At 37.1% G+C, this 129,671-nt stretch overlaps 2 protein-coding genes across 2 annotated transcripts; one reads left to right on the top strand and one right to left on the bottom strand.

The window, feature by feature from the left end:
• Positions 1–10,935: 10,935 nt before the first annotated feature.
• LOC144479045 (glutamate receptor ionotropic, kainate 2) lies at positions 10,936–79,159 on the bottom strand. The gene is made up of 16 exons (XM_078197525.1): positions 78,998–79,159; positions 70,370–70,480; positions 33,743–33,898; positions 32,693–32,904; positions 28,765–29,064; positions 27,155–27,253; positions 23,922–24,095; positions 22,345–22,563; positions 21,483–21,698; positions 20,794–20,878; positions 20,563–20,701; positions 19,515–19,652; positions 15,778–15,976; positions 15,057–15,285; positions 14,020–14,285; positions 10,936–11,903 (listed from the first exon to the last, which is right to left on the bottom strand). Exons 2-16 carry the CDS (start codon positions 70,458–70,460, stop codon positions 11,667–11,669), a joined length of 2,760 nt encoding a protein of 919 aa, XP_078053651.1. The 5' UTR covers positions 70,461–70,480; positions 78,998–79,159; the 3' UTR covers positions 10,936–11,666.
• A 5,716-nt stretch (positions 79,160–84,875) lies between these two features.
• LOC144467866 (uncharacterized) lies at positions 84,876–86,270 on the top strand. Its single transcript, XM_078176848.1, has 2 exons — positions 84,876–85,006; positions 85,871–86,270. The coding sequence occupies exons 1-2, from the start codon at positions 84,890–84,892 to the stop codon at positions 86,015–86,017; spliced, it is 264 nt and encodes an 87-aa protein (XP_078032974.1). The 5' UTR covers positions 84,876–84,889; the 3' UTR covers positions 86,018–86,270.
• Positions 86,271–129,671: the final 43,401 nt, after the last annotated feature.

Raw genomic sequence — 129,671 nt, 5'->3', positions numbered from 1 at the left:
TTTTTCTGTAATGAAAAACTTAAAAATTTAAAGACTGAATTTAACTTTACTGCTTTTTTCAGTTGCCAAATTGATTAACTCCACCAGTCACATAAATACTGTAACATTATCGACGATTATTTTTTGGCTATTCTTTCTTGTTAATTTTATACATCGTTAAATGAAAGCTATATCTGTATTTATGCATTCTACATTATATATGTGAATCTATGTTATAACAGGAATTTTAAAAAACAATGTACATCATTTCATCGCGTTTCTCGACTTTTTGTTTTATGGAGTTAGACGATGTGTGCACTGAACGGCTCATTTAATAGATCGTACATTTAATAGATCTATCACGAGTCTGACTCGTTATTATAGTGCAAGGGACTAAGATGTCTGCTTTGGGTCGTCTTTGAGACGCCTACTTTGTGACGTTCTCAAGGTGTCTTCAAACCATTATTAAGGCACTTGTTACAGGACATCAGTTATGTGACGTTACTAAGTCATTTTTAAGGCGACTGTTTGGAACGATTTTAAGACATCTTAAAGAGGACCACCAAATTGGGATGTTTTCGAACTGTATAAACTGTTTTTAAACTCGGTTGTAAACTGTTCCTAAAACGTCTTTCTTGGTACGTCTTTAATGTATGTAACATGTAATGTAACGTAATGTAATATAACGTAATATAATGTAACGCAAACTAGTATAATATAATATAGTGTAAGTTTAGCAATAATCACAAAAATCTCACGCAACATATACAGTCCGCTGAAATCATTCTTTGCTCTATACTATTCCCGAGACAATAGTCCGCGTAGTAGGCCAAAAATTGATTGCACACTCACTGCTTCGCTCTCAGCGCTAGAAGGGTAGCTGGTAGAGGAGTAGGAGGAGTCATACATATTTGTATAATCCCTAAGAATGATCATAAAAACCTTATGCAATAGCAGAGTCCGCTGAAATTACTGATTGCTCTGTATCCTCCCCGAAACGATCAGCCGCGTTAGCCGGCCAAAAATTGATTGCACACTCACTGTCTCGCTGTCAGCGATAGAAGGGCGGTCTGAGAGTGCTCGGGGGAGGGGGAAGGGGGTGAAGAAAGAGTTCCGGCGTGGCCGGTGAGACTCGCGAGGAATTCCTGGGGCACGGCCGTCTCGTTCGAGCGGCTGCCCTCTTATCCGCGTAGGATCGGTCTGTGACTTTTGTCGGTGCTTGTTCCCCGGTCCTCTTTGAGTAATGGAAGTCGACCGAAATCAATTCCAATTCCTACGAGCCGGCCGCGGTCCCCCCTTTGAGGGAAGCCACTCCGTTTGAGCTCCCATGCGCGCTCCCTTGCTTAACACCTACGGATTTTATGCGGACGGCCGCGCTCACCCATCTTACCGCCGTCTCTATGGCTACAGGTATGCCGGCGATTTCGCGAATGTCAGTCGGAACACGGAGCACACCGGTAACGACCGGCTGATGCCAACACCAGACGGGGATTATCCAACTGATATGTGTCCCTAAGTACGTGAAGGAAAATAGGAATAACAGTAAGAACAAGGACAAGAACAAAATGAGAATAACAATAATAATAATAATAAGAAGAAGAAGAAGGAAGGGGAGAACAAAGTAAGAATAACAAATAATAATATTAATAACGAGAGGAATAAATAATAATTTAAACAATAATTTACGTGAAGTTGAACATTGTAGACTGAATAATGAATACTGTAGACTAAATATCGAATATTACCTATTGTAGACTGAATATCTGATATTAAATATTGTAGACTGAATATTCAAGATGTTGAATATTAATTATTGAATACTAACTGTTGAACATTGAACGTTAAATATTGAATATCGACAGCCTCGCGCCAGGCGAACTTGTCTCTGATTGGTCACACCCTTTTCGTTAATAACTCGTGAACTACGCCTTGTACAACAATTTTTGCAAAGGAAAAAAGTTGCTACAAATCACCTGAGAAACCAATTGCAATCGACTTTGGGGCAGCGCCCAGTTGTTGATAGTTACAGCCGTACTCAATTACCCTTCATTTAGAAATAGTAGTGCAATCTGATATGTCGCCGTCGATTCATCTGATTTAATAGTCCCCCATCGAAATTCTGTGACAAAGTTTCGACAGATTTCGCGTTCTATCACGTCACACGCTAATATACTGCGCTCCGTCGACGTCGCGGCGTGCGCCGCACGGAAATTCGCAGAATCCACCGGAACTATGCGCCGCCTCTTTTGTTCCGTATACAGGCGACGTAACTGCCTATATTCGGCGGCGTCCGAGGCATCTCGCCGAGGCGTTTGAACTTGGCGGGAATAAATCTAGCGAATCAATAAAGCCGGTTTCCATCGCGCCGCGCCGTTGCGAAACTCGTTTGCTGTTGCGATCGACCAATTACCGCGCCGCGTGACTGCAGTCTTTAATTTCGGAACGACAATTTATCTCGCGCGTTTAATCGAACGATCCCCGCATTAGGAAAACTTTGAATAATCGCGTCTTCATTGGCGCAATTATTTACTATACTAACGAGCGCATTTGTCTGCGAGCATTGCGCAATTTAGTTGAAATCGTTACTATGATAATTGTTCATAGAGTTCAACGTTGTTAGTTCCCAAGTCAAAGGTCAGCGATTAGGAAGTTAGGAAAAAATTGTTCGAAACCTATAATAATTTCAATTACAATTTAATATATTAGTTAGATTTATACAGAGTGTCCCAAAATCGTCGCGTTTTTGGAAACTGGTTCCCGACACGATTTGAAGCAACTTTTTCCTTTGCGGAAATTTTCTACGACGCTTCGTTTACGAGTTATTAAGGAAAACGTGCGACGCCACACCGCCGACTGTTTTTGCTCCGCCCTCGCTGTCTAATTGGTCCGCGTTTTATGATAATATCTCGTTAACTAGGAAGAATAGAACATTTTCGTAGAGGAAAAAGTTGGTACAAATCTCCGCGGGTACTTTTTTCGACTGTTTTTTATTTTAGTTAACTTTGTGTAAAATAAATATATATAATTGATCACGTATTGATAATGTTAGTAGATTTGTGTATACTCCCATATATTTACAGGGAAAAAATTCTGAAAACGAATCAATTTTCTTTTAGTCTTGCATTTAATTTTTATATTGGTTTTTAATTATTAATTTAAATATTAATTGTTAAACACTGGCGTTTCATCTCGATATTAATCTTTTGTTTTAAGTATCTTTATATTATTATCACGTTAGATTAGATTACACTACATTATTGTTATTACTAATATTGTTATTATTATTGTTACATTACATTACATTAGCTGCTGCATTACATTACATTACATTAGCTGTTACATTACATTGCATTAGCTGTTACATAACATTACATTATGTTATATTACGTTACATTACATTACATTACAAGGTAATTAATTGCACAATTAATCTTTCTATTATCACGTACGCGATATTTGTTGAAAACTATTGAAAAATCACATTTTCCCGTGTTCACAAAGTGCTTATCTACATCCCTCTCTCATTAGACTTCATGTTTTAGGTCATTATGAGATTCGTAACCTCATGTAATGATCTGTTAATGGACACATTAGATTCCGGTAACCGCTACAGGGCTCCATTAAGCCGTGTTCCATAATTAGTTAAGTACACACGTACTCTACTAAATTTCGAGGCTATTCTCTTTGATAACTAGGCACCAAAGATACCGCAATTTACTCATACATTTTTGTCCCACCCGTTATTTGCGATAATATTTTGGGGGTGGTTGTAACATCTGTAATTTCTTTATCGATTTATTGTATATACTCAATTTAATGATAACTGTCTTAGATGAAATAACTTTTTTATGGTATACGATTTTGTAACTGAAAATTTGATGATGATATTCGTTAATATTATCGTGTCATTTTTTAAATAGTTTTATGGGTATCGAACGAGTGGTACGATTAGAGTATGCGGAGATCTTAGGTTAGAAACATAGGAATAAGTATTCATTATATTATTTATTATGTATAATTATATTATCTATTATATAAAAATAAGTCGGGTTTTCCTTCCTGACGCTATAACTCCAGAACGCAAGAACCGATTTCCACGGTTTTGCATTCGTTGGAAAGGTCTCGGGCTCCGTGAGGTTTATAGCAACCAAAATTCTGGAAAAATTTCAACAGAAAAGCAGGAAAACAGGGAAAATCATTTTTCACATACAGCGCCATCTCTGATACATAACATGTACTACAAACCAATATGGTTTATAAAACAAAAAAAATAACTTTTCTTCATCTTTTAATCCCCAAACGAAATGTTACAAAAAACGAAGCCATCTGGTAGCGAAAAGGAGTTCGCCAGGTTTGCTAGTACTATTATATATATATATCCAATACAATAATACACACTAGTAAACGCATATTACACTCGCAACACTGCAAATTAAAAAATTAAAAGATTATATTATAAAATACTCGATAAATTCATATATTCAGCAATTCTCGCTGAGTCTCCCATTACAAATACAACCAGAACACTTTCTTCTCATCCCTTCCTCTTCCTGTTCCTCTTCCTCCTGCTCCTTCTCCTTGAGCCACTCTTTTATCGCTACCACTACGACGGTGCCGTGGAATCAATTTTTGGCCGGCTAACACCGTCGCTCGTTTCGGGGATGAGCGACGGAGATACTCAACGGATCATCGCCGTCTTTTATCTGGGAATTCTGGAATTGAACCAGGTGACCGCCGCTCGAATTATCAGCCGTTTTTATAGAGAGGATACTCGGATCCTATCACCACCATTTTCAGTCGTTTTTCAGACAGTTTTTACCGTTATAACAGCAGCACTGTTTTTATCCTTGGTTCCAATTTACTTTTTTTTTATTTTCTGGATGACGCGTTGCTTGCTCTAAATATTTTATTTTATTTATTGGTATGGTAGTGTTTTATATCGGTTGGTTTACTGCACGATTGCGAGAGAGGATGCGTTGAAAAAGAGAATTTTGTATTTCCATATGGAATTTTTATTTTATTTGTTGTACTCATGTAAATCGATTCAGCGATGGTATTGAAAAATATTTATCGTTTTGTTTTTTGAGTGCTGTAGGATATGTATGTATATATGTAGTATTATATCATATATCATATGATATATCATATATATCATATATCACATAAATGTAGTATTATATCATATATCACATAAATGTAGTATTATATCATATATCATTTATTATATCATGTATAGTACATATACATATAGTGTAGTATATATGTATACAATATTTTGTATGCAATATATGTGTATTAATATATTTTATTGTGTGTGTTTATATGTGTATTCAAATATAGTACATATTTATCATACTAAATTCCGACTCTGAATCGTATTTGAAGGAATAAACAAAAAAGACAACTTTCCGAATTTTTATTTAGCTACGTGACAATAATAATTTTATGAGAAACGCTGTTTACTTTTATTTCAAAATCATTGAAGAATATTTAACAATTTTTCGAACACGAAATAATAAGCAATACAATCGTGACAGGTGTTTTAATATTCCAGCGTGCACGATACCTCATGTATGCTATATTTAATTTTAATGCGACATGTACAGAGACGATTAACAATAAATAATATTGTCGAAGTACGTAAACGATACCGTGAATTAAATAATTCCGTGTCCGAACAGAATTCACCAAATGTTGTTAATATGAAACTCATCGATTTAGTTGTGAATCCACATGATATTGGGAGGATGCACCGGTCAATCACACTGTACGATGAACGGTATAGCTGATCTGCATACCACACTTTCGCGATCGGTGAAAAACAGTTGAAATTCACTTCTAACAAAACGAACCACTGTCGGCCATCTTGCAGTATTACGCATTTCTTCCTCGATACGTAATAAACACATATTAACCTCTGAGGGATGAAGCGCCACCGTAACGATGTCCGCGGATGCGGAATTGTTAAAGCGAAAGTATTTGCATCGTGCCTTTAAAATGGACATCTTTAAAACGCACTAACGTCCTAAGTTGGATGTCCTTTGAAATGATCAATAAGACGTCTTTAAGACCTAAAATGGATTCAAAATGGAAGCCCTTAAGATGTTGTAACAACGTCCTGAATTTAAAACGTTTCCAAAGTGTTCGTAGGACATTCGAGATGTCTTAAAGATGTTGAAAAACGGACGTTCATAAGATGTCTTAAAGAGTTGCAAAAAGACGTTCATAAGATGTTTTCTGAACATCTTATGTCAGGGTTGTATCGATGAAAAATAGTTGAAAGTTACTTGTGACAGAATGGAGCACTGTCGCCCATCTTGCAATATTACGCAGTTCGTTCTTTGACACGCAATGAACACGTTTTAACCGTTGTGGGACGAAGCGTCATTGTAACTGTTTCCGCGGATGCCATCTTTTGGATGGACGTGCCATTGTAATGGCTTCCGCGAACATTTCGTGCTGCGTAATTCGTAACAGTGTGTAACTTTGTTGTGGACAGAAACAGTGCCGCGTAAAACTCGGCTCGGCCGTGCCTAAGAGGTTCAACCGGGAAATCGTTGATAATTATTATCGAACAAGTGATTAGTGTCACAGATTGTACGAGTTCGATGGACCATCCCCCAAGCACGACGTGGATTTTCAACTAAATGTGTGAGTGTATTATTAATAGCGTTTCCGAGATTTTTCAAATTAATAGAAAATAAAGTAAGCTTAAGCCTTGTTCATTCCTTGAGCCTGAACGTAGCCCAATTCCTACCGTCGCACTCCTAAATTCACCCCCCTCCCCCCTCCAATATTCATCTCGTTCTATCACGTTAAAAGATAATTTAAATATTACCAAGATTGAATATTGAAAAGTTTACTAATATTATAAGTATCGTATGAATACATCGCGTCTCTCGCGCTTTCCCTGTCTCCGTTCTCCCGTTCAGATGTTATCGCGGCCAGTGAAAACAACAGGTGCACGAAATCACGGCTGCTACCTCGGGATCTACCGTCCGCTCTCGTGTCCTTTACGACCGCGCCGAATTTCAAATAGGATCGTAAAGTTGTATCCTTGTTCCTGGCGATGCCGCGGACCCTTCTGTATTCCGTCGAAGAAAACTGAGAAATAGGAGAATGTAATATTGATCTCGCCGAATGGCTCACCGTGCCCGACTCCGGATGATAAGTCCTTCTGTCACCGTGCACCGCGTTCACAGGGATCCCGTTGCCGAACAGATGTTTCTGCTACGGAGATGGACGAAATATTTCGGAGAGTTCTGTTATCGAGATCAACAACTGCAGAACAAAATAATGAAACTTCTTTCCAGTATGTATGAGCGAGAATTATATTTCTAAAATTTTACATTAAATATAATTTATTTTGTTACATAATAAATATTTAATTAAGTTAAACGACTGCTAATAACTATTTAAATGAAGCAAGTAAACATCGATGATCGCTACTATGTATTTAAATATTAAATAACGCGATGCCGCGTTAACATTTAAAGTGTCGGTTTCGGGAAAGAGTGCCGAGCGGAATCCATTCCGGGGCGAAACGTGACTGGTAAAACTCGAGTCGGATGTGATTCAAATGGGCCGGAGGATTTAAACGCCTAGCGGATTCGGATTAGAGAGGAATATCGTTCTTAATCGACGACGGAATAAATCGTCGTGCGAGGGGTTAATTAAGTTTTATGGCACGAGGGTCGAGAGGTCATTACGCGGGGGTATGGGAAGCGTTATGTACGATATATCTTTATCTTCGGTGGTTTGGTTTGGGTAGTTGGAGTATTTAAATGTTCTTCCTCTATTTCGTTATCTCTTTTTTTCTCTCTATTTTTCTATCTCTACTTTTGTATCACTATTTTTGTATCTCAACCTATATTTCTCTTTCTCTCTCTCTCTCTCTCGCTCTCTCTCTCTCTCTGTATTAATGTATAGTATTACATAAATAAATATGCATAATGATATGGCATTGTATAAAATACATGCAGTTATATATGTATGGTATTAAATTTATATTTGTATATGTATAACATATACGTATGAATATATAGCATATAATTATTAATATGCGGTATAGTAAATACAGTATAGTATAATAATATCTAGTATTGTGTACATAGTTATATTCAGTAATAGGTAATATTGCATGTAATATATGTATTAGTATATGTATTAGCAAGTATACATTAGTATTGTATATTTCTTAGTAAGCATGTATTAATATACGTGCAGGTATAATATTCTACATACAATATATGCATTACTATCTATTATTGTATAGATAGTATACATATATTAATACACAATATTCTGTATATATTGTGTATGTATATTGCATTTATAGTACATATGCATTACCATATGTACAGTATATTTTTATTAATATGCAGTATAGAAAATATTTTCTATAGTGCCTATATAATAATATCTAGTATTGCATGTGTAGTATACATGTATTAATATTCTGGTAAATGTATTAATATATGTATTAATGTATAGTATTCATGCAGTAAGTATAAATTAATAGTAACATAGTATAGTAGATACTAATATAGTATAGTATATGGTATATAGTAATATAATATAGTATATCGTAATATAGCATAGTATGTAGTAACGTAGTATATAACATCATTATATATTAAGTATGAAATATTGCGCAGATCATCCCTTTTCACTCGAGATTAATTAAATTCCAAAATGCAACTTTTATTTGATTAACACGTTGACGCTGGTTCCGATAGTTACGATTTTCTCTGTGAGTCGGCGCCCGAAATTGATGAGAATTAAATAATTATGTTAAGTTTATAATATTGAATTTCTATGTTTTTACTACTGAATATCTGTTTATAATGTTCAGATAAAATAACATAAACCTATTTTGTAGTATCTATTTTGTGAAATACAAGCAAAATAAATAAATGTACGCAGCCCACGGGTCTGACACCGGTGGGTCAAGCCGTCGTCAACGTGTTAAACGAACATCCCGCATATATAATAATTACAATAATTACAGCATATTCACAATCATTACAATATTCACAATAATTAGAGTATTCACAATAATTAGAATATTTACAATAATCAAAATATTCACAATAATAACAATATTCACAATAATTAGGCTATCCCCAATAGTCCCAACATTTATTCTCCACAATAAATAGTGTATTTACAATAATTTCAATGACTGCCACAGTCCCTTAAAAAATTCTTCTCCATTAAAGACGAAACGTTTCCGTTCTTTTCAACAAAAAAAACCTTCACTACCTGTTCGCGTTTTTAGCAAGTGCAACACGTGACACTTTGCTCTCAATAAATATATATGTACATATATACTTATATGTACAGAGCGTCGAAGCGACGCGCGTCAACCTCGGACCGTTTCGTTCCATAAAAGAGTACCCCACGTGACCGTAAAAAACCGGCGAAACCGGGCCGTAGAAAAAGCCGAAAAAGTACCGGGAAATATTTGGCTCCACGAAACGGTCGCGATTATGAGCGTTCCGTAGCGAAAAATGCCGCACAGTTAACAGCTCGTTCGGCGGCCGTAAACGTTGCCCGTAATCGTGTTACGCGCTTTTACGGCCGCAATGAAACCGAGTATTAATTGATGTCCTTACACCTTTATCACGAAACTGCTAGTAGGCCGGCCGATGCGGCGACGACTTCATGCTTCGAGGGTCGCATCGATTCGTGCGTCGCTGGAAATTAACCCTTTGCACTCGGCTCGGCGTCACGAAAATTGTTCTAACACGTTACAAAATTATTTTCATCGGCAATGTTCACGTTCAAAAAGATAGTTGTAAAATATATGTTATACAAGTCGCGAGGCTCGATTTCGTAGGCGTAGAATTAATTTTGTTATACAAAATGGAAATACATACTATAATTTTAGATTCGCAGTTGAAATGGCTTCGAGTGCAAAGGGTTAACCAAGCGTCCCACGTGTTCCGCTTTGCGGACACCTCGCCGCTATATTCGATTTCCGTGTATTTTCCACCACAAATCCCTAAGAATTCACCTGTAATTACCTGGCTGATGCTTGCGTCTTTTTAACGCTTTGATACGATTGTTTTTATTTCTTACGTATGAAAATCGAATTTAAGCCATATTCAAGGCGTTTTTTCATTCAGATTCAAAACGTCCCTTAAGCCGTATTGGAAACATCATTTAAGGTGTCTTTAAAGCCGTATTGAAATGCTTCTTAAGCCGTATTCAAGACGTCTTAAAGCCTTATCGAAAACGTCTGTTAAGCAGAATTTAAACCTTTTTTATATCGTTTTTAAGACGTCACTTATGGGATATCTTTAAGCTGTGATTAAGACGGTTTAAAGACGTCTCTAAGATGTCTTTACGATGTCTGTAATGTATAAACTAATTTAACCAAAGAACAGAAAAGTTGAAGTAATTAGCTATAACGAAAAAATATTAAATATATTACTGTTACAATATTTTCGTTTTCTATAACATTTTAGTTGACTGTCCCAACGCATAATTTGTATGAAGGCATTAATATGGTGTTTTAATAAAATGCCAAGTATTTTGATAATAATATTTATTGCACCTTCGTACAGATTTCAATGTTTATTTCATTAACTATTGATTTCACGGTAAAAATATTATTCTAGCATTTATTTACTACCACAATATTCGTTTCTTATAACATTTTAACTATTCATTTTAAGAACTTAATCAATCATTAATCACTCAATCGATCAATTATGATTTGTATAATTATTTATACTGAATGTGAAATATTTAAGGGTTGCGTCTCTAAAAGAAATAGAAAATGCCATACCGCTTTAACATTATTAACTTTAAATTCTTTATTAAAATAATAACAATTATTAAGTGAATAATATGAAGTAATTATATGATACAATAATTCATTCATAAATCATTTATACTGATGTTTATTGATTATTTTGTAACAGTAGAGTTTAAAAAAAAAATGTCACACATTTATTAAAATAATAACAATTATCCAGTGAATGATGTTAAACAATAACGCAATAGAATAATTCATTCATAAATCATTTCAAAAATAATAGAAAAGAATTTAATTCTGTCTAATCTAATAATAAAAATAACATAAATTATTCAGTGAGTAATATGAAATAATTATGAGATACCATATTAATTAATGTAATAATATAATAATAATTCGGAACCATACTAAGTATTCAATAAGCAATATTAATTAATCAACATACGTCCCTATCCAAATATCACTTCATTCAAAATCTCATTTTTCTCGAACTCAATTATTGTAATGATTTTCCGAAGTAAATATTTAAAAAATCTTCAGATTTCCATTTCCAATAATTCTTTATTTTCAATATTAAAATTGAAATTGATTCTTCATTTCCGATATTAAAATTGAAATTGATTCTTTATTTCCAATATTAAAATTGAAATCAATTCTTTATCTTCAATATTAAAATTAAAATTCAAGCTCTTTATCTTCAATATTAAAACTGAAATTAAAACTCTTTATTTTCAATATTAAAACTGAAATGAATTCCTTATTTTCAATATTAAAATTGCAATTTTAAAATTGAAATTGAAACTCTCTATTCTCCAACTAGCAATAAATCCATAAACAGCCCTAATCAGACAACGAACAATCTGTAAACGAGCCGGACTGGTCAAATCTCGTTCCACGCAACATCTCGGCGCCGTCATCAATTTCAATTGACCTTGCGCTCGTTGCTGCGATCGTTGGTATTGTTGTCCTTGTCGAATTTGTCGAGCATGTCGAGCCGGAGGAACGAGCCGACTATGGATCGTGCGGTGGATACTGTGCGGCCGATGCCGGCCTCCATCGAGCTCGTGCCGCTGCTCTTCGAGATTTTAACAGGCTTCGTCTCCGCCCAAATGTTCACGGCGAATCTCAATTCGGCCATCAGCGCTTCCCACGGGGTAACCTGCGAGAAACATGGAAAATAAATGGTTTCGTCTCGCGGTACACCGCATACCCCCCTGCATCCGTCAGCGGAATATTCCGCGACGCGGCGACTACCCCTTAACACCGAACGCGGAATATTCCGCGACCGATTTATTGCATTTATTATTAACCTTTCTAGTGTCGCGTCTACCGGAGTAGAATGCATAAAACCCACTTGATAAAATTTCGGAAAGCGACATGTTAGCAATGATAAGCACAATGTCTTGGAGATGTCCATTTTCCGTTCATTTTAGGTCTGAATGTGTTACGCACTAAAATGGATTTTTTTAAGACGTCTCGTTTCAGACATAAAGAGGACGTACAATCTGGATCGTTTTTATTTCTAACACAAGACGTTTTAGGACATTCGTAGAACATTCGAGATGCAATTATTTATAACAGAGGACGTTTCTAGGACGTTCGTAAGACATTCGAAATATCTTAAAGACGTCTATAAGATGTCGGTGATTTGTAACAGAGTTACTAGGACGTTTGTAGAACATTTGAGACGTCTTAAAGTTTGTTTAAAGATATCCCAAAGCAGACGTCTTGAAGCCATCTTGATTTGTAACATAGAACGTTTCTACGCCGTTTCTAGGACGTTTATAGGATATTCGTGACGTCTTAAAGACGTCCGAAAGATGTCTCGATTTGCATCACAGTTTCTAGAACGTTGGCAGGCTATAAGACGTTTTAAGGACGTATTAATTTGTAACATAAGACGTTTCTAGGACGTTCGTAGCACATTCGAGACGTATTGATTTTTAACAGAGGATGTTTCTAGGACGTTGGTAGGATATTCAAGATGTTTTAAATATATGTACGTCTCCAATGTCGTATGCCTGACGTCTAGTACTGAGTGTTGAATATCAAGTGTTGATTATTGAAAACTGAGTATCGAGTATCGAGTACTGAGCATTAAGCATTGAACATTGAATACTGAATGTTGAATAATGAGTATCGAGTATAGAGTACTGAACACTGAATATTGAATACTGGATATAACCTTGAATAGAGAATATTGACTGTTGAATATTGAGTTTTGACATCGTCTTTTGACAATATTATAATATATATACGATATATTAAAATATATTAAAATAGATATATAATAAATATTAAAATATAGTAGTAATAAATATTACAAAAGAATATAAATAAAAAATGTATATGTAAATAATATATATTTAAATAAAAAATTTTCCGTTCCGAAAAGAACAAAGCATTTGTTAAACGTGTGCACACGCATCGCTGTGCTAGCGTAAATGTTCTACGAACCCAGTGCTCTTGAAACTATTCACCTTTCATGTTTCACGTGTTTTTAATTTCACGGAGAAAGGAACCATGACTTGTAACTATTCCCTGAACCACTCTGTTCAACACAGTGAAAAACCTTCGGACGCTTGTTTTTGCTAAAAGAAACTTCCCTCTCTAAATGTTCATATTTAGCACAAACATAACACAGTCGATATTAAAAGAAAAATGCGCGGAAACGATCGTCACATTTGCTAAACATATATTATAGAAAACAAGGGGGAACTAATTTTTTTCTTAACACAGTACTCAATTTTCTGTATTAAATTTTCCCGAAACAAGAACTGTCTTGAAGAAGTATTGCTAAACTTTACGATCGAGAAATTTGAAAAGATTCTATAATATGCGCTTTGATGTCCTGAATAATTCATATTTTTTTCATAATTTTAGAAACCTCCAAAGAACGAAATCTAATCTATTCTATTACGATCCCCTTTAGGGGTTCAATCACTGAATGAATATAAATGACATAATAATCATTAAAAAAACATTATGGACAATTTTAACTACCCCGATCGTCTCTTTATTAATTGTATAAAGCTTCGAAATGTTTTTATTTTAATAATAAAATATTATGCTATAAATGAGTAGTTATAATAAACGTTTGAGTAGTTGAAAGATAGTATAACAATAAAAAATTGAATTAGAATAATACTAAGAAATAGTCTTTGTTAATAAAATATTGATTGATTGCTCGATCTATCAGTGACTGATAGTCGATCGAAAATTGATCATTCGATTGTGGAGGATCGCAACGGGAGATAAAGAAATCGGCGACTCACCTTTTCTTCCACGGCGACCTTTCGCACGTTCCAAAGGAATTCGAAAACGGCGAGGACGAACGAGCCAGAGCAACCGAATAATAATACCAAGAAAACACCGCCGACATTGGCCAACCCTAATTCGCTCGAATTTGTGGTCTCGGCGTCGCTTGACGCGCACTTACCACCCCCATTCTTCACCCACCACTTCGTTTTCAAATCCTGGAGAACTCCCTTCTCTTGCAGCACTAATATGGCGCCACTTATTGGCGTCCTGTAAGGAGAATCTGGAAAATAATATTTCATTCGTTAATTTTTAATTTTTATAGTTTCTTTGAAAATAATTATATTCGCGGGTGGTAGCGAGACTGGTGAAAATTATGACATAATGGCATGGTAATTATGTATTAATCATGTAATAATCATTGATATGTATGTCATATAATTATATCACAATAACATGACAAGTTCAAAAGCAAAAGTGTTTGTTAAAAATAATTAAAATTGTATGTTACATATTGCAATTAGCGACTAAGCACTAGAAAAGTCTTAAAAACGTCTGTTTTTGGTCTGAACGTCTTGCGTCCTCAAATAATGGACGTCTTTAAGACGTTTTCTTTCGGATGTTGACGTTGTAACACAGATATTTGAAGATATTTGAAAAGATGTCTGAAAGTTATATTTCGGACATCCTTTGAATATCGATTTTAATTTCAATTTCAATTTCAATTTTAATCTGACTTCAATTCCAACTTCAACTTTAACTTCAATTTAAGTTTCAACTTCAATTTTAATTATAATTTTAATTTAAAATTTGAATTTCAATTTTAAATTTCACATGCACTTTCCTCATGTATATACATCTACAATTTACAGTGAACCTATTAATATTGTTAAAATTTGAGACCTGTGCGAGTAGAAAATCAGAATACCGTACGTTGGAAAAAAAGTAAATAATAAATATGAATAATCAATAAATCAATAAATTAAAACAGTCTCGAGTGCAAAGAAGTGAAAATCGAATCCGACAATTAATGTGAAAAATTCTTCGATCTTACTTCGTGGCAATGCGATACCGTATCCTTTGTTATCGATCAATCCCCCGACCTTGTCCAGGTCGCAGATACGCTCCATTTTGTACTCTATGGTGGTGGACTCCATAAGGAACGCATAATCGCGTTTCTTCTGCACTCGCTCGACGCCTTCCTCGTTCGACTTTGTGAAAACACTCGGCCTTGCCTCCATCATTGCCGCGTACATACGTTGGTACGTCGAGTAATTCGAGTCCTGCATTGAAAACGGGTTGTTTATAACGAGCCTGTCGAATTGTTTATTGAATGCTTCGTTACTTTGCTTACGTTTGAATTATGAATATCGAGTATTAGGTTGTCGAACGAAATGAATACTCTATGGTGACATTTATTTAAGCATCATTTATTTCATGTATCATTTATTTATATTTTAGCTTTATATTTATCCAACAGTCCATGGTGACGTTTATTTTAGCACCGTTTATTTCAGTTATCATTTATCTATATTTGAGCTGTGTATTTGTTTTTATTTTTATTTCTAGTTTTACATTTATCTTTACATAATTATTTATTTTTCTTTTCTTTTCTATTTCCACTTTTATATTCATCTTTATTTCTAGTCTTATATCCATTTTTATATAATTATTTATGTTTACACAATTACTTATTTTCATTACCATGTTTATTTCTGCTTTTATATTAATTTTTTATATTACAAATAATTAATTGATGAAACGCATAGCCATACCCTGAAGAAAGCAGACGTGGATCCACCGTCGATAGAGCCGTACTTTATCTTCGTTTGCTTCGCTAGATCTTCCACACCTTTTATAGGAGTTTCCATTTTGACTGCCGTGAGGAATGCAGCTAAGTTCGCAGTGTACGATGACACCATGATCAAAGTGAAAAACCACCACATTCCAGCCACCATACGAATCGACGGTGCTCTTTAAAAACAGAAAATTTTATCTGTATTAATTGTATTATCTCTTTGGAACGTTCCACTGGTATTTCAGTATAATTTACTTTACTATACTACACTTAATAACGATACAATATATATACACACACATATACATATAACATAAATAATATAAATACATAATATAAATTGGTCTATTGGCTAGGGAGAGGGGCCTATTAGTCAGGAGGCGGCGTCTATATACGGGGCTCGGGGGGAGGGGGGGGGGGTATTGGCCAGAAAACGCGACCTACTGCTTAGTGACCGGGGCCTAATGGCCAAGGTTGGATCCTACTCTCCAGAGGACGGGACTTATTGTCTAGGGGCGGTGTCTATGGGCTAGGAGGCGGGCCCATTGGTCACGAGGCGGGCCGACACTCAAGGCCGAACCATGTTAATACGAATATATGCGATATTAATGTAATTATACACAGTATTTACATAACTATATATAATATTAACACAAATATACATATATAGAATACTAATAGCAATAAATACAATGTTAATATAAATCTGTAGGGTATTAATATATTTTACAATAAACATATAGAATATTAAAATAAATATATACACTATTAATAAAAAAATAGACAATATTAATATCAGTATATGTATATACTTTTTAGAATACTTTTTATACTTTAATAGGAATCCATTAGAGGTTCCAAAAGACTACTTAAACAATAATTTAACAACTAAAAGCCTGCAGTTTTTAGAAACAGCTTTCCGATTCGTAGATTAACCACGATCCATTTGTTAACCGTACCTCGTCGCCGTTAAAAAATACCCTTTGTTTCGAATTCTCTGCCGCTTTTTCCCTATCGTGCACAGAAATATAGAGGAGGGAGGTGTGCATGCGCGTAATTCGTGTGTGTGTGCGCGCGTGCGCGCTTATGTGTGTAACTGTACTCGGCAAACAGCCGTCATTTGCATACGCGGCCCTTTAGCTTCTGCTTAATTAGGAAAACGCGATGCGTGCTTCCAGCGGCGATGCGTTTCTGCCGGATTCTGCGCTCGCGGCTCCTGATAAATTACTCGATGCGCGCGCGAATTCGCGTGCAAAAATTCACTCGTTAAAATAATCCAGATACATCGATATTGTTTAACAGTGATGCCGACTCTATAGACGTCGAATGAATTTTTATTAATAATCGCGCGATGGTAACACCAGCATTGAATCCATGTCATATTTTTAATTTTAATATTGTCAATTTTAGATTGAAGATTTTAACGGGCATTGAATTAAATAATTAAGCTAGTAAGATATCAACGAGTTGTACGCACCAGTTGATATAATTAGTTGAAACGATTTTCCGTTCGGAGCCATTATAACTGGAAATCTAAGATCGTCTGAAATACGTTTTACGGACGTCTTTAACCTCTTCAGGGATGAATTCTAATACTAGGGAACAATTTATTTAATTGTATCTTTTTTATTTATTATACATTTCATTTCATTCGATGAGATTTTTTTGGTATTGTTGAGGTATTCTAAAGCGAATAGTTTTTCAACTGATTGTCATTTTGTTTACACTTAGAATAATCATAATTTTAAGAAAATTAAATGTACGCATGTATACGTGACATTAACTTTAAAGAGGTTAAGGCGTCCTAAATTAGAATTCGTTTTAATGGACGTCTTTGAAATGTCTTATATCAGTCACTAAGAGGATGTTCAATTTAAGACGTCGTTAAGACATCTGAAAGATGTTTACTCCTAAAATTAACATCTTTAAGATGTCCTTCAGACGTCTGAGATAACTGATAGACATCTTTAAAATGTCCTAAATTAAATGTCGTTTTAACATCTGATTATAGAAGTCATGGACCTTTTTAAGACGTCTTAAATAGATATAAAACAAATTCACTCTTAAAAATAATATAAAATCATCGTCTTAAACACGTCCACTGCTAATTATATAGATATAATATCTTCAAAATTTACAACTGAATACAAGTAACGTTCATAATAAATTCAATTTAAAATTCAACCTAAAACAAAAACCTCACAGAGATATTTTCATAATTTGCATTGGCATTTACATTGCGCCACGCAACGGTTTAAATCCGCCATTTACCGGGCGAAAAACAATTCTGTTGCATATTTCAGACAATTTAATCCCGAGAGCTGGAGCCTGCTGATGGCAACCCGGTACAAAAGACCTCCAACCGCGAGTATACGTCCTGAAAATCTTAGGAAGTCGCCAGAGTGTCGGCGTAATTACCCTGTCGGCACTTTAATCCGCGCGCGAGGCATGGCGGCCGTGTGTAGGAGACAGGCTGTCTGCCTCGGAATGATCAGCGAGCGGTTCCCAGGAAATTAACAATGATACCAATTCCACATGGCGTGACGTCGAATAGAGCGCGGAAGGTATCCAAATATTACACGCATGCAAATCGCGGCAATATAAGCCGCGCCACGGGTAACATAAACAAGCGGCTGGGGGAAGCTGTTTGTCGTCCGCCGCCTACTGCTCCTTTAGATCATCGTCGCCGACGATGTCATCGCACAGTGCATCGGATCGAGATATTTGTGCGACATTTTTATGAATATATGAAAATAATATATACAATGTTACTATAAATATATGCGATATTAATATTAACACTTTGCCGCCGTTCTTAAGGTTATCGGGAGATTAGAGATTGTCAACTTTAGACCATTTTATAGTTTTTTTTGTATATAGGATACTAACTCAGAAATTGGTGTGCTCGATCCACTCCTTTCATGTATTTATTATAGTCCATTCCACTTTCAGGTCTTTTTATTGTGTAATTCGTTATTCCATCGTAATCATCCAATTCGTCGTATTTATCAAATTTTCCAATTTACTGATCATGGAGAATCGTATCTTCTGTTTCGTCTGCCATGATGAAAGGGCACAAGTACTTATAAACACAAAAGCTGGCTGACTTCTATAACTTATTCTTACTTAAACAAAACAACAATAGAACATCACGTCGTTATACCATTGTGGTGTCGCCAGACGGCATAGTGTTAACATAGCCAGTATTAATGTAAATATATAAAATGTCAATATAGATATATAGAATATTAATGTAACTATATAGAATTTTAATATAAATATACACAACATTAACATAAATACATACGATACTGAAATATATACATACACTATTAATACATATATACGCAATATCAATATTAATCTATAAAAAATTAATACAAATATACACAATATTAATGTATAAAATATTAATACAAATATACACAATATCAATATTAGCATATTACGTTAATATATCACAGTTTGAACGAAATAAAAACCCTGAGTTTTGAACTGATGTACGAAAAGCAAGTAGATTGTTTTTCGGTTAATTGTTATATAGCAACGAGGACATAGTTGAGAGAAAGTGGTCGAAACAAGGGTTGGAAAGGTTGCGATTCCACAGGCGATTCTGCGCTGTGGTTACGGGGCCTCAATTATCACGGGGCTTTGCACGGCCGTAAGGCGGGATGCGGTGACATAGGTGCCCTATTAAATTCGGTGAAAACTTACTTCGGAAGTATATCGGATCCCTGTTGCATCACGGAGCCGCATATCAGCCACATCGAGTTACTTAAGTTGAAACTGTTTTCCAATTCCTCCGGATCGGGATTGCACGGATGCGGATTGTCCCATTCGCCTGGAGCCATTCTGCAAGTAAACGGGCGATGTCCGTGGTATAATGAAATTTCAACGGCAGTAGCGACATGACGCCGCTTGTAGATTGTTGTTTCAATATATTGTACTGTGTTGTAATATATTTTATTATATTTCCTTATATTTTATTGTATTGTATTGAAAATATTGTCAAGGTTGTAATAAAAATATACATAATATAAATATTAAAAATACAGTCATGCTTATGTCAAGATAATAATTAGAAATATATGATATAAATATGAAAAATATATAATGGAAATATAATCTTGACAATAGTCATGGAAAAATTATAAGTCGACTACGAATCTTTATACAAATTGAAAATTTACCTCGTCAATTCAATTTTAATAAACAAGAAGCAAATGGTGAAGTCTGAAATATTCTTACATTATTCTAATTTTTGTTAAATAGATTAAAAAACTAATACATTGATATTCTCGAGTTCTCTTCAATTTTAACTGTTCTTTGATTAAATTATATCAAAATATATAAAATAAAATTGTATTAAAAGAAATTGTATCAAATTATATTAAAAGAAATTGTATTAAATTATGTTCCGTTAAATAATTGTATTAAATTATATTAAATGAGATTATATTAAATTAAATCATATTAAATTGTATGCTATTAAATTGTATTAAATGAAATTACATTAAATTAAACAATATTAAACTAAATCACATTAAATAATATTCCATTAATATCCATTAAATTCTATTCAATTAAATTACATCAAATTATATCAAAATCGCATTATATCACAATTACGGTACTATATCATACAACCCCATTATTTCCATTAATTATTACAACACACGGGTTCAACCCGTCCGTAAATAGCCACCTCAGACAATTAATAACAATAGTTTGTCTACCACTCGCTTATTAATTTTATTCTTACCTAGCCTGGACGAACAGCATCACCGAAACCGCTAAGAAAGCAGTGGCCATATAAATCCATACATCGGTGGACAACGGCGACAAAAATGAGAAGAGGTCGGGCTCCTTCTGCTCTGGCTTCCCGAATAGAATGCTGATACCTGGCGAGGGCAGAACGGGTCATATAGCAACGTTTAAGGTGCAACAAGCCGGAAAAAATTGGGCAGATCAACGAACGGTAGCCAGCGCGTACCTAGGTTCATGAATGGCATCGTGAAATCGACCGCACTCTCGCGCTCGTAGGTGATCGTCAGATCGCAGATCGCGAGGTCAGCGTCCTGAAACCGACATGTGGATTCCATTAAAATGCATCGTGATCTGGCGAGGGATTTAAATATCGACATGATTTCTTATTGATATTGTTTTGATGGCGGTTCTCTATTAAAAGTTATGTATTAGAGGAAAAATATTCAATACCCAACCTTAATTATTCAACCCTCAATATTCAATATCCAATCAGTCTTCAATCTTCAATACTCAACATTTAATATTAATATTTCATATTGAGTATTCAACACTCAATATTCGTTATTGGATATTCAATATTCAGTATTAAAATTCTAATATTCAATATTCAATATACAATATTAAATATTCAATCTTTAACAATTAAGCTTCAGTCTTAAATATTCAACATTGAACACTCAATATTCGATATTCGATAAATATATATTATTTTACCTCGACATATAATATATATGATATTAAATATGTTATATTCATCATAAAATATATTCTTGTACACAGTAATTAACAAAAATATACCATGCAATTAGAAATTAGAGCGGTAAGATCAAAAGTCAATGAAAGCCCGATTCATTCACCAGTGTAAATGTTGTGAGGTTAATTTCATTCGTTTGTCTCTTTGTATCTGTTACGTACGCGATCCAGCAGACGTCTGATAAGACCGTTCCACTGCTTCGTTTCCTTATCGTATGTACCGTACTTCCCGTCGGGCACCATTTCGAATTCGTATTTAAAATTCAACAGCTTGGAGATCTCCTCGATCAGATCTATGCAGAATCCCTCGTAACGGGTTTGATCGATTAGAATCCCTCGAGTCGCGCTGTCTGTTACTTGTATCACGTATGGCGCACCCTGATGAATTTTTAGTTATTATTTCAGGGTACGTATGACACGTATAGTCATTTATAATAATCTATAAGTTATTCATAATTATGTAATAATAATTTATAATAACTTCTACGTAACCATAACAATCATTTACAATAATTTACAACAATGTAAAATATAGTTATATAATATGATATTCTATAGTATAATATAGATAGTATACTAATAGAATAATAATTTATAATAATTTCTACATAATAGTAATAATCATTTGTAATAATTTACAATGTAAATTATTGTAGTAATTTAATAGTAATATATAGTATATCATATATAGTATAGTATTTTAGCGTAATATATACAGGGTGTTTTAAAATTATACATACTCCGGGAAATGAAGGAAATATGCTACTACATAGTGAAATATATGTATATTATACATGTATTATACATGTATATATATAAATATGATTTATAATAATCTACAATAATTTGCAAAACATTGTAAAATTATCGGCAGATCGCTATTTTACTGTTTAAAATAAATGTCGTGGAAAATTTTATATAATTACAATATTCATAATATACTCATTCTGTGTATATGGAATAATGAACTTAACATATACTTAACTAATATAAAATAAATCGTTTTCAGCGGTGAGAAACATACCTCTTTGGTAGAGACGATGAACTTCTTTTGTTCAATTGATTTATACAAGTAGTTATCGCGTTCCTCTTCGCTGTCGACCGTATGAAGGCCTGTTAGATCCCAATATCCAATTTGGACGCTTTCTTCCTCTCTCACATCCATTATGCGAACGTTAAACTCTTGTCGGTGGCCATTGTCGTCAAACGCCATGGTTCCAGTCATTTTACCCTGCTTTGATAACTGTACCAATTGTGACCGATTATTTTCCTGAACGATTTTGGGAAATGGACTTTGCGAATTGTTTAAGAATGTTTTATAAAATATATGGAATACATAGAAAACTTTTCTGGGTTATCCGGAAAGTACGTGCCGATTTTCAGTAGGTAGCGTGAGAGGCCTGACTGAATATATGACAATTATTGAAAACTAATGACATGTGTACATATTCTAAAAGAGATAACTTCAGCCATATTTGAAAAAAGTTTGGTTACGATTCGTTAATTTTTATCAGTTTTGTACGCCTTAGAATATGGTGGCAAATAAAGTGCATTATAGGCATTTAATGCTTTTCTTTTTCCGAAAGGGCAAAAATGTCACACAAGTGGCAAATAAGATATGCGCTGTTTATGGCGATGATGCTGTAGCCGAAAGAATTGTGCGGAAGTGGTTTGCTCGGTTTAAAGCTGGAAATTTCGACCATGAAGATCAAGAAGGAGAGAGGGAGACCGTCCACCACAGACGAATATATGATTAGAACAGAAATCGAGAATAAGCTTTTACCAAATAATGAAACAATAGATTCGGCAAAGTATTGCTCTCAATTAGATAAATTGAAGACATCAATTGAACAAAAACGTCCAGAAATTGCGAATCGGAAGGACGTCGTATTTCATCGGGATAATGCGCGATCTCATGTGTTTTTGAGAACTCGGCAAAAATTGTTGGAGTTAGGTTGGGATGTTTTACCCCATCCACTGTATTCGCCAGACCTTGCGCTTTCGGATTTCCACCTTTTTCAATCATTACAAAATTCCCTTAATGGACAAAATTTCAACTCTTTGGTTGAGATAAAAACCCATTTAGACAAATTTTTTGCCCAAAAACCTGAGAGGTTCTGGAAGGACGGAATTCTCAAACTGCATGAGAGATGGGGAAATGTTGTGGAACAGAATGGTACCTATATAATTTAATAAATGTATACTCATATTTAAATGAGCTGCGTTTTAATTTTCCTAAAAAATCGGCACGAACTTTCCGGACAACCCAATATATATGTATATGTATATTCTAGAAAAGTATTCTTTCTCTCTCTATATATATATATATACAATTGTAATTTCTCCCAGACAATTATATATTGATTCACAACGCAACTTCCATATAAAACAAATAATCTTAAAAAACAGTAAAACAATTTCAAGTATTTCAAACCATAACTTTTGTTACGACGCAGTTCACACACACACAGAGAGAGAGAGAGAAAGGGATAGAGAGTGGCAATGAGAGTGGAAGAGGGAGAGGGAAGGCGAGAGAGGGGGGGGGGGGGGGTTGTTAAGCTCACCTCTTCCAAGTTCTAGGAAAAGTCAATGAGGATTTACCTCGCGCATGAGGCTGGTAATGTTGGGACCTGCGTTGTACTTCTCTGTACCGTCGCAAGAGAGCGAGACTGGGTCAATAGTGACAGGCTCCTCGCAGTCCTTGTTTCTCGCGTTCAAAGTTTCCAATGCGTTGTAGAACAGGAATACAGCATCGTAGATTACAGCTGATTCCATCTGTGACAAATCAAATTTTACCAATTTATAATGCAGAATGATATTACATTTACATATATGTTCCATTAACATTATATTGTATACTTATATTCATATTCATATTTATATTCACATACACATTCATATTTACATTTACGCATTCATTTCACTTATTATTTCACATTCATATTCACGTTCAGATCCATACTCATATTCATATTTATATTATTGTTTCCTCTCATTGAAAATGGGTAAATTAATGCTAAAAATAAAATTCAATTAAAAATAAGCAAGTTGCATTAAAAGAGATTAAATTAAACTAGATATCAAATTAATATCAATCTAATAATATAGAAATATTAATCGACTAATAAAAATAAAAGTAAATATTAATGTAACAATATATAGTAATATTAATCTGATAATGCAGTAACGTTAATACAATAATAATAATCTAATAACACCAATTTCTATTAATCAAGTAATAATATGAAAATAAATTTGAATATAGTCATATTCATAGACTAAAATATTAATAAGAATATTATAAATAATATATAATAATATTAATCTAATAATATGGTAACATTAATTTAACAACAATAATAACAATTACAATTATTTCACTTAATTAATCACTACATTTCCCAACTGAAGAAAAACCTTACCCCACAACGGTCTAATTTTTAGCTAATTGCAATCATGGGAAACGCTCTCGTATCCTCGAACAATGGCTCGCAACACGCGGATGAAATCACGGTACAACGCAACGGTAACGCGTAACACGGAACAAGACCGTACAACCCTCTGAAATCAACCCTTTCCCTGGGCGAGTAACGCAGTACCGAGAAATGAAACATTAAGCCGGTCCAATCTCGCAAAATTATAAAACAACAGGCTTAATTGTTTTACTCCGGGCTCGCGTTCGCTGATAGGGGTGAGGGTGGGTGTCGGGGGTGGCTGTGGGGCGAGTCTGCGCGTGTGTCGGCGATACAAAGGGAATCGGCGGAGCCTAATGAAACGAAAATTAAGGCAGCCCGTCAGCTGCTCATAAGTACTGTGTCGCGGGTGGATTTCCGTCGGGAGGGGACAGAGAGAGAGAGAGAGAGAGAGAGAGAGAGAGAGAGGAAGGGAGGGAGGGGTAGTTTTACTTGCAGCATCCCCGGGACTCGGCGCGGCGTGGAGTTAATGAAGAAATTACCCGAACGGCTGAAGCGGCCCGCGTTTAGACTATTCTTTTGCTGCTGACGCCCTAAACGGCTTTATTATGCACACGGCAAAAAGGTCATGATTAAAACACATCGAGCCGGGAACATCGTCGACGACGTCGTCGTCGGGAGAAAGAACACGCGGTGGAGTGAACAAGTCGAAAGTCGGGCTTGGGATGTTACGGTTTTGGTTACTGTACCTACGCTTGGTTACATCATGGCTGTATCGTTTATTATTTGCTAAGGCTATATCAAAGCTATGTTATTTAAAAAAAAGATTATGTCAAGATTATAATTGAAATCTGAAGAATCTGAATGTATATGTTTCATAAATAATTAATTTGTTATATGGACGTGGCCGGGACTTCTGTCCCAGTGGGTGGGGCTTATTGGCCAGTGGGCTAATATTTTCTATTTGATTAAAAGCCCAATTAATAACCTTTCCATTGTTTACGCGGGGAATCTTCTTTCCCCGAAGAACAAGAATTTCATGAATTTCTTATTAATTTCAAAAATTTCACAAATATTATTAATGAAAAACTTACAGTTCAGTTGTAAATGTTGTAATCCACGTATGTGAAACGGCACAGATTACACTAACGTTTACTTTCACTGCACTATTATTCCACACTGATCACATATTATTCAACAACTGACACATGTTCGAAGTTTCCAGCGCTGTTTTGTGTGGTCCTGAAAAGCGCCGATTAAATTCCAATTCGGTGCTCGAAATGTCCACCGTCCACATCGAGACACCATGTGCGTGCATTGCTTATGAACGCGTTAGCTACTATTGCGAGAATCGTAAATGACGCCAGGACGTACAAATTTGTACGTCATGGCGCGATTTACGATTCCGTCAATAGTAGCTAACGCGTTCTTAAGCAATGCACGCACATGGTGTCTCGATGTGGACGGTGGACATTTCGAGCACCGAATTGGAATTTAATCGGCGCTTTTCAGGACCACACAAAACAGCGCTGGAAACTTCGAACATGTGTCAGTTGTTGAATAATATGTGATCAGTGTGGAATAATAGTGCAGTGAAAGTAAACGTTAGTGTAATCTGTGCCGTTTCACATACGTGGATTACAACATTTACAACTGAACTCGTAAGTTTTTCATTAATAATATTTGTGAAATTTTTGAAATTAATAAGAAATTCATGAAATTCTTGTTCGATGCTCGAACGCGGCTCATAGCCTATACGCGGCCCTCTCTTCTGACAGCGAGATGGGCTTCAGCCGGCTGGCTCACCTGCCCAGCAGCACGAAAAATCGTCCGTGCGCAACTATCTTTTTCCATTAATAACCCGTTAACAAAGCCGCGGTTTGTATTTCGACAAAGGAAAAGGTTACTTGAAATGGCCTCAGGAACCCCCATTTCCCAATTGCGTGACATTTTTGGGTCACTCTGTATATGTATACAGCCTAAGTTCGTCCTACCCTTGTCCCTGTGTCCAATGCAGGGTCCGCTAGATAGTCTTGCTGTCAAGCCCTCTGGAGGGCCTAGAACGAAGCGTTTCCGCCCCTTTCTCGCTCTTTTAGTATACTTGACCAGTCTTTAATTTTCGCCATAAAAGGATCTATAGTCGTGTCTATAGTGGGATATTAGTATATTAAAATTGATTTTTATTATACAACTGATGGAAATGCGAATTTTCCACGAGCAAAACTGACGACCGCCGATTCGGAAAAAACCATTCGTTGGCGAGAGCAGCAATTAATTTTGCTCGGAAAAGTGGAACGACACAGAAAAGTACTGGACAATAATCTCCAGTCTTCTATCGTCCAATAAATATTTAACTCTGAATTCGTTTCAAATCCAGTCCAGAAAAAACAAACACGGCCGATTAAATCTCGCTTTAATTACCCAATTAATTCCTTTCACGTCGTTCTCTCTCAGGCTTAGTCCCGTGATGTTGGCTATCGTGTGATTCCGTACGTCGGACAACGGCAGCTTGGTGGAGTCCTGCGAAATTAAACGGGAGATCTGTTATTTCGATAAATCATTAATTTAGTTGGAAGTGACGAATAGCATTCTACGACGTCTGATTTGTGACACGGGACGTTTCTAGGACATTCGTAGGCCGTTTGTAAGACATTCGGGACGTCTCAAATGCATGTACTTTTAATTATTAATATTACGGGACGTCTTTAGAACATTCTACCGACGTTCAAAACGTTCCCTTTACGTCTGAAATTATAGTCATTAAAACATCCTATAGACGTTTTATGGACGTTCTATGTATGTCCTGTCGTTTTCAAGGCGTCTATTATTGGACATCTTAACCTCCAATGTCCTTTGAGCGTCATAGAAACATCATGGAAACATTTGTCATTATGAAGACGTCTATTACGAGATATAAAGATACAAGATGTACGAGATGTATAAGATACAATAAGATGGATATCCTTTCGACATCTGTAATTGAAGCTATAAAAAGACTTCTTATGTTCGACATTCGGGGCGGCTTTGAGACGTCTCCAATGTGTTACGAACGTCGTAGAAACTTTCTAGAAACGTCCAGAAAACTTTCTGGAAATATCCTGTTATCTTTAAGATGTCTATAGTTTGATGTCTTTAGAACATCTTAATGACGTTCTAAATTGGATGATCTTTCAACGTCAGTACTAAGAGGTCTCAAACATATCGACTTTTCGACATTTTTTGGAGCGTGTTTGAGACATCTCCAATGTACTGAAAACATCCTAGAAACGTCCTAGAAATGTTCTGGAATCGCCCAGCGTTGCAATTAAAGACATCCTTTAGATATGTACAAGATGTTTTAACTCATTTGCATCACACGGAAAAGTGAAAAATTTGTTCTTGCCACCAAATTTTTTTAATTTTATTCAAATGAAAATATTTGAAAATATTGAAAATAAAAATAATATTCCATAAATAAAGAATTTTGATTTCATTGTAGATTAATAATGATAAAAGAAATGGAATCTAATTATTTTGCACAACGTGATAAAACTTGAAAAATGTCAATGCATAATGCCACATGGTAATTATTACATTGATAAAATGTATCTTTTCTTTTTTTTCTTGATAAACAAACTATGTAATGTTTGCGAACTTTCTTCGATGAAATCGTTTCAGGGTTGGAAAATGTTGACCGGTAAATCTTCGCGGTAATGATGGACACGATGTAAATATTCTTTTTTTTCTGTGGCGTCTTATTTTTGGAATTCCCTGCCCAGCTTCGTTTCAATGCTATCTAAAACACAATCGTTCATTTTTTTCTATTTTTTTGTGTTATTTTATCTTGAAACTATTTCTGATCACCACATTTCATTGGCGGCGCGCAGTTATGGCGATAGTGGCCTAGTAAAATGCGCGCATATACGTGTTTATGATACAAATGTGTTAAAGACTGGCCCGACTGAATGTTGTAATAATTGATAATACCCCTCCTCCTCTTTTTAAAAAGATAGTTCGGAGAATAAATATTGATTTAGGTAAATCGAGCGTACCAAATATGTAATGAAGAAGTTGCAGTAGTCAGCCAACAGTTTGACCTCTTTCGCCTGGTAGAGGACGTCCATGATGTTCTTCGGTTCGACGTCGACGATCACGTTGCTAATGGACATCGCTCGAATCTGCTTTAGAACAGGCCGGTAATCTGGCCCGTCGCCGATCCTTCTTATGGTCATGACAGTGTCCTTGCCCCGTTTGAGTGTCAGCGCTTGCCGGATTCGGGAGAGACCGTCGTTGTTTTGATAAACCGCTGCGAACGTTCCCCACTTCATCGACCCGACGACGTCAGCCAGCATCTAACAAGTACGTAATTATACATGATTTATTTATTGTTGTTCGATTATGCGCGTTACCGGATTCGGTTCATTGCATGCCGTTAAATAAATTATTTCGTCGAATTACGTGCATCGTGTTGTGTAATGTACATGAGCAATTAAAATGAATAATTTTGAAATTAATTGAATGAATAATTAAATTGTTGTGTTACATTTTATTATAAAATCATATATAACTTTGTGGATTTTAATAGTGTTGGAGTGATTTTTGCAATAATTGTGTGCGGCTGCAATTGTAAAAGTTTTAAGAAATTATGTATTAGCGCTATTGTCTCAAAGGTACGTAAAACAAGACGTATTTATAGAAACATCCTGTCGTCTTTAACGATATTCCAAAATAGATGACCATTTAACGTCTGTAACTAATTAGAAGTGTTAAAGATGTCAGGTCTTCGACGTACGAGACGTCATTGGGATGTCACGAATGTCCAACGAAGTAGAAACGTCCTGTGTTTCAAATCAAGACGTTTCCAATATCCTACGAACATCCTAGTAATTGTATTTCAAACCAAGACATCTCATAAACATCTTAAAAACGTCTCAAATACCCTACGAACGCCCTAGTAACTCTGTTAAAAATCACCAAGTCATAGACGTCTTTAAGTACGTCTTTAGGACATCTAGAATGTCCTACGAATGTCCTAGAAACGTCGCAGAAACGTTTTAAAACGTCCTTTGTTACAAATCTAGACGGTTTTAAGACGCCTGCGTTGGAACGTCTTTAACCCCTTGAACTGCGACTACTTTCATGTCGCGTTGATTAGCACTTATTTATTCTTAATGTTTTCCCTAATAGGACCAAAAAATTTTTGTTTCTCCTGTTATTTTTATTTACTTTAATTTCTAAACTTTGAGAACAAGAGAATTAAATTTGTTTTCAATTTAAGAAAAATTGATAATATTATAATAATATGTAATAGATGTCGCATGAAATTTTTATCAGAATTCTGACTTGTTATTATAGTGCAAGGGTTTAACCAGTTTATAGGACGCCTCAAATGTCCTACGGATGTCCTTTTAACACCCGTAATTAATTAGATATCTTAGAAGTCTTTGAGACTTATGAACGGCCTGGGGGCATCTTGGGAACGTTCTGTTGCGTCGTAGATGTCTCTGATATGTCTCGAATGTCCTACAAACATCATAGAAACATTCTCCGAACGTGCTAGAAACGTCCTAACACTGCTCCGAGTTAGATATCGAAACGTTTTGTAGATGTCTTTAGAAAATCCCAAATATCCCACGAACGTTTTAGAAACGTCCTATAAACATATTGTATTACAAATTAGGGACGTTAAACGATAAAGATCTCTTAAACGTCTTGAAGACGTTCACCCCAAATCCGGTTATGATTCAAATGCAGTTTCAAATCCGAAATAGATGAAAGCGAAATGAAAAACGAATACCGTGAGAGCAATAGAAAGATCTGTGGCGTTAGAATTGAAAGGAGCAGATCACCGGGGTCAGCGGAACGGCAGCCCGGCATCAGAAAATGCATACCGTGCGTCGAGGCCGAAGCTGCGGTATAATTTCCGCTCGAATTTCAATACGCCGATCGTCCTGAATATAAATACCGTCCGCGGGAAGAATGGCGGGCTGTCCCTCCGGATGGAAGCCCGTCCATATTAAAAACAGGCCGCGCGATTAATCTCGACGCGAGTCCGCGTCGCGCGGACGGGTTCCCGCGTCTGACACGCGCCGCGTAATATTTCAAAGCTCGTGCGAAATGTGACGAGCGCGGAGGTGCCAGCGACAGTCTGGCGACATGGGGCGGCACGGGGCACCGTGTTAAGCCGCGGCACCGACTTCCCATGAATTTTAAATCGTCCGTCAAACGAGCCGAATCGAGCGGACTCGGAGCAGCACGTGCATTAAGCCGGCAAACCGAAGCTAATGAGCGCAATCAAAGGATGAAACTTTGAGCGAACGACTTCCGAACGACGGTGGAATTTCGGTTTTTGTCGGAAAAATATCGGCCACTCGGTCGGTTAATTAATTTCTTTTTATTTGCTTAATTAATCGTCGATGTTCGACATCACGAATATTCTAAAAAATCGAGACGTCTCTTAGGCAACTTTAAGACATCATTAAGATGTCTGCTTCAGGATGCGACATCCCTAATTTTGCATCTTTTGAATGTCTTAAAAACGTCGCAAATTGGACGTCTTGTCAACGACTTAAAACATCCACAATTATACGTTTTTCCTACTTCTTAATAACGTCGCTAATTGGACGTGTTTCCAACTTCTTAATGACGTCCCTATTTGGACGTCTCTTAGCGCCTTAACGACGTCCTTTTAAAACCCGAAATAAGACGTCTTAAAGATCTCCTGTTTAGAGCGTATGGCGTTCAAATGTACGTAAAATGGACGTCTTTAGGACGATGGAAAGCATTATCAAAATAAATCATTTAATCTGGGTTATATATAATATAAAATCGCAAAGCCATTGGATTTTAACGATACTTTGTTGATATGAAAACGAATCCTATCTTTTCCAAGAAATTCCATAATATATGAAATAGTAGTGGTGGTGGTAACAATAGCGTCTTTCATATTTCGGATGATTCAGCATCTGCTTACGGTCTTGTCTTCGAAATCCGTATTTGCGAGTTTCTGATCCTTGGGACGCATCGTAGTTTTATAAAGGAATTCCTGTATCGTGCGATATAAATACACTTCGATACCCTCTCAGCTTCTTTCCTATTCCTGCACGTCGTGTCCGCATCCTCGAATCCTCCCTCGGAATATGTTTTCGTCCGTGCCGCGCCAAGATATACGCGTAACATTTCCTTCGCAGATTTTTAGCACGGCGAAATAGCTTGTTATAAATACAACGGATTCGACAACACGATTCATTCGGGATGTCCTTAAAACATCTTGTAGACGTGTAAAGAATGTTTTGAATTGTAATACGGAACGTTTTCAAGAGGATTCTAGGAGGTTCCTACGATGTTCGTAGGACATAACACCTCTTACTACAGACGTTAAAAGGTCATCTAATATTGAATATTCTTAAGATGTCTTATTATAGACGTCTTAAAGACTACATGATGTTTCTAGGATATATCTTGGACATTCATAGTACATTTAAGACATCTAGAATCCCAAAATCATCTTAAAGACGTCCATAAAATGTTCATGAGACATCCGTCTATGAGATGTTTTAAAGACTATTATTTCAGACGTAAAGAGAACATTTTGGACGTCGTTAAGACGTCCATAAATACATCACAGACATGCTATCTCTGCTACTATGTATACTACCCAATCCACATTATACCGTAGCCTACACTAAATTCCATTTGATTGCAATAAAAATAATATATAATGATATATTAACAAATATATATATATACATGTATTTATTAATAAAGAGTGACCTAATAACCTATAAAATCCCACAAAACATTTTCTCAAAATACCATTACCAAAATCAGCATCACAATTCCACACTATTGCCATACTATCTGCAAAGCAAGGGTTAGAGGATGCTAGCTATCTTACAACTCTCTCCCCCTCCCTCCCTTCTTCAAACCCCTCATCTCGGCCTGAATTGATCCGCGCGTATCGCCAGAACTTCCGCTTACCTTGCCGACCATATCGCTATCGGGGAACACGTTAACGGTCATCGAGGTTCGATTGTTCTCCTCCTGTTCGGGCAACAGATCCTCGTTTTGCCGCCAGAAATAATCGATGTGCGGGATATCGAAACGTGCCGCTATGCTCGCTACAATCCCGTGTGTATGGTGACTGGAGGGGCCGAAGATCGCTGCTACACCTTCCTCGACGAGCTCGCAGGCTGCAACGTTAAGGGTGTCCCCGAGTTCCGCGAGTTACATCGCGTTAACTGTGTAAATGAAGCGCCCTCGAGATTGGCCGAGAAGGGGCGGCCACGTAAGCGGTTGCGTGGGAACGGAGGATAAGGTTGCACGGGGGTCAAGATTGCTACACCGTGATGGGGTCTGATGCGGAAAAACAGTGGCAGAGATGATGTCGTAGGAAATGTTTTAGCTTTCTTAGTTATTTCTATTAAAGTTAATGAATTTTGAGGTTTTATTTATATATTTGCTATTTATATTATTATTATTATTATTTCACTATTTATATTGATATTAGTATTGTTAAACTATCTCTGTTATTATTATTGCACTATTTACATTTATACTGTTATTACTACATTATTTATATTTATATTATCATTATTAGTACACTATTCATATTTATATTATTATTTATGTTAACACCATTGCTACTATACTATTTATACAGCGATTAATGTTTTTATCTCCATTACATTTACATTTAAATAATTAATTCCATCACAATAGAAAATTAATCGCGTCTTAACATTTACTTAAATCATCTCCCTATCTCAATAAAATATCAAAATGACGTAAAATCGATTATACTGCTCTACTTGTCCCTAAAAACCGAGCAACTTTTATTCGAAACATTTTCTCGTGCGAAAAATATTTCACGAGTTATTCGAGGTTATGTCAAGGCTACGATACTCCCTCTGTAGTTCGTATAGATATAGTTGATACCACAGTGGCGTAGCAGCAGCACGCGCCATTCACGGTAGAGCAAAACTGCGACATTTGGAGAGACAGAATACTCTACTGGAAATTCATACGAACCCATCGCGGCGGTCTTGAAGCTGTCGGTGTTAAGCTCCACGTACTTTATGACGGCCTTCAATTCGAATGCGGGCGCCGCGTACTCGAACCCCACTTCGTACACCGCCTTTTCAAACGCAGCCTTATGCTCCTCGTCGCCGCCGTGGAAGATTGCGCCTGACAACAATGAAGGACGTGATATATTATTCGGAGGCCGCATCAAAGATATTTCGAAGCTGTCGCAGAAACTGCCACCGAAACTTTCCCTCTAAACGCGGAGCTCTGGTTGGGACTTCTAATTTCTGGGCTACTAGTCCTGCGCTACGCCAATGCATCCACTTGGAATCAGTAATTTATTATCTATTTCGTCTATATTTATTTAGTTATATTCGTATTTTATGTTTATATTTATTTGTCTATATTTATTTTGTATTTACATTTACCTATTTATATTATATATACACAAAAATAAATATATATGAATATTACAGGAAGATACGTGAGGTAAGTTTAAGCAACTTTTTCCTTTACAGAAATATTCTGCGAGGCGTAGTTATCGAGTTATTGATGAAAAAAAAATTGATCAATGAGAATCGAGTGCGACTGGCCCGTGATGGCCGAGTCAATGAGTCGGCGGAGCCCTGTTACGCCGATTGGCCCAGCCGCATCGCACCAGCTGATCGTGCCTTTCATTGGTCAGTGTTTCAAATATTTTAAGTAGATTACCATATTGAATATTTTAAAGACATTTTAATATTCAATAATCAATATTCTGAGTAGATTACAATATTCAATATTTCATACTTAATAATCGATATTCAATATACTAAATAGATTACAATATTCAATATTACATACCAAATATCTAAATATATATATTAGATCGACCGAATTTCCGTAAACACGTAATACCGTAACAAAGAATTTCTCCGGAACAACTTTCTATATTTCCTGCAACGACGTTGCTGCTGGAATCGTAACTCGCCGTGTCCGCCATTTTTATCGTCGCCGCTTCGCAAAGCAACAACGATATTTCCAGCTGTTTGTAATGCCGTTTTCGCGACGTCCCGGCCGGCGTTATTCAAATTGAAAATATTTTACGAGTGCCCATATAAATCGCGATGGATCCGACAGGATCTATCGGACTCATAAAGAAGCGAATCATCCGAGATCGGTCACACGGCAGCAGCGCCGCCATGTTGGAGCTATCATGAAGGGCGGTATTATTTGCACAGCAACGTTTTCATTTCCGGCGAGGATTTCACGACGATCATTGGCGGAACCACTTCGCCCTGCGCCACAAAGGTCGCAAGAAAAGAAAGGTGAGGAACGATTTAACAAAAATTATCACGAGCTGTTCATACGGAGGGGGTTTTAGGTGCAAAGGAAACTCGAAGATGTTCTACAAGGGATGTCTTAAAGATGGATTAAAGATGTTCTATAATATAGGTCTTAGAGACGCCTTAAAGATGTCCTATAATAGATTTGTAGAAGACGATTTAAAGATGTCTCAAAACAAACGTTTCAAAAACGGTTTAAAGTCTAAATTGCTTAGAATTGGCTTACAGACGGCGTAAAATCTGTTTAAATATGTCACGTAAAATATAATCACGTTAAATATGTCTTCAAGACATCTTAGAGACGGCTTATAAACGGCTTAAATACATCACATAACAGATGTTTTAAAGACGGCTTCAGACAATTTGAACACAACTTAAAAGCGACTTAAGGGCGACTTAAAGACGTCCCTTAATAGACCACTTAAAAAAGAGGTCTTAAAGTGGGCTTAAGGTTGGCTTCAGGACTCCCCATATTACATGTCCTAAAGATGTCTTAATGACGTCTTAAATACGGCTTAAAGACGTCCCGAAACATGTATCCTGCAAAACAGATATTCTGTAACAAATGTCTTAATGACGGCTTATAGACAACTTAAAGTCGACTTAAAGACGACTTGAAGACGGCTGAAAGACGTTCCAAAACAGACATCCTATAACAAAGGTCTTAATGACGGCTTAAAGACGAAACTTATAAACATTTAAAAATTACTATAGTACAGTAAAAAGAAATGTACAGCTTTGCATCTGCAGAACGATTTGGATCTCTCGAACAGTTAATTGGAAACAGTGCCTTATCTCTCCGTTTCAAAGAAAGTTTATCCCCTCCCCTCTCTCTCTCTCTCTCTCTCTCTCCCACTCTTCGCTGTCCCTCAGGGACAGATTGATACACACCGTTAGGGAGCCAGTGGTGAAACAGTGGCTGCACCATCGCGGACTATTATTGATTTCACAGTCCGGAGCCATTACCGTCAACGTAATCCGGCCGTAGGCGTCGAAGCACGACAGCTGACGGTGGATTACGGGCCAATGTCTAAGTATCGATATGAAATACGATATGGAGCAGCCCGCCAGTCAGTCAAGTTCGACCGGCGATCAGCCGGCCCCAAGGATGTTGCCTGAATGATCAAAATTATCTCTCTGACTGACGTCACGATCGTGTTATAAGGCCACCACGTCGGATGTACGATCCCTGTGTCAAAATAATTCATTAAACATCCCTTTAATTATGCATAGTGTCGACGACGCGTCCCGACCTCTATCCATGGGTGTATCCTGACGGTTTCAATTGAACGGAACGCGCGTCGCGTGCCGTTTTGCTCGAATTCGTTGAATCGTCGTTGAAGCCAGGATAGAGTTCACTAAATAAGGAAGGTAATAGAGGTAGGGCGTGATGTGATGGGTGTGGAAATGTGTATATTTTTAGTGAAAAAGAAAGTATCATGAGATGATGGAATTAATAGTTGTTTGAATATATGTAGGGCAATGATAGGGAGCCGGAACTGATGTTTAATGTTTGATATTTCGATGGTAATTGATGCTACTATTTAATATTTCAATGATAATTAATGTTAGTGTTTAATATTTCAGTGCTAGCTAATATTAATGTTTAATATTTTAGTAGTAGTCAATATTTGTATTTCAAAATTCAATAGTAATCAAACTAAAGAGATGTCTCTTATGGGATGTCTTTAAGCCGATTTGGAGTCGTTTTTAAACCGTCTTTAAGCCCTTTTTAAACTGTAATGAAAACGTCTGTCATAGGACAACTTCAAGCCGTCCTTAAACCGTATTTTATACGTCTGCTATGGGACGTATTTAAGCCGTCTTTAAGACGTTTTCTATGGGATGTTTTTAAGCCTCCTTTAAGTGATCTTTAAGTCGTCTCTACAAATTCTGTTACTTCACGTCTTTAAACCGTCTTCAAGTCTCCATTACGTGACGAAATTAAGTCGTCCTTAATATAATTTTATCATACAATAAATATTTATCTTCTATCCGACTTTTATCTATTATTAATAAGAAATAAATACTGCTATCCACGTAGTTACGAATGAAGTCGTAGTGCAAGAGGTTAAAGCAGACTTGACAAAGTGTCTCGGCTGCTATGTGAACACTGTGAACTCGGTGCCACGCGTACTTTATCATGATTTTCGGGTTAGTTAGGGCAACCAGGATGGATCCTAATGTCGTTCACATTACACCGAGGAAAGGAGAGCCGCGTTCGATAAATCCAGATTTTCCTAAAACCCCCACTGTCAACGAAACGTTCCATTTTTCCGGCTATGATAGAAACCCTGCAAAAAGAAGTCAGTTTGCAACATTGTCAGAACTGGCATTAATTTTGCTGTAGGTTCTTTACGATGCATTAGGCGCTCTTATCATTTTTATTATTTATTTAATATTTATTCGCAAAGTAGTAAGTGAAATTAATTTAAATAAATTGTAAAATAACGTTAAGAATTCTAAAATTATATTTATATCGAGTCTGGTGTGGAAACAATTTTTTTACTGGACAGTGCCATTATTAATAACAGCCATATTATTTTTCCTGGGAGTATAAATTTCGTACTGTGAGTTATACTGATTGAACCTTGACATGGCCAATTTTTAATAAAGAAGAAATATATTTAAACATTTAACATACAACGTAATACTGACATAACCTATATATAATAACGAAGAAATATATTTAAACATTGCACATATCTCTCGACGATTTCATTAGTAGAAAGAACGACAGCTATTACACCGTTCAGGAACGTATATATGTACCCTCGGTGCCCGGCCCAATAAACTCGTCGTACGGCTCTTTCGAAAATAATTTCCCATGATTTACGGTGGCCAGCGTTTCATAGTAAATTGAATTTCGAGCGGAGTCTATCCTAGCAGAAAAATGGTACCGCTACGAGGAACCATTTTTTACGGATTCGCATTAAATGGTACGCGTGCTCGATGGCTCCGGGTACCACTCGGACGAGCGTATCGTTCATCGATCGATCATTCCCTTTTTTACTTGGTTCTTTTAACCCTTTATTTCTACGGCTGTTTTTAACTCTTTGTGGACGAGTGCCGACTCCCGGTCGCCATGGCGTTTTGCGTGGCACAGATATTTTATGTGTATAAATTATAAATTATATATGAATCTTTACGATCGTATGTAAATGTATATAATTGTATATCATTGTATATAATTAGTATATAACTGTACATGATTGTATACAATTGTATATATTTGTAAATAATTGTACATGAATGTATATGATTGTATGCGATTGTATTTATTCGTAAATAATTGTAATACGATTGTATATATTCGTATATAATTGTATATAATTGTATATCATTGTATACGATTGTATATATCTGTAAATAATTGTATATAATTGTACATGACTTTACATATTTGTAAATAGTTGTATATGATTGTACATGTTTATAAATAATTGAATATGATTATATATAATTGTATATAATTGTACATTACAAATAATGCAGGATAAATAATAATAAATAATACATTAGACGCTGTGACTTCATTCGGTTTCAATCGCATTGTTTCGTCCAGCGTCATCGTTAATTGATTTCTATTTGGATCAATCGCACAATTGCACGGAAAAAGGCAAAGACTTCCCCGAATCCGATAAATAATTCTTGGACATTGTTAATAATTCGCGGTCTTGCTGCTTTATGACGGTATTAAATTTCAATCGCATTCTCTTCTATACAAAGAAAGACAGAGAAAGGAAGAGAAAGAGAAAGGGAGAGAGAGGGGGTGAGAGTCAGTTACAGGCAAGTTTTACGACGTCCGAGTGTGTCCTCTTTCAGTTCTAGGTACGTAAGCCTCCCACGTGACAGGAATTAAACAGGAACTAGGAAGATTGTCTCACGTTCCTTACGAGCGTCGTTCCTTTCTCGTCGACGCCAACGCGCGACACGCGACGATCGAACAAATTCGAAATGAATGAGAGACTATTAAGCTTGATTCATGACGCAATAGTCCGCTGACGGAGGCGGTCGTTACGTCATCGAATAACGACGATCGAGAAACCCTTGATTGACAAGTGAATTGGATACCTTTTTCTGAATATTGTGAATATTGGATATTCGTATGGTATTAAGCTTGTTTTAAGCTTTTTATTATGTTAAATTGTTTATTTTTTGGCTTTTATTTTGATATATTCTGTTGTTAATGTTGAATGACGTATACGTGCGATCATACGTTAAATAAAAGGGGCATGATATCCATTATAATCTTGATACTGTGATGTTATGATGATGGATTAAATGGGATGATATTAATATTGTAATATTGTAATAATGTTATTGTAATATTATATTATAATATTACATTTAATATTATTTTAATATTATTTCAAACATTTTAATATTATTTCAAGCACTGTAATATCAATATTATGATATTATAATAATGTTATTATTAGTATAACATTAATATTATAATATTATAACTGTCGAGGCCCGCTCGACGGTTTATGGCGGTGACCGCGCGCTCGGGACGGTCGAAATTGGCTACGGTGTGGGCCTGTCACCCGCGCTTTCAGAAAATAGTATTTTCGGCCGGTCTCGAGGCGCATCGCTCATCGGAAGTGTTTTACCACTCTCACCGGCCATAAATCTATGGGCCTCGGCAAGGGACTTCGGAGAGTCGCGAAAGTTGGACACGGATTGCAACGCACATGTTGGGGACTTCCGGAGGCCCGCATCTCGGAACGGGACTCTTCTGGAAGCGTTCGCGGCACCCCCTCCTCGGTCCCAAGCGTTGTCCGAGGGAAAGTTTAGCTCCCTTGTCAAGACCTTGCGGATTGGGCGACTCTCCCCTGTACCCACCCCCTAGCTAAGATGGTAGGGAGGCCCGCGGACTATATCAAGGGTAGAAGTCCGGGCCTCGTCTAGATACCTTGTGAATTGCTCGGAGACGTACGTCAATTTGTTGGTGGCGTACCCGTCTCTTTATAGATAGATACATAGATACCTTGTGATTCGGTCGGAGACGTACGTCAATTTGTTGGTGGCGTACTCGTCTCTTTATAGTTAGATAGTTAGTCGTTGCACAGATAGATACTTGTGATTCGGTCGGAGACGTACGTCAATTTGTTGGTGGCGTACCCGTCTCTTTATAGTTCAAGTTTTGTTATACTCCCTATACGCCAATTTGTTGGTGGCGCACTGGGTCATTGTTATCGAAATACAGTTGTTAATACCAAACTTGTTCTATTTGTTTTCCTCCTGCTAGGGGAGGTGGTCCTTCGAGTTTGTTAAATATTATCGTTGGTCGGCACAGGTCGTGCAAGTTTCGCACACTGCTCGAATAATCGAAAGATTAACCACGAGCCCCGTACAATAACAATATTTTATATCACCATAATATTAATATTGTTGCGAAGGCTTCGGCCTCGCCTCGCCGGTGAACTCATCCTTTAACAACTTTATTTACACTTTACACAAAATACACTTCTTATTTAAAAATATTATAGTATTATTTTGATGTCTTCTCCCTTCGACAGCTCGAGAGAATCTCGCGTCTCTCTTCTCGTTAAACAACCTCGTTGGCCGGGAATCACAATATCGATCCGACGGCCTTCTCTCGATCTTCACAATCGACAGCTTCCAACGTAACAATATTATAATATTGTAAAACATTATAATATCACAATAAAATTTTAAGTATAATAACATTATAAGAATATTTTAAATACTGCAATACTACTATTATAATATTTCACATATTCACTGCATTCCAATAATATTCTGAATTACGTAACAAAAATATTATAATATTACAATAGCCTTTTAAATACTGTAATATCAATATTACAACAACATTTTAAACTATCTCATCATTATTAAAATATCGCGAGAATATCACAAAATTAATTCTGATAAATAATTAAACTGTTCAAGCTAATTATAAAATAACACACAAAGGGAAAATTCAACGTAATTTCAGTTAACTAATTTCCAAGCATGTTAAATAAAACTAAAGCCCAAGCAACGTTCACCCCGCAGAATTAATGCAAAGTTAAACACTAATTTGAATAGGAGACAGACCTGGTCTAAATTAGGGAAAACATAATCTCGTGAGATTACAGCTGCCAAACACACTCCTGTTTAACAGAGATCTCGAAAATATTTGTCCGCGATGCTTACGTAATTATCTCTCGTTTAGTTCTTTAGAGCGAATTGCGGCGGCCACCTTCGCCGACCTCGTAAATGCGGCACGTCGTCGCTGAAATCGCTTTCGCTGCTACCAAACACGGGCACGAAAATACTAAATGCTGGTAAACGCTTGTGTCGCTACATCAAAGGAAAATATTCGTTCGCGTTTGTCTGTATGACCGTGATGCGCGCAGATGGAGCCATTGAATATTCAAACGTCCTAATCGAATGCGTTGGCCCGTGCTCGCTTGTGTCCGTCTGTGATCGCTCGGATGTTAACATGGTCCATCGTTATTATATAGAATATTACTTACATTATTACATCGTTCGTACGCAACTCGTTCTCGAATCGAAACTGTCGCAGAATTGTTTTGTTGAAATAATTATGTTAGCCTGTTATTCTTAATAATTGTTTTACGGTGAACGGAACGAGTTGTAACTCGTATATAACATTCATTGATTGTATAAATAACATTTATTAATTCCACATATAAAATAAATTGAATGATTATTAAAATTAATTAGCTGATTGTAAAAATCAGATCCTTTGCTTGACATCCAGCTTGACATCCTTTTAACGACTACAATAAGACGTCTTTTTAAAGGGCAAGAATCCTAGCGTAGCGTAGTGTAGTGTTGCGCAGTGTAGCGTAGTGTAGCGTAGCGTAGTGTAGTGTAGCGTAGTGCAGTGTAGTGTGGTGTAGTGTAGTGTACTGTAGTGTAGTGTAGTGTAGTATTGTATTGTATATTACGTAGAATATGATATATTATAATTTTATACATTACATAGCATATTGCATAGTATACTATTATACAGGGTGTATCAAAATTATACATACTCCGGGAAATGAGGGGTTCCTGAGGCCATTTCCAGTAACCTTTTCCTTTGCTGAAATGCAATCCGCGGCTTTGTTAACGAGTTATTAATGAAAAACAGTAGCGTATGAGAGACAAGCGCGCGAGGATTCAACCTGCTGCTACGCGCGCGAGCTAACGGACTGAAGCCTATCTCACTCGAGGGCGCCACAGCTTTGAGCCACGTTCGAAATAACGAACAAGGATTTTGAGAATTTTCTATTAATTTCAAAAATTGCGCAAACATTATTAATGGAAAACTTTCCCATTCACTTGTAATTGTTGTAATCCCAAAGATTGTAATCCACGTATGTAAAATGACACAGATCACACTAACGTTCACTACAATACTTTAATTAATAATAATAGTATTAATATTATCATTCTCACTTGAAAATAGTATTAAGAGTTTCTAAAACGTTATAAAAAGTAAATAATAACCAATAAAATAACATTAGTATTACAGTATATTATAGTATTATTATTTTATGAATAGTTTAATCAATGATAATATTACTAATAACATTAATAATATTATTATAACACTACTATAATATTACTAAACCAATCATAAGACAACAATAAAATCGCTGCGTCCAGCATTCGAAAATGAAAATAAAATGAAAACTCTTCATTATCGACGCGAAAAACTGATGTTGCACCGTAAAAGAAGCAGCGAACACCGATCGTCGATTATTTCGAGCGTTTGAACGACGCCCAAGAATTTTCCTCACGGTCACACGCGATACCCATCGCGTCGCATTCCCATAAGGTCGCCGGCGAATCGCGTCGCAGACATCGATTAGCTCGAACCTTATTCGATTTGAAAGTCGCGTGACGCGGCAATCCCGGCGGAATAATATTGTCTCGCGGATAAAGAAACAGCGGGACCTGTGTCAACGGTGACACCGAAAATTCTGCGAAAGCCGCGTTTACACAACGTATCGGTGGGGCCACAGCCGGATGGAAAAACCGCGGGATTCAATTTCACGGTTCAACGTCCTTCGATCACTCCGCTATCTATTTACCGTGCAGCCGGGCTTGGGCTATTCCGTCCGGGAATATCTCGCTTAATTAACGCGGACAGCGAACACGCGAAAAAATGAAAAGTCTCCGCGGAATGTTTAATTACTCGACAACAGTTTGATGAAGTCGCCGGAGAATCTTGATCGCTACGGGCCGAAGAAATCACCGTGCGAAGCGCAGCCGGAATATTCGGTCCTATACTTTTACGCTGTTCGTGCAACCATGCCGTGGATTAAAAATGAAAACGTGGCTCCATGGTGCAGCGAAATGTGAGATATTTGATCGACGGAGTTTTATAAACTCTTCTGGTCAATTTTTCACGAGGTTAAAAAGCATTGTTTATATCATTGCCCTCATTTATGTGGGAAATGTTTATGGAAATGGGTTCTTGGGGTCGTTTCGAGCAACATTTTCCTTTGTAAAAATGTTCTGCGAGGCGTTATTTACGAGTTATACAGGAAAAACGGTGGGGAACGCGGTACATTACCGCGTTTTGAGGAAAATGGGGATTGTGCGAGTGCTTGTACGACAGTTTTTCTTTAATATCTCGGCAACTAAGCCGATTATCTTGAAATGGGAAAGGGAAAAGTTGTTTAGAATGTTGCTTTTTATAACATATTTCAATGTCATTGAAATTGAAAAACTTTTGACAATTTGGCAAAATGCACGGTTATGTTTAATAATAAACTAATTATTTATTGGGGTTTTAAATCGTTTGTTCAATTTGTGAATGGAACGTTAGAACAGGGATATATGCGTTGTTTAGATTTTCGTCACAAGGTCAAAGTAAAAAATCGAGAAGCCATTATTTTTGAATTCTGTATCGTGGTGAAAAACTGCAATTTTGTAAGTTTTCTAGCCATCTTTAACAACCTAATCCCCCTAACGTCTTATCGAACTTGTTTATATAAAGTTATAAAAACGTTATACAACTTTCATACACTATATATAGACTAGGTATCACGAAAGATAATTAAATTTAAATATATCAAACAGTGTTTTAATGTCCCTATCATCACAAATTGAACAAGTGATTTTAAAATCTAATGAATAATTATATTAATCCTTTCGTCACGCCAATTATAGTCGACATATAAAACTGTATAGATATAATATACACAATATAATAGAATGCAATAGAATGCAATAGAATGCAATAGAATAAAATATATTAAAATACAATACAAAACAATGCAATAAAATGATTTTATTTTATTCTCTTTCTATTTCTATTCTATTTCTATTCCAAAGTAGTCGGCTCTTGTTCAATCAATATTTTCCTTGAAAAGCGGTAACTGTTTTTCATCGATTTTCATTAATAACTCGTGAACGACGCCTTGTAGAACATTTTCGCAAAGGAAAAAGTTGTTCCAAACAATCCCAAGAATTAATTTTTTATAAACGTTTCCCATATTATAAAAACCTTTATCATAACCTTGCCACATTCAAAATTATACCGTACTTTATTTATTACACCAGGTCAACTACTGTAACTTCTTCGCAACAGTACACAACAGGATTCACGAGAAGGAATAAAAATTGATCGCCACAACAGTACCATTAACTCTCCATAAAACCGTCCAGCCTCGTTGAAAATATGTACACCGGCCAAACAGCCTATCGAAATCGGGACATCGCCGACAGCTTTAATCTCGAAGAAGCGAAATTAAAGCGAAGCTGCCGGCGCAAGGATCGCGATACCTGTTGAACACGTCGCGCGTGCGGCGCGCGACAGGTGCATCCGTCGGGGCTCGTCGTCGATTTGCCGGCCGAATATACGCGTCACGTTCCAGGCATCGATTTTCCATATCACTCGCCGTTGACCCGGACCTTTTTTCCTCGCGCAATGGCAAATGAAAGTTTCGCCGTGGCGAAGACAAAGCGGGGAGATCGATCACGCGCGGCGCCGATCTGTAAACGGTGTCCCAGCGAATGGAAAAGTTTCGGCCGGGATTCTTTTGCTCGACCAACTTGGACAACGACCGGAAGGGAGCCATGCCTGCACGGGATCCTGTCGATCCTTCCGGAAGGAACGCTGCAGCGTTTAAGGGCGTTTAACACTTTTCCCAAACACACGGGAGTCCGATCAAACGTACGCGACTCGGGAACTTTCTAACCTGCTCAACACTAAGACGTCCGGTGGCTCCACGTTGGTGCCATGCAAAAACTATCGGGTAAGTGCCGGTGGCTGTCTTGTGGTATTCAAAACTGTAGAAGGAAAGTTAATTGTATTGCGTGTTCTGTTTAACTAACAGTAAATTACAGACTTAGTAATTTTGTGTTTTCATAGAAACCCTTCGTGTGTGGACATCTTGTCCACAAGAAATGAAATGATGTAAGTCGGTTCCACCAGCGCGACACGAAAAAAATCTAGATTAGACGTGCGGACGGCATAGTGTTAATAAGTTAATAAACACGACGCTAAACTAAATTTCTGAGGAGACGACCACATAGGCTGCACGCTGTTTGCAAATAATCACTGGGGGTTTTGAAGACCTCCATATTAGGTTTGAACGTCTTACGTCATAAAATGGACATTGTAATTTGCAGTATAGAACGTTTCTAGGACGTATCTAAGTTATTCGTTAATGACGTCTCGAATGTCGTAGAACAGACGTCTGTGAAACGTCCTAAACACGTCCATTTTCGGTCTGAACCTCTTATACCATAAAATAGACGTTCTGATTTGTAACATAGGACATTTCTGGGACATTCGTAGAACATTTGACTCGTTTTAAAAACGTTTTGACGACGTCCCAAAATTGATCGCCGGTCTGGCATTTGAAAGAAAACGTCTTACATCACTAAAATGGACGTAAAATAGATATATCTATGTCGTCTAATATCATTAAAATGGACGTTATTTTTATTACGTTAAAAAGACTTCCAATTTGGGAAGATGTTAAGACATTTTAAGTTCGGCAGGACGTTTCCAGGAAGTTTATAACACATTCGAGACGTCTTTAAGACGTTTAGAAAACGTCAAGATATATAATACAGTTTCTAAGACGTTTGTTGTACATTCTAGATATCTTATTAAGTCTAAAGAACGTCTTCATTTGCACTCCTAGATGTTGCTATCTAGTATCTTACGTAAAATATTAGAGGCGTCTTGACGATGTCCCAAATTGGTCGTCATTCTGATGTCTGAAAGAAGAAGTCTTACATCCCTAAAATAGGATATGGTATAATGGGATATTGCTTGTTTGAAATGACTGGTTTTGCAATTTTAATTGTAAATTTCTACTGCATGTAACATTTTCTTTCGGTAATAATATCATGACTTTTATAGCCATAATTAAAGAATCAGTTTTATAAACTTTATATTATTTTATATGTATTCGTAACAAATATATTTATTGTTATTGGCACTTGTACCAATTACCAGTCAAAATGAACTAGTATTCTATGTGTTATTATACTGGTATTCTATTAGTTAGATTATTCTATTACTTCTTATTATTATTACTGGTATTCTATGTATTTCTATGTGTTGAAATGACATTGGGGTAGCAACAACAATTGATAAGTACTGCAACGTTTTTTTGGGACAGGATGTACGATTCCGGGAAAATCATGATTCTGATGCAATAGGTAGCGGCACTTGGAATTGTATATGTACTTAGTTTTTTGGGCCGCATATAAGGTCCTCCTTAGGTCACGGATGCTTGGCTATCTGTAAATACGAACTCGAGGTTCGGTGTTTCTACAAACAATTAAGCGTTTGATTAATTGATAATGTCGATAAATCTATTTTTGTATTACAATTAATATTACTCAACTTTTTTGTTATTTCTTAAAAGCAAATAAAGACTGGAAAAACCACTAAGCATTTTTTCTAAAGACCAGTCACTTTGGCTGGTCTTGGTAGAAATAGGTATACTTAAATTGCTGGTAAATCTAGTGTTAATAAAATATTAAATCGTAAAGCGATTCACGCATGATTTCCTAGCAGTAACTAAAGAACTCCGTTAAAAATTCCAAGGACTTGCAAATTCTATTGCAAATAGAATATAAATGTTCCGATCGCCGAATGTTTTTGTAAAACATCCATAAGACGTTTGTAAAACGTCCATACACATAAAGATATGAATGACGTTCGAAAAGACATCTTGGTCTGTAACACAGGAACATTCTAGGTCGTTTGTAGGACCTTCTGGACATGTTAAGACGACTAAAATATATAAAATCGGTTTAAGGACGTCCATAAGACATCCACAAGACATCCGTAAAACTATAGAGTAAAACTATATATAAAATATATAGAGAGAGGTTTGAAGGACGTGTAACACACATCTCGATCTGTAAACAAGGGCGTTTCTAGGACTTTTCTAGTACGTTCGTAGGATACCCCGGATGTTTTACAGGCGACTAAAATCTAAAAGTCGTTTTAAAAACGTTTCTTGTGTTATCTGCATTCGACATAGATATTTTCGAGAATTAACAAGTTGGTGTATCTGTCAGAACTAACTTCCAGACTTGTAGAGAAATTGATGGGAGGGTACTAATTGAAAGGTTGTCTGTCCGGAAGAGGGTCGAGCCAGCCCTTCTTCGTCCGTTCCCCAAAATCCGATGGTTCCGGGATAGAAGAGGGGAGTCGATAACATTTCAATGGTACATGAAGACGTCTCCTCTGCATTTAATCTGGCCTGCCAGCCAAGCGGATTCAATCTGCGAAATGACTGTACAGTATCCATCGTGTTATACAAGCCAATGCTCTCAGGTACCTCCTTTTCATTCATGAACAGCACGCGAAAGGTTCCAGTCGATTGCGTGCTATTGATTCGGCGATCGGAACGAGACGACGAGACGAGGGGCGTCAGGGAGGAGGCGGCGGGAGGGAGGGAGGGGTCCATGCTCGCTCCGGGATTATTTTGTTTTTCATTTGCGGCCCGGGAATCCCGTCGAAGGCGACTTTAACGCCGCCGCGGCGGCGGCGTGGCCCTTTGGCGGCGCGACGCCGACTTTACGCGCCCCCGACACTTTCGGCCAGTTCCAGCCCGTTGGCTCGTTCAACCCTTTCGAACTGTCGCGAGCCAATGTCCCGGCTCATTAACAGTCCCATGCAAATTTTACTCGCCGTCCCGCCGACGATGCAACGATTACACACGCGCGTACACTCGCCCTCGAAAATATCCGGCGATCGAGACATTTATATTCTATTGGCAACGCTTTCTCCTGGTGAAATGAAACGACGGCAGTCCTTAAATATTTAACAGAGTTCTTCAGTTGTTGCCAGGAAATTATGCTTGAAACGCTCTACCTTTAAGTATTGTGTTAATATTGAAAAACAATATCCGATTATACAATATACCGTATAATAATATTGAGACGTATCGAATGTCCTATGGACGACCTAGAAATGTTCTGTTTCTTTGTTTAAGACGTCTGTTAATGGGAGGTCTGTTTTGGGATGTCTTTAAGATAATGTCTTTAAGGTATCCTACGAGCAACCCGGAAACATTCTAGAAACGTTCTGTGTTACAAATGAAGTCGTATATTTGAGAACGTAACACGTTCGAATCTAAAACGGACGTAATTTAAGACGCCTTTAAGACGTCTTGAATATCCTATGAAAATGCTAGGAACGTCCTATAAACCTACTGCGTTACAAATCAATATGTCCTTAAGTTATATTTAATCTGTTTCTTTTGGGACGATTTTAACACGTTTTAACGACGTCCCAAATTTGAATTTTGTTAACGTATGAAATAAGACGTCACCTCAGAGACGTCTACTGTAAGACGTAAGACGTTTGGATCTGAAATGGACTCGAAATGGACATCTTTAAGACGTCTTAAAGACATCCATTTTAAGGAATACGACATTTAGACTTGAAGTGAACTTGACATGGATGTTTCTAAGACGTTTAAGGACGTTCGGTGTACGTCAGTCCGGATGTCTTTAAAACGTCTCAATTATTCAACGAACCACCTAAAAACGTCCACGAGATGTCCTTACGTTGCAACTCACGAAGTTTTTTTAGATATCTTAGAACGTGTCTAGGTCGTTCCTAGAACATCCAAGACATCCCACGGATGTCTAAAATCTAAAAATTGTCTTAAAAGCAAAACATCCTCAATCTATCCATGAAATGTCCATAAGAGATACGTATTTTAGACATCTATAGAATTAGTTACAGACGTCTAAAGGTTGTTTAACCAGTTAACTGTTGCGATCTCTTTGCAAAGCGGCCACCAGTGTGTGTCGGGATAATCAAGTAATGGCGAAAAAAGCTATGAATCCAACTCAAATTATTTACAATTTCCATTAGTTTGTTTCATTTCGTTTTGACCTATAAACAGTTTAAACATATTAAAATTTACGAATGTAATTTAGTTTTCGCCAAAATTAGTTTAAATATCAAATTGTAACAAAATTTTACGCATGACGGATATAGTCGTCGTGACACAACATTCTGCCACATCTCCATGACAGATATAGTCGTCAAACACACTTAACTGGTTAAGAAATGTTCCATGGACGTCTCAATTTGTTTTAAAGAACGTTTCAAAAACATTCTTAAGTCATTTGGAACGTCGGGACACCAAGGCGTCTCGAATGTCCTGCACCAGATGTTGTTTAGACGTCCATTTTACGTTTATTTTAGATCTGATCGTCTTTAAAGCGTTTGAATGTGGCCATAAATCGGACGTCTTTTTAACATCTAAAATAAGACGTCTCAAAGGCATCCATAAGAGTTTCTCTAGACGTCCAAAGGATGTTTTAAAGACGTCCTAAACGTCATAGGACGTTTAGGAATATGTCGATAAATCACCCACAAGACGATAATAGTTCATAAAACATTCACAAGACATTCTTAAAACGTTTACAAGATATCCATAAAACGTCGATGATACGTCTATTAGATAGACATCTTATAGACGTTTTTAAGTCAAAGATGTCACATAAATGTCCAAAGATATTTTGATTGGAACATACGACGTTTCCAGGACGTTCCTAGGATGTTTCTAAGACGTTCGTAGGATATTCAAAATGTCTTCGTAAAAAATCCCTAAAAAATCATCATCGATTTCCTCGCCAAATGGACGAAAGAGAATTCTCCGCATCCTCCATAAAGTCTCGTTATTGGTGGCGCGGTTAGGCGAGCTTCCACTCTCGCATCAAAATCGAATAAGCATCGAATCGACGGAGAAACGGCGAAAACGAGTGCGCGTAGTAGAGACGGTCGTCCAATAAATGTCGGCAGAGTATATTCATTATACGTCAAGCAATCGTTTCCTACTCTCGAGTCCGTTCATTGATTTGTTCGGCGTGCGCCGCGATCATCCGACGACAAGTTTTTCTGACGAACGATAGGAACACTCGCTTTGCTTCTCGACTAAGAGGCGAATGTTTATTTCAATGTTATACCAAAGTTATTTCAAGGTTAGATATTTAACTGATCATCGATCTATGAACCGTCTTCGACAAACTGTTCAATTCCTCGGTTTTCTATAACAAAAGGACGATTATGCGTGGCTTAATCTAAAAGTCCAATTAATTCGCTCACTTTGTTGTTTTCTTCCAGGTAGATCAAAGGTCTTCCAGTAATTTCCCGACTATTCTTGTTGGCGAGTTCAAAGTAATATCCGGACGAAGATTCTGAAGTTCTTTTTCCTGGTCTTCTCCGGTAAGAGAGATGAGCTCGAGGGCTGACTAGTGGAGACATGTTCCATTAACACTTTCTTAACTTCGCGGTTAGGCGAGCAAAAGTTTAATTTCTATTTTAGCTTAACGTTTAGAGAACGTTTCATCTGAAGAGATTAATTACGCGACTGCGAGTTTTTTTAGATTAAACAAAGAAATTGTTGAGCTGAATTATATACTGCGTAGTATATATGTAAATTGCGAAGACGTTGAAGACGTTCGCGAGAGGATACTTGAGTGTAACGTGGGAATTATGATGGTGTTGATGTACTATTCTTGGTAATAAGTATTTGGACAGAAGTAATGTTAAAAAATACTCAGTGCCAAATGACAATGAATATTTATTGAATATTGAATGAATAGTGAATACTGCAATGTATTCGGAGTATTGAATACTCTAAACTATTGAGAATATCGATACTGAATACTCTAATCTATTCAGAATATTGCATATTGAATATTGATATTTATATCGTAAGATTTCAGATGTACTCAACCTGCTTACTTCACATTAATAATGATATTTTATTATGATATATTATTAATTAATATACAATGTTCAATGTTTTCAGTAGATTACAGTATTCAACATTGAATACTTATTATTCAATATTCTAAAGAAATTTCCATATTAAATGGCAATATTCTGAATAGAATGCAGTATAAAATATTTAATATTCAGTATCCAATATTATGAATAAATTACAATATTGCATATACAATAATCAATACTCAATGCTCAATACTCTGAGTAGGTTACAATATTCAATATGCAATACTCAATATTCAATATTCTGAATAAATTAGTGTATTCAAAATTCAATATTCTAAATAGATTAGAGTATTCAATATCGATATTCTGCATAGATTGAAATATTTAATACTCAATATCCATACTTTAAATAGCTTACAATATTAAATGTCAATATTCTGATATATTCTAAAATTTCATATTCAATATCAATATTCTGAATAGATTAGAGTATTAAATATTCAATAGTAAACATATATTGTTCAGTATTCAGTATGGAACATACAGTATTCAATATTGATCATACAATATTTAATATTGAACAGACAATATATAATATTGTGCATGTAATATGCATGTCAATTTCTTTAGTATAACCACTGACCAAACACTTACTGCTTGGTATACTTCTATCAATTATATCTTAAAAGCAACTTTAATCTCGAAGATAACAAACTAGAACAAAAAGACTACTCATATATTGATAAAAAATAGCATCGCTGCTCACAATCAGTATGGAAGTGCTTTTTTCTTCAACATTGTCACTGCGAATTCAGAACTCCTTATCGTCAGAATTTTCGTATAATTCCTCCATTCGTCCTCCGTAGTGGTGGAATGTAATTCCCTGGCAGGCTAAAGTTATGTAATTGGTTTTCGAATGTTAATTACCGGAGCCGTAACGTTTATGTTACAGAAAGCCTATTCCGTCGAGCTCCGTCGTACATCGAACATTTAACAAGGAAAGTTCGGCGAATGACTCGCGTCGATTTTGACGTGCCAGGAACGAAGTCGGTGTCCAATCAACGACATTCATTTCCGGGACGATTTTTACGTCGATACGGTACCGTCGACGTCATATTTCTCGACGTTGTTCATTTACCGATGCGCTTGAATTGCCGGCAATATTTCTACGGCGCTTCCTACAGCCAGAACAATCTCGTGACAAGCTTCTGGTATTTCTAATCGTTTATTTTCGGATAGTCGAAGAATATTTTTCATCTTTGTATATATCTATTTATTGTAGACATATTTGTAGACATTCGATATTCAACATAAAATATTCAATATTTAATATTCGACATGCAATATTCAATATCAAGCATACGATATTGAATATTGAGCATACAATATTCAATATTTAATATCGAATATACAATACTTAATATTGAGTATTGAACATACAATTGAGATTAAAATATTGAAATCACATCTTTAACACGACTGTTTTCGGACATCATCAAGCAGTTTCAAGGCGTCTAAAATGTCCTACGGACGTCCTAGTAACAGTGCTGCAAATCACCACGTCATATAGCTGTCTTTAAGACGTCTCGAATATTGTATGAACACCCTAGAAACGTCGTAGAAGCATACTATGTTACAAATCAAGATGGCTTTAAGTCGTCTGTTCTGGGACATCTTTAAACAGTGTTTTAGATGTCTAAAATGTCCTAGGAACGTCTTAGTAACTCTTTTAAAATATCATTACGTCATATAGACATTTTTAAGATGTCCCGAATGTCCTACAAATACCCTACTAACTGCGTTACAAATCACGACGACTTATAGTCGTCTTGAAGACATTTCGGATGTGCTACGAACGTCTTAGAAACATCGTAGAAACGTCCTATGTTACAAATCATGATGTCTTTTAGAAGTCCTTAAGACGTCTCGAATGCCCTTTGACGTCTTATAAACGTCGTCTGCTAGTAATCAAGACGTCTTCAGGCTGTCCGTTTTGGGACATCTTGCTCAGTTAGAATCGCGCTTTTTGGCCTAGAACAATAGATTGGGAAAGTCATAGAAACTAACGCTGAAATAGACATTAACTGTATTCGATGGAGAACGATATTCCATGGTATCTTATGGAGAGTTGTTCAAACGTTCGTCATGTTTCGTTAAAATGTTAAAAGTTCATTATTTCGTTAAGAAATCTCGGAGAACGGAGTCGTCGTGGGCCATTAAACGCGAGTGCATAACAAACGCGACGAAACGACTGAAATATTTTGCATAAAATGGCACGGTTCGTGGAACCTCTGGTACACTTTGGAGATGGCCTTCTAAATCCGCGCTCATTGTTCGGCTTGTTGGAACATTCATCAGGCACTTCCGGGACGGTAAATCAAAACAAAAGGAATTTGCCAACGTGACGAGTAACGTTTCTACGAATGGCTGCACGGTTACTTAAACCTTGGGGGAAAACCAACAACCCTGCTTGTGTTTACGATTCTTTCGCGTCTTTACGCCGGATTTCGATGCTAGCAGTGAAATCTTCGACGTTCCTGCTCCGTTTCATCCATTAGGAATATTCTATAATAAATCTGTCGCTTTTTATCTCTGATTTATTCTTATTATTACCATTATCCTTGACATTTCACGTGAAAAATGGTATATTTTATGGGAATGCCATTCCACGATCATCACTTATTATTTTATTGTTATTTACGTTATTCTATCATTTTTACGTTACACACCTCCATCATATTCTGCAAATTATGATTTTATCCTCGACTCATTCCAAGACAACCTAAGACATTTCTAGAACACTTCTAAGGTGCTTTCAGGACAATTCTAGACAATTTTTGTGTTTGAACGTCTTTCGCCTCAAATGGACGTCTTCTAACTGACAACTGAATTTGTGATACAGCCACTGATCATAACCTGACAGCACGTTTTTAGAACGTTTATAGAACATTCGAGACATTTTGAAGACGTCCATTTTATGTCACTTTTAGAACTGAACGTTTGACGACCCAAAATTGACGTCTTTAAAACGTCTTATTTCAGCTGTTAAAAGAATGTACAATTTCAAACGTCCATAAATCGTCCGTAAGATGTCTTTTAAACGTCCAATGGACGTCTTTAAACAACGTCTTAAACACGTCCCGAATGTCCTACACCAGGAGATGTCTTTAAGACGTTCTTTTCGTGTTCCATAGTAGACATATCTGAATCTAATCACAACTTCTGGAGAAAGTAATTTTTATAATATTTAAAGACGTCCATAAAACGACCGTAAGATGTCTTTTGGACGGCCAAAGAACGTCTTAAAATTGTCTTATAGACGTCTCGAATGTCCCACACCAGGGGACTTCCTTAAGTCATTCATTCTATGTCCCATAATAGACATTCCGAATCCCATCGCAACTACTGCAAGAAGTCAACTGTATGATATTTAAAGACGTCCATGAAACATCCGGAAAATATCTTTTGAACATCCGAAATAAGACGATCTAAAGATATCTATTTTGGGGCGTAAGACGTTTAGACATAAAATTTACGTAAAATGTACGTCTTCAAGACATCTCAAATGTTCTACTAACGTCTTAAAAACGTCTTTCGCTACAAATTAAGATGTTACTCACATGTCGTTAAAAATGTCCTTTTAACATTCGAAATAAAACGTCCTAAAGACGTCAATTTAAGGCGAAACACGTCCAAACATAAGAATTAACATCAAATGTACGTCTTTGAGATATCTCTAATGTCCTATGAACGTCCTAAAAACGTCCTAGTAATGTTGTAACAAATCAAGATGTCTCCTAAACATCGTTAGCCTCTTAGGCACGACTGGATATAGGGCGAATGAAAATTTTCATAACTAAATTATCATTTTTCTTAATATACATTTTTGTTGGTATAGCTATAAACATATAGTATTAGCCATATACATATATTCTTTTCTTAGTGTATTGTACCTATACATTTTCACTTTAACGTTTACCTTAATAACTAATAATACAATTGTTTAAAGTACGAAAAATTCACGAAAGCCACTATAGTGGCGCGTCGTGGCTAGGAGATTAAGGCGATATTTAGACGTTTAAAAGACATATTACAGGCGTTTCATGGACGTTTTAGGGACGCTTTTAAGATTTTCTCTAAAAATTGCAACTAGTTGAAATAATAAAAAATTACAGAACGATACCATTTGAGCTTTATTTATCTGAGATCAACAGGTAGTTAATGTTGCGACAATCTAAAAACAATTAAAGACAGCAAAAATTGCAATATTTGACTCTGTAAAGGAAGCTGACTTCGACATCTTTCGATACCTGTAGCTTGTCCTAAAGACGCCTCGTACGTCTTACGGACGTCCTATGAACGTCCCGTATCAGAAATCCAGCTCGCTAATTACGCTTGTGCAAACATCGGGGCGGATTTTTAAAGGCGCTCGCGTCAAAGCTTTAATAACGAAGCACACGGAGAATTAATTGCAGCTGCTTTGAACAGATCAAACAGACCTTCCATTTAATCTCGACGAGGCGCGCGCCAGCAGAAAAATCGCACGACGTCTAAAGTAATATTGTTACACTCGCCCTTCTCCCCCCCACCCCTCCCTCCAAGCATCCTTTTTTCTCTCCCCCTTCCATTATAATTCCGGCGCCGATGTTATCGTAGAACGAGATACGAAAGTTGCCCCGTTGCGTCTTATACTCCTGGCGCTCCTCATCCTGTTCGCTCCCTTTGCGTCACTCTATTGCCGGGCCCCGATAATAACGCGGCTAAGCTCGACTTTCTGGATAATAGTTATAAGTTTAATTAAACCGGTTCTTCATTCCATGCCCCCCCCCCCCCCATTCTTTCTAGGGGATATCGCGCGCTCTGTGGATGAGTCCCGTATCAAAGAAGAAAAATTACTGACGACGCCGGAGAGAATATTCATTTCTTAACCCTTTGCGGTCGACCATAAGGCGACGCTGAAAAAAATGATCGTGACGCGGTCCGAAAGAATTTTTATCGAGTTTATTTATATGTAGGAGATTGCATGGAGATGCAGTTATATTTGGGAAATTGTTGAGAGATGTAGTTATATTTAGGAAATTGTCGGGAGCTGTACTTATATTTAGGAAATTGTTGATAGCTGTACCTATATTTAGGAAATTGTTGATAGCTGTACCTATATTTAAAAACTTGTTAAGAGATGTTTACCGTTGCGAGAGTCGTAACGTTCGATTACATAACGTGTAAGAAATGCTCCGAGTTACATAAAATGGAAACGGTATAAATCTATAGAAATATTTCAGACTTTTAGTTAAAAATGGATACAAAAGAAAAAGGGTTAAATGAATGTCTGATGAGAAATGTTGCTATTTTGTTTAAGCATGAATGTTACAAAATTCGTAGTAAACAATTATTTAGTGTTCTAATTGAAGACGTTTCCTGAAGTAACACATTCGGGGCGTGTTTAAGACGTCTTTGAAATGTTTTTAAAACATCCATTAGACGCCTTTAAGACGTCGCTTAAGATATCAAAAAGACTTCCTACAGACATTTTATGGACATAGTAAACTGGACATTCTTTGAACAACTGGAATAAGACGTTATCAAGACGTCCAATTTAATGCGTATGACGTTTATACCTATAATGACGGTAAAGTGGTCGTCTTTTAGATGTCCCGAATGTTCTACGAACGTCCTAGAAACGTTCTATGTTACAAATCAAAATGTCTTTCACAGGTCTTTAAAAACATTCTTTTAACAGACGAAATAAGATGTCCTAAAGACGTCCATTTTACAGCGTATAACAAACGCAAAATGGACGTCTTTAAGGCGTACAGTCCATTTAATCAATCTGGTAACCTATGCCATAGACAACAGGCTCACTTTGATCCACCGTAAAACGGTGTCCCTCGATTGTTATATTAATTATTAATTTATTAATAGTCAGAAGAAAGGAACAACGGAGCATTTCGACGCAGCGGTTCATTTTCGAGAGAGAAACGTTCCGTCTATGGTGCGATTGGACTGAATAGACCGTGATTGAGCTAATCGTTATCCTTCATTAGGAGCACCGTGATTAACTACCGTTGTCGGAGTATTTGCTATACATGTAAATTATTCCGCCGTGTAATTACAATTCCCGTGGACGACCAGAGCCTCGCTGAACTGTTATTAGCAACTTCCCTATAGGTTATGGCTTCTATAGGTCAACCTCCCCCGCGATCCCACACTTTTCACCGGCTCTACTATTGACAATATTACCATTAACGACGTCTTTTTGGGACATAAGATGCGCGGACTTAAAATGGCTGTGAAATGAACATTTTGTCTTGAAGAATGTATCAGAAACATCCTACGTCCACCTTTCAGATGTGTGTTACCGGATGCTCGTTTTGTGACATTTATAAGACGTCTCGAATGTCTCATGAACGTTCTAAAAACGTTCTTCTACGCCTTCAAGATGTCTATTTCGGGACATCTTTAACCCATTGCACTACCGCTCATTAGCACTTATTCGTACTTAATAATTTTCCTAATAGGACCAGACAATTCTTATTTCCTGTATTGTCTTTATTTATCTTCATTTCTATACTTTGATAACAGAAAAATTTATTTTCACTTCGGTGTAGAAGAAATTAATAATATTCATACTTATTAGAGCTTGCATAAAATCTTCACCACGAATCTGACTCGTTATTATAGTGCAAAGGGTTAGGACCTGTCGAATGTCCCATTGACGTCCCAAAAACGTATGATGTCCGTCTGTAAGATGATTGTTATATATAAACGTCTTAGAAATACCCTTTGTGAGAATATCTAGAACTGAACGTTCGTTAACCTCTTCCTTTAAATAAAATAATCCTCCCTTTCCTTCTCTCTTTATCTTTATTTCGATTTTTCCCTCCCTCTCTCTCTCTTTCTTTATTTTTATTTCAACCTCTTTCTCTACCTTATTTATGTTTCGATGTCTCTGTCCTTCTCTCCCTCTCTCTCTCTCGTTCACTTTTTTTAAGTTCGATCCGCGGCATCGCGAAAATGCCTCCCAGTAACTGATTACTACCCTTTCAGGTGCGTAACCGGATCAAGTATGCGTATGCTACCATTGAATCGCACCGGAACCCAGAGACGCCTTTTCATCGCCGCTTCCTGTTGAAAACCGCCTTCGCCTTCGCCTCGGTCGACGATCCTCTGGCAACGTTATTAGACGTCGCCACGATCGATCTCCTTCCCAGGAACGATTTCCGCGACATCTTTGCGGCTCGAGTTCCCCGCGACAGCTCGCCGGATTTATTATGGTTCCGGTGTGCGATGCCGTCGCCGGACAGTGACGGAGAGGACCATGTGAATGTTTAAAACGACCGCGCTACTTTATCGAGTCCAAAAGCTGAATTTTTTAAAGTTCATAACGCTCGGAGCTTTCGTCGGAATTTTCGCGAGCAGCTTGCGCGCTCTGTAGAAAGCGTAAAAATTTTCCACCGCTTTTAATTATTTAAACATCGCCATGCTTTTTGAACTTTGTGTCGCGATGTCGATCTTTAATTTAATTTAGCTTTTGCATGGAGGGAATTATACATGTACAGAGAGGATATATTGAATATAGTATTGTATATATTATTGAATAAAAATATGTGTTATATATACAATATATATATATTACAGAATAGCATAGTGTATATTATGACAAGAACTATCTATCGTGAAATCGAACAATAATAATTGCTGTTATATTGTTATTGGAAATGAAAAATAAATAGACTTGTGTATGGTATAGTATGTACAGTATAGTATATACACAGCAATACAATATAACATTTGTATTGTAGTACAATATAATACGTTTATTACAGTGCTATATAATACGTTTATTACGGTGCTATATAGTTTATATACATAATATGGAATAATATAGTATTTACATTATACCATGGTATGTATATGTATATTACAATATAGCATACTAATGTAGCATATACTATAATATAGCATATATTATAATTAGTATTATAATACAGCATAATACAGCATTTATATTACACTCTAGTATGGTATAACACAGTATAGTACAATATAGCAAAGCACAGCATAGTCTAACATATTGTAGTATGGTACAATATATTATAGTATAGTATAGTATAATATAGCATTGCATAGCCTAGCATAGCCTACCATAGCATATTTATTTTATTACGGCTGTTCCGTTCGATTGTATGGAAAAAATTTTAATATCGGTTTGCCAGATGTGTAAACAATAAAACACTTTAAAAGTTCTGTGGGCAGTCAGGCCCAATGTTTTTCTATCTCTGGCAAATTTCATCTCTCAAGACATTAATAATTATCAATACGCTCCTAAACCCATAACGTCTCGAAGAGGCCATGGTGCCCGCAGTCATTAATGGGATAAACGGCCAACTGTGGTCGGTCATCGAGGGGTTGCTGCCGACTCGCAGGACAGTATGACCATTTGTCCAGCTATTAAACACTCGCCCGAACTCGCGACACTAATTCAGAGTACCTTCTCTTTCTCTCCTATTTTTCACGACCCACGACTCGAGAAAGAGACTTCCTTCACCACGGTAAACGGAAAACTGTTGCTTTCCGATCTTTTTCGAAAAGGACAGCAAAAACAGGACCTTGGAAACATTCACTGCGAAGGGAGTCGTCTCAAAAACGCCAGCGCAAGAAGTTTTTTTAAAAATGGACGTAGAGTCAGACAAAATACAGACATAGAGTCATAGAACAAGTGTAGATCGTCATCCACTAACTTACAAAAAACTTGCACGACAAGACAACCTGCCCTAAAAGCACGGCAGAAACAATATCTTAGTATAGTATAGTATTGTATATTACAGTATAATATAGCACAGTACAGTATATTACAGTATAATATAGTACACTATACTATAGTATAGCATAGCATAGCATAGTATATCATAGCATAGTATAGTATAATAATTATACAATAGCATAGTATAATATAGTATGGTACATTATGTGAAATGAAATCATTGAATCATCCAAACGACCGAACAGCGTCGAAAACACCATTGTTTGCAAAATAGTTTACCGAAATTGAAAATTCGAAGGACGCGGAGTGCTCCATTCATCGATAATTGGGTTTGCTCGACGGACTTTTGAAATTACATCGGCGGAGGTAACTAACTAGAGACGATCGTTGCAACGTTGCCAACGGCGCGAAAGAAAGAGAGGCGGCGATGAGCCAGGGAGATAAAAAGCTGGGGCGAGTCGGCAACCAAACAAACGATCGCGGAATTGTGTTTGCTCCCCCTCCATGGTCACGTTGTCCGCAGAGATTACCCACTGTTCAAAGCGGTGCTTTTACAAGGAGGACATGCCGTATCGTGTAGCTGAAATATGTACAGTTACTATCAAAAGTATTCGGTCACTAGTTGAACATTCACTTTCGAGCTATTTGTTTAAATCAATATGAATTTATGTTAGTATTATTATATTTTTTTATGTTTGTAGTGTTAACGTTTATATTGTTAAAATTGATTATTATGGTATTGCTGAAATTATTTTGGAATATGGTAATATAAGTGCGAAGTAATAATATAAGTGCTATTATGTCACTGTTATAATATGCTATTGTATATTATTATATATTACTATATACATATAGTAGACTATACTATCACTAAATATATTAGTATATTATCTATACAACATACTATTATATGTTATTATTATTATATATTATCATATACTATATTATATATTATATGATCTATATAATATACAATTATATATATATATATATATATATATATATATATATATTATTATTATTATTCTTAAATATTACTACTATAGTAATATCTAATCATTACCAATGTCTTCACTGTATTTTTACCTCTAACCCTTTTCTTGCCACAACACGATTACTTTCGCATGCACCTAATACTTTGGGAAAATAAAGTTATCCCGGCGTCGATGGAGGGTGAGAAAAGGGAGGCGGAAGACCAACGGAGGACATAGTGACAGAAAGAAAGAAAGAGAGAGAAAGGAAAAGAGAGGGGGCGACGGAAAGAAAGAGGAAGAGAGAAGAAACGGTCGATCGATATTCAGTGGTAGATAAAGTCGTGATGTATCGTTGCGGTGAATGTGGGAATGGCGGGGATGTTGCTGGCATCGTTGACGGATGCCGGTGTTGCTGCTGGAATGATCTGTGGTCCAAGGTGAAGAAAATACTGGCTGCGAAAAGTAGTGGTACCTGGGCGCCGTTTTAAATTCTCGGCTGAAAACAATTTACTTTCGCGAGCGCAAGGCTATTCCCTCGACTTAGTAAAACATGGACGGCGGATTAAAAAATTCAAAGTGCTAGAAAACATCTCGCGATACGCGAATGGAATTTGCATATTTATTAAACTTTTTAGCCGTGCAAGGCTCGCCCATGTCGCGAGATTTTTCGATTAGTATTACTGCTTCAGGATTATGTAACTCGAATTATATATACATTAATAATTTATTATGGAATGTTGGATATTTCCTGGAAGTTTTTGAGACGTCTTAAATATAATGTAGTATTTAATATAACATAATATTAATATAATATAAAAAATTAATTATATAGTGCTTATTAATACTATATTTATATATTATATCATTTATACAAATTTTTGAATTTTCAAACAGTCGACTGATTATTTTATTTGATCCTAACCTCGGTACAAGTTCGATGGAATTGTTACGAAAAGGTGGAGCGGGGGTAACATCTGCGCCCACCTCCCATAACCCCCACTAAAATATCGAACTCAAAACACGTGACAAACTCCAATCATCGTTTTTGATCCATTTCCAGTGTTTATACAAACAGAAGATAAACGCTGGACCGTAGTGACACTCCCTGCTGCGGGCGCACACCCACGCATACGGGTGGAAAACTATCGAAAAACATTCCGATAGCTTACAAAAACTATCGATCACTATCGCTGGTATTATCGATAGTTCTCTGCCTCTAGAAATACTGTGAGGGACACGTATGACATAGTTTTCGATACAACAAAATTTGGAGCCCCGCGAATCTTCGGAAAATATAACAGTTAGGTTCTTTCCAGAATATAATAAAAATAGGATAATGAAATATATTATAATTATCTTGAGTTTTATTGGATTTTATAAATTTTATTATAATGTATTTTAGTGAACTTTATCAACATTAGTCACTTACATTTTTATTATGTTATAAAAAGAATTGGTAGTATGCGGGTAAATATAATAATAGAAGACAATATAGTAAAAATATATATTACAAAGTTATGTTCTTTTCAGAATATAATAAAAATATAATAGTAAAATACAATACAATTATATTTTTATACCGGGTATCTGATGTAACCAGGCACATATAAACCTGAGGCAACGTGGTTTAAAGATAGTCTAGTATAGTATAATATAGTATGGTACAGCATAATATAGTATAATATAGTATGCTATAGTGTAGTATAGCAATAGCATAACATAGCATAGCATAGCATAGCATAGTATAGCATAGCATAACATAGCATAGCGTAGCACAGCATAGCATACCACAACGTAGTGTAGTATACTACAGTATAATATAGCATAGTATAATTAATTTTATATATATAACCTACCACTACCACCGAAATGCTTCATCCGTGAACTATAAAATCACCCAACCCAACATCCCCCATACATCACGTTCGAGCAAAGAAAAATCCCTCGAAAAGCAAAATTTCGAAAATCTTCAAAAAGTCCATACTTTACGAGAATGCTGCGGACACTGTTCCCGCCGCTAGAAAATCTGCTATCGTTTACTGTGCAGAAGGCGGACCGTCCTCTGGCATGTCTCCGTAACTCATCGGATTTCCCAAGAACGAAACGATTAAGCTTCTTAAACGATATCGACGGGTTCCCCAGAGCTGCTTGTTTGTTACGTTCGATAGAGATTACGGCCCGGCCCTGTAAAACTGTCTGATAGAGGGGCGGCCGACCCTTATATGTATAATTTGATACGAGCGGACGCGTCGCCCGCGTATACGATGCTTATTTACAGTCGCGTGGCGCAGCCATGTTGGATATTTTAGCGGACTGCTGGCCGACGGGGTTGATGCTCGAATCCTTCGAATCGCCGTAGAATTGCTGTGAACTTTAGGCGGGTTTTTGGTGGTGGCGAGGGGAAGTAAAGCAGTCACATGCTGCGAAATAAGAAATTATTAAATATAAATGTATATGTACATGTATTATATATGAATGTATGTCGTTATATGAATTTTTCTATATGCCGTATTTATACTTTTATATGGTTCATATATGCCTGTAAGGCATAATAATTCTTATATCTTATGTTACTCCATTTATTTTGGACACGAACGTCTTTACCGCGACTTGAAGACGTCCATTTTAGGTCTGAACGCTTCAAAGACGTCCACTTCAGGTCCGAACATCTTTAATACGAGTTTAAAACGCCCATTTGACGCCAAAACATCTTTAACACGACTTTAGGACGTCCATGTTAGGTATTAACATCTTTAACACGACTTTATGGCGTCCATTTTCGGCTTGAACATCTTTTACACTACTTTAAGACGTCCATTCTAGTTCTAACGGCCTTAAAAACGTTTAGTTTATGCCTGAACATCTTTAAAACGACTTTAAAACGTCCATTTTAGGCCTAAACGTCTTTAACACAACCTTATGACGTCGATTTAAGTTTAAGCGTCTCAAAGTTGCCCATTTTCTGCCTGAGTATTTTTAAAACGACCTTAACACGCCCATTTCAGGTCTAGACGTCTGAAAAACGTCCATGTCAGGTTCCAACTTCTTTAAGACGTTTTAACGACGTTCAATTGGGGCCGTAAGACGTTCACACCTAAAATTCTTTAGAGGCCGGGGCTCATTGTTAGATACGTAAGAATCACTAAAAATTGAGGTCGGCGACGATAAATAGAAAGGCGAGTGTAAATTCCATGTATCATATCTCGAGGGCCGGCTATACTGTGAACCAGCTCCGGCGGGCACACTGCGCGAGTGTTTGCAGTTTATAGGCGTATTACAGGACTGCTCTCACGAAGTCACGTACGTAGCCGGTGGGTTACCGAAGAGGTACGCGTTTGCCATGGCCCGGGCTTAGCAAAAGCTCCTCTTATGAAAATGCCCAAATATTTAGAGAAGAACGGATGGGTTTCATAAGAGGTCTGTTCCAGCGTATGCAGTAGCTGCATTTACCATGATATGTACACACCGGCTGCGCACATTCCACCGTGTTCACTCGGCGCGGAGCTAGACGTCTCGTCGGGGAGCATCCGACGAGATAGACCATCTTGCTCGGAATGATTGTCTCAAGCCTTCGATCGCGAACAATGAGACCGGCCGGTCTTACTGGCGACCTGTGACTATCGCGACGTGTTATAGTCGCGATCTAGGTCAATACTGTACTACCAGACGCGGCAAGTATAGCTCAAGGGCTACGATATCACGTGAAAGGAAACAAATCGCTTTGCCGAAAATGTTCCTCGGACGTGTTGAGATTTTCTAGTTGACCTAATTGAAACGATTGGAAGACGAATTGATCGTATGATTGATCGACCTTGGCACTGACCTTTGCTCGTCTTATTATTGCAGCAGGGGTTTAAATATGGAATTAGCAAAACGATTAAGATCATTAATCTCAACTGTGTTAAGGTTCTGAATATCATTGACTTTTGAAATGTTAGTTACGTAATCATATTATTATTATTATTTTCGTATTGTTGTACCGTTGTTATTAACTGTTGAAATGTTAGTTATGTAATTATATTATGATTATTTATGATTATTATGATATCGCTATATTATTATATACATTACTAAAATATTCCAGTTATATTATTATATTATTATTGTATTGTTTTATATACTATTACTATAGTCTTACGGTATTATTAGTTTAATTACTATATTATATTCCTAATAAAATTAATAATATAGTTTGTATATTTTCTGTATAATATTCTATAGTATATTATATAATATTTCGTATAGTATAGTGCAGTACAGTACAGTATAGTACAGTACAGTACAGTATAGTACAGTACAGTACAGTACAGTACAGTATAGTATAGTACAGTATATAGTGTAGTGTAGCGTAGCGTAGTGTAGTGTAATGTAGTGTAGTGTAGGATAGCATAGTATAGCATAGTATAGTATTGTATATTAGGCAGAATATGATATAGTATAATTTTATACATTATATAGCATATTGCATGATATACTATTATACAGAGTGCTCCAAAATTATTGATACTCCGGAAAATGAGGGATTCCCGAGGCCATTTCAAGTAACCTTTTCCTTTGCTAAAATGCAATCCGCGGCTTTGTTACCGAGTTAGTAATGAAAAAACAGTGGCGAATGAGAGGCGTGCGCGCGGAATTCAACCTGCTTTTACGCGCGCGAGCCAACTGACGGAAGCCTACCTCAATCCGGAGTGTGACGGTAGGAGAGAGCTGCGCTCCGGCTTTGAAAATTACGGAAACTCCTTCCTACAGAAATTTGGCCACTCAGACTGCGTATATTATACAATACTAAAGTATTGTTGCGAACTTCGCTGCACACACGCGTTATGCGCCACCGCATTTTATTCCCAAACAACGCTATTCACAAATATGCACCGATGACTAAGATACTATTATGCTATCGTGATGACACGAGTTGACTGTTCGACAGCTTGTTCAAAACTGTCGATGGTCCGTCGACACAATGATTCCCTGACAATCTCTATATTCACCTATTTCCTAAGGGGCTATCCACTTCAGGGCAGTGTCACATCACGGTGACTTGACCATGGCAATCCACCGTAACAGTATTATACAGGGTGGGGCAAATAAAGTGTTGCAACGCAATATCTCCATTATCGTTAATGATACGCGAAAATGTTTGAGAAACAAATTGTTTGGTTCGAAGGGGTACATGTTGTGGTGTAAATGTTTTTTTAAAGGTCATATTTTTTGAGATTTCAAGGTCATCGATGTTTCTTTCAAATGGAACTATGTATTTTTTTCGATGACATTCTTACCGATTTTAAGACGAATCCAGCGACCTATAATTCAAGATCATTCTAGTCGCGCAAAGTATGAAAATAGTTGAAAAACCGAAAAATATCACAATAATCGCTTTCACAGGATCCACTAACCTTGGTTTGGTTCTACCTAGAGAACATGCTCGAAGTGATGTTCGTTCGTGTTTTGTTGAGTCGTTCACCTCACGTATTCTAATGTGAATAGGTTGGAACGCGAAAATGAACGATTCTCAAGAAGCTTTTGATATGTTCATGGTGCTGGTAAACGGTGGAAGTGCCGTAAACATTACAGAAACGCTCAAGATTTGTACGCGGCACGTTATCCGGATAGGTTGCAAAAGTCACACATGGCTTTTAACCCTTTCGGTACGAACACTCTTTCCGCCGCGACACTCTCGCTGTACGAGGCCCCGCGCCGAAAATTGCCGCCGCACATGACCAGTCCTTCTTTAGAAGAAGATATTTCCTAAGCGTTAAATAAATACTGTGCTTAATAAAAGGACATTTTTTAACAATAGTGTTGCTTGTAGCTTAAGAGATACTCAGAGGTACTTATATAAAATATTAAGAGTTATTTCTATAAAATTCTGTTATTTATACCGGTCGTCGCACGGTCGACGGATATATCCGGCGCTCGGCCGCAGCGGTCGTCGCGTGGACGCCGGATATATCCGGCGCTCGTACCGAAAGGGTTAAGCAATTAGCTGACCGTTTTTGTCGCTTCGGTACCATGAAACAAACACGCGTCAAACGTCAACCGACAATTATTAAAAATAATGCGCCTGCTATCTTAGAAACAGAGAGTGAATCTTGCATCAACACAAATTCCATCCTTATCGTATGCCATTACATCAGGATTTGTATGGCAATGATTTCGTAAATCGCGTCAGTTTTTGTAATTGAATTCGTTCAAAAATGCGCAGAAATGTCACATTTTTGAGTCATGTGTTTTTTTCTATCGAATCTACTTTGACTAATACGGGAAATGTGAATAGGCATGATATGCATTATTGGGCAAATGAAAATCCTCGATGGATGAGAACTGTGTCACTTCAACATCCGTGGCCCGTTAATTGTTGGCGCGGCATTGTCGGTGATCACGTCATTGGTCCACATTTTTTTAAAGGTCTCTTGACTGAGCAAGTTTACGCAAACTTTTTGCTACACGTACTCCCTTAGGTATTGGAAAACATGCCCTTGCATGTTCGTATAAACATGTGACTACAACACGACGTTGCTCATCCCATAATGCCGTGTGTTCAAGATATGTGATGAATGTGATTTTTTGTGAAAAATGTATAGGACGAGGCGGTCCTGTAGCTTGACCACCTCGTTCGCCAGATTTGACACCACTGGATTACTTTTTATGAGGTTCTGTGAAAGATCGTGTAATGTCGGTACCATCTAACACGCCCAACGACATGAAGGAGAGAATTCGCCGAGCATGTACCGGAATTACACAACAAATGTTGGCTGAAGTTAGACGGTCTTTTCATCAACGACTCAACAAGTGTTTACAAGCCGAGGGTCATCATTTCGAGCATGTTCTGTAGGAAGAACCAAACCAAGGATAGTGGATCCTGTGATAGATGATGATGTTTTTCAACTATTTTCATATTTTGTGCGACTAGAATGACCTTGAGTTATAGGTCGCTGGATTCGTCTTAAAATCGGTAAGAATGTCATCGAAAAAAATACATAGTTCCATTTGAAAGAAACATCGATGACCTTGAAATCTCAAAAAATATGACCTTTAAAAAAACATTTCCACCACAGCATGTACCCCTTCGAACCAAACAATTTGTTTCTCAAACATTTTCGCGTATCATTAATGATAATGGAAATATTGCTTTGTAACACTTTATTTACCCCACCCTGTATAGTATAGTGTTAATGCATTATATATTATATAATATATTGTACAGTATGCTATTATATGTTGTATAATATATTGTATAGTACAATATTAAATATTACACAGTATGTTACATGGTATAGTATTATATATGGTACAGTATAATATTATATATTATATAATATGTCATACAGTGTAATATCACATTTTCCACAGTATATTATACAGTACACAGTACATCATAGTCTACCATAAGAATGCAACATTATAATATTTTATAATATCATAAACCTTTTATAGAAGACGAGACGTATTCGACTTCCGACGCGTACTAATGATCGATTCTCGATCGCAAACAAGCTTCTCAGCGCGCAAGCACCAGTCAACGGTGCAAAATTTATAGTATCATGGTTCTAATGTTTTAGCAACCACGTTTTCGGATTGTAATAAACGTGTCCAACATAATTGCTGTTTGAAAAATGCTCCGGGATGCGAGATAATGAAATGTAACGGGACGATTTGTCACTGTCTGCTTAATATCGCGACAACGCCTGCGAAGTATCCGATGTTCCGCCTTCTTGAATTATCATTTCCATCGCGATACCGGCGTTATGGTAATTAATTCGAGAATTTTTCAGGTATTTAGCCGAAACGCTACGCTTTAGATAAATTGATCGCGTTCCGAGCAACAGACGTTAGCTGGTCTTTCTAAAGATCGAATGTTTATGCACGGTTAAACATTAGAGTGAAAATTCTTCAATAATATTAATTTTGCGTGGTTGCGTCGGCGACAAATCTTGAAAATAAACGACGTTCAAGGCGCTCTTTCGTTCATCGAAATATATAGAAAATAGAAGAATAATTGAGCCGTTTATTTCGGAGGTTACTTATTCTGAAGTTTATTTATTGCTAATTTATTTTTAGATTTCAGTCTCTTAGGGAAATATTAAGCAGTGCGATACGCTGATATTGCGACGTGTATTTTTATTATTAAAAGGACGTCTTTAAGACATCTTACATCAAATGTTAAGGAAACGCTTCTTAGATGCCTAAAGGACGTCTTGAAAACGCTATAACGTTGATTTGAGGGACATTCGAAATATTAGCATATTGTCATAACCGAAATGTCTTAAACCAGACGTCTTTAAGACGTCCATTTTATATCCGCTTTTATCTTGCGCGCTAACATTGAAATCTTGTATACGTTTTATATCAGACGTTAAAAGGAAGTCTTGAAGACGTCTTATATCAAACGTTCAAAGAACGCTTTGAGGACGAATTATATCAAAATTATATCTCTTCTTGGACGTTCGTGAAACGTTCGTAGGCTATTTGAGATTCCTTAAAGCCAAGCTGTAGGCATAAAAAGATGTTAAAGTCTTCCTATTTTTACAAATTACTAATCGAAAGTTCTTAAAAGCTGCAATTTTTGCGAACGACTTACTAACGATGCGAAAGCGTCCGTAAAACATCTGAATCTAATAAGTCGTCTCGATTTATAAATTCGCAAGATCTCAAATAAGATCTTGAAAATGACAATAGTGAAAGAAAAAGCAAAGGAAAAATGTCACGTTGGAGAGCGTATTGCGAGCGCTCGTTCCTATTACGTTAGCTCGCATAGCTCGCTCGAAAGTATGATCACCGTCGTGACACTACGAGATTGTACGAACGTCAGAACTCGAGTATATAACACATTCTGACTGACAAATTACAATCTCCAGAACTCTCGCAACTTCAAAGTACATTTTAGTCGAGCAGACTGAAGTCAGAATGTTCGAATCGATCGAAACAACCTGCGCGGATATTTCATGAGATTTTAGTGCCGAATCGATGAAAATAAATGTGATAATCGCAAAGTGAGATTACAACCGTAGAAATTAGGATTAAATGGAGACTTTTCACTTTTCAAATAAAATTTTCGATTATCGATATATATATATATACAATTTTTTCTAGTAATTATAATAGTAATTTGAATTTATAATATTAATAATAATTTGTGGCGACTACATCCGCCACTCGCCAACTGATGGATTCTTTTCCCGAAAGATATCTAAGACCGTCCTTGTTCGTATACAGGGTGATCCGTAATTACATTTTAAAAACCGTCACAGTTAAAGGATGAAATCTGGAACGAAACTGACAGTGTGCACGATGATCTTCACGCAGAATGATCGAAATTATTGATTAAAATTATTGATGATAGGAAATTTTTGAAATTATTTGTTGACTTACCGATTTTGACTGGTCGCGCCGCTGCATCGTTTCCGGGTAGCGTGATCGATAATACGACGACGATCAAAATGGTAAAGAGACTGTGACTCATATTAGGAAGAGTGGAGACACCTGCAAAACGAATAAACTGTTTTAACTTGAATAAATGTTTAAATCTTTGAATCTTAGAATCTTAGAATCTTTGGATATTTCAGTAATCCAATAATTGAATCTTTGATTCTTTACAGAACCCATAGTTGCACAGTTTGATGAGTTATCAACAAACAACTTGAACCACAGTTCAACTAAAAAGTACCTCAGAATCTACACAAACGATCGAACCTTTCGTTATTACTAAAAACCGATAATTCTTCGGCGGAAATAGATACAAGTCCGGTGGTGTACTTCGACAGGGTGAACGAAATGTACAAATAAACGGGTCGTTTAACTTCGAACACAATACCACCGGCGAAACTTCTAATAATCGAAAGAGGAAACTTCCGCGTTTCCTCAGCGCCGTAATTTCTCGTTCGGTTTCACGCACGGGGAACGCGATGCTTCGTATCGCATCAAACTTTCTCCCATTTCACCGTGAGAAATCGAAAATGTCCTCGATGGAATTTCGAAAAAGTTCCGATTACCCAACGGGACCTTCGTCACGTTGCTTACTATGCCCTTTGAGCTCTTCGGGCACGCCGGGACTCGAACTTCCACGCGTAATCCGTTCGATTCCCTCCGTTCGGTTTCACTTAAACGAAATCAAATTCCTGTCCGTTCGTTCCTTTATTTACAATGGTTCTAGGGCCGTTATTTTATATCTTTTATATCGTCTCAAAGCTCGGTGGGAATTTCAAGAACGACAAAGGAAATAAAAACATTTGAATTAATGAATATTGGAATGTTTTCTTCGTGTTTACTTTCGATCTTTGAATCGTTGAATTTTTGAATTTTTGAATCTTTGAGTTATTGAATCTTTACCTTTGAATCTTTACCATTGAATCTTTGAATTATTCAAGTTTTAAACCTTTGAATCTTTGAATTATTGTATCTTTGAGCTTTTGAATCTTTGCTTATTTGACTCTGTATATCTTGAAATCTTTGAATTATTGTATCTTTGAACCTTTGAATCTTTGATTATTTGAGTCTCTGAATCGTGAAATCTTTGACTCTTTACCTCTTTGAATCTTTGGCTCTTTGAATCTATCGCTCTTTGTCTGTTTGAATCTTTGACTCTTTGACTCAAAACTTTTGAAAACTCGAATCATGGAATTCTTGAATCCTTGAATCTTTGAATGTTTGAATCTTGTCTTGAATCTTCTTTTGGCTCTTCGAATCTTTGATCTTCCGATCCTTAAACACTAACCACTGTGCCTCTCGTTTACGACTCGAAAGTGCCTGTCTATGTTATAGGTAACCTACGAGCATAGTCATCGCGAGTGTTATGGTTTGTTTGCCTCAAAGTCATCTCATCTCGCGACGCCAACGACGCGGCTCCATCCGCGAGAACGTCGTGACGGGAATGCTCGAAATTTCACGATGGCAATTGATATCCGGCGACCGTTCCCACAATGTTCCGATGCTTAATGTTGCTCCGATCGCAATTCCCGACGCGCACCGACCGCGGAATCAATAACCGTTCCAGTTTTTACTGTAACTCGTGTCCCTACGCCGCTGTGCGAGCTATCAAAGATCAAATTGAAAGCCGCAAAATGTTTTTTCCTACGGCGCGACGATTTCGGGGGATTGTCGCTCGTTTGTTTCTATTTTTGCTTGTTGTCCCGTCCGCTGATAGTTCTTTATCCAGCGGCCGCGAATTTATCGGCATGATAGAGTGCTCCGCAACGGTATCAAATATTACGCTCGTGTCAAAAGATTCGAATTGCACTAGGTACGCGAGCGGAGATCAGTCACGTTAAATTTTACAAGATACGTTTCCATTTTCAATCCTTTTTCGGTGGGATTTTTGTTTCTTTTTTTTTTTACCGAAACAGAAAATATTTTTGGAGATTTTAATCGGTCATTTCGTTTGCGAATGTTGTCAGTGGCTACAAGTATGTTAGCAGAGAGATGTTAGTGACGGCTTAATGTAAAATGAAGATATAAATTGATTGAGTACTGATGTTGTTGATTATTCAACATTCAATGTAAAATATTGAATATTTCGTATCTAATATTGAATATTGAATATTGAATATTGAATATTGAATATTTCGTATTTAATATTGAATATTGTATAATGCAAATTGAATGGTGAATGTTGTATCTTGAATCTTCAGATGTTTGAATTGCATCTTTCGATCTTTGAATGTTCGAAACTTGTCTTGATTCTTCCTTTAGATTTTTGAATGTTTGACTCTTTTACTCTTTGACTGTTTGAATCTTTGAATCCTTGAATCCTTGAATCCTTGAATCTTTAAATTATCGAATCGTTGTTTCTCGCGATATTAATCCAACAGTAGTTAACGCCCGGAATGTCTTGAAGAATTCCTCGACTTACAACGAGAGAACCGAAGTTTCTTCTTCGTTGTTCGTTCCTTGAGAAGCAGCCGCGGACAGGTCGGGAATAACACTTAATGGCGAAGTTGTCCGACGAGAGACGATACTTCTACCGCGCGCGAGGAACTTCTTTGTTTCGATCAACGGAACAGCCGGAACGTTTATTTAACGGGAAAGTTGGCCGTGCCCGAGTTTCTCTTGCAGTCTGATGATGGAAAATGCGCCGGCGGATTGATTTGCGCCGCGGAAAGAAGGTCGAGAAGCTCGATAAGCGTGCCAAAGGCGCTACGCGATCTTTATCGGATGTACAGAGAGTGTCGTCCTCGGTCATCCTTCGACTCGCTCGAATCTGTGTCAACGTTCATTAAAGACGTCGTCTTTGAATGATGGGGTAGGGGATAGTCGCGTAATGATGCACGAAATTCATGGGATTGGCTACTCATTCGTCACTCGTCGCCTAGTTTCTTTCTTTTGAAGATAATCGTGGCACTCAGGGAAGAGTTGAAGATGTCTCTATAGACGTGTAGGGATGATTTTCTTATATTGTGTACAATTGATTCTGGTCTGATAGAGATGATTGTTTTGGAAGAAATGATCGCGAGGGCTTTTGGTTTGAGTATGTGTTTTTTATGGGATTTTGAATTGTTTGATTGTTTGTACATTGTTTATGTGTTTCTTTGTAGACTCTTTATTTATTTCTTTACTTCTCTACTTCTTTATTTATTTCCTTATTGTTTTAAAGACGTCTCAAATTGTCGCATTCCAAACGTAATTCAGACGTCCGATATTACCCTATTCCAGATGACTCGAAGACATCACATATTATCGTAATTCAGACGTCTTAAAGACGTTCCAAATTATCATATTCCGGGCATCATTCAGATTTTCAGATCTGTTTAACAGACGTCCACCAATCACCAATATTTTTAAATTATTTCACTAAAAACAAAATACTGAATCTTGTTCAAGGGCTGGTTTCACTTCTTTTAACAGCGTATCAACAACGATAAATTATTGTTAGAGTACACAAAAATATGCATCACTTCGTGAAGAATTTTATGCTATGTATATGTATAATATAATATAATGTTATATTAGGGGGGCCGGAAAGTAATGTCGTTTTTCTACATTAAATTCAAACATATAAAGTAGCAAGATTTTATTTTTAATCAATAATGTAATCACCCTCGTTATCAACAACCTTTTGCCATCTAGTATGCAAATTGTCAATGCCGGATCGATAAAAATCAATTGGTTTTTGATCAAAATATCTGGAGATTGCATTTTGGACATCATTCGAATTTTCAAATTTTTTGCCACTTAGAAAATGTTATAGCGATCGGAATAAATGAAAATCCTATGTCGCAATATCGGGTGAGTATGATGGGTGAGACAACACCTCCCACCCTAATTCATTAATTTTTTGCAAGGTTCGTCTTGCACGGTGCGGCCTTGCATTATCGTGTTGCAGAATAACACCTTTTCTGTTGACGATTGCTGGATATTTTTCAATTAAAGATTGATTTACTTGATCTAACTGTTCACAGTAAAGATCTGCATTGACAGTTTGTCCAGATTTTAGCACTTCAAAATGAACAATCCCGCGAATACTCCACCATACACACAAAAGCGCCTTTTTGGGATGTAAACCTGGCTTAGCTGTACCTCGTGGCGATTCATTTGGAGAGAGCCATTGCCTTTAGCGTTTTGGGTTATCATATAGGACCCATTTTTCATCTCCAGTGATCAAACGAACAAAAAACGCTTCTGTATGGTGTCGCTGAAGCAATAAGTTGCATATGCTGGATCCGTTAGCTTTCTTTTCTTCCGACAAATTATGAGGGACCCAAACACCTGCTCTGCTTTCTTTACCAATCTGGTTTCATTTTTCTTGGATGGTTGACCAAGGTTATTTAAGAGTGTTTGACAGTTCCTCAATTGTTTGACATGGATTTGCCTCCACTTCCGCCCATAACGTGTCATTATCTAAAGTTGTTGGTCTTCCTAATCGATACGAGTTGAAAAGATCGAAATTACCGGATTTAAACTTAGAAAACCGTCTTTGGCATTTTCGAACGTTTAATGCGTTTGGATAAACATCACAAATGTTTTTGGTAGCAACCGTTGCATTACCACCCTGCGAAACTCAAAAAGTATACAATGCCGGATATGTAACTCTTCTGGTATTTGGCTGGCCATTTCACCGTAAATTGCGAAAAAGATTTAAGATGTTACTATTTACGAGAACACAAGTCATTCTAACTTTAAACTGTCTTTAGCACGCCTTTGAAATACATAATAACCTAACAAATAAGTAACGAATATCAACATGCGCAAAAACGACATTACTTTCCGGGCCCCTAATATATATGTAATATGACATATTACATATATTATATTTTATTATTAACATTGTTGTTCAATTTATTATTAAATAGATCTTCTGATCAGAATGAACAAGATGAACTGATTCGATTAACCATAGAAATTAATTACAATATCATCTTGCGACTCGACGATTTATTTCATTTAAAACAAATGAGAAATAATGAGCGATTTTCTTCTCTCGACTCTTTTCCAATACTTTGTTGCTGCATTGCGACGCATCGCAGATTTTCAAAGTGCCTCGTCGCGTTTAAGGACCAGGCTTTACGGTTTCGCCCGAGATTTATGGTTTCGCGGAGAAAGCAACGAAACTTCAAAGAACGCTCGAATATACAAACGCGGGGACTTCAATCAGGTATTGCAATCGGACCGAGAAATGGCGGAGCTAAAATACAATTAAAGTAGAAACGTGAAAGTAACAATATTAAGTCTTTTATTTATTTCTTATTGATACGTATAAGGAAACATTTTTAGAGAGGTCCATCTTACGTCCACTGTAGGTCTTCTAAACGACTAATTCTAATTTTAAAAATCGAGAAATCAACGAAAAAATAAGCACGAATTAAGATAAATTCCTAATTGTCCATTGTAACAGCGAGAACGAGGAAGCACGCCATGTGAAATCGTTTTTCCTTGGTGCCGTAAATATTCATCGATATTCCAGTAAACGCGTGCCCTCGTTGGCACATAGTTTTCCATACAGTTAAAGCGAGCCTTTCGGTAGCGCAAAGGGACACGCGCGGAACAGGACGTTTTTAAAAAGCGGAAAATGCAGCGCGCTCGCTGGGACCTGTGCCGACATCAAAGGACTATTCTCGCAATTCCCTAGCGGCGCGTATCCTGTCGCGTAACAATCGGCGAGAAATGACTAGAAACTAGTGAAAATTGACGTCACGTGGCTACCGTTCTCCTTTGTGTTGATTCTCAAAAGCGTCGCCGGTTTAACATGCTCGAATCAAGAAATGAATAGATAGATAAATAAATAAATAAATAAATAAATAAATAAATGATGTAGCATGTACGTGGGTATGATAGAAAAAAATCGACGAAAAGTACTATGAAAAACGGGCACAAAAAAAAATCCGTAAAAAAGGTTTGAAGTAAATAAAGGATTGGTAGAGAAGTTTTTTAGTTTAATTTTTAAATAGAGAATAAATATTGTGAATAAATAAATTAAATAGAGGTAGCGAGTGTTTGGGGAATTTTTGTGGTTGGAACTTTTGTTTTATGGTATGGTATTTGCTTTTATATCGAGTGAAAAAATGGGATAGTGTATTATTTTGATGTGATGTAATGTACTATAATAGAATATAATGTAATAAAATAGAATACAATATACTAAATAATGCTAAATAATATACTATACTAGGTATATAATATACTGTACTAGATATATTAGGACACACTAGGATATACGAAACGTCCTAGAAGACATACCAAGATATCTATAAGATGTGGTGATTTGTAACAAAGGACGTTACTAGGACGTTCCTAGGACATTCGTGACGCCTTAAAGACGCTTTAAAGTAATATCATAATAGACATCTTCAAGACTGCTTAAAAATGTTCCGAATTAGACATCTGAAAGACTGCTTAAAGATATCACGAATTGGATGTCTTAAAAATGTCCTGAATTGAACGACTTAAAGACACCTTAGTCCCGAATTAGACATCTTCAAGACGACTTAAAAACGTCTTGAATTGAGTGCCTTAAAGACGATTTAAAACCAATTGATCATTTCTTCAACATCCGCAACCAGCCATCTTTAATCCACTCGACAATTTTCACAGCAACAATGCATGCCGAATTCTTGGGGAATATTGTCTCGCATAGGATCGCTTGCGTTCTTCCCGATCGCACAGGCTTACACGAGAGATTACGCGAGTTCCCTCCGATCTTGCGCAAGCGATTCGAGAGCACCGGCTTCGGCGAACGTGCTTCCGAAAACATGATTAAGTGTTGTCTGCACGCATCACGGTGCTCCCGGGAAAACGTTAGGTCGGATCTACACTGATGTAATGTACCGTGGCGATGTAACGCGATTCGCAAGTTTTGACGCGTATATGATCGACGACGTCGCGATTCGCGGCGTTTCCCTCGGGAGGAAAGCGCGCACGTTTTTCTGTAACGCTCGCGTCTCCATCGGAAAAACTTGTTTTGCAGCACGCGTCTGCAACGGTCGACATAATAATATGACTCGGTGTGATCTCATTCGATCCAGATCTCATGCGAAAGAGTATAGTAAACGGGACACGCCTTTGTCAACGACGTTCGGTTTGAAATATGAAACGTTCTAAGAATCTCCTATGCTGCAAATGGGGACATTTATTAAAAGCTTCTTTGGATGTCTGCAAGAGATATTTCACGGATGTTTTTTTATACGAATTTTATAGGATTATTTGTGACGATTTTGGAGTTTAAAAGACTTTCAGACGTCTCGGTTGTCCTACGAACGTTCTAGTAACTGGGTTACAAAACGCGACGACCTATAGACGTCTTTGAGATGTATCGAATATCCTCTGAACGTTCTAGAAATTGTTCAAAATCAAGACGTCTTTTAGGCATCTTTAAGTTCGGCTTTAGGACGTCATTAGTACTTCTCGAATATCCTACGAACATCCTAGTAAATTTGTTCAAAATTGAGACATTTTGTAGATGTCTTTAAGATGTCGCGAATGTTCTATGACAGTCCTAGAGATATCCTAGAAACGCCCTAAAAAAGTTATATGCTACAAATTAAGATGGCTTTAATACTTTTGCTTTGACAGGTTTTTAAATAGTCCTTAAGATGTCCCAAATGTCCTGCAAACGTCCTAGAAACGTCGTACAAAGTTCTATAAACGTCCTATCTTAGAAATCAAGACGTCCCTTAGACATCTTTGAGACGTCTTGAATGTCCTCCAACATCTAAAAACTGTGTTACAAATTACATCTTATTGACGTCGTTAAGACATCTTAAAAGTCCTATGAATATACTAGGAACGCCCTGGAAACATCGTAGAAATGTTCTATGTTACAAATCAAGATGTCTTTTAGACGTTTGCTTTGGAACATCTTTACGCAGTTTTTAAGACGTCTCGAAAGTCTTTCGAACAGCGTTTTCGAAACGTCATCATAGAAATGTCCTAAAAGCGTCCTATCTTATGTTAGAAATCAAGATGTTTTTTAGACATCTTAAAGACATCTCGAATGTTCTGTGAACGTCCTAGTAACTGTGTTGAAAATCAAGGCGTTTTATAGACGTCTCTAAGATGTCGCGAATGTTCTACGCATGTTCTAGAAACGTCGTAGAAACGTTCTAAAAACGTTCTATGTTGAAAAATTCTCAACTCTTAATTTTCAATTTTAAATCGACTATTAGACGTAACGTTGACATAAAAATTTTGCCAGAAATTCTCTACTTGCAATTTTTAAAGCATTATTAGAAAGCTGTCAAAACATGAAGCGCTGAATACAATAATATTGACCTAACAATTTGTCAAGAAATGCTTAACCGTTGTCCTTCAATTTTAAAACGACTATTGAACATGATATTAACAGTACCTATAGTAATATACTATATGTATAGTTATCTTAGACATACTATATGTATTAGTATAGTATTAGTACTATATTAGTACTGTAGTACTATAGATTACTATACTATAGTACTAGAGATTACTATATTAGTATCATTGTACTAGATACTACTATATTACTACTATATTACATATTACAATAGTACTACTATATTAGTACTACGCAACGCATTATTCTCAAAAGCTCACCTCGTTATAGAACACGATTGTCTAGCAGGCAGCTTATCCGAGCATTTCCAAGCGTCTCGGCCCGGAAAAACAGACCACGTAAGATTTCAATAATCTTCTGCAAACACCGTCGCCTTCGGAAAACGACTTCGAACCGTCGCCGGAGCTCTCCGAAGCTTGCGTTTCGTGGCCCTGCCACTGACTGACTTATATTTAGCACCGGCCGGCCTAAATATGTCCGATGTTGTCCTCGAAGAACCGCCGAGATTCGGTCGCCGATTCTTCCGCGGTTATCGCACCCTTTCGATTATTACATTATGTCAAGGTTATGTTATCACAATTTATAATTATATTACATTATTATATTATGTCCCCTCGATCAACGGAATTAACAAGAATGTTCGAGCAGTCGCGTGTTGAGGAACGAACGATTAAAAATTCCAAGGCTGCCCTGCCGACAATTATTAAACTATTGTATAGCTCAAGTGCTTTCGATTGTTCTATGCGGAATTATGGAGTCGTTGAATTAATTTTGCTACCCGGCCCTTTTCAAAGGAGGCCTTAGCTATATAAACGGCAGAAAACGAGGAAATGAAAGGCTAATTAAGTGGTGGTGGATTCGCGAGGCGATCTGATGTGTTGTGGGCGATGTTTGTCTTTTGGGGAGTACGTGAGCTGGGGAATTTTGTGAAGGTAGGTAGGAGTGAAATCGGTGTATAATGTATAATGTGGTATCGTATGTAATGTGTAGTGTTGGTGGATGGTGTGTGGTACAATGGGTAAGAGTATTGTATGGAACTATTGAAGGGATAGTTTGGGTAAAGTGAGAATAGAGTGATCAAGTAGTAAATAATGTAGTGATGTGGTAGTAGTACATTGTAGCGTTTGTATAATATCATGTTTTATATAATTATGTACTGTAATGTTATATGATATTATGTTATATATACTGTACTGTTCTATTGTATTATATAATTTTATATAACAGTATAGTGTAATATATAGTATAATTTATGACAATAAAGTAAGATGTCTTAAGCATAATAAAGTAGTATAGTATATTGTATCATATATAAAGTAAGATATAATATAGAATAACGTATTATTCTAATAGTGTAGTGTATAGTATAATATACAATAGTACAGTATATATATATAATATGTATATATTACTATACTGCCATACCATACTACCATACTATTATTTATTAAATAGTACATATTATATGTTATACTGTACTGATATACATTAGTCTATATTGCTGTACCATTATATATTATACTGTATTATTCTTTATTATTATACATATATTATAATTTACGCTATACTATACTAATATTATTATTACAAATTATATATTACATTTTATGTTACACTATACTGATATATATTTTTACTATACTATTACATAATATAACATATTATTATAATTTCATATATCAAATTTTACTACAATTTATTATTAACATACTACACGTAACAATAGTACGATACTATTGTTTTATATAACACTCTCACAGATTTTAACATCACCTAGAGAGAATCGTAAAAATCTCCTAAAATAATTTAATACTGAAACATGGAGCCGTTAAAAGACCAGTTACAAGCAATCCTTAAAAATCCATTAAACTTTTATTCCACTCTTATTGCCCGTTCTTAAAGACGAACAACGATACATCGAACAATATAAATAGCACGATGCACCAGCTGCTCTCGCGTTCACCCGAAACTCCCCGCCATATTTTCGCGCTCTGATTTCAAGCTTTAACGAGCGCAACATTCTAGTTCGACAACATTGATTTTTACGCAAATACGTCCGTCGTTAGTCCGCCAGGAAAACGGCTTTGCCGCGGACAGCGCAGCTTTTTCAAAAACAATTTGCCCGTGGAAAACGCGTTCCTATATTCCTCAGTATTGCATAGTATAATACTCGGTATTGTATACTATAATACTATGCAGCTTCTCTACCGCCCAGCTAACTGGGATACTAGTTCCACGACGATCCCATTGTTCGAAACGTTAAAGTACTCGCGGTACATTCTCGACGCGGGCAAGTGCTCGCTCGAAGTACAAAACCAGCTTGTACAGTCCGAGCACTTCGCAAATATGGGGAAATGAAACATCGCGTTTGACAAGTAGTAATCGAATCCCATGGAATGAAACTCTTGTATCCGGATTGACTAGGATTCATGAGCACGTGTTCAACTTTTGATATCGGGACGGTGCGATTGATTGAAACGTGTACTCTTCTTTCAATCCGCGCCGCGTTTTTATCTTGTCAAATCGTATCGCAATTGGAAATATATCTTGAGAATTGTAACGGGACAGGAAAATAGGAAAATTAGCAGTGTAAATGTTGGTTAATATATTCAGATGTTTCTTTATTTCGATTCCATTTATTTCGATTTGCTGCGATTTTTTATGTCGGTTCTGCGTAAATATATATCGGTTTAATGCTGGCATTATATTGTATTATATTACTTTGTTACTGTACTATTATGTGTTATTATATATTTTATATAGTACATGTATGATACATCATTGTACTGACGTATATTATACAATATATTGTGATATATGTAAGTTATACTATACGTTATACCGTGCTATATTATACTGCATGTATTATAGTATACATTATACCATTTTATTATACAATATTATTATATGTTGCTATACTGTTACATAACACCAGCATTGCATATAACATATAATAACATACTAATATAGTAGTATACAATATTATAGTAGAATATACAGCATTATATATAGTATAAAATCTAACAGTATAGTAATACCACCAGGCTATCATGTATTACAATACATATTATACTGTATTTATATTATTGTATACATCATACTGTGCCATAATAAAATATTGTTATACGTTGCTATACTGTTATATTTTATACAGTATATTGTATTATATACTAAACTATACTATTTTATATTAGTATATCACTGTACTTATATTACTAGATTATTTACTATATAATATTACCATATGTAATATTATATATATATATATAGTATAATATAAAATATAATGTATTGTACAATATGTAAGACGATTAGAAGTATATAATAAAATATGTCAGTACAGTGTAGTATAAAATATAATATGTAAAATGTAATAATATATATTAGAGTAGTGTAATATATGTTATAATAATATAAAATAGCATAGTATAATGTAAATTATACTGTACTAGTTTTGTAAATTATTACAGTGAAATATAAAATATAATATATTGTATAATATGTGGCAGTAGAGTATTAAATAATAATATACGTTAGTACATTAATACACTCAATATATTAATGACACAGTACAGTAGATTAATATACAGCACAACATATAATATATACTAATAAATAATAGTAGAGTAGAATTTATGACAGTACAGTAGTATGTTGTGGCGACTATCTCCGCAATTCGCCAGCAGATGGATTCCTTTCCCGCAACTATCTGAGACCCTCCTGATTTGTATACAGTTTCCTGTGGCCCTGAAAAGGGCCACACAGAATAACGCTGGAAACTTCGGACATGTGTCAATTGTTGAATAATTCGTGATTAGTGTGGAATAATAGTGCAGTGAAAGTGAAAGTTAGTGTAATCTGTGCCGTTCTAGATACGTGGATTAAAACTTCTGGACTACAATATTTACAACTGAATTGATAAGTTTTTCATTAATAATATTTGTGAAATTTTTGAAATTAATAGGAAATTCATAAAATCCTTGTTCGTTACTTCGAACGTGGCTCAAAGCCGTCGCGCCCCGAAGTGAGATAGGCTACAGTTAGTTGGCTCACGCGCATAGCAGCAAGTTGAATCCTCGCGCGCTTGTCTCTCATACGCTATTGCTTTCCATTAATAACTCGTTAACAAAGCCGCGGATTGCATTTCAGCAAAGGAAAAGGTTACTTGAAATGGCCTCAGGAACCCCTCATTCCCAGGAGTATGTATAATTTTAGTACACCCTGTATAGTAATATACTTGTTACCATAACTATTAATGGTACAGTGACTACATAGTTATCATAATAGTGCACTAACTGTGTAGCACCATAAAGTTACAGTAACGATATGGTACCCTGGTAGTTTAATTATTTTAGTATTATTAGCGTACACTAACTATATAGCAGCATAATATGAATTCTTTTATTTATCAAAACATATTCTCCCGAGCTTATATACGATGCCCTATATAACTATACAGCAATAGTACAGTAAGTACATACTACATAAATATTACATCAACTATACTCTACACCAGCAGCACACTAACTACACCCTGCACTAACATCACAACAACAAAAACCTTAAAATCAATTTCCTCCACGCAACAAGCACGCGGAGCAATTCCACTACATTGAAATTTATGGGGGCGCGAGTAACGAGCGCATATTGTTGCCACGCCGGCTCGAAACTAACCGGAGAAGATTAAAATCGAAACGAACTGACCTATCTTAACGTTCTACGTGTATTAGTGAGCAAGTACAGCGACTTTCATATTGTGTTCGCCACGACTGCTTACTGATTGCAGACTGTATCGTTCAAATACGACGATAACGATGCGCATAGGTTTAGGCGTTTAGGCATAATGCCTGCTTCACAGTGCTATTATGGCGTTTGATGGGGCCGGCATGGTAATGGAGATATCTACCTTCTGTATTATCTTTCTAGAAATGTTTAAAAATTGAGAATATCATACTAAAAAATACGTGGAGTATTTGAAGATATTTTTGTGTTATGTGTCCATAACAATGTAATATATGTAATAGTATAATGTGTGTAATATGTATAGTATAGCATGTTTATAGTATAGTAATAACAATAATAATAATATATAATATATAATAGTAAAAATATACATGTAGAATAGTACAGCAACATATGATAATATATAACAGTATAGTATAATACATAACAACATATATTACTATAGTACATTATTTTCATTTTTAAGAAATACAGTTTTTAATAAGCAATCGTTCATTCTGATTAATTAAAAGCAAAAAGATGAATATATAAAGCCATAAGTACGTAAAATTAATTTTTCATTCTTAAGAAATATAATTTCATACGAAATACCTGTATTATAATAATACATAATATAATCTATAATAATATATAATAGTATAGTATACTTAGTATATATAGCAGTATAATATAATATATACTCATTTGTAACATATATTTCTCAACGATTATAACCTTGACGTAACCTCACTAATATCTGAGGTAAAATTATTTAATAATAATGTAATTACTAGCATAATATAATAGTATAATAATAATAATATATATTATAATAATATATGTATAACAGTACAGTAACATATTAAAATACACAATAATATAATAAATAATAACAGTATAGTACATATAGTACATACTACGGAATTGAGTGCGAGGAAAGAATTGTTGTCTTAACCGTAAACTCTGTATCTATGGCGCAATGGAGTTCGACGATAAGCCGAGTATATACAGGTGATTGCGAGCTGTCTTATCGGCAGGTATAAATACGAGGAATTTCCCTTTTCAGGTCAGTTCTGCAGACAGGCGAATGCGCAGTGTATATTTATTGGTTTGCGTAAGTACCTGCGAACTTTCTCTTGCTTCGAAGATTATTTATATTAATATTTAACAATTAAAATTAATTTACATTCACTAATAATGCCGATTTAAACGATCACAACAGTTTACACTTTAATGACAGCGAAGATTACCCTTTCTAAGATAATGAAACGATAATTTTTGCAATAATAAAAAATATTTAGTTAAATATTTACAACTGGTTGCTATGAAGTGTTAAGATTATTATCCTACTGTAGATATTTTAGAAATATTACTTGGACATGTAGCTAATTGTTGCAACAATATTTGCAGCCTTCAAGTTGTCTGCAACCATGAAACTTCTACTGCTTTGTGTGCTCGTCACTATTAGTGTTCGCATTGGTTGCTGCCAGGACACATTGATCGCCGATTATTTTAACAAGGCAACATGCAGTCCGTGGCTTGGCCTGGTGAGTTTATGTGAAATATTATTATTTAATATTTTTCTTATACATATATAGTAATATAATATATATTCTAATAATACTATTTAAAAGATGCATACATAATATTATTATCATATATATTATAACATTATTACTAATATTTTAGAATATTATTACTATTATTATTATTTATAATATTATTCCATATCTTATATATATATACCATATTATTATAATATGTAATTTATTGCGAAGGAATCGTATGTTAATATCATTCCCAAATAGAAGACGAATTTTGGATGCTGTTGAAAATAATAAATATTTATAACTTTATGCAATAGAGTTTTTTAAATTCTTAAATAATATATAATGTGACAATATAATTATATAGTACTGTAATACTGTAACAATATAATAAAATAGTAATATGATAATATAATCATATAACACTATAGTATGTAATATTTGCTGGTATAACATTTTCCATGACCTTTAATAACTATAATATAATAATATAGTAATATAACAATATATTTATAAAATACTATAATACTGTAATATTATAATAATATAATGTGTAATAATTTCTTGTATAATAGTTTCGAATGTTTTTAATAATTACACTATAATAACACAGTAATATAATATTATACTGACATAATATTATTATAATATAACCATACAGTACATTGTATACTACCATAATATTCTAATAGTATAACAAGAAAATTCAACATTTTTCGATATAATAATTTCCATTGTCTCGAATTGCTTCAACTCATTTTATTTTTGGACAAAAATTCACGGTCTTTATACTAACGAACACAGCTCGCTCTACTAAATTCTATTTTTATACATAAATAATTGTTTATCTGAATGTTGTTATAGTGTCATCAAACGGAAGATTGTTGCCGACATCTGATTTGTTTAACATATCGGGCTAAGTGTGTGCCACGATCAGGGCTTATTGTACCAGGACAAGATCAAAGGCCAATGGGACCAGGACCATACCCTCCAAATTACCCTCATAGCTGAACACTCTCATGAGTTCACTCTTAATATATTATTCTGATATATTATTCTGGTAATATGTAGTCGTATCAGAAAAAAATTTGGCAGGTTGAATAACATTATAAAATGTGATCGGTGGAATGGAATTCTCATTCACTAAATTTTAAATTTAAAAATTCTTTTCATATTATTTTTAATATTCAGTATTTAATATTTAGTTTTTGATAATCAATTTTTATTGTTCAATATTTAATGTTCAACATTCAATTCTTCAATAATTTCCAGCATTTGTTATTTAATATCCAATATTGAAAATTAAATATTCAATATTCAAAATCTACATTTAATGTTCAATATTCCAAATTCAATATTTAACACTCAATATTCTATTAAGAATAAATTACATTATTCAATATTCAATATTCGAGAATCAATATTCAGTATTCACAATCAATATTCAATAATCAATAATCAATATTCAATTTTCCATGTCCGATGTTCAATGTTTAATATTCATTATTCAATATTCAATAACAAAGCTGGTCTCTTTTGTCACATAAAATTTTGTTATGTCAACGATGTCTTTTTATAATAAATGAGAAATTACGTCACTTTCTATTCATTTACTTTATAAGGGTAGATGGGATCTAAACCTACCCTTCAAGACGTCTGCGATCCAACCCCAAGTACCAACGCAGATTTTGTAACAACCACCACGTCTACCTTAAAATCTCGATTTTTGTCAATTTTTCATGCAAATTAGGGATGTACCTTGCACCGGTATACTCCTTCGATTTTTTGCAAAAGCTCGCGCAAAGCCCCCAGTTCACCCATGTGCAGGATTCTCGTCGTCCATGGCCGGTTACCTTGCTAACTTTCCGATTGTTTCACCGTGATTCAGATCGGGCGCCGTCGGCCCGAAGGCGGGCCGTTGAATTGTAAAACTTGGATAGAAAATTCGAGCGTCGCGGCGCCGCCCGAAAATTACAGACCGTTGCATTATATCACCGCGGCGACTCGGAATTCTTCTCGCAAAGTTGTTCCACCGCGTTTCGCGGGAGATTGCGTGAAGCCACGAGAAGTTTGTTCGCATAATTCCGCGCGGCCGCGGACGTTGCGACGGTGAAAAAATTGAAACAAAACGGTGATATAGAGGGAGAGAAAAAGATAGAGAGAGAGAGAAAGAAAGATGTCATTAAGACGTCTTAGAAATGTTCTAAGAGAGTATGTGTGTGAGAGAGAGGAAGGGAGAGAGAGAAATGGAGAGAGAGAGAGAGGAGTTAAACGGATGCTCGAACAACACGAGTGCGAAACAATTAAATGCGACAAAAGTTGCGGAGGGACTAATTGTTTAATAACCATCACCGAAAAACGGAGGACGCTCGGTCCGCCGCGCGAATATTGAATTCGGCGCCGGGTTAATTCGATTGCCAATTAACAGTTCCCCGTTTAGTGGGTTCGCAACGGCCCGGATAAAAAGCCGTGTCCTACTTCGTCGGATGGATTTCGACGACACTCCCTTTTTATACCGGCGTCAAGTTCAACTGAACCGTTCTCGTTGAACGCAATTGCTAAATAAACGCCGCTTTATGACGCTTTATGACTCGTTCGACGGCCAAAGGGACGAATTCCTGCCTGTTGTTTTAATACCAGAAGTACCCAGCAATAATCGGAATCACTCTGTATTTATTCATTTAGTTAGTTAGTTATTCTCCCGCAGCAATTTGCGAATTACTTGTGCGCTGTCTCAGTTTTTAATAAGGTTGAATGTTGGTTATACTTGGAGGATAAGTCTTGATTTTTTAACGCGTGACGTATCTAGAACGTTTCTGGGACGTTACTAAAACGTTCGTTGGATTTTCGTAGGGTGCTTATAAGATGTTCATAGGACATTCGAGATGTCTAGAAGAAGTTTCTAAGACATCCATTTTAGGTTATGTAAAGTTATGTTAGATTACATAAAAACTTTCGGACATAAAATGGACGTATAATAGGAGTCTTTAAGACGTCTTCTTTCAGATGTTAAAAGGTCGTTCATTTCGGGACGTTTTTAAAACGTTAAAAATACGCCCAATTCCCGATGTTGATGTCCCAAAACAGACATTTTAATTTATAACATAGGACATGTTTGTATGACATATGAGACGTCCTAGAGACGACTTCGCGACGTCCCAAATTGGTTATTCTTTTGATCTCTCGAAGAAGACAATTTGGAGACGTAAATTTTAAGGCATTAAACTTCCCAACATAAAATGGATGTAAAATGGGAGTCTTTAAGATACTTTCATTCAGATATCAAAAGAACGTTCAATGAGGGACATCGTTAAGCAGTATTAAAAGTATTCAGTCCCAAAGTGGACATCTTAAAGACATTTGATATAGGATATCCAGGACGTTTCAATGTCTTTCGAATGGCTTAAAACTATCCTATGTTACAAACCGTTATTTTATCGACATCATATGGACGTCTTTAAGACATCATCTATCCGCCTTTAATAAGTCTTTCAGACATCTTAAAAAGGTCCTATCTTTAAGACGTCGCTTTAAATTGTACTTCCTTTCAACAACTGAAATAAGACATCTTACAAACATAAATTTTCCCTTATAAAACGCTAACACCTAAGACGCACTTAAAATGTCCGCCTGTTAAAGCGCAAAAAATAATCAGCTAGACAAATTCGCTTGAAAAGGACGACGGCAAGAGGCGTCTGGATAGACCGAATTTAACACTGGTCCGGACAGGTTCGCGGGCCGGATGAATCGGTAAGCTCGAAAACGCCAGCGGGGTTACAAATTTAATCGGTCATCCAGCAGCGCTCGCGGAAGTACTAATTCATTGGTTAATCGTGGCGGCGTAGGTACGCGCGACCGAACGAGAAGTTTCGCCCTGATTGGCAATTAATAATTCACGGCCGTTGGATTCGCGCAGTCGGATGTACAAAGAATCGTTTCGAAGCGGGCGGAGAACATCCAACGCTCCGACAATCCTTTTCGCGCAGCTACACCGTGCTTAATTAAATCGCGCGGAACGCTGCGCCGCGATTTTCTTTGCGGCGTACAGATTTTACGGGCCGGCTCCTAACGGCGAGCTCCACCAGCGAAATCGTTTCCAACGTCCGACGAAAAACGCTTGCATATTGGACGTAACGTCTTATTGATGGCCAAACCAGCTGAGTACTTTTTGTTTCGCCGTGAAAACCGGCCCGGCCCGTTAAAGCGCTCGCCCTAATGGTCCCGGCACGTGCGAGCGCATTTTTGACTATCAATCATCGTCGCGCGATTTTCTTCCGAGTCCTCCGCTAACCGAGCTTTCGATACCTTGCAATCGATCACGGGTTGGCCTCTCTATTATCGCCGCAAAGTGCGAACCACCGTATATTTATTTTCACACACCGATCTGAGAATTGTTCGTGCGCTACTACGGTTTCACGCTAGTTCGTCTTACGTTAAACGTTTCTAGGACGTTTTTGGGAGGTTCATGGGACATTCGGAACGTCTTAAGGATGACAAAATCTAACACATCAATAGATATACTATATAAAGGTCTAGAGAACGCCCAAAAATATATTGCATGTAACGCAGGATGTTTCTAGGACATTTCTAAGATGCGCGTGAGACATTTGGAATGGTTCAAAGACAACTAAAATATAAAAATCGTTCTAAAGGTGTACATAAAACGTTCACAAGACGTCCACAGAAAGTATACATATAGGGGTCTGAAGGACGTCTAAAAGATATCTTGATCTGTAACACAGGACGTTTATAAGTTGTTCCTAGGACTTTCGGGACGTCTTAGACATGTTTTGAAGATGTCCCAAATTGGTCGTTATTCTGGTGTCTGAAAGAAGACGCCCTACATCACCAAAATAAACGTGTAATGGATATCTTTAAGACATGTTATTACAGACGTTAAGACCACTTTAAAAAGTCCCATAATAGACAACTTCAAAACGACAGGACGTTTTTAGGACGTTCATAACACATTACAGACATCCTGAAGGCGTCTTACAAAACATCCGAATATGCAACATGGTTTCTAGAACGATTGCAGGACTTTGGCGACGCAACGTCTTAAATACATCTACAAAACGTCATGATTTACAGCTAAGATGTTACGTAGGACATTCGAGGCGACTTAAATATATGTATCCCGTTCGTACACCAAACGTCATTACGATGTCTCAAATACCACCTCGTGCTATCTGATATTCCTTTCTGTTACTTCTTAATTATTATAAAATTACTTTTTATCTATATTATTATTATCAACATTATATATAATACATATAACATATAACACGATTACCTCACTAAAAACATAACTATATTTGCATATTACAATTTCCTATTCATTTTAATACTATACTACTACATATTAATACTATATATGGTGTCCCAAAAGTCAGCCACAATCAGGAAATGAAAGCTTCCTGAAGTCATTTGAAATAACGTTTTTAAATAATCTTGACATAACCTTCTACGTAACCCCGACGAACAAAAAATATTTAACTAACTGTAGTTAACTAGTTAACTGTAAAAACCAAATTAACATCTGTAATTTATAACAAAGCACATGTTGCGCGTATAAAACATTGTTACTCGCAGAACAATTACAATTCTAACAATGTTTTTTAAACTTTGTTAATGTCAAAATAATCTAGAACCATGGTATAACAATTCCAGCGGTACTTCAGAATCGCCACTCAACTGAAAAATGTTAAAATAGAGTGGAGAGGAATATTTATTTCGTTGAAAATGAACCGAAGCTCGTACAAAACGTTAACAATCCCTGGTTTCGAGCGGAAAACGTTCGTCGAGGAGCGTCCCACTTGAGCGGAACTGGCGCAGAATTCTTGTCGCAGCATTGTCGGACGAATGGCCCCGCCATTTTGTGTCGAATTTGTCGTTGATTCGACGGGGCCGACACCGTCTTTACCACCACGGAAAATAGAGATCCGCGCGCGGATCGCACGCGTATCCCCCGAGAAATTACGCCATTATCGTGCAATTTTTCCGACGAGACGCTTAAGACAGTTTGCTCGCGTCGTGGCGCAGGGCCGATCGCCCGGGAAATTTGTTTGACGCGAGGAAAGAACGTTCTTCCCCGCGGAGGAATGCGTTTTAAATCAAACCCGCGGGGATCGTAATTTTGAAAAGGATATTATTAGGTCGGAACGATGTGCAGCGCCAGACAATGGCTGGTATGTAGAGGCATTTATTAAAGTAAGTTTTTTAGAAAGTATTTTAGTATTTTATGAGTATATTGTAATTATTGGGTGTAGGTAATATACTTATGCATATGTTATATTATATGGCATTACGTTACGTTTTATTGTAATGAATTATGTTGCATTATATTACATTATATGACATTACATTGCATTCTATTGTCTATAATATAAAACTAATAATAATATAGTCATAATATATAACTATATTACTATGCATACTTTTACAGTGTATACTATTATTATATGCCCATATTAATACATGGTTATATTACTACATATATTAATACAGTACATATTATTACTATATGACTGTGTTAATATATATGAATGAATGTATTATAATTAATTATAAGCAGAAATATGAAAATGTAGTTATATTTTGTATTATTAATATCAGTTATTATATTACTGTATTACTATACATATATACTATGACTGTAAATACTATTATTATATGACATTACTTAATACGTTATTACATTATTATATTACTATATATATACTATCACTATATGACAATATTACTATAATTACAACTGCATCACATATACATATATATTATATATAATACTAATAATAATAATAATAATAATAAAATATAATAAAATATAATATAAATTCACTACTAACTAAGAGATGGTATTCCGCAATTATCTTCTAAAATGCCTTTTACAAAATACGTACATTAACTAAATTACATTATTTACAGCTGTGAATAGTATGCTGCAATGCAAAAGACAGAAAAACGATCACGTGATGTTGAACCATGGAATCCTGCTACCGCGAAAAAAAACCGTCAAACAGAGCTAAACGAAAACGCGACGAATGTGTTTACTGAGTGTAAGTCGGCTAATTCTGGAATAGAGTCACCTGTTTTAATTAAATTCTGTCGGCATTCAGATGCCGGCTTCGTTTTCCCATTATGGTTTCGTCTCTCCCTCCCTCTCTCTCCTTCCCTCCCCTCCCTCTCTCTCTCTCTCTCTCTCTCTCAAAGTATAGTATGTTTTTCCTGTACGTAGTCACCGTTGCACACTTTTCAAACAGCCGTTCAAGGCACGATTTTGTCGCATAATGTCCCTCATTATTCCTCAATTTACCCTGTCTTTCGTCCGTGATTGTAAAAGTAGCCTTATTACACGTAGCTTATGCTTCAAAACGTTGTAAAAATACTTAACGACGCAACTAACGCTATGTTTTCACCGATTATGAGATTTTCTTGGTCAGAATAAATATTATCCTATACAGAGTGAATTGAATTACTCTTTAAGCTTTGTTTATTTATGAAGTATTCTCACGCTTTGTTTATTTATGTTTGGTTATACGAATGTACGACGTTTATTCAATAAGCACTGGATATATTCAACAATGAATTTTCAATACTGTATATTGTAATTTACTCAGAATACAGAATAATGAATATTGATGATTGTATTTTGAACACTCTAAATAGCAACTCTGTTCAGAATACTGATCTATATAACTCGATGATGCGAGATAAAATAATAAAAGTAAACATGATTAATTCACGTTGCTTATCAATAACAATAAAAACGAGTCGCAAGATCTAAATGACGTCTCGTCCACAAGATGTCTTGTAAACGTCTAAAGGATGTCTTAAAGGCGTCCAAAACATTCTACCCAATAATTCGAGATGATATAATTAAATTAAATTAAATATAATTCCCGTCGATTACCAACAACATTAAAAACGTGTCGCGAGACCTAAATGACGCTATAGAAATGTCCATAGGATGCTTTCTAAACGACTAAACGATGTCTTAAAGACGTTCAAGTCGTATAATTTCAGACATTGAACCCAATAATTCGAGATAATATAATTAAATTAAATATACAAAATATTGTTTAGACAAATATTTCTGGGACCCGTTTCTGTATTATATAACGCAGAGCATTTTTTACACATTATGGAATCGACTGTTGCAACTCTTACAACAATTAACATCTCTCAACAATTCCCTAAATGTAAATAAACTTGATAAAAATTCTTTCGAAATTTGTCATGATAATTTTTAGCCACGCCTTAGAGTCAACACTCGACGGCGAAAAGAGTTAAACTGCCGCGTCATTCATTTCTGATACTAACTACATAATCCTAATCGTATTTCCTCCGACATTAGTCTTGATTATCCTGCTATTGTAATTCCGGGAAATTAACGGTTCTTGAGATGATTTCAAGGAACTTTTACCTTAGCGATAATGCAATCTGCGGCTTTGTTTACGAGGTATTAATGAAAAACAGCGGTTTCGTTCCGTGACGTATGGGGAAGGAGGGTTCTCAGTTCAGATTCGCGTTCGAAGGAATGAACAAAGAGTGGGCTGTCTGAATTTGTTTTACTACCTGACAATGCTAGTTTGATGAGAGATGCTGTTTACTTTTATTTCAGAAGCACTGAGGAATATTTAACAATTTTTCAGACATGAGGTACTAAGCAATTTAATCGTAAAAAGCTGTTTTAATATTACAGTGTGCATGATACTTCATGTCCGTTGTATAAAATTTTAATGTGACGTGTACAGAGGAGGTTAACAATAAATAACACCGTCAAAGTACATAAATGATATCGTAATTTAAATAATTCCGTGTCTGAACAGAATTCAGCCAATAATTCGCGAAACGAATTAGATACGTTTGTTCAAGAAATTTGAGAAATGTTGTTAATATAAAACTTACCGATGTAGTTGAAAATCCACATGATATTCGGATGATGCACCGGTCAATCACACTGTACGATGAACGCCATAGATGATCTGTATAGCACACTTTCGCGATCGATGAACAACAGTTGAAATTCACTTGTAACAAAACGAACCACTGTCGGCCATCTTGCAATGTTACGCTCCTTCCTCGACACGTAATAAACGCGTATCAACCTTTGAGGAACGAAGTGCCATCGTAACTGCTTCCGCGAATGTCATCTTCTGGAAGGACACACCATTGTAATTCCTTCCGCGAACGTTTCATGCCACGACGTAATATTCGGACATCATCGTATTTCACAAACTTTTACTCCGTATCTTTACTGTTTGTTGAATTGAATGAATGAATGAGGTTTTTTTTAATAAGTCTGAACACTTACTTTAGATTCTACAAACATAAGTTTTATTTACATAATTTGTATAGTTTTATTGTTAATTGATATTAAATGAACCAGTGCTTAATTTTGACATCGCAAAAATATTCGGACATTCCATACGCTTTGTAGTTTAAGTGCCATGTTAAGGTGAATGCTTTGCTTGATGGCAATGTTTTTAAACATATGGTGTAAACACTATCTGATAGAAATAGTTTCATTTCAAATCCTGTTCCTGATGCACATATTAGCTATGAATATACCACGCAAAAGGAATAATACTTCGTTTAATATACACCAACTTGACATTTATCATCGCAAAAAAGGAAAATCGCATAGAGAAATCGGGATATTATTAAATTTGAGCAAGAGCACTGTTGCGGACATTGTACTGTTATGCGGTACCCCAAACATTTACCGTGAGTCACTGATTAGGCTGACCTGTGTGTCACTTTTGCCAAAACACTGCGTCACCAAAAGCATGGGTTATGCTTTACCCCCTTTTCAGCCTAGAAACTGCATCGGGTCTAGGTGACCAAAGTCCGGTGACTTCTATTGTGCGAAGGTATAAAAGTGCATGCTTCGCCAAGCTTGGGTTCAGTTTGACAGTATGTAGTTCCGCTCGATCTTCACTTTATAATAAAGTTCTTTGTAAAACCCCGTTTGTGGCTTATTCCGAACAAAAACTCTAACTCTAGCAGGGAAGATTATGGAGTCTCGAGAGATCCTTTTCTTTCTCCTCACGGCATAACAGTACGAAGATATAATCGTGTGGATAGAATTGAATATATCCCTCAAAAATTTCGCCCAAAGTTTCTTAACGATAGCGATAAGCGTAATACTATTAGGAAATAAAAGTAAACCCTAGTTTAAGTGCCACAAAATTGACAGCAGAGTTTTTTGAGGAGACCGGCAAGAAGATTTATCCCGGAACAGTTCGTCGGATGCTCATGAAAATGGATATCATAGCAGAGTTATCTGAAAAAAGCCATATATTAACGATATTAATCGAAAGAAGCGATTACTCTTCGCTAAAGAATACACTTCTAACGAAGAAAAATGGTGGAAAGATGTAATTTTTGCAGACGAAAGCAAATATAATATTTTCGGGTCTGATGGGCACAAACTTATATGGCGTAAAGCTAATGAAGAGCTTTTTACTAAGAATCTTAAACCAACGTTGAAACACGGTGGAGGAAGTGTGTTGGTTTGTGGTTGTCTCAGCTGCTAGAGTGGGTGAATTAGTTTTTATTAATGTAATTTCAGACAAAAATAAATCTTTAAATATTTTGAAACAAAATTTACTAAAAAGTGCTATTAATATGAACATTCGTAACAATTTTAAATTTTACCAAGATAATGGCCGCAAACATAAATCACGTATAGTTTAAAAATATTTATTACATAATTGTCCAAAAGTATTGAAAACTCCTCCACAATCACCAGATCTAAAACCGGTTGAAAAATGGGATTACTTAGATCGTCGAATCAGAATGTCGCCAATAAAGTCCAAAGAAGAACTAAATTTGTGATTAAGCGAAGAATGGTCACGTATTCCATTAGAATATATAAATAAAATTATTTCTAGCATGTCTAAACGATTAAATCATGTAATTAGGCAAAAGGACAATCCAACAAAGTATTAACATCGATTTATTTTTGTTAAAGTATATGTATATCCTTAATGACCAGATTATGATTTGTAAAGTGTCCGAATATTTTTGCGACGTCAAAATTGAGCAATAGTTCATTTAATATCATTTAATAATAAAACTATACCAATTATGTAAATAAAACTTATGTTTGTAGCACCTAAAATAAGTGTTCTGAGTTAATACAAAACTATAAATTCATTAATTCAATAATGTAAGGAACTTGGTTAAATGAATAATGTTAACTTTTATAAAACGATATCTGTCGCACACAAAACGACGTCTGTCGTTTCATTTCATTAATTTGTTTCACGCACACAACTATGCATCTATGTTCATCTTATTACTATACATTCATACAACCGCACACTCTTTCTTACATACCATACACTTACAATAAACAGTAAAGATACGGAGTAAAAATTTCGCAAATACGATGGTGTCCGAATATTAATGTGTCCCACGGTATATCGTGCTCAGTCGTTTACTAATTATTAAAGCGAAAGTATTTACATCGTACCTTTAAGAAAAATTGTTATTTAATGATGATAGATTACGTTCGAACATGCTAGTGTATAGAAGAGCATCGTCCGCCATATTGCGCAGTGTGATTCGTTATTGCGCGTAACTCTACCGTACGGAGAAACTATTCCGCGCGAAACTCGGCCGAGCCTAAGTGGTTAAACCGGGAAATCGTTCATAATTATTATTGAATAAGTGATCAGTGTTTAACGATAGTGCAGTGAAAGCGAACGTTCGAGTAACCTACGCGGAGACGTCCTCCTGTTCGTCGTTATAGCATGCGGATGTTCGATGAACCACCCCCCGAGCACTAAATGTATGAGTCTATTCTTAATAACGTTCCCAACATTTTTCAAATTAATAGAAAATTAAGCAAGTTCGCGTATAGTTCGTTCCTTCGTACGCAGCTTGGAACCTGAACCTTAGTCCTCTCCTTCCGTTTGGCCATTTTATTGTAAAAACGATGGTGTTCAGAACTCGGCCGCTTTATCTGCGCTTTCACTTGGACGACCACGACCAGAACAAAACGTTCTGACAATGCGAAGACGCCCGACTTTCCCTCCATCTGAGTCGTTTAACAGGCGAGGATGAGTCGACTGTTACGTGGAATTCGGTTAGGCGATAAATGAACGGGTTTACGTTTGCTCTGAATTCGAAACGAATACGTCGTTAAAGTTATGGTCGAGTAGAGACGACGTATCTGGTGTTTTTGTTACTCTGTACGCTGTTTAATACAATCGCTGTCGGAACAGCACCCTTAAAATTGAAACTGTAATTTAGTGTAGAAGTTTGAGAATGATTAGGGTAGTTGAGAGAAGGGGCAGTGGAGGTAGGATACAATAATATATTACAATATAATATAATACGATACGATACGATACAATACAATACAACTTTCAGGGTGATTCTTTAAGTGCGTCATGGTTCTGCATGTCCCTCAATTCATTGTGAAACGCATTCAACAACCCGAGCTATGGCTACGCCATAAAAACAGACAGCACCACACACCATAAAATAAATCACCTTATGTACATGGATGATATCAAATTATATGGAGCAAATACGACATAGATACTGTTCCGTCCCGAAGACGGAAACACCTGGAATTTCTGCCGATGGGGTTTATGACACGGACGTGAGGAAGGTTATTTTTGAGAAGAAGGCTTTTTCTACATCTGGCAATCAGAATTATGTTAATTTCATTACCGCCTTCCTCAATAACCATTCCGTGTCATAAAGTTAAAGATTTCTGAGAGAACTGCCTAATTGCATTTTCGAAGCCCACAGCTGGGACGTGCTATAAACCGGGTAATCCGAAGGGTCACCCGAACCGTGTACGCGACGGTACCGCAGCCGTCGTCGGCTGACCTGGACGATTCCCGTAGCACTTTTTGGCGTTGTAAATTATATACAACGTAACACGCTCACAGTTTGACAAGGGGATGTCACCGCGGTAAAGAAGGCACTGATTGGTACTCTACAGCAATCGGCAAAGGCCAATCAGTGCCCCTCTATCATACCGAAATGCAATTCTCGAGGAACCCCCAGAAGGCAGAAACGCCCACACGTGTCCCACACACGTCCACGAACGATTCGAAAACGGACACTCTTCTTCAAACCTTCAAGGAGACACATCGGTCTCAATACTTCGGCGCACCGCTAACCTACGAACGAAACTCTCACAAGGAGACTCCGGGAACACACGAACAATAACTTAAATCTATCTAGGTAGTTCCTCGTTAAATCGTCAAACTACCGTGCCGCGTCGAGTGCCGTATATTCTATACAAGAAAACTTCGCGCCTTACAACCGCGAAGCCGAGTTAATTTCGGACGACACCGCGCGCACCTTAACAGATACCACGAATTCTTAAAATAGTTCAAAACATGACAACAGTCATTGGAATGGAATTCGGTATGAATAAATGCAAACAACTACATATAGAAAAAGGTCGCTGGATCAAAGGAGACGAACCGATAACACTCAGTAACCAAATACTAGATGACATGTAACAAAACGAGACATACAAATATCTAGTATTTCAACAGAACACACGAATTGAAAATACGCAAATAAAGTTACATCTAAAAAAAACAATATACACAAAGACTACAAACACTTCTGAAAACGAAACTAAACTCGAAAAACCTATTCAAAGCAATAAACACATACGATGTACCAATCCTCACATATTCATTTGGCATCATAAAATCGCCCGAGGTCGAGAAGGTAAAGGCCTCATAGATATCCACATACTACACGCAAAACAGATCAAGTAACTTGGAAAATACTTCCATAGTAAACAAACATTACTCCACATACATTGGGACCGAACTATACACACTGATAAAACAGTAATCCATAATATACCAGTGCAAGACAAGAAGGAAAAGACTACCTACCTCATAGACATGTTGATCACAAGTGATACAAATGTAATAAACAAATACAAAAGAAATAGAAAAGTATGAAGACCTTAAAATTGAAATACAAAGAACATGGAAACGAAAAGAGTCAGTGTACTACCGTTCATTATATCAGCCACAAGAATCACACCACATTCATTCACAGAAAGCCTAGTTAAATTAAATCTAAAGAAAAAGACACACATGCACATCCAAAAAGCAATAATATTAAAAACATGCCAAATAGTTCGGTCATTCCTATAACTACGAATATAAAAACACACAATAGAATAAAACAACGGTTAGACTTGGCTCTAAGCCCGCCATTAAAACCCAGATATAACACTCGAGAAAAAAAGAGATAATAATAACAATAATGATATCACCAACAACACACAAAACGCCCCCAAAATCTTTACCAATCCCCAAATATAAAATACTAGCTCCCATTCCAAGCAATTTTTGCCGTGACAAAAAATATTCATTATCAACAAATTATCATGGAAACATTGACCAATAACAGAACAGCACCAGTGAAGCGATGCGGCCGAGCCAATAAGCAAAATCGACCTCCTTCCTTTCGTTTTCCCTTACCATCTCGTGCAAGCCGAGTTCGCCTCCGATTCGTCATCCCTTTTTCGTTGATAACTTGTTAACGGTGACTTGTAGAAAATTTTCCCAAAGGAAAAAGTTGCTTGAAATCACACCAGGAATCTCATTGGCCAGTGATATAACCTCGATATAACTTTGATAATATAAATACAGATATATTCACATACATATAAATACATAAACATACATATAAACACAATAAATATCCATACATATATGTATATATATCCGTATCCAAAAATTGTGTGTTACTCGCCCAATATTTCTCAATTCCCCTCCCCCTGGCCTCCCTATTTTCCTCTTTATATTTTCTCAATCTCATCGTCTGTTCACGTCTCGATATCGCGGTAACGACGCGGATTTACAGCTGTAGATAACTCCGTGTGTACGGAGGGGTTTCCCATCCCGGAAGTTATTCGTGTCACCGGTGAGTTCGTTGGAAAATCAGCTGAACTTCGAGGCCACAAAGAGAGAGAGAGAGAGAGAGAAAACGAGAGAGAGAGAGCCAGAGGTACAGAGAGAGTGAGCTCTGCGACGAACAGTCTCCGGCACTCGGGTCCTCTCTCGCATCGGTTCCACGCCTCCGTAAGATTTATGAAGCGTGATAACCCGGACGGCATCCAGCGCCGTTGAGAGACTGGAACAGTGGATTCGAGCAATAGAATCCTTTCGAGAGGAGGAGCGGCTTGCCAGGGATACGCGCGGCTCTCCGTCAACTGTCGAACTCGCCGCCTCGTTTCTTTTCCGAGGACGCTGCCTTGCGTTGTTGCGTTACTGCCATTTCGCTTGCACTTTGCAGCGGTTTGGTATCGTAAAGTACCAAGAAAGTGCCGGAAATTAATCGGGAAATATTTTCACTCGGCTGACGAGAAGGCTGTTTAATTTTTTTTTTTATTAATTTCTCGACGATGAGGATAGTGTAAGTTCAATGGGATCATTAAAGACGTGAGATGTATACAAATTATTTTAAAGGCGTCGGTGAAACGTCTGTAAGATGTCTGTGGGACGCTCAAAGTACATCACGATTTGTGAGATAGAACGTTTCTAGGACGTTTCTATGACTCTTCTAGGACATTTTTATAACTTTTCTGGGACGTTCGTAGGACATTCGTGATGTTTAAAATCTAAAAATCGTCTTAAAGATGTTGTTTAAACGTCCATAAAGTTTCTTTGAGCTGTTTGAAGTACTTCGTGATTTGTAAAGTAGGACGTTCATAGGACGCTTCTACGACGTTCCTAGGACGTTCGTATATCATTCAGGACATTCTGAAGATGTCTACAAGCCTCTGTGATTTGTAACACAGTTACTAGGACGTTCATGGGACATTCGAGACATCTTTATTTGTAATGCAATACGTTTCTAAGACGTTTCTACGACGAATTTACACATCTCAAAGACGTATAAAACGTAACGATCGTCTTAAACCTATAAAACGTCCGTAAGACGTCTTGAAAATGTGCCAAATATCGCGTACACCTGACGTTTTAAACACGTCCCAGCGCTATTTAACTAATATTTATATATATGTATATATACATCATCAATTTTCCATGATCATACCTGCGAACAGCTGGAAAAGATTTCCAACGGCCATAGATCTCCATTAAAGTTTACGACGTATACGGTGTTTGTTAAAACGTAAGACCCCACTTAGGTCTATATAGGCTTTCCGTGTTTTTGCGGGGGCGCAACATTTATAACATCTATAAATCGAGGCGCGGCCGATCGCGCGAGAGTCAGAGCTTGACCAGCTGTTTCACCTGACGATAAAAATTTTACCCCATCGTCTGGATCGAAGCGATTTCAGCGATATCGCCGACGGCTACGCGAAAAGCCGACGCACACGCGGCGGGCCTTTCGACGCTTGTATCACTGTTAAACTGGACGGAGCCTCGTTGCTCCGGGAAATATCGGCCAATCGGCGCCCTCCAACTATTTATTAGTGGATAGACTATTTTACGATTCCCGTCGGCGGATGCTGCACTAAAATCCATGGGGGTTTTACGCGGCTGCGTGAATTCCCGATGCTGGAGCGTTTTAGCAAATGTTCGCATTAAATGGGCAACAGTAATTGGACCGTCGTGCCTCTGTTGAAACATCCACCGGAAATTCAGAATTTTATCGTTGAATATATTCAATATTGTCAATATTCATTTATCAGTCAATAGTCAGTAGTCGATAGCAAATGTTCAATATTCAGCATTCATCACTCAATATTCAATATGCAATGTTTTATGTTTAATGTCCAATATTCAACAATTAGCAGTTAATATTCAATATACAATATCCAATATGCAATATTCAATATTTATTTGTACTTAAATCAATTATTATTTATATACAAACAATTGGTGTTAAAATAAGTTGCTGTGACAACAGATGCAGTAGAAAAACCGTAAAAACCGTCTTAAAAATATAAATGTATTGAAATATAAAATTAAAATAAAATATAAAGTTACAAAATAAATCACCGTATTGTCATAAATATCGTCAACAATATACATTTAAAAATCACCCCGTGTTCGATGTTTATTTCAATGTTATGTTTTAAATCGGAGTTTTATTATTTAAATTTTTGGTCGATATTATTGTTGCAGAAATTGTTAGCCAAGTTCATAAAACGCGCGAATTGGAGGCAACATCTAAATGCGATTGGTTTTCACGTTGACTGTTATTGACAGACGCAGCTCAACTTAGGTGGTGGCGGAACGTGATTGGCTCCCCGCGGTTCAATGCGCGTCTATTGGTGCAGGCACAACTGCAAGATTTTTGTTTGCAAACTCAGGAATTCCATTGCATCGATGTCGGTTTGCTTTCTCTTTGGTACCAGCGTCCATAGCACGCAGTGTATGGAACTGGAAATTGTTATTTGGTTGTGGAGTGACATTATTTGTTAATATGTTCGGAAATTAATGATCCAATCGTGCAATTTGAAAATACTGTACCATTTCTCAGGTGAAAATGAAGCTGGAGATGTATAGGTGTATGTATTTATATAATGTTTTCAATTGTAAGAGTGATATGATAATATAATGTTTTTAAACAGTAATGTAATAATATAATCGTTTTTGATAGTAGTATAATGATATAATATTTCCTACTAATAATATAATATTGTATAGTATTCAATATTCGATATGAAATATTCAATATTTTCTATTCGTCATTCGATAATCGATGTTTAATTGTAATATGATATTATTATTATTATTATTAATTAATATATGTTAGATTGATTAATAAACATTAACTTTACGAATCTAACATGATTCTACTGTTACGTACGGAGATTACTCCCGACGTTTTTTCTGCTCCTTCTTGAGGGTTTACGCTAGCTAACGTCGGCCGGGAGCACGGTTCCGCGATCATAATATAAAAATGTTTAGTCTTCCGACGAACGCCAGCCTAAGGGCTGGGATCACCTGTTTCCGAGTCACTGTATCATCCGCGGTGTAGGCCCCCACGATTCAAACATCAGAAATGTTTAGTCTTCTAACGGACGCCAGTTTAAGGGCTGGGACCACATGTCACTGTATCATCCGCGGGATGATCTGGTCACGTAGGCCCAGTCCCCACCACCAAATATTCTAGTTCAGCCGAATATAAAAGGGACAAGATTTTTCTTCTCATCGGGCAGTTTTAAGTCAAATCGCGACGCGAGACGTAGCAAGATCGAGCCGAGTTCTCCTTCGAGCAATAGTTAACCCCCGCCGACTTGGTGCGTAAACCAGGGAGCGTGTCTTAGGACCATCGCGAATCTTACACTACACTCATACACTTGTAATAGATTGAAGTTGTTAAATTATATTAGTTTTACTTTCAATTCAGTGTACAACCTTATTAAATTCCATCTCCCAGTTCGAGTCAGTTGTTGGTAACGATCTCACAAAGATATACCTTTGCCGCTCGAGGTGTATCTATTAATATTTCTTTCGAAGTTATGAGGCAAATCTAACCTCCGGCCACGTGTGCAGTGGCCCTCGGCTCGTAACACTACCATTATCCATATTTATATTATCAACCATACATCATAGATTCAATTCTAATATCTAAAATATCACATCAGAGATAACTTACAACCCTTTCGAATTAACATTAATAATAACAATAATAATAATACTAATAATATACCTAATAAAAGGTTCACTAAAATCATGAAAACACTAAAAATCCGCAGACTTCATAATATTCTCGCAAAGGACGAAGCACCTAAAAACGTATATGTATCTGGCACGAAGCCCATGACGTCGTCGTTTCGACGCGACGTGGAATTAGCTTATCCTGCCCGAGCTGCGTCTCGATTGACAGTCCGTTAATTAGACGGATTATTAATACCGGATAATTCGACGGTAATTAATCCGCGGCTATATAAATTTAACTGATCCTTTGATCGCTAATTCTAGTTCTCCACTGGGGCCTAGACACTCGAGAGCATCAGTCCTGATACTCCTGGGCCAGGAATGACCCTAGCTCGTCTAATATGACGGCTTTTCCTACGATTGAAATCCTCGAGTTCCCTGGCAACAGTTTATCGCCTTTGACGTCCTCCTTTATTACATTCTTCAGCTTCTCGAGCGGGAAAAAACCGTCCGACTCGGTTCTCTCCTCTGTCTCTGTAGCGTCGCCGGATATTCGCGCCGGTATCCGGGTTGAAAAAGTCGAGATTCGTTGCGTAACAGACGTTATTTCAGTTTGAGTCGTTCGCTGGAATTCCTCGCGGCCCTCGACCTTAGATGCTACCTTGGACAATGATGATAAAAATCGAGAGGTATTTCAAAAGCCGTATCTGTACAAGATAAGTGGTCGACGTCTTATACTCGTCCGTTTTCGGTTCGCGTTTAAGTGTGAACGTATTAGGCTCTAAAATATAATTATAAAGCTAAGTGACGTTTGTAAGACATTCGAAACGTCTTGAAGATGTCTATGAGACGTTGTGATTTTTAATAGAGTGAATAGAATATTCATAGGATAATTGAGACGTCGTAAAGACTGTTTAAAGACGTCCCAAATTAGATAGATGTCGTAAAGGCGGTTCGAAGTCATCTTGATTTGTAACATGGAAAATTTTTAAGACGTTTTTATGACGTTCGTATAACATTCGAGATGTCTTAAAGACTTCTTGAAAAAATCTTGATTTGTAGACTAGTATGTTTTTAGAACATTTCTAGGATGTTTCTAGGACGTTTGTAGGACATCGGGACATCCTAAAGACGTTCTTAAAGGTCCTAAAAAACGTACTTAAAGACGTCTAAAAGTCATGTTGATTTCAGAAATAAGATGTTTCTACGATGTCTCTGTGATGCCTCTGGGTCGTTCGTAGGACATTCGAGACGTCCATTTGTGGTCTAAACCTCTTTAAGACATCTTAACGACATCGCCTGTACAACTACATTTAAACAATTTCTTTTCAAATAAAAAATATCAATGAAAATATATTGAAATATATCCTTCAATAAATAGAGGAAATATTTCATCATCACATTCAATGAACCACTACTTTCCAGTTATTTCTAGAAAAAAATTTCATCGCGACGTCGCTATAGTAGTTTACAAATTATAATAAGGTTGTAACAAATTGTCACAGAATTCTTCTGGTCGAATCACTATACTACTGCGACACGCTCTCTTTCAACAAATATGGATCCGCGCTGCCCGAATCGGAGCCGATCGGCGATCATTTCGACCCACGATTTCCGGCGATCTACTTCCGGCAATCTGCCGACCGCTGATTCGCTGGTTGCCACGATTAGGCGAGCGCCACGCATTCCCAGACTTCTTGGCGAGCCGAATCGGCCGGAATTCCGGCTGGAACGTGGCAGAGTATTTTAAAGATGGAACGAACGCAGGCTAGTTATGTTGCTGGCATTAGCGCCGATTTCGACGGCGATCATTAGTCATGGAATCGGGGAAATTAAACGCGCCGTGCGCGAGTTTTCCGGTGGGAAAATTGATTAGAAAATCGAGCGGCAGCGAATGAAAACTGCGAACCAAGTTAGGGAAATTGACAGGAGCGTCTTCAGTGAACATGATGCAAGCGAGATAAATGATCATGCGGAACGAATGAAGTGCGTAGTATATTTCTGAACAGGTTATAATGGTTAATTGTTTATGAGTAATATTCTATAAACAAAAGCAGAGTATACATATATGGCGCTGGACTATTTAAAGTTTGACAAGGTTGAAACGAACGAGTCGCGTAGCATTCGCAGAAAAATATCATTGAGACTGATCAAACATCACAAAGACGTCTTTAAGACGTCTTATAGACGTCGAAAATCTTATCAATTATCTATAGAAGTCTAGAAACGTCCTAAAAACGCCTTAACCGTCCTTTGTTACAAGTCAAGTCGTCTTCAAGCTATATACTTTCGTGATGTCTTTATGAAGTCTTAACTACGTCTCAATTGAATATCCTTTCACCGTCCAAGATTAAACATCTTAATGACGTCTTATAAACGTCTTACATTTTATTAACATCCTATAAACGGTCTAGTAACGTCATAGAATGCCCTTTCTTACGAATCAAGACGTCTTGAAGCCATCTATTTTTGCAACGTCTTTAATACGTCTCAACGAGGTCCAGACGAACGTTTTCTTTTAACGTCCAAAATAAGACGACTTAAAGATGTCTTACAAACATCGAATATGTCATGAACGATCTATAGGTGGTCTAAAGACATTTTAAACGTTTTGTGTTACGAATCAAGACGACTTCAAACCAACTACTTTGCGGCGTCTTTAAGAGGACTTTGATTATCCTAAATCAGACGACTTTAAGACGTTCCGCGGAAGGTATTCGCTCCGATGGAAATCGCGAAAGTTTGCGTAACGAGCCGCGTAATGTTGCAAAAAATTTGCGAACGCGTCGAGCTACAAATCGAGGCTAGTTGACAAAGGTCTCGCGACGGCGTTGAGTGCAGCATTAATATTCCTGGAGTAGGGCAACTTCGTCGGAGTGTTTCGACGATTTCGAAGAGGACCGGCAGCTTTTATTCCGTCGCGTCTCCGCGATAACTCAGTGGGCGGCCCGTTCGAAGGTTAAAAACGTTGAGAAATAGCGCGGCGGTCTCGTCCGGCGAGGAACCGTGCCGAGAACACCGTGAACAGGATAAAGGAGAACGACAGGTACTCGGACGTGGAGAGCTATCGTTGCCCGTTCCATTCGATTTCATGCGTTTTTCGGCCACGACGCCGGCCAATGGCGCGTGTACTAGCAATTGTAGTGTCTTCGTTGGAACGACTCGAAAACGGGCGGACGGCAGGGACGATATACTGCGAGATATGGTTCTCGACGGAAGGTAATTGCAGAAACAATTTATATTTAATTTTCAGGGAACTGGGGGTTGTGGTTAGTTTTTTGCTGGAATAAGATTTGTACATATATTTAGTAGCATATCATAGCGTGGTATAGTATAGCTATAGCATGGTATATCATATAATAGCCATAGCATAGCATAGCAAAGCATAGCAGTGGAGGGATATTTATAGGTTATCTAATAGTCCTGGAAATATGCAATTTAATAGATATGTGTAATTGGTTACTGAGGCGTCTTTTAAAACTTATTTAAGAAAAACAGTTGGCCAATGAATGGCAAGTTACCAGTATTATTCTTAAAGATAGTTTTTTACATAGATTATTTAATATTGAATATTCAATGTTCAATATATAATATCCATCATACAACGCCTTTCATTGTATCGTCATTTTTCGTTAATAATTTCCAAACGAAGTTACAGATTGCATTTTCTGAAAGTAAAAAATTCCTTATATTGGTATACTGAAAGCATTTATAGTTAAATATATCATAAATATATTTGTTATAAGATAATAAATATACTTATTACACTTAATATATTTATCAACATATTTATAGATTTATTAATGCATCAGTAATATATTTATTAGTATATTAGACCACAAGACTACCAGATAAACCGCTTTGCATTCCATCAAGAACAGTCGAATGTCCGACTGAATTTATGCTGAAACGCGCGTTGCATACGATCGAATACAACCACGGGGGTTGCAAGGGCGCCCGACGCACTCCCTGCAATTTTTATTTGCCCCGGGAACGGGATTACCCGCGACTTAGAATTTAATCTGCATATCAAACTTTCCAGCAAACTCGCGGCCCCGAGTTCGTTCTACTTTGTTCGTTGTCTTGCGGGAGTTCCGCCGGTTGTCCGACGCGGGCTTAAGCCGCGCGTATGGTTTACTCGGAAGTTCGTGATGTTTTTAAGAAGGTCGTTAGTCCGGCTTTTTCCGCGTCTCGTTGCACCCCTTGATTGTAATTTTTAATGAGCCCAGGACGATTGAACGAATTCGCAGCCGCGGCCGAAGAAGCGAGATTAAAAGCAAAGTCTCCCGGTAGACAGACGGTCGTGTTTTAAATTTGCTTCGTTATTTGGTTTACTTTTTCAACCATCTTTTCTTACGCGCCATCAATAGACAAGACCTTTTCTTAACCCTTTATTGATTAGGCTTAACTTCTTTTTGGATATCGGGTATTTCGTATGAAATGATTAATATTGAATATTCAATATTGGATACTACAATGTACATGGTTTAATATTTATTATTCCGAATACAGTATAATATTCCGTATTCTGTATTCAATGTATAATTTTCAATGTTCAATATTGAATATTGAATTCCTATAATTTACATTTATATAATACATATTCAAAATTTGCATACTTCTATTTCATATGTACATAATTTATATTTAAAATTTATTTTTATATGCTATATATTTGTAAATTTATGCATATAATTTATATTCAAAATTTCAATATATATGTATTCAACATTTTTATTTAATCTTTCGGCGTTGTCAATAATCGAAGTTGCATCGAAAACGGTCAAAAACGCGGTGAAAAATTCCCTCGAAAATGTTTTACATAGAAATACGTTATTAAAAATGTCGTCAAAGGTCCCCCCCCCCCCCCCCCCCGTGTTCCCAGGAAAAAGTGGCACGCCGGAGAAGTGGCCGAGTTTTCGAGTGTTTTTCACACGAGTTTTCACCCAAAACAATAACGAATATCGCGCGTGTTCATTGAACACCGTGTCGCCATAATTAACTAATAAATTGCCGCGCCGGCGAGCATAGATATGTTGCTCGTAACGCGGCAGACATTTGTTGCGACCGTGCGCATTAATTGTTTCACGGTTTAGCTCGCTTTACATAATTATTCCACCGATAAAATATCCGTGCAATTGTTGCCGGCGAATAATACGGTGGCCATTGAGCGATCTCTAACGAACTGCCGATGCATTCGCGGCTGTAACTCTTATTCCCGATAAATCGGCAGCGACAAACGTCCCATTACACGGGGCCGTAATTCAATGCGCTTAACATTTTTCGAGCCGCTTGTGGATGAACGAGCCGTGGGTCTATTTTTTACCGGGTGCAAAATTAACGGGTATAAATCCAGGTACAATGTTGGAATGATTTCAATGATTTTATGGAAGAGAGTCGCAGTATTGCGCGCATGTTGCGTGAGAGTCTAATATGCTAGATGAAATACTTTATTTATTTTCAGATGTCTTAAAGATTGTTCATTTTACGGCTATGGCAGATGTTTGAGGTGTCTTGTTTCAGATGTTACGACATTGAACTTGGGACGCCCTTTTTTATGTCCGTTTTAGATCCTTAAGATGTCTTATTCCAAACTTTAAAAGGACGTCGATTTTGGAATGTCGTTAAGACGTCTTAAGGACGTTCATTTTACATCCATTTAAAATCTTTATGGTATCTTATTTCAGATGCTAAAAGGACGTCCAACTTGGCTCGTAGTTAAGACGTTTTAAAGACATCCATTTTACGTACACGTTAGGTCTTCAATGCGGCTTGTTTCAAATGTTAATAAGACGTTCAACTTAGTTGTTAAGACGTATTAAATACGTCTATTTTACGTCCAAGGTAGACCTTTAAGGTCTCTTATTTTACATGTTAAAAGGACGTCAAACTTGGGATAAATGTACACTTTCTAAGTATAATAAAAATACATATTTATTTCTAAAGTATATAAAATAAATAAATAAACAAATATATATATATATATATATATATATATATATATATATATATATGCAGAAAGGGGTAGAACACTTAAAGCGTAGCAGTGATTTCACGAGCAAAGTTGTTAGTCGCGGTTGTTTATCTTACGCTAGATCCGAGTCCAATGTAAGACTGGAAGAAATATTTGCGAAAAGTCTCGCGAATTTCTCTTGGCAAGTACTAAAATGGTCGTTGGGGGTAGCTCAGGGGGGAAAACCAGTCGGCGTTGTGCATGCCCACTCGGCGGACCGAACAAGAAACGTAATTGCGGGTTCATTTGTTTCAGTTCAGGGGAATCAGTGAAGTAGATTTAAAGTTTCGCTGGAGACGACTTTCGTTTTTTCCACCCGAATCCCGTTCTAGCGAGCTTGATAACCGGGATTTCAAATCTTGGATCTTTTCATTTGATCCTCCGGCTTCCGACGGCAAGTCACGTGATCTTGGATGACACTCTCGCATAACGAACCTAGCGAGGAACTCTGCATAATGACGGTTCGGACTTTTCTTTGACGCGAGAACTATTCGAACGCGCGAGCTATTCGAGGAATTGAGAGCAAATTTAGTTTTAAAGACCTAACATGGACGTAAAATGGACGTCTTTAAGACGTCTTAACGGAGTCCCAAGTTGGACGGCCTTTTAAAATCTGAAATAAAGTATCTTAGGGATCTATTATGGACGTAAAATGAACGTTCGTAAGACGTCTGAAGAACATTCTAAAGTGGACATCCTTTTAGCATTTTAATTAAAAAACCTTAAAGATCTAACATGGACATAAAATGGATATCTTTAATACGTTTCGAGAACCTTCAGAAGTGGACGTCCAATTAGTACTTATTCTTCACAATTCGTGCTATCTATTTCTAGCTTTTTGACTTATTATTATCAGACAGTACTCACTATACTCTTTATTATAAAACATATTACTTATCTATTTCTTTATTTACCTATTATTTTATATTTATTAATTTTAGCGCGCGCATAATTGCGACATTTCTGTAAATACCCACAGGTACCGTCCGTAATCCCGGTGAAACTATGTCTGCTAAATAAAAAAAAAACGAATTATGCCGATGAAATTCTCTGGTCGAGAAGAGGAAAGGGGGGGGGGGGCACTTTTACAAAGGAACGCGTTCGAACTTGTCGATGTATATTTTGTACTCACAACGAAGAATTTTCGTGGAGTCGAGTGTCCCTCGGAACCTTGAAAGTTCCGGAGTCCTTCGAGGCGGGAAACTTTCGATGGTCTCCTGGAGCTTCTCGAACTTCTGGAAACTATGAGAATGGCGGAGATAAGTTACGTGTTCGAGACCGAACGGCCGTATATAAAAATGAATATCGGGCAAAGAGAAAAGAGGCTAAGCACAGCATGGAAGAAATTATTGAAAAACTTAAATTTCGTTCGGCTCAATATCCGATCACGTGGCGTCTCACTGCAGCATGAAACTAAACATCACTGACGAGGGGTTCACTTCAGGGGTATCACTTAGGTCAGTTAGGCGTACGGTGAACCACGAGACAAGACGTCTCGTTTCAGATGCTAAATGCACGTCCAACTTGGGATGTCGTTAAGACGCCTTAAAGGCGTTAATTTTACGGCTATGCTGTGTGTTTAACCTCTTTTCGTCCTTGCTAACGTATGTGTACATTTAGTTTTCTTAAAATTATGATTATTCTAAGTGTAAAGAAAATGAGAATCAGTTGAAAATTATAAAAGAATTATAATATAATGAAAATTATAAATAATAAAAGTCGACGTTATACACGGCACGATAACGAACCACCAGAAGACTAAAAACACTCGTTAAGAATCACATTAAAGAAGATAACAGTCTCTCGCACAGAACACATCTCGAATATCTGGACTATCTCGAACCTAATTTGTACGATTAAGTCTTAAAATATATAAAGGTGTTTCTTCGTCGAGTGTCACTTTAATTAGGCGTCGTTACTTTGTAACCTCGTCAAAGTCCCGAGTATCGTCGCGAGCAAGTGAAACGGGATTTACGACACCGCGAAATTCGGTACACGGATTTGCGATATCCTGGCGCGCTACAGTATCTTATTTCAGATGTTAAAAGAAGATCCACTGTAGGATGTTCGTAAGGCGTCTTAAAGACGTCCATTTTACGCCCATGTTAGATTCTTAAGGTGTTTGATTTAAAATGTTAGAAAGACGTCCAACTTGGGGCGACGTTAAGATGTCTTAAAAACGTCTATTTTACGTCCATTTTAGACCCGTTGGGTGTCTTTTCCAAATGCTAAAAGAGCATCCACCTTGGTACATCGTTAAAACATTTCTTGGGCCTAGAAACATCCTGTGTTAGTAATCGAGATGTCCCTTAACCAGTTAAGTGAGTTTGACGACTATATCCGTCATGGAGATGTGGTACAATTTGATATTTAAATTGTAATTATAGCGAAAACTAAATTATATTCGTAAATTTGAATATATGTAAAATGTTTAGAGGTCAAGACGACATGAAACAAACAAATGAAAATTATGAATAATTTGAACTGGATTCATAACTTTCTTTGTCATCGTTTGATTTTCGCGACACACACTGGTGGGCGCTTAGTAAAGAGATCTTGTCTTATAAATCGAAACATCCATTTTAGGTTCGATAGACTTTAAGACACCATGTGTTGTTGTGACACGACATTATCTTGACATAACTTTGACACAACCTTGACATCTTAAAGATGGCAGGATGTTAGTAGGAGGTTTCTAGGGTGTTCATAAAACATTTTAGACGTCTTTAAGACATCCCAAATTGGTTGTCCTTGTAACATCTGAAATAAGACGTCTTGAAGACATGTGTCTCAGGGCGCAAGTTTTTCAGACGTATAATGGTTGTAAATTGGACGTTTTAGAAACGTCCTAGGAAAGTCTTAGAAACGCCATAGAATCCTCCTGTCTTATAAATCAAAACGTACATTCTATGTACTAAAGTCTTTAACCATATAACTGCGTCGATCTATTTAGAAGATAAATTTTATTATGCGTTGTAATAATCACACTGGGTGTAGTTTTTTTGGCAGTTGTTGTAGGATTTTTTTTAAATATGCAGAATTTATGAGTATGTTTCATAAGCATTTTTACATAAATTGTAGGAGAAGTATTTTTGTTGTAAGACGAAAATTGCCATTTCTTTACGACGTGTATGCACGTCGTACATAGCTAAGACGTTAAGTAGTCACGTGTTATTGCGTGGGACGTTTTTAGGACATTTGTAAGACATTCATTATCCACGGGTTAAAGCAACGCTCTCGTATAACAACGAACCGATCGCTTTTTGCGATCATAACTTTGACATAATCTTGACAGAACCTTTATATCTTAAGGACGATGTTTTTAGAATGATCGTAGGACCTTTTTAGGGCGTTCGTAAGCCATTCATTATCAAATGCAACGGTCGCCTATAACTACGAAGCGATCTCTTTTCGCAGTCTCGCCAATGCAACGACGTAACTGAACTTACAATTGTGATCAAAGTTGCACAGCGAAGCAGACAGCACGTCCGACGTGTCCGACACGTTGTTCGAAAATCGAGGTTTCCAGCCGTAGGTTATCAGACCACGCTCACCCACTCTATTGCAAGGAACTGAAATCCAAACTCCGTTTGATGTCTGCGGCTGAGGTCCGACCTCCTAGCCTTGCCTTGCCTCGCCTCGTAACTATTAATGAGGCTGCTGCAGACAAGCCGGTTAATCGACGCCGGGGATTTTCTAATCAAACGCAACACTGCTGGCAAGCCGGAGGAAATTAGTCATTAAGGTAACGCAACACCTATCGTCCTCGTGCTATGCTCGACTTCCTCTATGACAGCCTGGAAAAAGATGTTAGTCTACCCGGAGCTAGCCTCGGCAGACACAATTGTTATTATTATCGGGTGCGTTGTTTTATTTATGCGTTGTTAGTGTGCGTGAGACACGTGTACGATTTTCAGAGTAATATTTATGAGTGTATTATGCAGGATTTTAATCCTCTTAGTGGCGAACAATGATATATCGTTATTAGCTATATTGCTTTCTTAATAATTCCCTTTTGACATTTGCTAATTATCAGGTTTTACGAAATTCTTGCAATTTCTTTCCGAAACTTTACCGAAATTGCATTAAATAAGATTTGCACGTTTCGTTTTGTACATTTTGTACACGAGACTCTTTTGGTCGGCACCAAAAGGATTAACTGGGTTCCATGTTTGGCGAAGGTGATGAGAGATATTGCGTAGGAAGGGGAGCAATGGATTGAAATAAATAAGTATGTTTTTTGAAAAAAGGGGGAATGTTGAAATAATAGTGGAGGATGAGATCGCAATGACGGATGATGAGATTTCTGTTGTGATTTCATTATTCTGTTGCTATCTCATCATTTTGTTGTGATTTCATTTAGTTGACTCACTTCGTTGGTTCATTAAAATGTGAATAACCCCTGCAGCAGTTATTAAAAAATAGTTGTATACTGGGTTCATCAATTAGAAAGAGTCAGGGTTGAGACGGTGGGGGTCAATTATGGGAAATAGAGTGTTGGTGGTATATGCGGGCATAGCTAATGTCTAGGTTATGTGAATTATGTCATGGAATCAATTTGGGATGTCGTTAAGACGTCTTAAATGCTTACGGAAATTCTAGAAACATCCTACAAACATCCTGCCGTCTTTAAGATGTTTGTTATTGGACGTCTTTAAGCTATCTTTAAGCCGTCTCTAAGATGAGTTTAAACCGTCTGAATACGTCCGTTTTCGGACGTTTTTGATCCTTTTGTTCTCGGACGCCTTTAAGACATCTTAACACCGTTCCAAATAGGACGATTTTTTTTTAACGTTTATCGTACACTTTACATCTTTAAAATATCTTAAAAATAACTGTTTCATATCTATTTTAGGACATTCGTCGCCACTTGACGCATACCAGTGTGACAGATACGTTTGTGTGGGGGCCCTGTCACCCAAATGTGGGCGACACTCGTCCTATTCAAGTTAAATAGGATTCTATTTATTTCTTTTACTTCATGTATGAAAATTACAGTTGTAGCACAGGAATTTAATGGAATAAACAACGACAAATATAATATATATTAAAAATAAAAATATTAAAAGTTCGCACACTATTATATTTACTATATATTAGTTTATATTTAATATATAAAATATAACGTTATCTTAAGCGTTCCGACTATCGGAATTGGACCAAGTAAGAAACTCGACCGATTCACGATGGCCGACGCACGTGTTAAGACGTTTCGAATGTTCTGCGCCAGACATATTTGCACTATCTGTTATTTGAACGATTTAAAATAATCTAAAAAAGTTATAAAGATCAATTTTTTACTAGTTTTATACCTGTACTCTTAAACAATATATTTCAAGAAGTCTGAAGATTTTTAAACGATTATTTATTTACGATCAATTTATATCTCCTATATTTATTTCTATTTTAGGCCCTACTATCTTACGACCTAAAATAATGCACGTCTTTTTACACGTTGACGCCGGTGCCGATATTCACGATTTTCTCTGTGAGTCGGCGCCCGAAATTTACAAAAATGAAATAATTATGTTAAGTTTATAATATTGAATTTCTATGTTTTTACTATTGAATATATATTCATAATATTCAGATAAAATAACATAAACCTATTTTGTAGTATATATTTTGTGAAATGCAAGCAAATAAGCAAATGAACACCGCCCCACGGTGCAAACACGTGTGCCCCACCGATGATGCACGCCGGCGTCAACGTGTTTAGATGTCTTTAAGACGTCTTCAAGACGTGTTAAAGACGTCAAAAATACGTACAAAAACCAATGTCTCTTATAACAAAAGCGTCAAAGTGCTACCTAGTGCCAAAGTGCTGGTAGTAAAATTGGTTTCCAAACTGCTACCAACAACAGTTTTTAACGTTACATTCAAGTCAGCTTAAGTCTCAACAGCGCACGGAATAAGATCGAAGAGGAAGAATTCACTAATAAAACCGGTCTACAATTCCACGAGCTACCGAGAAATATTTGTGGACTCTAGGTACACGCGACGCGATTCTCCCGGTGTAATCGCGTAATTAAGATTGGGTTCTGGCGTGTTGGCGGAGGGACGAAGACAGATAAACGGAAGACAGCGGATGGTAGATAAGGTAACGCCTTTGGCGGAAAAGCAAAAGTTCCAGGAGGGCGCCGGGGTGGAGCAGCAAGTGGTCGTATTCTCAGGGCCGAGTTCCAAAGGACCGGCGAAGTTCTCCGATCCGCCGAAACTCCAGAGGAGTTGCCGGAGTGTCCTCTGGGTCAGCCTGTTACCGGCTCCCGGACTTTGTCGCAACACAATTTTCCCATGGAATTTTCGATGCGCATGATAACATCGCCGGTGTTTACCGTGACTTCGGAACCATGTCGGGCCCTCCTCGGAATGACGAATCTGTTGACTCTACAATTTTCGAGACACGTACTCACGACGGCTCGCGCGAGCAGCCAATTTTCAGCGGACTCGGTTTCCAATACTTCAACCAGCCGCACTCGAGACTGCTCTCGCTACGAGATAAAGACGATCTATATTTTATTCGACGCAAACGTTGCGTCGTTTAAAGGGCAGTATAGTACATACTGCACTAATTCAGATATATTATATTATATCACTTTATTGTATATCATATTTTATTCTGTTATATTATACTATATGATGTGATGTTATATTGTATTGTATCATATATTAAATCAAAGTGAAGAAAATATTGAAGAAATCAAGCGAAATTGCTCGTTAATTATAAGGATTATTGTTGATAAAGGTATATACTTTTTAACGTGGAGTTCGATGTTCTTAAATATTTTTATATAAAAAGTATATTGTTCTATTTAAGAAATAGAGTTAACCTTTAAATCTGAGGAAAGGTATCGTCTGTAAAACAATAAATGTGCTACGTACAATGTTGTTTTAAATTGAAGTAACTTTTGTATTTAACAATTTGTCGCACAATGGATATTTTGGAAGTTGCATAGGGTGAACAAGTTGCGTGGACCAACCTCTATAAAGTTAGTAATATCAGAAAGTCAAGCAAAGTTGTAGCAATTTGTTATTCTAGACGAATCCACTGCACAGTTTCTAAGTGTTATACAACTCATTTACCTTAAACTTCAAGACGTCTTTAAGCCGTGTATAGGACGTTTGTCCTGGAATGTCTGCTGTTAGAGTTTTTTAAGATCTACTGACTTTAATATTTTTATGGAAAGTCAGTTTTGGAACGTCTTGGAAACGTTTTAAAGGATTTTACATGGTGTTAACGTTTGGAATAAGACGTCTTAGAGACGCCCATTATGGGATGGGAGACGTCCACAACTAAAATGAATGTAAACCGAACGTCTTGAAGACGTCCATTTTATGGCATGAAATGTTCAGGCTTAAAATGAACGTCAAATTGACGTTTTTAAAACGTCCATTTTAGGTTGGAACACGTCCATACCTAAAGTGGACGTCTCCAAGATGTTCAAAGCTTATTGCATAACCAATAATTTCTCATATGTCAGTTACAAGATATGATAAAAATCTAATAATCATTTATATTTATAATTCTACTAACTATTTAATTAAACCTAATATTTCCATATTCCAGTCTCGAAAGCAATTCAAATAAAATTCATTCCATTAACAGCAGAATTACGACAGAAAATAATTGATAAAAAATGTCCTACTCCCCGCTGTTCATCATGAAATAAATTCATCATAATAGAACATGTCCTCAATCTCGTCGAAGCATTATCAAGCCCGTGCGGCTTGAAGAATATTCGTCCACGATTCCAATTAAAATGAAGAGATCGCTGAGAAGACAGGCGGAGCGCCGCGTGTCATTACCCCGAAAAGAAGCCTGGAATTCTAGCCGCGCGACGACACCGCGAAAAAGAGTTTGCGAAGTTTGGTGCCGCTCGAAATTTCCGATGCGCGCCGATGGCTCCGTTTAGACGGTCGGATTTCGGACAGGGACTTCCTGGTTGGTTCGCCGGCTCCCCCGAGCACATCCGATCAATTCTCGACGTTAAACAGTCGCCAGGCTGCGAGGGCGTCGCGCCGCGGCGCAATCACCCCGCCGTCGAAGTACACCCACGGAGAAGTGTCTCTTCCGGAATCAAATTGTCGAGAATAGGCCGAGGCTCTTGACGATCTTGCGAAAGTTCTCGAGCCACGATCATCGAACTTTCCACTCGGGGAGGAACTTCGACCCCTCGGCGAGGCAAGTGCCTCCTACTAACCGTGGAGCGTCACCCTCGTCAACCCTATCCGCTCGCGTTCGCGCTCTCTCTCCCTCTCTCTCTCTCTCTTTTGGAGGTGATACGCTCCTCGAGGCTGTCGATGCGTTCCATCTAGCCGGACGAACTTTCTTTCCGCAGAATTGAACTGCCGCGAAATCAGTTCCGCCGCAATTTATTGAATCTAAACTTTGTTGGTGTAACAATTATTTTAGAACGTTATAAATCAATTTTAGCGGTGCCCTGGAATCATCACTGTTGAGTGGGAAGACGATTGAGACGTTTTTAAGTCGTGTTTAAGACCTTTGTTATGGGATGCCTGCTTTGGGACTCCTATAAGCTGTCTATAAATCGCTTGTTATGGGACATCTGTTTTCAGACATTCTTAGGACATCTTAGGGTGTCTGTCTTCAAATAGCCTTTAAGATCGTTACGTCAAAGTTATAAACCTTGTGAATTTTCGTTTTTGAACTGTTTCAAAGACGTCTTGAATTTGATGTCGTTTTAATGTCTGCAATGAGACGTCTGGAAGACGTTCATTCTAGGGAGGTAGACAGTCATTTCTGAAACGAACGTAAAACAGATGTCTTAAAGACGTCCATTTTAGGATGTAAAACGTCCAGCTCCAAAATGGACGTCCCTTTTAACGCCAGTAATATGATGCGTTAAAGACGTCCGTCAGACAGTAAATAAATATAAATCGGGCGTGTTAACGATATCCATTTTGGATCGTAAGACGTTCAGATATAAAATAGACGTTAATTCTTTCCGCAGAATTGAACTGTTGCGAAAAATCGATTCGACCGCGATTTATTGAACTTTGTTAGAATAACAATTATTTTGGAACGCGATAGGTCAATTTTTGACACGTCGACGACCCCTCGACGCAATGAAATTGTCCTAAAATCACGCGTTATCGTTTCACCCAAAAATTGGCAGCGATAGATAACGACGCGTCGACGAGCTAACCAGACTCGACCGCAGAAGAGACGACGACTTTTTGTCGGTTTCGTCGATGATTCACCGGGAGTTGCAATGCGTTTTTCGTGGCCCGAAGAAGCCGATTGATAGGAGGAACAACCGGTTAATACAAGGGCAATAATTAGAGCGTGCATCCCCGTTGATTAATGACGGAGCGTGACGCAAGACGTTTCGGATGTTTTGCAGTTACAGATGGAGCAGCCGGAAGACACACTCTAGCATTAAACGATCCATCAAAAGTATTTCTTGCGGCCGGTTTCCTCTGCCGGGTAAACCGCGGAGAAAATATTGTTAGGCTGCAAAATATTCTTGACGAACGTCGAACCAAAGATTTCAGATTGGAACGACGTCATCCGAACTCCACGGTTATGTGAATATGTAATATTATATACTAATTATTTAGTATTAATATTGAATAAGCTGGTGAACATTCAATATTCAATATTCAGCATTGAGAATTGAATTTTAAATATTCAATATTGACTATTCAACGCTGACTTTTGATTATATAATATTGAATACTAGTTATTGAGTATTGATTATTGACTATTGAATATTGAGCATTTAAGTATTGTCCATTGAATATTCAATATTGGGTATTGACTACTGAATATTGAATATTGAAAATTAAGCATTGAATACTGAATATTGACTATTCGATATTGGGTATTGCGTAAGAGTTTTGTTCATTGAACATTAAATATTGACTCTTTAATATTAAGTATTGGGTATTCAGTACTGAGTATTGATTATTGATAATTGAATGGTGAATATTAACTGTTCAATATTAAGTATTTCATATTCATTACTGAGTATTGATTTTTGAGTATTGAATATTGAATATTGAATATTGAACATTGATAATTGAATATTGAATATTGAACATTGATCATTGAACTTTTAATATGGAACATTGAACACTGAACATTGAATATGGATTATTGAATATTGTATATTGAATACTGGATATCCACTTTTGAATATCAAATGTTGAATGCTGAAAAATTGAATCCTCGATTCAGAAGAGTTTGCCAAAATGCAGATATCACAGCGATCGAGTCGATTTTTCACAGACATCGAAAGCTGCGAATCTCAGGCAAGAACAAATTAGAACCGCCAAGATGCTCCAACTGCAATTGCAGCGCGCCAATAAAATGAAATTGAATCGATTCTCGATTCGGGGTCGTCGCAGACGTTCGTTCGGACTCAATTAAGACCAGTGTCGGACTCGTCTACGATCCATAGTCCAGCCTGCACTTTTTTGATCCGCGATATCAGGCTGCAGGCGACGTTTCGGTGCACACGGTGCACATACCCCTTTGTATGCACTGCTGCGCGAATGTATTTCCGGTACATTAGTCGGCATGACTTAGGGTGACACCTGCTGGATGCTTTAAGCTGTTGCCTACTTGACAATACACCAGCCTGCCAACAATGTATGGCGTACAAACAGGTGGAACTACATAACACCATCTTTATTTTTGAGTACTTCAGACTTTTCGATGGGAATAGGAAACAATTGCTCAATATTGCAATTTTATTATATTTCAATATTTGAATATTCTATATTTGGTCATAATATTTGACTTGACTACTTCAATATTTCAGTATTTCAATATTACAATTTTTCAATATTTCATTATTTCAATATCTCTATATTTCATTACTTCAATATCTTAATATTGCAACATTTCAATATTCCAATATTATAATATTAATAAATATTATATTGACATGTTGAAATATTGAAATAATATATATATATATACTTATTCTATAGTTAAGCTACGATGCTACAGTTATGCTACAATTTGCTACATTATGCTATAATTAAGTTGTGATACTATCATTTTGCGGTGACACTATAATTATGGTAGGATGCTATATAGTCATGCTACGATGCTATAATATTACTTTGATACTATAATTTTGCTTTGATACTGTAAATATGTTACGGTATTATAATATAATCCGATGTTAGTTTACTTTGATACTATATTTATGCAATGAAACTATAATTATGCTACGATGGCATAATTATACTAGGACAGTATCACAATCCTCAATGTTTACCTACCCACATGTCCCTGCAATTTTCCACTCTTCCGAGGCGTCGCCGTCCTAACACGATTTTCGATAGTTCTTCCACGCTACTTATACATCACGTGATACAGAGATACTGTATACACAAGTCGGCACAGAAGAGTACACTGATTCAACAAACTCTGTAAAGCCTGTAGAACCGAAAAGTGTATCCGCGAGCAAACATCGCCGGCGACAGGAGTCAAGCACAAGAGACCTTCAATAATCGCGTTAGCCGAGCGAGGCGATTATAGGGCAACGGTGCAATTTATCCGGCTGGGTACTGGTTCACGCCCTACTTATTTCCAATGGAGATATGGAGTAAATGCTGAGGTACTCCAGGTTGCTGGTGTACACCCGCAAACAGAGTAAATGTTCATGCGCCGTGCTGTTAAGTGGGTGACAACCTGGCTGCACCTCTACGCCCGCAAAATTGGAGCACGCCCAATAAACGCTCTTAGGCCTGACCCAGAGTTAACTAACAATCCGTGGGGATCCGCAGGGCCCGTCCCTGTTGCGTTGATAGAGCAGAACCGCTTTCCCAAAATTCTAGCTCGTCTCTGCGGAAATTGATGCCGGGCCGCGCGTTTCACTCGGATCGTGGCGGTTCTAATTTATTCGCAGCTTTCGATTTCTATGACGATTCGTTTGGATTGCTGGGATATCTCTGCATTTTGGTTGAATATTATGTCTGGAATTGTAGTAGCTGGTGGGGGATTTCATTTAGTCGGGATGCTGGAATATTCACGTATTGAGATATTAGAATATAAAATTGAAATATTGAAATGTTGAGTATAATAACGTAATAGTAAAAATGTTAATCTATTGAAATGTTAAAACGTTAAAATATTGAAATATACGAAAAATGAAAATATCAAAATATTCGAAATGTTGAATTTAATAATGTAATATTAAAATATTATAATATTGAAATATTGAAATAGTGAGGTATTGAAATACTAAAAAGTATTGAAATATTCGAAATGTTGAATATAATAACGTAATATTGAACTATTGAAATATTGAAATATTGAAATATTCACGTACTGAGATAATGAGATATTGGAATATAAAATCGAAATATTCAATATTCAGTGCTCAATGTTCAATACTCAATTCTGAATAATCAACATTCAATATTCAATACTCAGTATTCAATGTTCAGTAAGCAGCAACCAACATTTAATATTTAGCAATGAATATTCAGTATTGAATATTCGATGTTCAATGTTCAATGTTCGATGTTTAATGTACAATGCTCAATGTTCAATATTAGATATTCAATAATCAACACTCGATATTAAATATGTTGAATATTTCATATTGGACATTCAATATTGAGTGTTGAATATTGGACCTTTAATATTGAGTATAGAATATTGAGATATCTAACATTGAATCTTGGATATAAAATATTTAATATTCAAAATGTTAAATCTCCAATATTGGATTTTGAATATTGAATATTGGACCTTTAGTATTGAGTGTTGAATATTAAAATATTGAATAGTGTATATTAATTATTGATTATAGAATATTGAATAATGAATATTCCTGCATTAATATTGAATATTCGAGATTAGAGATAGAATATTGAAGAATTCAGATTCAATATAGTCTATTGAATATTGAATACTGAATATTGAGTATCGAAGAATCATGCTTTCACATTGAATATCCGAGTTTGAAGATTGAATATTGAAGATTTAAGATTTCAGGTTTAAGACTTAAGATTGAAGATTTATATTGAATATTGAGTATCGAGTATTGATTATAGAATATTTAATATTGAATATTGTATATTGAATATTGAATATTAAATATGGAATATTAAGTATTGAATATTAATTATAGAATATTAAGTAATAAATATTCAAGATTTAACATTGAATGTTCAAGATTGAAGATGGAATATTGAAGGTATCATATTTAATATTGAATATCGAATATTGAACTCTTCATTAACCCTTTCGGTACGAGCACTCTGTCCGCCATGACACTCTCGCTGTACGAGGCCCCGCGTCGAAAATTTCCGCCGCACATGACGAGTCCTCCTTTATAAGAAAATATTTCCTAAGTGTTAAAGAAAAACTGTGCTTAATAAAACGACGTTTTTGAACAAACGTGTTGCTTGTAACTTAAGAGATATTCAGAGGTTCTTATATAAAATATTAAGATTTATTTATATAAAATTCTGTTACTTATACCGGTCATCGCACGTGCGCCGGATATATCCGGCGCTCGTCCAGAGCGGTCGTCGCGCGGACGCCGGATATATCCGGCGCTCGTCCACAGCGGTCGTCGCGTGGACGCCGGATATATCAGGCACTCGTACCGAAAGGGTTAAGGCCTTTATTAAGCTCTTCAAAGACGAAACAACTTTCGTAGTGTGGGCCCACGGAATTTTCTGAATATTTTCTTATTTCCACATCTCACAAACCTATGCTGAAACTCGTTCCACTCCGTAATACTGAACAACAATAAACTGCAATATTAATACTGAATAGATATATCAATACTAAATAACAGTAATAAACTAATCTCTGCTTCGACCAACGGATCACGATATCACTGTAATAGTTCAAAACAATAGTCATCAAATTCTCGCAACATGCCGCGTCGATTAACTCGTCCTACGACTCTTCTGCTGTCGGTCGAACATCACTGCCCCCCCCCCCCCCCTCCCCCCCCCCCCCCCCCCCCGAAATAACCTGCCCCGTTTTCGTTGACGCGACGATGCGTGCCACTCTAGAGAATAGCAGCGTGCAAAGTGCATTGTGTTTCGGCCTCCACTACGCCTTTCGGCTTTGTGCACCGGTAGCAAAGCAATTCGCAGGCTCTGTTCATCCGCGCGGATTATTTTTCTCATTTTCACACGGGAAGTGGAATGCTTCAAATCTTTCGTCTATTTTCGCCCCCCGGCCACGCGGAAGAACAGATTCATTCGGCGCACTCAAATTTCCGCTGGGAAACCCTTTTCGTCGCTTCGCTCCTCTCCGCTCTGCTCCGCACCGCTCCGTTTCAGGTATCATCAGTGACTAGCTCCATTGTCGAAGAAAGGTAACATCCTTTAATCTCGTCGAGTCCTCTTACAAATCGCAATAATAATCTGGCCGTGCGCAGGATAATAATCGCGGCGCGAAGCGCGCAAGTAATCGGCTGAGATAACTCTTGATCCCTCGTGCGCGCTTCAAGAATCGTTTCAAGAAGCGCTGGGCCAATTAGCGCTTAACTAAGATTTTTCTTCAGATTGTTTTAGACTGATCTCTCTCGCTTTCTCTCTCGTAATTCGAGAAAGTCTCTTTAATGTCGCTTAAATTTTTTCAATGTTGCAGCGTAAAGAGAAATTATTGGCACAAGGTGGAAGAGTATAGTGATAGTAGCATTTCAGCAGAACTTTGACTAAACTATGTGATTAAAAAAGGAATATTCGAGTACTGTAAATTGTATAATATAATGCTGCGGGGTTTTTTATGTGGAAAGGTGGTGTATAATAAATAAATGGCATAACGTTGTTGGGGATACTCGTGTGACAGCTGCAATGGTAAGTGATTATACAGTTATATATTATTGGATTTTATGTGGATTATGTGTATTATTAAATTATCAGCGTAGTGTTAGACATATTAATGCAGTGGATGGCTTAAAATGGACGTTTTTAAGATGACTTAGAATAGACGTTAAAGAAGTCCCCAATCAGACATCTTAAAGGCCACTTATGGACGTTATATGGACGTTTTTAAGATGTCTTAAAGACGTGCCGTTTCAGATACTGAAAGAACGTCCGATTTTATACATTATTAGGTCGTCCTGTTTCAGATATTAACAGGAAGCCCTATTTGAGACGTTAAAAGGACGACCAGTTTGGGATGTGGCTAAGACATCTTAAAGATATCCCAAAGCATACATCTTAGAGATGTTTTATGAACGTCGTTGAAACGGCCTATTACAGACTACAATTTGCGACGTTTTTAAAATGCCTTTGGTAAGAGAAAGAGAGAGATCCAATAAGCATTGAACCTCTTAAAGTCGATCCTAATCCGTCCTTTCCAGTTTTAAACGTCCTACATGCTAAAATGGACGTCTTTCAGACATCTTCTTTCAGACGTTAAAAGGGCGTCCAGTTTGAAATATCGTAAAGACGTCTTAAATATGTTACCAGGCAGACATCTTAGAGACGTTTTATGGATGTATGACATACTATTTGAAACTTTAAAAGGTCGTCCAATTTGGGACTCTTGAAACGTCTTAAAAACATCCTGAGAGAGGGAGAGAAAGTCCTAATAAGCACAGAACGTCTTTAGGATGCCCATTTTACGTCCATTTCAGGCCTGAACATCTTACGTTCTAAAACAGACGTCTTAAAGACAATGTCGCTTCGCTGGTCATAAACGAATTTGTGTTTAAGAGGGCCCGTCTAGTTTGGAACAGCTCGCTAGAGATCCCTGGTACTCAGTAATTGTTTCCAGATGTGGCCTTAATCCCTTGCACTATAATAACGAGTCAGGCTCGTGACAAAGATTCCAGGCAAGATCTACTAAATATGAATATTATTCATTTCTTCCAAATCGAAATCAAATTGATTTCTTCTGTTAACAAAGTTTAGAAACGAAAGTAAATGAAGGCAATATAAAAGACAAAAAATAGCTGGTCTTATTAAAGACAGTATTAAGGTCAAATAAGTGCTAATTAATGCAGTGTGAAAGGAGTCGTAGTTAAACATTTCGCTCAGACCGATTCTTTTGGCCGGTACTAAGAGGGTTAAAGACGTTTCATAGACAACTTATAAACGCCCTATTTTCTCTTATTTTTATCCTATTTCAGATGTTAAAAGGACGTCCACTTTGAAACGTACTCAAGGATATCTTAAACCTGATATCACTCACCTCTCATTGGTCAATGTTTTTCGTTAATAACTCATTTACAATACCTCGTAGTATATTTTCTCTAAGGTAAAAGTTACTTAAATTCACCTCAGCTATCCTCCAATTCCGGATGTTTGGAACACCCTGTACACTGCCTCATACTCAGCGTCATTTCAACGTCTTAAAGATGTCAATAAGATGTTCTAAACATCTCATAGCAGACGTGTTCACGCCATCCGCGTTCATAGGTTCCCTGGCAAACGTTTTGTCATGAAGACGTCCTGGGACGTCCCGGAACATTCGCTTCGATACCGGAAGCGCACCGTAGGATACCCTAAGGACCTGATAACAGGAAGAACGACATCTTGGAGCAGCTGTCGGCGTGTTCGCTGGTCACGTTGCCGCGATAAGAAGCGGAAGGATCGCGATCGTCGCGGATTGGATTGAAAAGTCCGCGTCGCCCGGGAACGTCCGCTCGAAAATCGCCGCCGAGAGAGGAGTAGGGAGCGGCGGGATCGCGTTAATTCCGCGGACGATCCCGCCGCGACCTCCGCCCCCGGCTCGCCGTTGGCCGTGGAACTCCGCAGAGCAATCGACACCTCCGAATCTTGCTCGAAGTTTCCCGCGGGCCGCGCGTTCTTACGACAACTCGAACAGTCGTTCGCGCGCAATCGTCCCCCGGCTATTGTCTCGCGAGGCGTGGCCCTCGCGAGTTTTATCTCCGCCAACGAGAAGAAAGTTTCGACATCCTCGATACACGTATTTGCTTTCACCTAGCTACTCAAGCGAACCCCATGCGTTGCATAAGTTCGGCGTCGTTGCCGGGGTTCTTTATTGACGCTCGGACTTTCGGCTGCGGGGCCGGAAAAATGTATCGCGAAGATCGCTGAAACGTCTCGTTATGAGAGTTGCTGTTTTCATCAGCGAGTTTGCGAAAAGACGGCACTGATGGACGTCTTTGAGACGTCCGTTTTAGGGCGTAAGACATTCAGAATTGAAATGAATGTAAAAGGGACAACTTTCAGATGTTCAATGCTTACTGGAACTCTCTCTTTCTCTGTCACTCTCTTCCCCTCCCTCTCTCTCTCTCTCTATTATGACGCCTTGAAGACATCTTAAAGATGTTCCCAAACTGGACGTCTTTTTAATATTTGAAATAGGACAACTGAAAGACGTCTGTAACGCGTCTTTAACATGTCTGCTTCCGTACGTCTGTATAATGTCTGCTTTGGGATGGTTAGCTATGAGGGATGTGTGGTTATCATAATATCTAAAATAGGACATCCTTTTAATGTCTGAAATAAGATGTGTTTAAGAGGTCTTAAAGACATACGTGGGTCGTGAGTACATGTGAGTCCTTAAGATGTCCATTTTCGGTTATCTTTAAGACCATTTTGGACGTAACGTAATGTCCACTGTATATTGTATCTCTTTTTCTCTCTCCATTTCTCTCAATCTCTCTCAACATCTTTAAGACGTTTAAAGTCGTTCCAAATTGGACGTCCTTTTAACGTATGAAATAAGACGTTCGAAAGACGTCCAATTTAGGTCATAACACGCTCATATTCAACACTGAACTTAAAATAAACGTCTCAAAGTCTTTTATTATAGAATATTCGGCACAACTTAGTATCTTGACGTTGCAAATGTCCTATGAACAGCCTACGAAAGGCCTGAAAACATCCTGTGCTATAAATCAACTATTAGATCTCAACACACTGGGCGTTGTCTTAACGTATCAAATAGATCAATTTCAGCACGTAACGTCCACAGACGCTAAATAAACATAAAACAAACGTCGTTTTAACGTCTTAAATACGTCTCATTTAAGTCGTAGAATGATCACCGCTAAACTGAATGTAAAATGGACGTCCTTGAGACGTCCAGCGGTTATTGGGAAGAGAAGCAGCGGCGAGCCCGCGCCGAAAACCGGGAGGGTTCCAGGGCGGGTCGGAGCGGAATCGGGGCCGATTAAAATTCAGCGGCTGATCCGGGGGGAAACATCTCGGCGGTCACTGGGGAACGACGGGGGCCATTCAAAGGAGCATCGGACGCCGACAGGTCGGCTCTTTTCACCGACAAATAGTCGAGCTGTACGAGACCGATTCGCAGCCTCCGCTCGTCCGAAGAGCAAATGGAACGCACCAGAGGGCCTTTCCCGTAGGATCGATATGGTAGGGTGGGGAGTCGGCAACAGGAGCGACGGAGAGCCACACGGCGACGATGCTCCGCGCCGCGTTGCGGCGCGGCGCGCGCTGTGCGCCGTGGGTGTAAGAAAGGAAGAACGATAGAGTTGAAGGGAGTAAGAAAAAGAGAGAGCGCTCGTGAATCAAAAAGAGAGATAGCTAGAAAGAGAGAGAAGGGGAAAGAAAGAGCAAGTGAATCAGGAAGAGAGAATGATAGAGACAGACAGAGAGAGAGAGAGAGAGAGAGAGCGCGTGCGAATGAATCAGAAAGAGAGACGTAGACAGAGAGAGGGGAAATTCACGGAGAGACGGAGAGTGATAGAAACAGAGAGAGTGTCAGAGAGAGGGGGAAAACAACAGAGAGAAAGAGAGAGAGAGAGAGAGAGAGAGAAAGGGAAAAGGAAAGAAAGAATTGAGAACATTACAAGAGAGAAAAAGAAAGATTGTGTGTGTGTGTCGAGTGCGTGCGTGCGTGCGTGTGTGTGTGTCAGAGAGAGAGAGAGAGAGAGAGAGAGAGAGAGCGGGGAACAAAGAGAAAGAAAATGAACGAAGATAGACAGAAGAAACGACTAGAAGAGGGACGTAATTATGTCCAGAAACATCTTATTGCATTGAAAACATTATTAAATTACATGAAGACGTTCCGAATGTCTTATGAAGAAACATCCTAGAAATAGCCTAGAAACAACCGATGAAAGTCCTGTGTCACAGAATCTTTAAGCCTCTTGTAAGACGTTTCTTATGCGATGTCTTTAAGACGTTCTATTTCAAACGTTGGAAAGGATGTTTAATTAGTGATGTCCTAAAGATATCATACAGACGATCTAACCTCAAATAGACGTCTTCAAGCCGTTTGGAGTAGGATATTCGAGACGTCTTAACAATCTTTAGATGGTCATTTTTGGTCTGGACTTCTTGCATCCTAAAAAGGATGTCTGTGAATCGTCTTATTTCAGATATCACGAGGACGTCTAAATTTGGGAGAGTCTTTAGGACGTTTTATAGGCGTCTAAAGAAAGAGAGCGAGGGGGGTGGTCAGAGCTGGACAACAGGAGAAGGTCTGGACATCTTACGACGGCACAAGGACGTCTTTAAGACGTTTTATAGATGTCTCAAGAGAGGGAGAGTGACTTAGGGAGAGAGGGCGAGTAGGGGCAGACACCAGACACGAGTAGGAGAGGTACAAAGATCTAATAAACATCAGAATAAACGTTCTCTCTCTTCGTTGTCCAAGAAAATAAACGTCCCAAGAGAGAGAGAGAGAGAGAGAGAGAGAGAGAGAGAGAGAGAGAGAGAGGGGGGATCAAAATAGTGAAAGAAGAGAGAGAAAGAGAGTTAGAAATACAAAGAGAGAGATAGACATAAAACGTTATCAGAGAGTGGGAGAGAGAGAGAGAGAGAGCTTGAAAGAGAAAATGATAGGGACAATGATAGAAAGGCAGAGATGAATGTTAATGAGAGAGAACAGAATAGGGGAGTGAGAGAAATTGAAATAGAGAGAGTGAGTATGTGAGAGAGAGACATAGAGAGAAAGAGAGAAAGACTGAAATAGAGAGAGAGAGAGAGAGAGAGAGAGAGAGAGAGAGTGAAAAAGAGAGAAAGAGAGAGAGAGAGAGTTTGAAATAGAGAAAGAAAGATAGAGAGAAAGAGATTGAAAGTGAGAAAGAAAGAGAGAGAAATTGCAATGTCGAGGGACACAGTCAAAAAAAGAGACGGAGGAAGAAAGTCACGCTACGAAATAAAAGCGAAAGAGAGATAG

Source organism: Augochlora pura, chromosome 3, assembly GCF_028453695.1.
Source record: "Augochlora pura isolate Apur16 chromosome 3, APUR_v2.2.1, whole genome shotgun sequence".
NCBI lineage: Eukaryota > Metazoa > Arthropoda > Insecta > Hymenoptera > Halictidae > Augochlora > Augochlora pura.
Note: the sequence above shows the minus strand (reverse complement) of the source record. Positions and strands in the feature narration are given on the sequence as shown.

What these genes read in the sequence shown, in the direction of transcription:
- LOC144479045 (XM_078197525.1), bottom strand. Translation starts at nt 70,460, where the DNA reads ATGAGTCACAGTCTCTTTACCATTTTGATCGTCGTCGTATTATCGATC. An exon ending in GGATCCGATATACTTCCGAA is followed by an intron (nt 15,977 to 19,514) that starts GTAAGTTTTCAC and finishes CTGTTTTTAAAG; the next exon opens with AGCACCGTCGATTCGTATGG. An exon ending in CCACGTCTGCTTTCTTCAGG is followed by an intron (nt 15,286 to 15,777) that starts GTATGGCTATGC and finishes TTTTCAATGCAG; the next exon opens with GACTCGAATTACTCGACGTA.
- LOC144467866 (XM_078176848.1), top strand. Translation starts at nt 84,890, where the DNA reads ATGAAACTTCTACTGCTTTGTGTGCTCGTCACTATTAGTGTTCGCATT. An exon ending in GCAGTCCGTGGCTTGGCCTG is followed by an intron (nt 85,007 to 85,870) that starts GTGAGTTTATGT and finishes ATGTTGTTATAG; the next exon opens with TGTCATCAAACGGAAGATTG.